This window comes from Dipodomys spectabilis, unplaced genomic scaffold (genome assembly GCF_019054845.1).
Source record: "Dipodomys spectabilis isolate Male_0828 unplaced genomic scaffold, ASM1905484v1 ptg000002l, whole genome shotgun sequence".
In the NCBI taxonomy this organism is placed as follows: domain Eukaryota; kingdom Metazoa; phylum Chordata; class Mammalia; order Rodentia; family Heteromyidae; genus Dipodomys; species Dipodomys spectabilis.
In genome coordinates, this window is record NW_024870679.1 from 43,582,359 (window position 1) to 43,725,258 (window position 142,900).

Consider the following 142,900-nt stretch of genomic DNA (forward strand, 5'->3'; position numbering starts at 1 on the left):
CCAGGAAATTATATGTAGAATATACGTAAAACTACTGAGCCACAAAGAAATCTGATGATGAATCAACAGCTCATAGAAACCCAAAATAAAGATGTTCAACTCCATAATGAAAGTGTTTATTTTTAAACTTAAAATTTAAGATTGGCCAAAACTGGAAACATTGGTAATACCAAGTATTAGTGATGATTTAGGGAAACTAAAGTCTTACACTAAATGCAGACCTGTGTATCTATTCTAGAAGGCAATCTTAAACTGTGTAGCCAAAGAAGGTTGTTTGTTTACTAGGTCTCAAGACACCCAACCCAACCCCACTGAATAAAAGATTGACATCATTTTTTTTTTTCTGTGTCTGTATAATTTTATTCATTCAGTGAATTTTACTAATGGATTTTTCCCTGTTTCTTTTAAAAATTATATCGTAAGTGGCCATATTCTTCCTGTATGTACCTAGGCATATATACATAGTAATGTACTAGATACATAGTCTATATCAACTTGAGGGTTCATAGTTCCAAGTTAGGTTTTTCTTTTCTTTTGTTGTTTTTGGCTTTGGGGCTTGAACTCAGGGCCTAGGCACTGCCCCTGAGCCTCTTTGTGCTCAAGGCTAGTTCCTGACCACTTGAACCACGGCACCATTTCTGGTTTTTGAGTGGTTTATTGAAGATAAGCGTCTTGTGGACTTTGCTTGGGCTGGCTTTGAACTGTGATCCTCAGATCTCAGCCTCCTGAGTAGCTTGGATTACAGGTGTAAGCCACCAGCACTGGTTTGGGTTTTTCTAATTATAAACAAGTTTATCAAATGCTTTATGGGGGGCATTTATCACAGTTACATTTTCCTGCCTTAATATGAAGCACTGTGATAGATTTCTTAATGTTGAGTGAGCAACAAGCTGGGCTAAATTTTTTTGTTTAAATAAATGTAATTTTTTTTGTTAAGTAGGTCTTGTGCTTTTTTTATGTCTGTAATCATAAGTACTTATTTTTTTCTTTTGAAACAGTCTGGATATGTTGCCCAGGCTGACCTTGAACTTACTATGTATAGCCAGACTGGCCTTGGGCTCAGCTTATGATCTAATATTCCAACTTTTTTTTTTTTGGTCGTGGGGCCTGAACTCTGGGCCTGGGCGCTATCCCTCAGCCCTTCAGCTCAAGGCTAGCGCTCTACCACTTGAGCCACAGCGCCACTTACGGCTTTTTTCTTTTTGCTTATGTGGTGCTGAGGAATCGAACCCAGGGCCTCAGGCATGCAAGGCAAGCGCTCTACCACTGAGCCACCTTCCCAGCCCCAGCAGCAGTGTATTTTTAAAAACCCTCTATTGCACTTGAGTCCTGTCCCCATCTGTGTGTCCTGCATCACCTCCTTGTGCCTCTGCTTCTGGTCCCACCCAGTGCTACTGCCCACTTAAAGCTAGGTTTTGTGCAGAGTCTTGGAAAGAGTAAGTCCGGTGGCTCTTCTGCCTTTTGCCATATTGCACATGGCAGGAAAGTGAGCAGCACAGAATGAGTACGCTTGGGAACAAGGCCAACTTCAGTTTGAGAACCCAAAAGGGAAGAGCACTGGCCTGAAATTCTTAAGGGCATATCCTGGATCTTAGAATGGCATGTCTTCCATAGGGATGAGAAGAAAGGACAGGGTGGGCCAGCCAGAACCCAGGATGTGCCATGGCAGGTGGCAGCCCAGCACTCTGCAGGTGTTGACAGCAGGCCGGAGGCAGCTTATCAGAGGCAATCACTTTGCACCGGCGGTGGATTTCACAACAGGTCAGTAACAGAGTATGACATAGGAAGGCTCACAATTAAATAGCATGTTTAATCAACTCACAACAGACAGTAGTGCAGTAGTAGAAATTGTAAATGTTTTTTAAAAAGTTGTTCCCCCCAAATTCCCATTAAGCCCAGCCACCGTGGCTGAGAGGCCAGTGACAGGGCTGGAGTTCAGAAGTCTTCCCCAGAGTCAGTCTCTTCCTGGCAAAGTTGCCTTGAGCAGCCAAGAGCCCTAAGAGGAGGTGATGCCCATGCACTCACTGACACGGGTGCAAGGGACACAGGAATGATGGAGGGACTGGGAAGGGTCACAGTGGGGCAGTCACACACATGCGCTCATGCCACAACAGTCCAGTCTTGTCTGTGGCTGTCTCTGGGGACATGGAGTGTTGGCCTCAGCCAAGAAGCAGCAGATGCTGGTCAGGAAGAAAAGGGGGAGAAGCCTGGCTGCTGGGCACATGTCCTCAACAGCCAGAGGCCCCTGGCATCCCTAAAATGGCTAGTCCTGCAGGGCTCCAGTGCTTCAGGTCTGGACAGCTTTCATCAAGTAGCATTCTAGCATCAGTGCGCTGGGATGCTACTTCCTCTTGGCCTGACCAGGGGGTACATACTCTTCCCAGAAAAGGGGCAAGCGCATTCCCACAGCCAGGCCCCTGGAGCCAGGAGGCTGGTGGTGCTCACTGGGTGTACTCTGGGCTCTGTAGCAAGGCAACAGTGCAGCTGAGAAGAGCCCAGGGGCTGTTTGCCCTCTGGTGGGAGTCAGGGGGAGATGGAAAAGAGGAGGCCCTGAGGTTAGGATATTAGGGGGGCCTACCATAGAGTAAAGAGGAAACCTCTTCATTCACAGCTTCATTCAGGGGTTCCTGGAGTCTGTGGATTCAAGTACCAGCAGTTTGGGGTGGGGTACTGGGGTAGAGTGGCCAGCAGCACTGGGAGAGCAGTCACCCGCAGACTAGGGAGGGAGGAAACCAACCTGGCAGTGCTCTAGGCCCAGGCACTGCCAACTCCTACCCAGAAGAGACAGCCCGAGTGACTACAAGATCTCCTCTCGTGGGCTCCTGGCCTTCAGTGGGGTCTGCCCATTAGGTACAGAGCCATTCTGACCATGTAGGAGTTTGCCCTTCTCCCGGTCTGGCCAGGTGAAGATGGCATCATCACTGTCCAGCTCCGACTCAGAGTGCATAAGGCTGCTGTTCAGCATGGGGCCTTTCTGTTTGATGCCTGAAAGGAAGACATGGAACCCTGGGTCAGATGACAAACCTTCCACATGAGCCACAGACCCTTTTCCAGGTGGAAGGAAGTGCATTCGTCATGCTCCCATGCTGGCTGGGGGTGGGACAGCAGTCTGCATGTGAAGTTACAGAAAGTACAGTCTTGCAATCAGTACAGAGCTATACTGCTGGGTCCTGAGTGGTGGTCAGTACCACTCAGTGGCACTCTCCTTTTAGATTTGGAGTTTCATGGTGAAGTAAGAGAAAGAAAGCAGAATTGAGACGTTGAGCCTCCCTTGGCTCGGCCTGGACAGTGACCTGACAGTGAGGCCGCAGTCTCGATGCATGTAGACACTTGCCCCACGAGCTCTTGATCTGCTCTGGCTTTACTGGATGGGCACTGGGGACAGGGGAGCAGATAGGCTGCAGGGAGTGCCTGACAGAGATCAGAACAAAAACCAAGGACCATAAGCATCATCAGAGGCAGAAAAGATGTCTATTTCTGCAAGCCACAGCAGACATCTCTACTACTTATCCCTCTGGCTGCAGACAGACTGTAGCTCTGTGCTCTGGTAATAGCTTTGGGCAGATCCCACTCAGCAGCAGTTAAACAGATGTCTACTCTCTGGCTGGTGCAAAATACTCCAGAGAAAGCAAAGGGAGGCCACAAGAGGGAATTGCCAACAGTGAGGTCCCAGTGTTCTGGACCAATGCACTGACCAGCCCAAGAACGGACTCAGAGCCTCACACTTGCTAAGCTAACACTCTACTATTTGAACCATATTCCTAACCTTTTTTTCTTTGCTAGCTATCTATCTGACTGTCTGTCTGTTTTATTGTACAGTACTATGGCTTTAACTTTGGGCCTTGTGTTCACTAGGCAGGTGCTCTTAACACTTGAGCTACACCGCCAGCCCTTTTTGCTTTCATTACTTTTCAAATTGGACCTTTCTTTTTGCCTGGGGCTGACCTGGACTGCAATCCCCTGTGGTATCCCCTTCCCGCTTTTTTTGTCAGCTGTGGGGCTTGATCTCAGGGCCTGGGGACTGTCCCTGAGCTTTTGCTCAAACCTAGTGCTCTACCACTCTGAGCCATAGCTCCATTTCTGGTTTTCTGGTGATTAACTGAGATAAAAGAGTCTCATAACCTTCCCTGCCCAGGCAGGCTTTGAAACAATCTTCAGATCTCAGCCTCCTGTGTATCTAGGATTACAATCATGAGCCACTGGTGTCCAGCAAGCCCAGCTTTTTATTAGTTACGATTAGGTCTTGCAAATTTTTTGCCTGGGCTGGCAATGAACAGTGATCCTCCATTCTCAGCTTCCCACTGCTACTGATGGGAGGACATAATAATACATCTCCTTGGATGCAGTAATTAACAGAAATCCAAAAATATGTCCACCAGAAGACAAAAGAATGTTCACAGTTTTCCTGAAAGCAAAAAGTGTAAATTCAGTGCCTATCAAGAATACAGTCAAGGGCTGGGAAGGTGGCCCAGTGGTAGAGCGCTTGCCTTGCATGCATGAGGCCCTGGGTTCGATTCCTCAGCACCACATAAGCAAAAAGAAAAAAGCTGGAAGTGGCGCTATGGCTCAAGTGGTAGAGTGCTAGCCTTGAGCTGAAGAGCTGAGGGACAGCGCCCAGGCTCAGAGTTCAGGCCCCAGGACCGGACCCAAAAAAAAAAAAGAAAAGAAAAGAAAAGAAAAGAATACAGTCAATAAATTGATGTAATGAGAACTGGCACTATGAATCTGTGAGCACTGCTGTGCAGAGCAACATGGATGGATCTTTCTGCCCTTGTCCTGTCCTACTGCTGGCCTTGCATGCTGGGTCCCGGCTGTCCCAGCGCTCTGCTCACACAGAAGTGTGTGTGACAAGAGTTTGGGTTCACCCCTCCACTGAGTGCCAGCTTAGTGCCAACATCATAAAAATCTCATTGGCCACTCTGTGAAGGTAGCTGTGCTCTTTGGCGCTCTTCTATTCCTGGGGGGAGTACTTTGCCCACTTCTCTGGTACCTTGGGCTCATTCAAGGCCTTTCCCTCAGTGCTCACCTGGCTTGCACAGAGTACAACCCAAGCTGCTTATGAAAACCTGGTCTTTGCAGGGGAGTTTCTTCCTCCACCAGAATGAACTTCTTAGGGTAGAGCCCACCTGAGGCCTCTCTCTCCCCATAGACTCCCCTAAACATGAAGCTTTAAGCACAACGGTGTATAGAATAAGCATTTTCTATAAATGTGGTGTGCTTGCAAGTTTAGAAAGGGAGACTATGGAGAGATATGCTGTGGCATTCACAGTGAAGGGAACTTCACCAAACGGCTAAGCACAGAGAAGATGGGAGACCCATGAGCCACCCTAATTCTCCCAGTGCCTTCACTCAGTCATCCCAGGTCTAGTGTAATAGGAAATCCTTCTAGTGGGAGGCACCTGAAAGGCCGGCATGACTGCAGCTAGCAGGAAGGCTACCCAAACACTACGCAGACAGTGGTGGACCTGCCAGATGATGGAGAAAGTGGGTGAGAGGTGGCTGGAGAGGCAAGAAGCTGGCAGAAACTGCTCTGGTCCTATCCTAGTCAAGTATAAGGAACCAAGGCCCCTAACCCTGCCCAGACAGGCAGCTTGAGATACTGAACTTCAGGCAGCAAACCTGGGGATGAACAAGCAAAGATGCAGGAGCCTAGACCTTTGGCAAAGTGAAAGCACTGAGAGGTGAGCTCCTCCCTCAGACATTCAGGCCAGGGCCCTGCCAGCTTCAGGGCAGGAGGACAAAGTACTTGCATAACATACACATGGGAAAGAGCTGGTGATGGTGGCCACCCACCCCAAGACCCAGGGCCCTACCTGCTCGGGAGGCGGGCTTCAGCTCCAGGCTTTCCTGATCCGTGGCATCCAGGATCTTGTACCTGCTTTTCCTCTTGTGTTTTCCTTTTTGCCTAAAAAATATAACCCCCACCCCATGCCTGCTCAGGAAGGATGCTTTCTGCCAGGGCCAGGGCTGCAGGAGACTGCTCAGTGGTAGGGAGGAGAAGTGTCACCTTAGTTTTAGCTGGAAAGTTAACAACTGTGATTCCGTCCTCAAAAAACAGTTCTTCACCAGTTCTGGGAAGGGCAAGGGAAGCTGTCCATTTTTGTGTGGACTCCCACTCCGAATGGCAATGAAGACAGGGCAGTTAAAATGTCCAGAAGACAAAGAGCGTCTATTGAGAGTACAGGGGGGCAAGCACCACACCAACAGAGCTGTTGACGGGCTCTATCAGGCTGGTGGGCAATTTTTAAAAATTCTTTTGATTTTCTAAGTTTTATAGGAGGTAACGTTGCAGGTTAAATCCCAGCTCTGTCCCAGATCGGTGAAGGAATTTTCCTAACTTTGATATTCCTTGTTCACAAGATGGGATAAGGCTGTTGTGGTATAAGAAAGATATAATCTACCAAATGTCATACACACACACACACACACACACACACACACACAGTTAACACAGGAATCACACCAAGTATGTGATACAGTCTACTAAATCCAGGGCCTGTGTGTGCAGATGAGCATTCTACCACTGAGCTACGGCCCAGCTCTAAAGTCACATTTATTAATGGAAAACATTCAATAAATACAACCACAAATGTGACATGAATACACAGGAAGCTTAAGTGAAAATACCTAGAACAGTTATCTGTAATTGTGCAAAAACATACATGCACACATTTCCTAACTAGAAAGGAAGGAATAAAGCTAAGTCAGGCTAAAGTGTGCAACCTCGAGGGACATACACCTGGATGCAGCCCGACCTGGACTCCGTCCCGCCCCCTACGGCTCTCAGCCTGCTGATCTCCCAGTGATGCCACTTGGCAAGAAAGGGGTGCTTCTGCCCTCAAGCGTGTCTGAGGGTGAGGAAGCCTTCCTATATGGGGCTGTGGTGGGCCAACCAGTCTAGTCATGACTGGGGACCTAGCAAAGTCCTTCCGAGGGGAAAATGCTAGCTACCTCCCAGGAAAGATTCTGTGACAAGAAGCCCAGGTGCATTTCAGAGGAGATCCATCTTACCTCTTACAGCAGCAGATCGCAGTCCAAGACAGGATTCCCAAGGCCACAACAATGACAAAGGTAGCGATGATGACATACAGCACACTCCACTCTGCCAAGAAGAGCAGAATGGTGAAGGGGGAAGGTTAGAAGGCAGCTGTGCCCTGTCCTACCTGACATCACACTGCAGACAAGAACATGTATGCCCAGGCTCCCAGGAAGGTTGAGGCTTTGGAGGACGGGGTCAGCTAGCAAGTTTCTGCGGTGCCCTGCATCCCAGGCCCTGCCCCAGGAGGTTGCTGAGGCCCTGTGGCAAAGCACAGGTGAACAGAGCTGTAAAAGAGGGATGCAGGCTTCCCTTAGGCTTCATCAAACAGATACTCCCTAATGACAGGAGGCAAAGGAGGCTTTGTGACAGGTGGACTTTAGGCAGCAGTGTGCAGTTGGTCTGATTTAAGCCCAAATCTGACTGTCTCAGCACCCTCCTCTAACCTTGGGCTAGTGTAGAAGAGGGAAAGAAAAGTCTTCTGCAAACAGAAAATACAGAGTTCTCTTAGCTGCTCATCTGCCTCAAACGCTAACACCCGCCCCCACAGCACACGTCCACATCCCAACCACCCAGCTGGCACAGGACCATGCACACTCACCACAGTTGCTGTCACCATCCCTCAGCTGCACCTTGATGAAATTCTCCATCCAAAATGGGTCACAGATACAGCGCTTGGTGAAGGAGTCACAGTGGCCATGGTCAGAACAGTTCAGCTGACAGGCTAAAGGTGGCAGAGAGGAACAAGACGTCACAAGAGCCAGGGCCACAGGGACAAGCAGCTCCCAGAACCTGGGGCCCATGAAGACAAGGAGCCTTGTGTCAGGCTTTCCTGAAGTAAAGCTTCCTGGCGTGCTGGCCCTAGTCACCGAAGTCAGGCTGGCGCTGTGATCACCATGGCCGAAGCAGTGAGCCAGGCATGGGAACGTTAACCTGCCTGTGGTGTCGGTGTCAGCCATCCTCCATAGCTCCTTATCAGAATAATAGAGCGGAGAAAGAGAATCACAAAAGAAGCGGCTAGAGTGAGCATGGTGTTGAAATACTAATGAGCACACATTTTGAATAACAATCTGTATGCTTTATTAAAAGAGTAAGTAAGATCTATTAGTGGATCTATTATAATTTCAAAGTAGTAGGGCATAAAAACAATAGCTCATCACGTGATACAAAATTATGTGTGATTTTCTGCTGCCTTGAAGTCAGATGGATTCTGTCAATACTACCGACCTTCATCCTTGAGGGAAATCACAAAGTTCAGTCCGCGTTAAAATAAAGATGTCATTTTTTTCCCACTCAAGCCCACTGTCCTGAGTCCTACCTCAGGGGCTCATGCTTCCAGGCTCTTCCTGCTATTGGTAGTTAGAGGAATGAGACTGTCTGCCTGTTCCCAGGAAAGGATGCCCGGCCTGGGACAGCAGCTCTGGATGCCAGCTGAGGGCACTGGTAGCGTCTCCCAACTTCCCAGAATTACTCACTGACAGTATTAATTTCCAATGCTCCAAATATCAAGAAGTCTGCCTTTTGCTTCTGCAGCTCACTCTTGAGCATCGATGCTACCTCATGGCCTTTGAAGATCTGGTGAGGAGGCTCGTTCTGAACGAAAAACACCATCTTGGTGCTGTAGAGACATGGACAGTGTGTGTGAGCCAAGTGGGGTACTGCAGCAGCAGCCTTTATCTACCAAGTACCTTCCGTGTGCACTGTCAGCAAGCCCAAGAGAAAGGTGCTATCTATGTCTTCATTTTACAGAGAACTACAATGGGGCTCAGAGGAGCTAAGTAACTTGCCCAAGGTCACACAGTTAATTATGACAGAGCCAGATCTCCACCCGTTTACATCTAACTGCAAAGCCTGCCCTAGCTACCAGTGGCTCCACTCCACAGTGTAAGCTGGAAGAGAAGGATGGCAACACTTTGGCTGTCAGCCTTTTCAGAGCTGAGGTGGAGAGGCTGCTGAGTTTGTGTCTGGCTTCCTTGTAAAACAAACCACAGAGCTGTGTAAAATAGGAACTATTAGAATACATCGAAGAGAATCCATAAGCCAAAACAACAGGTACTGTGACAGCAGAAAGACCCTACCACAACTGTGTGGCTGTAGTGAAATTACTCCATGCCCATAATCTGGTTTTTTGACTCTCAATTTTGACCCACATCTGGGCACAAAACATGTTTATGCCCTATCCTTGATTTCTGACAGTCTGCTTTTTAAGCCCATATTAGTCTCATGAATTGATTAGGTTTATTGGTGTGCCCAGGATGTTCATTCCCTCAGTGTGCAAGGAGGCTGAGAAGACCCAGCTCCCCAGGGGCCTGGATCAGCTGCTTCCAGGACAAGCAGCCTTCCTTGTCTATTTGTTTCAAGGTTCTATATAATGTTATCTCTGTTGCATGACATACAAATTTTGGAAACACATTCACTGGCTGAAAGCTTGCTGAGTGTGAGTAGCTCATGCCTCTAATCCTAGCTACTCAGAAGGCTGAAATTTGAGGATCAGTTTGAAGCTGGTCTAAACAGAAGAATCCACAAGACACTTATCTCCAAATAGCCACCAAAAAGCCAGAAATGGAGCTGTGGCTCAAGAGGCAGAGAATTCACTTTAAGCAAAAAGCTAAGGGACAGTGTCTAGGCCCTAAGTTCAAGCCCCAGTACTGGCACAAAAAGAAATAAAAGCTTGCTGAGCAGTGAAGCCAACAATGGAGCTCTACGAACTCCGTATCATGAAACAAATCTTTACCCATCAAAGATGTATAGTCCATTTCCCATTATTTCCTCCCTATAAGCCAGGCTTATAGTAGTCCTTTCTGTCTGTGTATCAAACCCTCAAGTATCTGTCTCCTTTCCCCATCGGATCAGTCAATAGGAATCAATCTATGCCTGAAAATGCTTGCAACCCCACGCCTTCTACAGGTGCTTCAAACCTGACATATCTCAAGATGCACTCATGGCAATAACCACTAATTGAGCATATGTGTTGGGGATTTACACAAACATTATCTTATTTAATCCTCAATATCAATGCTATACATAACCACTGGAATCTGCACAGATTCAGATTCATAGAGGTAGAGAGCTTGCTACTTCCTAAGGCTCACACAGGGACATGGGCTCAGGGGACTTTGTCTACTACAATGTCCTACCTTCCCCCAAGTACATACTGTTCCCAGATCCTCAGCTATGTTAATCCAGTTCCAGCCAGGAGCCAAGAGAAGTTCAGATGCTTCTTTCTTCCTCATGCCCCACAAGGCTCTCCTTGCCTTCTTGCTAACATCTTTCCACTTTCCACCCAGTCTATTCCCATCAAGCTGGATCAATCTAAGCAGCCATTTGCCCTGTGCCTTCTCCCAGGATGCTAAAGAAACAAGTGTGTCAGGCATGTTACTGTATAGCTGTAGTCCCAACTACTCAGAAGGTAAAGGTAGCAGGATGGCAGTCCAAGGTTGGGCCCAGTCAAAACCAAGAAACCCTATCTAAAAAGAGAAATACTAAAAGCAAAACAGGACTGGACCTGTAGCTCAAATGATAATACACTTGGTTAGCAAGATGAGGTCCTAAGCCCAAGCCCCAGTATTATAAAATTTAAGGAAAAAAAAGAGGGGGGATTGTCCCTGATCCAGCTTATCTGGCTGCAAACTCCCTGGGGAGAGCCTACATTTTTTAGGTCCCCCATCCTACTCCACTGAATCATAATCTCTAGGGATGAGGCTCAGGCAATGGTAATGGCGACAGAAGCTCCAGGTGACTACTGAGTAGAGTTGGGTGCCATATTGCCCTTGAGCTGCACCTTGGCTGGACCTCAAGATTGTTCTGCAAATCAGCACCCTCCCTGGAGTGGCTCCTGGCAGACACTTTCCTCATACTTCCCTCCTCACTTCCACCTCCAGGCAGCCAGCCTTCCCCACAGTTCTGAACCTGTGCCACTGCCAGTCCCCCGGACCTGCTCCCACCAAACTCTCGCCTCCCCACCTCCCTTCCCTCAGCCATACGAAGGGATTTCCTTCCTGTCTTTCCCAGGTGCATCTTCATCCATCCCCCGTGCCACTTCTGTGTCATTAGACCATGAAACTCCGCCTCAGCTCCCTGTGGTCTTGGTGATTTGCAGGGCACATTCCTTAGGGCCCATTCTGCATTCTCATAGCCATGCAGCCTACCACCACCAGCTGTCTTCCACCTCCCCGATATTCTTGCCAATTTCCCTTGCCACTGCTTCCGGCCTCTTCCTTAGTACTGGTATTCACCAAGGTTTGTCCTAGCCACTCTGGACATGACCAGTGCCGTTCCATCTCTTAGCTTTCACTGCGCAGAGGCTGCTGACTCTATGAGTCTCATTCTTCCTTTTGCCCCACGGTCCTCTTCAGGTTTGTGGCTATTTAGGGGACACATACCCATGTAGCTCATAAGACATCCCAAATTCAATAGTTGAACAGGTTCTTTCTTCTTCCCTGATCTCCGTTCCTGTCCAGAACCACCTGTTCACGCCTTCAGAGTGAAGCCTCATTTCCCTTAATTCCCCAAAGACGATCACATTCTGGTGATTTACCTTTGAGTTCCCTTTCATTTCTTCTCCTCTTCTGCAATGACTTTAATTCAGTATTATCATGTTCTTACTGGGCTTGTCCAGAAATTTCCTGATTGTCTCAGTCTCTAGTCTCTTCCTACTTTTATTTAATAGGGTTTTGTTTGTTTGTTTTTGCCAGTCCTGGGGCTTGAACAGGGCCTGGGAACTATCTTTGAGCTTATGTTGCTCAAAGCTAGCACTCTACCACTTGAGCCACAGTGCCACTTCCGGCTTTTTCTGTGTATGTGGTTTTGAGGAATCAAACCCAGGACTTCATGCATGTGAGGCAAGCACTCTACCACTAAGCCACATTCCCAGACGCTTATTTAACCTTTAAATTAGTGGTCTCCCTTTTAAAAAATTTAACTATGAAATCTCCTTGCTTTGAAAATAAAAAAAAACTACATATACATATAGCAACTTAGTTTGGGTCCTCCCACCCAAAATACAATAATTAAACTCCTAGCTTGCATTTTACTGTTCTTAATCTCCACTGCCTGATCTCTGGCCATATCCTGAGACTGCCACAATCTTAAATAGAAGCCTTCTTCAGAAGACAGCCTGTCTTCTCTCAGGTCCCCTCCTCTGAGTGTCCTCCAAGCTCTCTGATCCTGGTGGAGACAAACTGTACTTGTTTGTTGGCCTCCTACCCTTGACCTCCAGAAAGAACTGACTGCTTTGGCTCCACATTTCCCTAGTGGCACACTATGCCAGATGTACCCTGTACTGAGGTGACATGTTTACTTGACTATCTACCCTACCATACCATGGCCTGAAAAAAAAAAATGGGATTTCATCACCTTGTACCCCAGGACCAGACTAAATGTCTAGTACAGAGCGCATGAGCTGCACTGGAATATCCAGGGCACTGAAGCGGTGAGCACGAAGAGTGGGTCCCACTCAGAGGGCCTACCCATCTCCATCTCTCCCCACCAGTTCTCAGCCCAGCTGAAAAGCACAGGGGCCCCTGGTCTTTCCTTTTCTCCCCCCATTGATTGCCCAGCTACCTCTGCTCCGTGTACGGCTGAATCTTTTGCACAATGATGTCGGAATCCAGCACCCCCAGGAGGACCCCAATCTGGCGGATGAACATCCCCTTCAGCCTCTCAGTGAGCTGACTGACGTTGACATCCAAGATGATCTCCACCAGGTTGTTTTTCCTGGGATCTGGAAAGTATGTGGATCAGTCATGGCTTTACAAGTTGGAGGGTTAAAACAGACCTGCCACTGCATTTGCCTGAGAGGAAGAGTAGCAAGGGCATTCAGACCACCTTCAAGGGGGAAAGCATTATCGTGAATTCCTGATAAGGCAATCTGGGGTTGGCTTGAAAAGCTTTATGCCAACCTGAGAACTGCCACCCATGCGCAAGGGATACGGTGGAGCCATGGGGCACAGAGTTTCTCCTTAGAGGAGAAACACTGAAGCTTTTGTTCTAAAAGCTCTGCCCTGTAGGTACTGTGGAGCTCTCCAGGCCAATGGGGATGTCAGCAGCTTCACCTGATCCCATCTGACGTTCAGAGACTTGCTGTACTTCGCAACAATAGGAAGGAAAAGGCCAACCAAATCATCTTATCAGTGATGTGCATGTACCTGTTCCTAAAGGTGTAAAATAATAAGCACAAAGAAAGCCTGGACAACCAGGATGTAAGGATTTCCTTACTGTAGCCTCACAGCCACACTGTGTGTTCACAGCTCTGGAAATGGGATGTGATTGTGCTTACTTGAACATGTCCTATAGACTGTTCCACACCTGAAAGTTCAGCAACTGTTATTCGCACATTGGCAGCACCATCTGCCTGTTCTGGTAGAAGAGCACTGGCCATGACCTGGTTCTGAGCACAGAAGAGACTCTGGTGCCTTGGCTGCTGTCCTCCCTAGTAGGACCAGGGCTAGAAATCTCGCAGAATCTCTCCCATCCAGCGTATCCATGCCCACGCCTGGCCGAGTCCATAAAGCGCAGGCTTGGAGCTAAAGCTTCTTAGCAGCAGCTCTACCTCCTCTACAATGAGTTCCTCCTTATTACCAAAATTGCCTCAAAGCAAAACAAAAACATGGTTCTATTTAAGAAAGAAATTTTATTTCTGAAAATCTGAAAAAAAAAAAAGTACAGGGTATCAATTACTTTACCTTCCCTGGGTTGTCAGATAGAGCCTGAGGCTCAACTCATAAAAATAAATTGTTTTCTGCATCTGGGCGCTGATGAGACATCGTGACTCGAGCTATTCCTGTGCTCACATTCCCAAGGCGCCCTGAGCCCTCACTCCTCAGTCACATGCAGAGGAGAAAGTGCTGGCCTGAGAACACACAGGCCTGGCTCTGACACAACTGCTGTGTGACGCTGAGCAAGCCCTGCCCTCTCTGAGGATCCTTTCTCCATCTGAGAAGGGGTGAGGGGTGAGGGGTGAGGGGCACTCTTTGAACAGTCAAGCTCCAGGGAATTTTCAGCGTAGCATTTCTAGGGTTTGTTTTACATTTGGACATGTCCGTGCTGGAGAGGAAGGCGTCTCAGGATGGAGACCTGGATGGGCTGGTCTGGCAGCTGCACTCTGTCTTCATCACCACACACACACACTCACCAGGTTTTACCTCCACAGTGGTCCGCTCGGTGTCACTCTCACCCTTTGCATCAATCACTTTGAGGTGAAATGTGTATGTTCCCTCCACCAAGTTGGAAAGAAAGAGGACAGGATGATGGTCGGAGTGATTCAGCACCTCCTGCAGAATGAACATGGCAAGGCTGCAGAACAAAACCCCCTTCTCTTGGAGTCAGCTGCTGCTTCTGGCCTAATGACGCTCTGTCTGGCTGGGTTCTTTCAACCCTGAGCCTCTCCTGACCTGTGACAACACTGCCACCCACAGCAGCCAGGACCAGGGGACAGCAACCCATTCTGTGCCACACCAGCTTGGAGAATGACCCAGAGCAAGTAATTTAACCTCCTTGGATTTCATAGAACAATCCGGGTTTGATACCAGGAGCTTCTTGGTTAAAGCACGTTATGGGATGTTCGCTCCCCTCTTCACTGGCCTGCTACTTAGACCTTATGCTGCTACTCACCCCTGCTGCTGGACTCCCCTCATCTCGAGTCCAGAGGTAGCTGACTATGCCTTTGTCATCTGAGGACTTGGATCCATCCAGCTCGGCTGTGTTCGTGGGCAAGGTAATTACCACATTCCCCGTTATCTTGGCTATTGGTGGTTCATTCATTTCTAGCCAAAGAAGAACCATTGAAATAATGAAACATTTGGGAAAAGCAGGAATGCTGCTTCCTGATAGTTATAGGGACATTAAAAATCAAGACCATCTTAAGTGGAGAGTTGTTTCTATGCCTGTCTATGCCAACAGCACAGATCGAAAGCCCCCAGAGCTGCAGTGCTGGTACCAAAAAAAAAAAAAAAAAAATCTTAAATGTTACTCTCTGGATTGTTTTTTCATTCCTTTCTTGGCACTTCATCAAAGAAAAGAAAGACTTTGAGCCTGGGCCTCTTTAGAGGCCTTGTTTGCTCAGTAAAGCAGTATTTACTCAGCATAATAGATTATTAGGATATTACCAGCATAGTAGATGTTTTTCCTACTATCAGGTTATGGCCCTCTTCAAGACTCCCAGCCATTATGTCCGTAGACCAGGACAAGGCCAATCAACCCCTGTGAGTTGGTTGCAGCCTACAGGCTCAGAGGAAAAGCCCAGAAAGCTGCAGTACAGCACAGTCATTCTATGGCCTGACAGCAGGTGTCACTGTAGCTAGCAAGAATGTCATAGAAACCCAGGTCTCAGTCAGCACAGAGGCAAAATCAAAATGCAAAGGAAAAAAATCTTTAGTTCCTTTCCTACAAATGGAGGGAGGGAGGGAGGGAGGGAGGGAGGAAAGGAAGGAAGGAAGGAAGGAAGGAAGGAAGGAAGGAAGGAAGGAAGGAAGGAAGGAAGGAAGGAAGGGCAGGTAGGGGAGGAAAAGAAGGTAGTTAAAATTCACCTTATAGGGGCTGGGAAGGTGGCTCAGTGTTAGAGCGCTTGCCTTGCATGCATGAGGCCCTGGGTTCAATTCCCCAGCACCACATAAACAAAAAGAAAAAAGCCGGAAGTGGCACTGTGGCTCAAGTGGTAGAGCACTAGCCTTGAGCTGAAGAGCTGAGGGACAGCGCCCAGGCCCAGAGTTCAGGCCCCACGACCGGACCCCCAAAAAAAAACAAAAACAAAAACAAAAAAAAAAATTCACCTTAAAGTCACTGTCAATTAAAAGTTGTTTTGGAAAAATAAAAATAAAAGCCAGGGCTATGAATGTGGCATAGTGGCAGAGTGCTTACCTATCTCTAGGTTCAATTCCTTAGTACCACGTAAACAAAAAAATATATTAAAAAAATATAAAATAAAAGCTGCCCCTTCAACCTTCTTCCCACGTGGATTCCTCAGCTAGCAGGGAGGTAGGTACCTTCTTTGACAATGACATTCACAGAGCTCTGGCTTTGCAGGTTCCTTTCATCTTTGACAGTCAAGGTGAACACATAGGTCCCCACTTGCAGCCCAGTCACGGTGGCAACGCTGCTATTAGCATTCTCTAGCTGAACCCCGTCAGGCCCTCTGAAAGAAGAGAGGTGGAGTTGCACCTGTCTGCTGTTCTCCCACCCCTGACACAGCAGAAAGCAAAAATGATTACTGCTTTAGTTAAGATGTGAACAATTCCTTCCCAGACTTTGACAGGACATGTTTAAAAATATTTCATTTGGACAAAGTGTCATTTAGCCCCAAAATATAGGCTACCTGCTGATGAGAAAATACTGCTCAGGAGCTTTCAAACACATCTAGGTTTATCCTTTATATAAGCTTCTAGAACATTCAAACTCTTTACTGTTCCAGTTTGTAAAAGGATAAAGTTCTTTGAACTGATCTGTGATTTAAAATTTTTTTTAAGAGATTTAAGATGATGTTTCTGAAAAGCATCTCTGGCCTAGTAGTTGATTCCAGTTCTTGTCAGCCAAAGAAGCAAAGTGTATTTCTTAATCACATACCCAAATTCTCCTGATGAAAGTCAAGGACAAGAAATGGGCCAAGGCTGCAGAGGAGTTCTCGGGACAAAGCCATCTTCTCAGCAGCTCTATGGGCAAAACTCCTGGACAGCAGAGCATCAGGATACCAATACCCTGCCTCCTCCTCTGCAGTGGGGTGGTGAGCTGAGTGCCAGCATCCAGGCAGGGCTGTGCACAGAGCCCCAAGTGCTAGAGCCTCTTCCCAACAAGGACAATGGGAGAGACCTGAAGATGGCTTTGTTTTATTTTGCTTTTGAAACTTATTACCTCTGGCCCTAATAACCCTCCACTGAAGTAGATTCCCCTCCAAGAAGCTCTGCTGAGCATTATCTCTGCTGCAACTACTAATAAAACCCAGCTCCAAAGTGCATGAGGTCTAGCTCAACAAAGAACAACAGTGAAAACATAATGAGCTGAGGACGATTGTGTTTCCTCAAAAGACAGAAAAACAAGAGCTGAGGGAAATAATTTCTATCACCTCACTCAGTAATCACAAGTCAAGTCATTTGGACAGAGCAATTAAAACTCTTCTACTCATCTCCAATACCCTAATCAGAGAAAAGAAAATAAAGAAAAAAGAAAAAAAGACATGAAAATACATGTGTATGTATGTGTGCATACATACACAAATATGAAGCAAAACACTGATCTGTCCAATGGCTATCTTCTTTGGAAGCTGAGAATACTTTTAACTTGTCCTTGGAATTCTTTTGCTTCCTGTGTGACCCTACATAGAGTCTTGAGTTCCTTTTACTATGGTTTAACGTTGAAAGAAACTGAGAACTGTGAATAGGTAAAGAGAAAATATTAACAGAGCAATAGTGTGTGTGTGTGTGTGTGTGTGTGTGAGAGAGAGAGAGAGAGAGAGAGAGAGAGAGAGAGAGAGAACTGTGAATAGGTAAAGAGAAAATATTAACAGAGCAATAGTGTGTGTGTGTGTGTGTGTGAGAGAGAGAGAGAGAGAGAGAGAGAGAGAGAACTGTGAATAGGTAAAGAGAAAATATTAACAGAGCAATAGTGTGTGTGTGTGTGTGTGTGTGTGTGTGTGTGTGTGTTGGCATGGGGCTTGAACTCTGGGCCTGGGCGCTGTCCCTCAACAATTCAGCTCAAAGCAAGTGCTTACCACTTGAGCCACGGTACCACTTCTGGTTTTCTGGAGGTTAATTGGAGATAAGAATCTCATGGCCTTTCCTGTTCGGGCTGGCTTTGAACCATGATCCTCAGACCTCAGCCTCTTGAGTAGTTAGGATTACAGGCATGAGCCACCGGCGCCCAGCTAGAGCAATACTTTTATAGATGGCTTGTCAATTACCCTTAGTAGCTGCTTGCCCATCCCCCTGCCAGCCATACCCAGTGGATTGTGAGGCATGGTATTTTCTGCTCCATTATCCCTTCCAGTCTGTCTCTCAAGTATAATTAAACTGCATTTCAGCAGATGGATTGTACAAGCAAAAGCACCAGGGCTACATAAAACTACCTGGGGGCTAAGTGATAGAAACCATTCATTTTTTTCGTATACATGTTATTTACAATATCATTTTCTTGAAGTTGAAATTCAGGATTATAAACTCCTTTCTCTCCTGGATAAGCCAATGAGAGTGTGTCAACTCTTAAAAGCAAATAAAACCTTGCTCTTCCACAGCCTAGAACCTTTGCGTAGTTGGGGATCTGTGTTACCACTCACTGGGTTTTTTCCCAGAGGTAGGAGACGATTCTCTGGTCATCTGAGCTCTTGCTGCCATCCAAGGTTGTGCTGTCCACTGGCAGGGTCAGCTCTTTGTCTGGGCCCGCATCTGCCTGAGGAGGCTTGTTGTTCTCTAGGAGACAGACATGGGGGTCAAAAGCAGCAAGTCCAGGTGGGAAAGAAGAGGAAGCAATGGGACATTTGTTCTGGTAGCCATGGGAACTCTGCCTCTTTAGCCCACATCATAGAACTCTGAGATACGTGGGAGAGATGGATACCATGAGGGAGCTCACAATGAAGAATCAAGACTAAAACATATCAAATAATTCTGAAAGAAACAGAACATGGTATGTATGTGAGATTTAAGATAAGAGCTGAAATGGCAAAGGCTCTATCCCCTATATCTACACCAGGCCAAGGCATAATAACTAGCCAGGAGGGGATACAAGCTGAGTGGTTCAAAGAAAACACAAGGTGAATGGAAGGATGTTGCTCTCAGAGTCTCTGTGGATTGATGCCTTCTGCTTCTATTTTCAACCAGCTCAGAACCTAAACCATTCTCTCCTTCAAAGTTAGAGGGAGAAACCATTAGAAGAGCTCGAATGAACTCCCACGACAGAACTTACCAGGCTGTACAATAACGGTTACTTGAGCAGTGGCCTGTTGTCCTACTGTGTCAGTTACTGTGAGTTGATAAGTGTAGTCTCCTTCTTGCATAGCAGAGAGCTGCAGGGTTGGTGTCCTAACCCCCTACATAGAATAGAAATTTAGGAATGGGAAAAGTGGATTTCCAGGATCAAACATTCCACCACAATTCTTACTCTGGTAGAAGTGACTTAGCCAATTTCTAAACCTACATTGTTATTGGGCAATTATGTCCCAGTTCAGCATAATGAATGACTGTGGAGTCAGATATCATGGTATCCTTTAGTTTGTACAGACTCTGCAAGAGCAGATAAACCTAACATAATATGTGAACTAAAGCCAGGTAAAATGTACACTTTAAGTTATTCCTCAACTCTAGAAATACAGAATGCTGAGTATCAAAAGGAACATTATAAATAATTTAAGGTAAGATTCCAATGAAGGAGCTTCCTGCAGAATAGGAGGCAAAAAACTGGCAGCCAAATCTAGTCTTGCAGACATTTTGTTTAGCCTGCACTGGCTTCAAAGTTGAAAATATTCACACAGAGGTCTCAACTGTTGTCTGCTCTTGTGCAACAGAACTATCAAGCATCGGTGGGACCATATCTGTACCTGGTAAGAGCCAGCTGTACCCCGAGGGAAAAGTGCCCCTCCAGACATGGCTTCAGCTCTTTTTACTCATGTACCAATCCAGTCTCTTCTTAAGTATCTCAGGAGAGAAGATACCTTCTAACTAAACAATCTACTCTGATGGGAACTAAATAGTATTCAAGATTTGTACCCTTGTGACTGCTAAGTAGTTAGACTTTCTTAGGTGAACACTACCACCCCAACAGGAACATTTTTCATCCAGCTTAAATCTAAAAATTTAATGTAACAACTATTGCTAACTTGTTCATCAAAAGCCCCTAAAACTTCCTGAATTTTGAAAAGTCTAAATGCATAAGTATGATTTTGGTAATTTTAAAAAGGGAACATGACCAAAAAGAAATGTACTTATCATCTGACTTATGTAACTGTAACCCCTCTGTACATAACCTTTATAATAACAATAAAAATAAGTTTAAAAAATAAAAGGGGTATGAATAGAGTGGTAAATTTGATCAAAGTATATTATATGCATGTATGAAGATACCATAATGAGATCAATTCATACCAACCTGGGCACTGGTGGCTCAAGCCTATAGTCCTAGATACTCAGGAGGCTGAGATCTGAGGATTGTGGTTCAAAGCCAGCTGGGACAGGAAAGTCCCTGAGATTCTTTTTTTTTTTTTCCCAGTCCGGTTGTGGGGCCTGAACTCTGGGCCTGGACGCTATCCCTCAGCTCTTCAGCTCAAGGCTAGCACTCTACCACTTGAGCCACAGCGCTACTTCTGGCTTTTTTATTTTTGTTTATGTGGTGCTGAGGAATCGAACCCAGGGCCTCAGGCATACAAAGCAAGCGCTCTACCACTGAACTACCTTCCCAGCCCATCCCTGAGACTCTTATTTCCAATTAACCACCAGAAAACCGGAAGTGGCGTTGTGGCTCAAGTGGTAGAGCACTAGCCTTGAGCTGAAGAGCTGAGGGACAGCCCCCAGGCCCAGAGTTCAAGACCCATGACCAACAGAAAAAGCGGGGGGGGGGGGGGGGGGGCTGGGAAGGTGTCTCAGTGGTAGAGTGCTTGCCTTGAATGCATGAGGCTCTGGGTTCGATTCCTCAGCACCACATAAGTGGAAAAGCCAGAGGTGGCATGGGGCTCAAATGGTAGAGCACTAGCCTTGAGCTGAAGAGCTGAGGGACAGTGCCCAGTCCCAGAGTTCAAGCCCTACAACCGACCAAAAGAAAAAAGAAAAGAAATTAATGCACACTAATTGAGAGAGGGGAGAATGGGGCAGAAATAAATCAATACAGTGGCTCTATGACTCTGGGGAAAAAGGCCAGGACCAGTCCCTCTTACCTGCATTTCCACCACTTTTCCTTTGCTGCTTGGGCTGAGTGACCACTCATAGCTGGTGATGCCATGGTCATCAGTGCTCTGGTTCCCAAAGAGAGTGATAGAGTTCTGAGGCAGAGTGATCACTTGGTTGGGGCCTGCATTGGCCACAGGGGGGTAATCCACAGCTTTGTTCACTGTCAGGCTTGCAGTGGTAGAGCTGGTAGCTCCATCAGAGTCTACCACTGTCAAGCTATCGAGGCAGGGAAAATGCAATAGAGGATGAGCTTAAGGGAGGAGGCATAAGAAAACTAGAAGATTGAACATCAAAACTAAGAAATACCGAGTTGGCAAAAATATCTATTGCTACCCATTCCTTTGGAAGCACAGAAAGAAGATAGGTACTTCTTTCTGGTGGCTCATACCTGGAATCCTAGCTACTTAGGAGCTCTGATTGGGAGGCTCATGGTTGGAGGCCAGACCATGCATATATGTGAAACCCCTTCTCAACCAATAACTGGGCACAGTGGTGTACTTCTGCCATCTTAGCTACATGAAAGGCTGAGATCAGGAAAACCATAGATCAAAGACCAGCCTGAACAGCAAAGTCCATGGGATACTATCTTTGCAGAAGAAGCTGGGTATGATGGTACAACGCTGTGAGCTGAGCTACAATGAGAAACTGAAAATAGAAGGATCGTGGTCCTTTCTGCCTGAGCAGAAAAGCAAGATCCTATCTTAAAAATAACCAGTACAAGCCGGGCACCGGAGGCTCACACCTGTAATCCTAGCTACTCAGGAGGCTGAGATCTGAGGATCTTGCTTCAAAGCCAGCCTGGGCAGGAAAGTCCATGAGACTCTTATCTCCAATAAACCACTAGAAAACTGGAAATGGCGCTGTGGCTCAAGCGGTAGAAGAGTGCAGGGACAGTGCCCAAGCCCAGGGTTCAAGCCCCACAACCGACCAAAAAAAAAAAAATAACCAGTACAAAAAGGAAAGCAAAAAAGGTTACTGATGTGGCCCTGTTTAATAAGCACAAGGCTGAGTTCAAACCCTAGTACTGAAACTTCTTTACAAAAGTAGAAAGTAACACTAGAAGTTAATATTGACTAAGGGTTTCCTATTTACCACATGCCAGGTACTGCTCCAAGAGCTTTGTATTTCATTGCACCCATTCAAAAGCTCTATCCAGTATATCTATTTTTCTATAAATATATGGAGAAACCAAAATAAAGAGAGGTAAAGTAACTTGCCCAAGATCCTACAGCTTGACAGGCAATATGTGTCCAACACCAGTTTTCTCTGCTGCCTGTGCACACCTATGCTGAGAGCTCATAGCATTGTCTGATACAGTCCAACCATATAGAGCAGCTGAGCATCAATCCAACTCTACAGAAGGCTCGAGAGGCAAGTAATCTGCCCAGGGCTACAAAGTGAGCCAAAATGCAAGTCTAGTTCTCTGATTCTAATCCTCAGAGACTCATTTGTTTTGTTTTATATTTGTTTTAAGACAGGGTTTTGCTATGTAGGTGAGGTTTGTCTCAAACTTGCAAACTATCTCAGCCTCCTGAATGCTGAGATCACAGGCATGTTCCACCATGCCCATCTTAGAACCCTATTCTTTTTTTTTTTTTCCACTTCCAGAATTTTATTGGTTAACTAAAGATAAGAATTCAGGGACTTTTCTGTCCTATGGAGGCTCGTTTTGAACCATGATGCTCAGCCCCAAGTGGCTAGGATTACAGGCGTAAGCCTCTGTTACCCGAACCCTCCCTCCATTTATCATATTAATAACTTCACAGATTACTGTGTTCTCCATAAAAGCCAGGCCATCTTTTTTTTAACTTCATTTGCACTTATTTGATGCTTAATGTATTCACGAGCCATTAAAGGGTGTTTTGTTTGCTTTTACTTTCCTGGGATCCTGGGTTTTTGTTTGTCGGTCATGGGGCTTGAAATCTGGACTTGCATGTTGTCGAGTACTCTATCACTTGAGCCATAGAACCACTTCCAGTTTTCTAGTGGTTAATTGGAGATAAGGCTCACAGATTTTCTTGCCCGGGATGGCTTTGAACCTTGATTCTCAGATCTCAGCCCTGAGTAGCTAGGATTACAGGCGTGAGCCACTGGTACTCGGCCCTGGGATCTTTTTCTTCTGTGCCTCATCTTCTGGTTCAGGAGTAAATTTTGTTTCAGTGTGACAACTTAACCATGAGCTTTGTAAGCTCAGGGGCACATCTTGGATGCTTAGTAAACCTGGGTGGGACATTTAATTTAAGTTACTTACCCTATAGAGTCAGAGCCTAGCTTAAATGTCTGCTAAATGTATGAGTTTTACTGAGCACCAGAACTCAAGAGATCCTAAGTTACAAATGGTCTCAGTGTAAGAGAAGCTGGCTGGCTCCTGGAATGAAAACAGGATTTTCATGAAGTTAAGAATCATAAAAAAAAAAAAAAAAAAGAATCATGCGTTCCGAGCTGTTCTATTTAGAACTCTATTCTGAAGAAGAGATGATCTGTGGGCACCATTACTCTGGAGTTTAAAGATGCCACACTACATAGAACATTCTGTCTACATCAGGTTGCTCCTCGTTAGCCTGCTTCGACTGTGTGCACATCACAAGAATGGACACCCTGGGCATACAGCCTCTGGGACAGACTAGGAAGGCTGGCTCCAGCAAAGACAGGAGCTTGAGATGGAAATGAATTCTCCTACGCAACAGGCCCACAGTGTGTGCCAGTGAGAAACAGGATCTGCAAGGGGAAAAATGTTCTTTTATAAAAAAGCAGGCTTTTACCTAAATGATGCCTTCCAGCTGAACAGTCTAAAGCTTCTCATGTCACCTCAAAATGTGAGCATAAGCAAGCAAGGAGGTTTGGGATCCTTCCATTTTGCTGACAGAAAGAGGAAAAGCATAAAAAAGACATGCAGTTTGTTGAACTCTCGCCACAAGCCTCAGACACAGCGAGGTGTCTGTGAAACCTTCCTCCTGTAATCTCCCCTATCACCTGTGGCCCGCAGGGGATTTGGGTACTACAGCCTTTAGGAGAAAAGCAGGAAAACTGGGACATATAGACATGTACAAATCAGCCAGCCCTGGAAAGGGGGGGAAAAAATCACAGATGTTCTGCCTCTTCTCTCAATTTCCCTGTTGTTTTCACAAGTTTGTTGTTATTGTTAACAGACCCCACTCCTGTGTCAGAGCAGAAGTGAATTACAGACAGATGGCAAAACGGCAGCTGTCCATTCTTCTAACTTTCACCCCAAACAGACCCTGGCTTGCCTGCAGCACTCTGGAGCAAACAACAGCTGACTCCAAGGCTAGACAGAGAGACTAATGCCAAATAAAAGTAGGAGAGAGGGGAAAGTAAGTAAATACCAACCAAATTGAACCTTAATGCTAATCAAGTCTAATTCCAGCATCTCACAATAAAATAAAAAAAATAGGACTAGTAATAAAATCACTGTTGGTACCTCATTGACCAAACAAACTATAAGCTACCATTATGGTTAAAAGCATAGACACTGAAGTTAGAATGTTATGTGCTCTTTTTCTTTTTCTTTTTTTTTGTGGGTTATGGTCTGGGCCTGGGCACTGTCCCTGAGCTCTTCAGCTCAACTACCACTTGAGCCACAGCACCACTTTTGGTTTTCTGGAGATAAGAGTCTCACAGACTTTCCTGCTTGGGCTGGCTTTTAACTGCGATCCTCAGATCTCAGCCTCCAGAGTAGCTAGGAATACAGGTGTGAACCACTGGCACCCAGCTACTATGTGCTCTTGAGTAAATTACTTAACCTCTTTGTTCCAAAATGTCCTAACCTGTAAAATGAGAGAAGCCACAATGCATGTTAAAGGATTAAATAAAACACTACAAGCTAAGAGATCAGAAAAGTTTTTGCATATATTAAATATTCAGAAAACTAAGTTATTCTTGTCACTGTGCGTGTGTGTGTGCGCGCGCGCGCGTGCGCATACATGCATACTCCATTAGTAGGACTTTAGGACCTTTTGCTCTCACTCAGCTTTTTCTGCTCACAATTGGTACTCTACCAACTGAATCACACCTCTAGCTTGGGCTTTTGGTTGGTTAACTAAGAATCAGAGTCTCTCAGATTAGTATGCCGGGCTGGCTCTTAAGCATGATCCTCAGATCTCAGCTTCTTCAGTAGCTAAGATTATAGGAGTAAACCACTGGATCCATCTGGGTTTTTGTTTGTTTGCTTGTTTGCTTTGGGATAAAGTCTTATGATGTATGGCATGAAACTCTTTATGTGGCTCAGGATGGCCTCAAACCCATGTTCCTCCTGTCTCAGCTGCCTGAGTGCTGAATACAGGTATCTTCCACCATACTGCACTTTGTTACTATTTTTTTTAAGTGCTCAACATGGTCCAAGCTAAATTCTATAAATGGGAAATTTTCTATTCTAGAAATCTAAGGTAAAAAACAATTCAAATTTCCATTTTAAGCCAATGAGAAGGAAATAATCTTGCTGTACTAGCGGCTGCCCTCCATTCATCTGCAATCATGAGCCAAGAGAGAGTGCTACTAAATCAGAACCTGCATATTGGTATATGTGGTAAGGACTGTGTATGTGGCATTCTGTTTCCAGAATGCCAAAAACTTGATATACCCCAGACCCCCAGGTACCAGACACCCATGCATATGCTGTTACATTATGGTAGAAACCTATGAGGCATCCTCTCGTTGGAGGGACTACAGAAGGCTTCATAGGAAATTAAGCAAGAGCTTTAATGGTAAGCAGCATTTCAACAGATTAATAAAAGAACTCAAGGAAGAATAAATAAAATATATGGATCAAATCAAGGAGAAAACAGAAACTGCTTTCTAGTGTGTGACCTCAGAGAAGTTACTAAACACAAGCAACTTCATTTTTCTCAGCTCAGTGAGTACAGTGTCATCTAAACATGGCATTTACATGATACTTATGTACAAATACTTCAGAACGTAAAAGGAATTGTGTTCATTATAAGAACTACGTTCATATAAGAATTAAACTACACAAAGCCTTATAAAATACATTCTAAAATGTCCACACCAATTTCTCAAAGGTCTTTCTGTGATTCAGATTCTCCAAAAAGTCACAATAAAGAAAGATCCTAGGGCTGGGATATAGCTCAGGACAAAGCGCTTACCTAGTAAGTGCAGTGTCCTGGGTTTGATCCCCAATACCAAAAAGAAAAAGAAAAGACCAAAAAATACAGTTAAAAAAAAGAGAAAGATCCTAAAAATCATATTCAAACAAACCATAAGCAAAAAGTAAAGATTCTGAGATATCCCAAACCAAGGGAGCTTTATCCAATGTCCTTCAAAATTTTGCCTGTGAGGAGAAAAGAAACAAGGAAGATGGGCCCTTACAGTTAATGGAAGAAATCTTAGATGTTTGGATCTTCCAGAAAAAGTTTTGAGAGGATAAACAGTGGTCTTGTTTATTATGCAAGGACTGTGCTCTATGCACTTACCACCAGGATGCTCAGAGAACCAATAGAACCAAAGGCTGCATTATCAATCAATCTGACAGTGAACTGATATTTATCAAGTCACTCCCTTAAAAATGTAAAACCCAGGGGGCTGGGAAGTTGGCTCAGTGGTAGAGTGCTTGCCTCACATGCATGAGGTCCTGGGTTTGATTCCTCAGCACCACATAAGCAGAAAATAAGCTGGAAGTGGCACTGTGGCTCAAGTGGTAGGGCACTAGCCTTGAGCTGAAGAGCTGAGGGAGAGTGCCCAGGCCCAGAGTTCAGCCCCCATGACCAACAACAACAATAACAACAAAAAACTAAAATAAAAAATAACAAAAAGGTAAAACCCTCAGTGGGAAAAAATTACTTATGATCAACTTGAATCTGAGTCCCAACTTACCTGAAGGTATAGTTCCCAGGGACAAGCTTACTTAGTTTCAAAATAGCTTTATCTTCAGAAATTTTCTCTTCTCTCAGAGGCCCTTTAAGTTCTTCCCAATGGTACTGGACAATTTTATCATCATCAGTGCTTTCTGGACCATAAAGAAAACCAGTTACAAGGTAAGAATCTTAGGTTTCAGCACTTATCCAGTTTTCACAAACCAGGGCAACAACTTAAAAAGATTCGATGTAGGGAAACCTCATGAGAATACATACTTCCTCTCTGAAGTGTTTCTTCCCTAGGTATATTTGGTCATTTGGCCTATATGAGTATTCCATTGCATAGCTTCCCAAAGACTCCAACATAGGAAATCTCTGGTTAAAATGCTACTTACTATATGAAGATAAAGGAAATCAGTCATTTTTTTGGGGGGGTTGGGGGGGTTCCGGTTGTGGGGCCTGAACTCTGGGCCTGGGCACTGTCCCTCAGCTCTTCAGCTCAAGGCTAGCGCTCTACCACTTGAGCCACAGCGCCACTTGCGGCTTTTGTCTTTTTTGCTTATGTGGTGCTAAGGAATCGAACCCAGTCATGCAAGGCAAGCGCTCTACCTCTGAGCCACCTTCCCAGACCATGAAATCAGTAATTCTTAAACATAGGAAAATACTCAACCTCACTAAGAAGAAATGAACATTAAAATTACTTTTGAACCAGGCATTGGTGGCTCATGCTTGTAATCTTAAGTTTCTTGAAGGCTAAGAAAATAAGGAAACAGGAAAGCAAGACCCTCTCTCAAAAAATAAATAGCATAAAAAGAATAGGAGTCATGGCTCAGTAGCACAGCACCTGCCTAGCAAACTCTAGGCCAATTTCAATCCTCAGGACTACAAGCACACATACACCACAAAAAATACATTGGCAGTATTGAAATATAAATTCAAGACTTCATGCTTGCTAAGCAGGTACTCTACCACTTGAATAACACTTTCAGCCCTCAAAAAATTAGTTCTGCCGGGCGCTGGTGGCTCATGCCTGTAATCCTAGCTACTCAGGAGGCTGAGATCTGAGGATCGCGGTTCAAAGCCAGCCCGGGCAGGAGAGACCGTGAGACTCCTATCTCCAATAAACCACCAGAAAACCGGAAGTGGTGCTGTAGCTCAAGTGGTAGAGCGCTCGCCTTGAGCTGAAGAGCTGAGGGACAGCGCCCAGGCCCAGAGTTCAAGCCCCACGACCGACCAAAAAAAAAAAAATTAGTTCTGAGATACTACATTTTAACTTTTTAACTTATCAGAATGGCTTAAAATCTTTCACAGGACAGTATTTGGGTAAATAAGGAGAGAAAGTGGCCCTGTCAATTATCATGGTAGGGGCTGGGAAGGTGGCTCAGTGGTAGAGCGCTTGCCTTGCATGCATGAGGCCCTGGGTTCGATTCCTCAGCACCACATACGCAAAAAGAAAAAAGTCGGAAGTGGCGCTGTGCCTCAAGTGGTAGAGCACTAGCCTTGAGCTGAAGAGCTGAGGGACAGCGCCCAGGCCCAGAGTTCAGGCCTCACGACTGGATCCCCCCCCCTCAAAAAAAAAAAAAGAACCTCTCATATCACATATGGACTCTGCATAAAAAAAAAAAACAAAGACAGAGCTGGCCCCAAATCGTCTAAGAGTACACTGTGAATGCTCTTTTACAACATCACGCTTAGACAAGTACTCACGGCTGCCATCAATGACTGTAGAGGTGGTTGGCAGAGAGATCTCCTGGAACTGAGGTGACACAATAGCAACAGGAGGCTGATTCTTACGGGGCTCTGTAAGAAATGACCCAGAAGAAACTGGAAAGGAGTGTGATAAATTACAGGAGGTAAGGCAGGCATGGTGGAACAAACCTATCATCCCAGCACTTGGGAGGCAGAGGCAGGAGGATTCTAAATTCAAGGCCAGCCAGGATTACCTAGTGAGACCCTGTCTCAAAATAAATAAATTAGCCAGTTACTTAAAGGTGAGGTTATATCTGAGGGATTTAGAAGTCAGTATCCATTACATAACAGATGGCTGAAGCATCAAAACCAAGTGGCCATTCTTAACCTAAGACACTTAAAAGTGTATTATAGCATCTTCCAAACCTAAGCCTGTGCTGTTTTTCCCACTTAAGACAGGGTCTTGCTATGTAGCCAGGCTAGTCTCAAAATCGTGATTTATGTCTCAGCCTCCTGCATGCTGGGATTACAGAAAGTGCTACCACATGTCCCTGTGCATTCTCTCAATGCTGATGTATGTCCAACTCATGAGCAGTATAATAGCCATCAATGACTGCCTTCAGGATATTCTGATTAGAGGTAGACAATGAAAAAGCTTGCGCATTAAGAACCTAGGCAAGTAAACCATCTTAACCATCTCTGATTTGAGTTGTGTGTGTGAGGTAACTGGCTGAGTGAAAGAAAGGTCACAAACCATTCTGGCCCACCTAAATGACTGAGCTACAAAACTTCCATCATTTTCTTTGAGAAAAAGATATTGCTATGATCAGCATGACCATTTGATCCTGCTCCTTCTCCCCACTTTCACCATGCTGAGGATTTAACCCAGAGCTTCATTCATGCTAGGTAAGTGCTCTACAACTGAGCTACACCCACAACCCACTTTTTTTTTTTAATTGTAAAGATACTATACAGAGGGTTACAGTTACATGAGTAAGGTAATGAGTATACTTCCTATTGAACATTGTTACCCCTTCCATTGTTTTCCCCCTACCATCCCTCCTCTCCCTACCTTCCCCAAGGTTCTTTTTTTTTTTTATTGTGATTAAGTGATTACATAATTTCCCGAATTTCACAGTATTGTGGAATAATCATGCTCATTTAAAGTCACAAGTTCATACTAACTTTCCTGGAGCAAATTGTTTATCACAGTCTATAACATATAACGGTGTTCACATGTTATACACCATACGTGTGATCAGCAGCATGGGGATATTTAGTAGTGGTTCGACCAGATGAATAGGAGTTCTTTGTTTCTTAAGTCCTGTTGGTTTTGTCATATCACCTGACATTTTGGATTTAGCATCCACTTATCAGGGAGACCATGTACCGTTTGTCTCTTTGCTCTTGGCTTACCTCGCTCAACATGATTCCTTCTAGCTCCATCCATTTCCCTGCAAATGCCATTATTTTGTCATTTCTAATGGCTGCATAATATTCCATTGTATATAGATACCACAATTTTTGGATCCATTCATCTGTGGTGGGGCATCTGGGTTGTTTCCATATCCTAGCTATTGCAAACAGTGCTGCAATAAACATGGAGGTGCACGTGTCCTTGTATATTGGTTCCTGTTGTTCAGGGTAGATGCCTAGAAGTGGTATGACTGGGTCGTAAGGGAGGTCAATCTTTAGCTTTCTAAGGACCCTCTAGACTGCTTTCCAAAGTGGTTGTATAAGTGTACATTCCCACCAGCAGTGTAATAGGGTTCCTCTTTCTCCACATCCCCTCCAGCATTTGTCGTTGGCTGATTTGTGGATGTGGGACATTCTGACTGGGGTAAGGTGGTATCTCAGGGTTGTCTTTATTTGCATTTCCTTCACCACCAGGGATGATGAACATTTCCTCATGTGTTTCTTTGCCATTTTTATTTTTTCATTTGAGAAGTCCCTCTTTAGTTCCCTTGCCCATTTAGTAATTGGTTTGTTAGGTTTGGGAGGGATTAGTTTCTTGAGTTCCCTGTATATACAGGATGTTAACCCCTGGTCTGATATATTGCTGGTAAATATTTTTTCCCAATTAGTTGGTTGTCTTTCTAGCTTGGTTGTGATAAATTTAGCTGTGCAGAAGCTTTTTATTTTAAGGTAGTCCCATTTGTCGAGTCTCTCTCCAACTTGTTGTGACCCTGGGACTCTGTTCAGGAAGTTCCTTCCTGTGCCTATTAGTTCAAGTGTCTCTCCTACTCTGTCCTGCAGTAGTTTCAGAGATTCAGGTTTAATGTTAAGGTCTTTAATCCATTTTGAGTGAAAAGGCAGCCAGGCACCACTGGTTCATGCCTGTAAACTTAGATTTGAGAGTTGCTGTTTGAGGTTAGCACAGGCAGTTAAATCCATGACTCTTCTCTCCAAGTAACCACCAAAAAGCCAGAAAGAGAGCTGTGACTTAACACTAGCCTTGAGCATAAAAGCTCAGGGACAGTGCCCAGGCCCTGATTTCAAGCCTCAGGACCAGCATCTAAGAAAAAAAAAAGTAAAAAGACTTGGGTTCAAAGCCCAAGAAAAGAAAAGATCAATTACCAACAAAGACAGAAAGCTGCATTAGTGATAATACATGTACCACTCTTCAATGTCTTTAAAATTTCTCTGAAAATACCAAACAGGATACCTTGTAACTGCATTGTGATCTACCAACAGTGACTCATTTAAAAAGCATGACTGGGGGAAAAGCTACAACCAATCCTCCTAAAAACAGGAACAAGGCAAGGATGTCCACTGTCTCCACTCCTCTTCAACATAGTCCTAGAACCCTTAGCCAGGGCAATAAGGCAAGAAAAAGACATTAAAGGGATCCGCATAGGGAAAGAAGAAGTGAAACTATCCCTTTTTGCAGACGACATGATACTATACCTCCACGATCCCAAAAACTCCATCCCCAAACTTTTAGAAATCATAAGTCACTTCGGCAAAATAGCAGGATACAAAATAAACCCACAAAAATCAGTTGCCTTCCTATACACTGATAACGCACAGGAAGAGAGGGAAATAAAGGGAGCAACCCCATTCACAATAACCTCCCAAAAAATAAAATATTTAGGAATTAACCTAACCAAAGATGTAAAAGAACTATTTAATGAGAACTATAAAAAGTTAAAGAAAGAAATTGCAGAAGACACTAGGAAATGGAAAGACCTCCCATGCTCCTGGATAGGCCGACTTAATATAGTAAAGATGGTGATACTTCCAAAATTAATATACAAATTCAATGCAATTCCTATTAAAATCCCAATGACGTACATCACTGAAATACAGAAAACAGTCCAAAAATTTATATGGAACAACAAAAGACCTAGAATAGCCAAAACAATTCTAGGGGATAAAGACAATATGGGAGGGCTATCCATGCCGAACTTCAAACTCTACTACAGAGCTATAATCACAAAGACAGCATGGTACTGGCACAAAAACAGACCCGAAGACCAATGGAACAGAATAGAAGATCCAGATATAAATCCACAGGCCTACAGCCAGCTGATATTCGACAAAGGAGCCAAAGACATACAATGGAAGAAACACAGCCTCTTCAACCGCTGGTGCTGGGAAAACTGGGCAGCCACATGCAGAAAACTAAAAGTGGACCCCAGCCTATCACCATGCACCAACATCAACTCAAAATGGATTAAAGACCTTAACATTAAACCTGAATCTCTGAAACTACTGCAGGACAGAGTAGGAGAGACACTTGAACTAATAGGCACAGGAAGGAACTTCCTGAACAGAGTCCCAGGGTCACAACAAGTTGGAGAGAGACTCGACAAATGGGACTACCTTAAAATAAAAAGCTTCTGCACAGCTAAATCTATCGCAACTAAGCTAGAAAGACAACCAACTAATTGGGAAAAAATATTTACCAGTAATATATCAGACAAGGGGTTAACATCCTGTATATACAGGGAACTCAAGAAACTAATCCCTCCCAAACCTAACAAACCAATTACTAAATGGGCAAGGGAACTAAAGAGGGACTTCTCAAATGAAGAAATAAAAATGGCAAAGAAACACATGAGGAAATGCTCATCATCCCTGGTGGTGAAGGAAATGCAAATAAAGACAACCCTGAGATACCACCTTACCCCAGTCAGAATGTCCCACATCCACAAATCAGCCAACGACAAATGCTGGAGGGGATGTGGAGAAAGAGGAACCCTATTACACTGCTGGTGGGAATGTACACTTATACAACCACTTTGGAAAGCAGTCTGGAGGGTCCTTAGAAAGCTAAAGATTGACCTCCCTTACGACCCAGTCATACCACTTCTAGGCATCTACCCTGAACAACAGGAACCAATATACAAGGACACGTGCACCTCCATGTTTATTGCAGCACTGTTCGCAATAGCTAGGATATGGAAACAACCTAGGTGCCCCACCACAGATGAATGGATCCAAAAATTGTGGTATCTATACACAATGGAATATTATGCAGCCATTAGAAATGACAAAATAATGGCATTTGCAGGGAAATGGATGGAGCTAGAAGGAATCATGTTGAGCGAGGTAAGCCAAGAACGAAGAGACAAACGGTACATGGTCTCCCTCATAAGTGGATGCTAAATCCAAAAGGTTAGTGATACGACAAAACTAACAGGACTTAAGAAACAAAGAACTCCCGCTCATCTGGTTGAACCACTACTAAATATCCTCATGCTGCTGATCACAAATATGGTATATAACATGTGAACACTGTTATATATTACAGACTGTGGTAGACAATTTGCTCCAGGGAAGTTAGAATGAACTTGTGACTTTGAAATTATGTAATCATTTAATCACAATCAAAAAAAAAAAAAAAAAAGAACCTCGGGGAAGGGAGGGAGGGAGGGGATGGTAGGGGGAAAACAATGGAGGGGGTAACAATGTTCAAGAGGAAGTGTACTCATAACCTCACTCATGTAACTGTAACCCTCTGTATAGTAGCTTTACAATAAAAAAAAAAAAAAATAAAAATAAAAAGCATGACTGAATGGATTTGGTTTCCAAGGTGAAAGAACTAGATTTAAATGAGGAACTCTGTGTTCAAAGAACTACATCTCTAGAAAGCAACCAGACAGAACTAGTCACTTGACTGGTTTACCTTCCGGAGCAGTGGTACTGGCTTTCTTGGGTTTCTTTTTTTTTTTTTTTTTCACCCCCCGCTTTCTTGGGTTTCTTAATTACAACATATGGTCTTTTCTCAGCAGGGCCCACTTGGAGAAGTAGTTCTGTGGTAGACAGGTAGATCAGGCAATACTGCACTATGGACGCTAAGACTACTATCTCCCTGCCCAGCCCAGTGTTACAACTAGTACTCTTAGAACAAATATGTACTGAGCTGCTATAATCTTACACTACACTGAACCAGGAACTGCCCAGTAAATATATTAAAAAAAAAAAATAATGTGAATTGTAAATCCCAAAGTCTAATCTCCTTGTCCTTAGAAGTCCTGCAGAGGGAGCAATAGGACATGGCCAGGGATTGAAACACATACCTGGCTTTACTGTCACATTCACATAGCCTTCCCCATGGGCATTCTGACCATCTACAATCACTTTGAATTCATACAGGCCTGGAGTCAGCTGCAGAAGTGAAAGAAGATCTTTTAGACAACCACAAAGAGCAGCAATTGTATTAGATACTATATGTATCTGAGCTTTCCCATGCTGAATTTTGTACTCTTTTCTGCCCTATTTCCAAAATGGAAGTAACTAGCCATAGCTATTACAGAATGAGCTAAACTATTAAAAACTAAGAGTTTTTACTGTGAGTCTTATCTGTAGCTGCCTCTGGAACAACAGAAGGGATTACAATCTCTCTGTACTCTCATTTTCCTCTCAAAAGAACATTAAGGGCCCAACCATCCTACTTCACAGTTATGAAATAAAATCATCATCTCTTGAAAGAAAAACATCTTATAAAAATACCAAATAGTTGCCAAGTATGTGAAAATTTTTCCTCCCAATTTCCACTAACAGTATAAAGATAATATAAAGGGGGGAAACAATAAACTCATCTACCATCTCACTAACATACTTATACTTCCTACTTTAACATGCTAATACTTCCTATTTCTCTATTTCCATCTCTGACCACATACCAAAAAAAAAAAAAAAATAGTTTATCCAGTTCATTCATTCAAACACTTCTTGAGAGACAATTGCATATGAGTCACTGTTCCAGGCTTGAGGTTTAGAGGTGAACAAGTAAGACCCCTACTTTCCAGGAGCTCAAATTTCGAAAGTATCTAGAGTCTAATTTTAAAAAATCAAAGTAGGGGCTGGGGAGGTGGCTCAGTGGTAGAGTGCTTTCCTTGCATGCATGTGGCCCTGGGTCCGATTCCTCAGCACCACATAAGCAGAAAAGCCGGAAGTGGGGCTGAGGCTCAAGTGGTAGAACGCTAGTCTACAGCTGAAGAGCTGAGGGACAGCGCTCAGGCCTAGAGTTCAGGCCCCCAACCAACAAAAACAAAATAATCAAGGTATAGAACTTTTTATTGTTCTTTCTTCCTTTCATTTAGCATGAATCCCTTTCCCATTATGATATAATTTTTTAAATATCCATTTGAATGACTATGGCATAATATATGGAAAAATGTATCATAATTCATGTAAACATTCTACATTGTTGGAAATTTAGGTTGTTTTCAACTTTTTGTCATTATATACTACTATAATAAACATCTTTGAGGAAAATAAAGCTTTTGTTTCTTTTAAATTATCTTTTTTTGGTAACTGGCCAAAGCAGTGTTTTATATTACCTTTTTTCTTCCTGGGCTGTCACCTCATTTCTTCCCTCAATGTCAACATGCCCAGGACTACTACCTTAGCCCACTTATTTCTTCCCTCTACATACTCCATCTGATCTTAGCTATGACTATGGCTTCAATTATCATCTATTTGACATTGATGTGCAAATTTATCTCTTTAGCCCAGACCAGTCTCCTGGTATGTCTAACTCCTTTCCCCTACCTACTAACAGGACAATTCCCCTCAATGTCTCAAAGGTACTTCAAATTCACTCTGCCCCAAAAAAGATTAATCATCTTCTCCCAACCTGTTTCTCCTTCTGTGCTCCTCATTTTAGTGAACATCCACCCACATGCCTAAGCCAAAAAGCTAGACTATCCTAGGCTTCGCTTTCCCAACACCTCCATCGAATTCACTGATCATCAGTTTCATGAAGATGTCTTCCAAGTTTTCTCTCCATACACACTGCCATCACCTTAGTTCTTAATCATTCCTCACAGCAAGTATGAAAGTTTGGGCTTAGAAATAGAGGCTCCAGTTCAAACCCACCATTAAGAGCTTTGTGAATTTTTTCCGAGTTTTAGTTTTATTATTTGTAAAATGAATATTAATGCTTATATTATGGAAATTAAGAGAAATAAGTGAGTAAAACAACAAGCATCGTGTCTGACATATGGTATGAGCTCAAGAAGTGGTTTCTTTCCTTCCTTCCTTCTTTCCCTCCCTTCTTTCCTTCCTTTCTTTCTTTTCTTTCTCTTTCTTTCTTTCTTTTCTTTCTTCTCTATCCCTCCCTCTCTAACCCCTTTCTTTCCTCCCCCACCCTTTCTTTTTGCTTTATTGGACACAGGGTCTCACTATGTAGCCCAGATTGGCCTCAAAAATTACACCCTCCTGCCTCTGCTTCCCAAGTGCTGGAATTATAGACAGACATTATCACACCTCACTATTTAGTTGTTATTTTTGTTTTATTTTACTCAAAAAAAACCATAACTTTCCACCTAAGTTTTTAGATTACTCAGTGGTATCCCTACTTTGAGTCTTACGTTCTTCCACTTGTGGACAGGATGATCTTTCTACACTGAAAATCTAAACATGTCTTTCAAAGGCCCCCTATCTCCTCTACGTAAGAGTCAAAGTCCTTAATTGGACATACAAGGTTCTGTGTGACCTGGCCCTGCATCCTCATAACTTCCTTGAGCCACTGTTGTCCTGTCTTAGAGTCCAGTAGGGCCAAACAGTCATTCCTTTTCCACACTTCCTATCTCATGTCTGGTTCAGTAGACAAACTGCTTCTTTTACTTAGGGTGCTCTCCCTCTATTCTTTACCTACCTTTCATGACCCAAGTAGTAAAATCTAAATAGTCTACTCTAAACCTTAGGTCTTCAGTCTTCTCTGCACTGACCTAGTATATCATCTGTTATAATGATCTACTTCCTATCAATGTCACCTAAACTATTGTCCTTCAACATTAAGATTATGAATAATTCACTGGATAATCCCAAATTTATATCATAACCAGGGCACAATAAACAGCTATTGAAACAATAAATCAGTGGGATTGCTGAACCAAAGAATATGAACATTTTTATGGCTCTCACTAACAATACTGAATCCCAAAGGGATTGAGTCAATGTACACAGTTATTTGGCCACAATAATCTAGCTCATGTTCTAAATTCTAATGTAGTTATGTTAAGCCTTCAAAACTGCTTGGTATATAATATTTGCAGCCATCAATCACTACCATGCTGGTAGTATTCTCATGAGAAGTGAACATTTGAGAGTTGTACACCAACCAACACTAGATGACCTCCAGTCTGACTTTTGATGGATTCACTTCTGAAAGACTGGTCCTACCCTAAGTATAGAAAGGGAATTCTACACTATCCATTTTAAATAGCCCTGAGAGTAAAAGGAGGCAAATTCACCTTGGACAGTTTCAGGACCTTGGAATGTTCCCCTTCCATTTCTCCACTGTAGTCTTTAGGATGAGTAATCAGCTGCCAGTCGTAGGTGTAGGTTTCTCCTATAGAAGGGCAGTTACAAAAATCATGAAAACACACACCTACACACAAAGAAGCTGCCAATAACAAATCTTTGCTAAAGTCTGCCAATAACAAATCTCCTCTAAGTCTTGACAAAGCCTTAGTTTTTAAGATTGTACTCCACAGTCTGTAAGGAAACCATTCCAGAAGCTGACAGGAAGGGTGGATTCTGCTGACTCAGTCACTACCTCAGCTTCTTCCACTCTCTCTCATCTGTGCTCATTCTTACCCCTAATACCCACCCTCAGGCCAACCCTCCCTAAAAAAAACAAAAAAAAACAAAACAAAACCCAGGATGCTCACGGTATGGCATCTCACTGAAAATGTATGTCCTACCAACCACTATAGATGAACTCATTGGGAACAAAGGCCATTTTCTTACAAAACTTCTTTTGCAACAAAGAACAGCAATGACTTCTAAATAACATGGTTCAAAAATAGCTGTTTTACAGAGAGCTAACAATGCTCCTCTCACTGAGGTCATCACACCCTGGTGAGTTAAAAGAGCTACTTCATTCCTGCTGAGCTAAATAACACACTGCAGAAGATGGTAGGGCATGGCCCATTTAAAACAGGCCCCACTGAAATTAATTAAGATCAAATGAAGCATTAAATGGTCCTCATTTGCAGCTCAGACTGTATCACTGGATAGTACAGGGTAGAATTCTGCTATCTAAATGGAATCTCTCCTCAGTAAAAGTTACCATTTTTTGAAAAATAAAAATTCTGTCAAGGAAAGGATATGATTTAGTAGGGAGGTTTGGTTTATGCTACTGGGGAAAAAAAGAAACCAGAAACCTCAAATGCTTAGTAGAGTACAATCATGTTTTTATTTCATGAGTTCAAATGTTAAAAGTTAGCGAGCAGAACATAATTCTAAGACATCCTTCATCTGAAGACCAGATTTAATTTTTTTTTTTTTTTTCTTGGTCGGTCATGGGGCTTGAACTCTGGGCCTGGGCGCTGTCCCTCAGCTCTTCAGCTCAAGGCGAGCACTCTACCACTTGAGCTACAGTGCCACTTCCGGTTTTCTGGTGGTTTATTGGAGATAGGAGTCTCACGGTCTCTCCTGCCCGGGCTGGCTTTGAACCACGATTCTCAGATCTCAGCCTCCTGAGTAGCTAGGATTACAGGCGTGAGCCACAGGCTCAGATTTTATTTTTTAAGCCTAGAATTCAAGATTTTCTTTCCTCTACTAAACTAGTATTCTGAGAGCCACTGACAACAAATAATCAAGTCAGGTCAGGAGGGGCAAGCATCTGATTAAGGGTAATAAACTGGGCAAAAGAAAGTTGAAAGAAATCTGTTCCTGAACTGATCTATTTTGAAATAGAGATCTACAAGATGATAGCAACACAGTGAAATGCATATGCAAATACAGGTTTGACATGGCTCTGTGGCATTGTGCTTGCCTAGCATGCATATGGCTGGCCACAGGCTTAATCCCCAGTGAGCCCAGTATATCTTTCACACAAAAAGCAGAAATAGGGGCTGGGAAAGTGGTTCAGTGGTAGAGTGCTTGCCTCGCATGCATAAGGCCCTGGGTTCCATTCCTCAGCACCACATAAGCAGGGGAAAAAAAAGCCGGAAGTGGCGCTGTGGCTCAAGTGGTAGAGCGCCTTGAGCTGAAGAGCTGAGAGATAGTGCCCAGGCCCAGAGTTCAAGCCCCACAACTGGCAAAAAAAAAAAAAAAAAAAAAGAAAAGAAAAGAAAAGAAAGGGGGGGGGGGAGGATTGGGTGGGGAGGGGGAAGGCTGGGAAGGAATGTGAGGGGTAAATAAAGGAGGAGGCTACAATGCTTGATAAGAAATGTACACATTATCCTGCCCATGTATTTGTAACCCCTCTGTACAGTATGTTCACAAAAAATAAAAAGAAAAAAAGAAAAAAAAAAAAGAGAAAAAGAAAAAGCAGAAGTATTCAGTTTAAGGACGATCTTTCCTCACCTAATCTTTAAGAGCAATCAAATCCATTTATTATAACTTACACTTATAACTCACAACTTACAGAGGCTGGGAAGGTGGCTAGTGGTAGAGTGCTTGCCTTGCATGCCTGAGGCCCTGGGTTCGATTCCTCAGCACCACATAAGCAAAAAGAAAAAAGCTGGAAGTGACGCTATGGCTCAAGTGGTAGAGCGCTAGCCTTGAGCTGAAGAGCTGAGGGACAGTGCCTAGGCCCAGAGTTCAGGCCCCATGACCAGACCCAAAAATAAATAAATAAATAACTTACAACTTACAGTGCCCAGGCCCAGAGTTCAGGCCCCACGACCAACCAAAAACAAACAAACAAAAAAGAAAACATCTGAGGAAAAAAAGATAGTTGGATACACAATAGAATTCTATGCCTCCATCAGAAAGAATGACATTGCGCCATTTGTTAGGAAATGGAAAGACTTGGAAAAAATAATATTAAGTGAAGTAAGACAGGCCCAAAGAAACATAGGTCCCATGGTTTCCCTTATTTGCAATAACTAGTATATGTCTGAGACAGACAGACACGGTCAGATAAGTTGATGTTAGGCGAAATGAATCCCAAGATAAGCACTCAAATGGTTTTTCTTTCTTGCTATTGTTTCTAACATATTTATAAAGTATTTATAAGATATTTCTTTGTTGCTTTGTATGTCCCTCCCCCACCATATAACCCCTGTTTTCACTGTATTTGATGTTGATATTATTTGTGGAGGGGAAGGGAAAAAACAAATTGTTTAAATAGGGATACAGGTGGACCCATTGCAATAATGAGATGTACAAGACATTATGTCGAAAACCCGAACTTCAAGCCGGGCGCCAGTGGCTCACGCCTGTAATCCTAGCTACTCAGGAAACTGAGATCTGAGGATCGCACTTCAAAGCCAGCCCAGGCAGGAAAGTCTGTGAAACTCTTATCTCCAATAAACCACCAGAAAACTGGAAGTGGCACTGTAGCTCAAATGGCAGAGTGCTAGCCTTGAGCTGAAGAGCTGAGGGACAGTGCTCAGGCCCAGAGTACAAGCACCACAACCGACAAAAAAAAGAAAGAAAGAAAAGAAAAAAAACTGAACTTTACAACTTTGGTGCAATGGGGGGGGGGGAGGGGGGGAACGCGCGGATGGGAAGGGATGGGAAGGGGAAACAAAGGAGGAGGCAACAATGCTTGATAAGAAATGTACTTACTACCTTGCTCATGTAACCCCTCTGTATGGTGTTTTCACAAAAAAAAAAAAAAAAAAGAGGTCTGGGAAGGTGGCTTAGTGGTAGAGCGCTTGCCTTGCATGCTTGAGGCCCTGGGTTGGATTCCTCAGCACCACATAAGCAGGAAAAAAAAAGCCGGAAGTGGCGCTGTGGCTCAAGTGGTAGAGTGGCTAGCCTTGAGCTGAAGAGCTGAGGGACAGTGCCCAGGCCCAGAGTTCAGGCCCCACAACCGGACCCCCCCACCCCCCAAAAAAAAAGATAGATGGAAGTGTCAGGTTCAGTGATTTATGTCTGTAACCCTAAATTATTGGGAGGATTGTGGTTCAAAGCCAATCGTCAACGAATTTAGCCAGGTATGGTATTATGTGCCTATAATCCCAGATATACAGGATTACAGAGACAAAAATTCAAGATCCTAGCTACTCAGGAGGATGAGATCTGAGGATCATAGTTCAAAGCCAGCCCAGGCAGGAAAGTCCCTGACTCTTATCTCCAATTAACCATCAGAAAACTTGAAGTGGTGCTGTGGCTCAAAGTGGTAGAGCACTAGCCTTCATTAAAAGAGCTCAGGGACAGAGCCTAGGCTCTGAGTTCAAGCCACACAACTGACAGCCTAGTTTTCTTATTCTTTAACTGTATAACACATCTAATATATACAACCTATATTAATGAGTATTAGCTATATGCTAGGTACTGAACTAAGCCACGTTATACTATCTCATTACCCTTAAAATAACCCTATAAATTAGGAATTATTACTCACATTTTATTTAAAAAAAAAAAATAGAAACTCAGAAAAGTCTCTTGCTTAAATCATTGAGTAAAGACTGGCTGAGCTGAGCTTTCAATCCAGGCTTGATATTAAGACCTCTATCCTAGGGACAGGGCTCAGAGACAAAGCACTTGCCTAGGAAAGCTTGGATTCTATCATCAGCACTGGTTCCTCAAAAAACAAACAAACAAAAAGCCTATGATCTCAAGTCCTATATTATATTGTCTCTTATATTACAAGAATGTTTGTATATCTGCATGCTACATCCAATAATCACAGAACTGTTTTAAAGAATTAACCACTTGGTTAACTCATTATCTTGCCCATGTAATTGTAACCCCTCTGTACAGTATGTTCACAAAAAATAAAAATAAATAAAAAATAAAAAAATAAAAAAGAATTAACCACTTGGGCTGGGAAGGTGACTCAGTGGTAGAGCACTTGCCTTACACGCCTGAGGCCCTGGGTTCGATTCCTCAGCACCACATAAGCAAAAAGAAAAAAGCCGGGGGGCTGGGAAGGTGGCTCAGTGGTAGAGCACTTGCCTTGCATGCTCGAGGCCCTGGGTTCGATTCCTCAGCACCACATAAGCAAAAAGAAAAAAGCCAGAAGTGGCGCTGTGGCTCAAGCGGTAGAGCGCTAGCCTTGAGCTGAAGAGCTGAGGGACAGCGCCCAGGCCCAGAGTTCAAGCCCCACGACCGGACCCAAAAAAAAAAAGAAAAAAAAAAAGAAAAAAAGAAAAAAGCCGGAAGTGGCGCTATGGCTCAAGTGGTAGAGCACTAGCCTTGAGCTAAAGAGCTGAGGGACAGCACCTAGGCCCAGAGTTCAGGCCCCACGACCGAACACCCCCCCCCCCCCCCAAACCTTCTCCAAGTGTAAAGGGATTTTTACCTTCCTGTGGTTCTTGAAGAACATACGCATTTAACTGAACTTCATTCTTAGGCAGGGTCATCTGTACACTTTTTCCAGCAGATACCACCAGTTCCTTTACAACTAAAAAAAAGTAAATAACCAGAGATAAACAGATCCAGTTGTGCCATTTCTCTCTTTTCTTTATGATCCCAATTCTTTTCCCAAATGATATTTAGCGACAGCCATGATTTGCTAATTATTTCTCTACTCTAATCCCCTGACATTTGATTCTGCACCTTTTTTTTTCCTCAAATGAAAAGAACCTCTCAAGGTCATTGATGAGCTGCTTCTTCACAAATCTAAGAACTCAATCTCCTTCTGGCACTTTGTTGGCATCTACTGTTGACCGCCTCTACCTTAAGCCTTTTGGTTATCATGACACCAGATTTAACTTTTCCTCCTTTTCCTCAGGCCTTTTCTCCATTATATTTTAACTAAGCTCTGTCACTAAATTATATATATATATATATATATATATATATATATATATATATATATATATATATACACACACATACATACATACTTTCAAAAGAGTTCAAGTTCTGTTTCAAGGACAACCTTCATATAGATAAATAACTTTTGAATACAACACACAAGAAAGGCAAATGCCAGTCACAAGGCTTGCCTTACTCTTTTCAACTTAATTGCTACAACATTTGACTCATTGTTCAAATTTAGATGATTCCAATAATCTTAATTGGCCTCCCTTTTCTGAGCTCTCCCTATTCCAGGGTATTGTCTTCCTATAATACCTATCACCACTAGTCTTCTAAAATACTCACCATGTTATTCTCCTACTTAAGACTCCCACTTCTGCACCATGTTTAAGGCCAAGTTCCTACACCATTACTTGCTCTCATCCTCTCACATTTTCCACCCAATTCTGCTTCTAGTTGAATTAACTTTCACTCTTGCATTCCACAGAGACCAGGAACCACTCTTAGGGCTTCTGTTAGAGTGATTTTTCTTTCAATTGGGACCCTTGCCTTTCTGTATTCTAAATACAGCATTTTGTTTCCAGCTTCAATGCTCCAGGAAATTATACCAGACGATTTTAGTACAAATTAATACACTTTTGGGCAACCAGAACTTTTGGAACACTCAAGTCAGCAAATAGCTATATAATGTCCTTCATCAGATTTCTCATTTACCAGGGTTTCTCCCTTGGCATTATTAACTTTTTCAACTAGATAGTTCTTTGTTGGGAATTTACTGATAATTTGGAGCAAGAGACTGTCCTGAACACTGCAAGACAGGCAGCAGTATTCCTGGCCTCTACCCACTGGATGTCACTTGTAGCAAGTAAAAGCATCTGCAGACCACTGAGAACCACTGATTACATAAACCTTATTTCTCTGAAAATAACTGTCAATTTGGTACATGAGCTCAGTATTAGGAGAACTTAAAGCAAACAACAGACTGGAAAACTCATATTTCAAGATGGAGGTGAAGAGGGCTCCTAGACAAATAAGAAATGTGAGATTTATCTGTCTCTGCTTGGGAACATTGCAACTGGAGAAAAATGAAACCATCCTTTATGAAAGCCACAGCCACTGGATTTCCCAAGAGATAGAACAAGAGACTGTTGAAGTAACTTTCATAAAAAAAAAAAAAAAAAAAAAAACATTATATTCAGAGAAAATACAATGGACTAAAAAGTGGCTAAGAAACACAGTACAACCCAGCCTCCACAATTTTACAAAAATATACAGATATTCTGTGCAAATACAAAAATTACTTTGGTGACTGAGGACTGAAACCCTAAAATTTCATGTCAGATTGTCACCAAAGGAAACTCTGTAAAATTTTAAGAAATTTAAATTTGTTTTTGATGGATTTGTGTCACCTTCCTAGCTTTCTCTGGGTTACCTATTAGCCAACAATGAATCATTTCCCCCCAATACCTAAGAGCTGCACCCATAAGGCCCAGACTTCTTTTTTTTCGTTGGTCATGGGGCTTGAATTCTGGGCCTGAATGCTGTCCCTCACTTGAGCCACTGGGCCACTTCAGGTTTTCCGTGTGGTTTATTGGAGATAAGAGTTTCATGGACTTTCCTGCCTGGGCTGGCTTTGAACCTTGATCCTCAGATCTCAGCCTCCTGAGTAGCTAGGATTACAGGCATGAGCCACCAGCGCCCAGCTAGGCCCAGACTTCTTAAAGCAATATACTAGGTATAAATCTCCTTATAAGGAGAAAAGAAAGATGCTCAGGCAAGCACAGTGATGGATCCCTGTAATACAAGCTATTCAAAAGGCAGAGGTAGGATCACAAGTTGAAGGCCAGAGCAGGCAGGCATGAGACTCTATCTCAAAAACAAAATACAATACAAAACAAAACAGTTGGGGGTGTGGCTGGAGCATGTTCAAGTTCCTGGGTTCAATCCCTAGATAGATACCTGACCGGGCTGGGAAGTTGGCTCAGTGGTAGAGTGCTTGCCTTGCACACCTGAAGCCCTGGGTTTAATTCCTCAGCACCACATAAGCAAAAAGAAAAAAGCTGGAAGTGGCGCTGTGGCTCAAGTGGTAGAGCGCTAGCCTTGAGCTGAAGAGCTGAGGGACAGCGCCCAGGCCCAGAGTTCAGGCCCCACAACCTGACCCAAAAACAAAAAAAGATAGATACCTGACCTACAACCATCCTTTTCACAGGCAAACAGGTATTCTTATCCAATCCTTCCTTCCCAGCAACTTCTGTCTGACTCCTGCCATCACTTAGTTGAATCTTGTGCCTTAAGTTACAATAGAATCTGGCTCTGAAAAAATGAGCCTCATTAAATTCCACAGGCCAGAAACCTACTAAGGACGAGATCAAGAATCTCCACTACCATGATCACAGGGGACTAAAATGTGATTATTTCTTTCTGTAATATACATATAGCATTCAAGTCAAGACTCTCTTTGTTCTTTCTGTTCTTTCCTCTTAAGAGGGAACGCTTTGATCAAATGCTTCACTTTTCCATCCTGTCTCCAAGGGGGTAAGTTAAGGGCCTCACCTGGGTTTGGTGTGGTGCTCTGCAAAGGGGCCTGAGGTGTGGGGGTGACATAACTGTAAGAAGGAGCCACTGGACGAGGCACAGCAGTTTGGATCTTCCCATGACTTGTTACTTGCTGAGTGCTGGGTGTAGGCCCAGGTTCCTCTGATATTTCGGAATGAACTGAAACAGGAATCTCTGCCGTGTTTATGTTTAAGAGACTGGAAACTGTAACTGCCCCGTGGACCTAAAAAATGCAAATAATTAATTTGAACAAAAGAAAAAAGATAAAGTTATAGATTTTCATGTTATGTTTCATGATTAAATGTTTAATCACATTAAGTGATTTCATGAAGTACAAAAAATTTTACAGAAATTAATCTCACCACCCAAAGCAAAATTTTGTTAAATTTTTAATATATAAAAGGCTGGAGAGTTAACTCAGTGGTACAAGTGCCTGCCTAGCATGTGTAAGGCTCTGTGTTCAATCCCTAGAACTGCAAAAACAAAAAAGTTGATCAAGATCCTCTGTATTTTTTTTTTTATATGAAAAGTTTTGTTCAGGGGGGTGAACTTGTTCAAAGTACACTATAAAAGCCTTTCCTATCACAAATGTATGCCAGCTCAAAAATATAAGTTTTGTTTATGGCTAGAAGCATGGCTCAACTGGCAAAGTGCTCCCTCTAGCAAGCATAAAGCCCTGAGTTCAAACCCCAGTACCACAAAAAAGTTTAGTTTAAATGAAATAGTACTAACCATACCACGTTAACTTTTATTTAAAAAAATATTTTCAATCTTTCTACAAATACTGAGATCCAACTATGGAATAGGCCTTGTCAAGCCTAAAACATAAATCAGACTAATCATTGAGCTCAACTAGTCAGAGAGAGAAAATTAAGACTATAACAAGTAAAAATGGCAAATACCTGTAAAGACAATAAAGTAAAGAAACAACCTGAGGGTATTTCACCCCTTTCTCTTAGTGAGAGAGATAGTAGGGAGAAGGGCCATTTTAAAAGCAAAAAAAAAAGAAGAAGAATATAGGTCAAGATGGTAGATTTGAAGCATCCGTCATTGTCTCTCCATGAGTAAGAACAACCTGGTATCATAGAAAAGACTAGATTCTGAAGAGAGAAAGGGAGCCAGAAACCTTGAAAGAGGTAATGGGGAAGGGGAAAAAAAACTGCAGAGAAATTATCTCAGCAGAAGGAAAGCAGCAAGAAGTTCAGAAGAAGCCTCTAGCTCTCCCAATTAGGGGAGAAGAAACCAAAGACTGAAATACATGGCAATATCAGATGATCCTGCCCATGCTCTGCCAACATTAGCTGTGGGAAAAGCCCAAACAAGGTGCAAGCCTAAATCCTACTACAGGGATTTGATAGGCATCCCACACCATAAGTCTGATAGACTGGCCTTGGTTAAAAAAAGGGCATTCCATGGTGCCCTGTAGTCCACAGGGCAAAGGGCAGGTTACCATCTTGAGAGTGAGTCTGTTGTTGGGGCTGAGTCTTCCTGAAGACTGAGGGGATAGGGAGCAATCATGGCTCAACAACGCACAGGACATTTTGTCCTGGAAGTCAGTCATAAGAGATAAATTTATAGTTAGTCCCAAGAGGTAGTGGAGGAGAGGGAAGTGTCTGGCAGGACCCCACAGAGACTCTCAACTGGCAGGAAGTCATACTATGGGCTTATACTATGGGCTTGGGAAACTTGGCTGCACCAGCTGACCAAGGCTTGCTATTACCTACCACTGAAGAGGCACTGGCCTGCCAGCCATTGCTTTTGATCCAGGAGAGCTGCAGTGGTGACTCCTAATATCCAATAGAGGCCACCATCAGAGGCACTGAGACCCCAAAAGGCAGAGCTACAGATGTTTACCAGGCCACAGAGCAGAGGTACCATAACAGGCAACTTGGGCACATTTTCCACAGCTTTACCTCCAACTTAGGCATTTTCCATAGTTCTCCCTCCGAGTTAGACGTGAACTGCATAGCCTGAGGCCAGGGCAGCAATGGATCTTTGAATAGGAGGTCTATGAAGAGGCCCATCCACTGGCTCTATATGTTGACTGCTAAGGGAGACACAGCAATCTCCCCCATACTCTCAAGAATATGATTTTCACTGGTGGCTCACACCTGTAATCCTAGTACTCAGGAGGCTGAGATCTGAGGATCATGGGTTGAAGTCAGCCTAGGCAGTAAAGTCCATGAGACTCTTATCTCCAATTAATCACCAAAAAGACAGAAGTGGAGCCGTGGCTTAAGTACAAAAAAGCCCAGGGACAGTGCCCAGACCCTGAGTTCAAGCCCCAGCTATCCCCCAAGCCCCTCAAAAAGGGTATGATTTCTATCCTGGGTACTGGTAGCGCAATTCCCTAATCCTAGCTACACAGGAGGCTGAGATCTGAGGATAATGATTTGATGTCAGTTGGGCAGACAAAACCTTAAGACTCTTTTTTTTTTTGGGGGGGTCCAGTAGTGGGACCTGAACTCTGGGCCTGGGCGCTGTCTCTCATCTCTTCAGCTCAGGCTAGTGCTCTACCACTTGAGCCACAGCGCCACTTCTGGCTTTTTTCTTTTTGCTTATGTGTGCTGAGGAATCCAACCCAGGGCCTCATGCATGCAAGGCAAGCGCTCTACCACTGAGCTACCTTCCCAACCCAAGACTCTTTTTTTTTTTCCTTGGGTCCGGTCGTGGGGCCTGAACTCTGGGCCTGGGTGCTGTCCCTCAGCTCTTCAGCTCAAGGCTAGTGCTCTACCACTTGAGCCACAGTGCCACTTCTGGCTTTTTTCTTATGTGGTGCTGAGGAATCGAACCCACTTCCGGCTTTTTTTCTTATGTGGTGCTGAGGAATCGAACCCAGGTCCTCGAGCATGCAAGGCAAGTGCTCTACCACTGAGCCACCTTCCCAGCCCCCCAAGACTCTTATCTCTAATTAACCAACAAAAAGCTGGAAATGGAGGCATTATTCAAGTGGTAAAGTGCCATCCTTGAGTGAAACAGTCAAGTGAGAATTTTAATTTCTCTTGGGTAAATAAATACAAAATGTACTTTATGTTCACCCACCATCAATCTCTCCTCTTCCTCCAACTGGTTCCCCACCCGAAGCAGTTTTATTTTTCCCTATTTATTTTTGGTGGTACTGGAGTTTGAACTCACAGTCTCATGTTTGCTAGGCAGGTATTCTATCTCTTAAGCCACACCTCCCAACTCTGTTTTACTTTTGGTTGTTTTTCAGATGTTTTGCTTCCTGTGTAGCTGCCATTACAGGAGCAAACCACCAGCAGAAGTCTTGATAAGTTTCTATTACATTTGACCTTGAACTAGGATCCTGCTAATTTCTGACTCCCAGATCACTGTGATTAAAGAGTACACTACCACAACATTATTTGGTTATTCATCCATGTTCTGTATATCAAATTTATTCCTTATTAGTGCTGAGTACTGTTCTACTATATGAACATACCATGATTTGTTTATTCATTAACCTATTCATGAACATTTGGGTTGATTACAATTTTTAGATATTACAAATTGAGTTGCTAAGTCTTTGCTCTACAAGTCTTTGTACAAATATATTCTTTCATTTATCTTAAATACTTATGAATGGAAAGTCTGGTCATACAGACTTTTTTAGCTTCCTAAAAAAATATTCCTGCTAGGCACCAAGGGCTCATGCCTGTAAACCTAAGTACTCAGTAGGCTCAGATCTGAATCAGTCTGGCAGGAAAGTATATGAGACTCTTATCTCCAATTAATCTCCAAAAAAGCTGGAAGTGTAGAGTGATAGCCTTGAGCACAAAAGCTTAGGGACAGTACGTAGGCCCTGAGTTCCAGCCCTAGGACTGTTGCAAAATAAATAAACACCATCAAACAAAATTTTAAAAATATTTCCAGGGGCTGGGATGGTGGCTCAGTGGTACAGTGCTTGCCTTGCATGCATGAAGCCCTGGGTTTAATTCCTCAGCACCACATAAGCAGAAAAAGCCGAAAGTAGCACTGTGGCTCAAGTGGTAGAGCACTAGCCTCTAGCTGAAGAGCTGAGGGACAGTGCCAAGGCCCAGAGTTCAGACCCCACTACCAACAGAAACTAAATAAATAAATAAATTATAGATATAGATATAGATATATTTCCAAATAGTTCTCCAAGTTGTTGTACCATGACACAGCACCAGTGTGGGACTTCCAGTTATTTTACAGCCTTGCCAATTTGGTGGGGTATCTTCTAAATTTAGTCATTCTAAAAGATGTAGTGGCATCTCGGTGTGATTTTCCACTTGTGTTTTCCTAATGATTACTGATGTTGAACATCTCATGTACTTAAGTGCCACTTGAGCCAAGCACCTGGGCCTTTGCTTTTACTTTGTTTTTAAGATAGGGTCTCATATTGACTGCCTCTTTGATCTCTGCCTGTTTTTGTTCTAGGCCTCTAGGAATCCCCATGAAAGTATATTGTTGAGATATAATCAGGGATTTTTTTTTAAACAAAAAGGTAATTTATTTCCCTATTTGTACATTTTAAACACTAAATAATTGACTTTGTCCATATCTGTAATGTTTTTATATGAAGTTACATTTATATGATGGCTTTGGTTTCAGGTAGTACTTAGAGGAAGAGTTTGTTCTTCGAGTGATGACTCAGATGACACTGGCTCTGAAGGAGTGTCATCAACGAAGTGATGGTGGCCATACTGGCTGCATCAGGATCTGAAACCAGCCAATGTCTTCCTGGATGGCAAGCAGAATGTCAAGCTTGGAGACTTTGGGCTAGCGAGGATATTAAATCATGATACAAGTTTTGCAAAAACATTTGTTGGCACACCTTACTACATGTTTCCTGTAAGTACTCCAGGATTTACATGCTTTTTTTTTGGGGGGGGGGGTTCTGGTTGTGAGGCCTGAACTCTGGGACTGGGTGCTGTCCCTCAGCTCTTCAGCTCAAGGCTAGCGCTCTACCACTTGAGCCACAGCACCACTTCCGGCTTTTTGCTTTTTGCTTATGTGGTGCTGAGGAATTGAACCCAGGGCCTCATGCATGCAAGGCAAGTGCTCTACCACTGAGCTACCTTCCCAGCCTCACATGCTTTTTTTTTTTTTAATTGTGAAAATACTGTACAGAGGGGTTACAATTACACGGGTAAGATAATGAGCACATTTCTTATTAAGCATTGTAGCCTTGATCAGGGATTTCTGAGCATACTCCAGTTATGGGATTCACCCTCATCTGTGATTTTCTTGCTTCAAGGCTCTCCTAGTAAATTTTTAGAGACTTTTTATATTGTGAACTCTATGCTTAACTACCAAAAGAAAGTGAGGCTGGACTTCCCATTGCCACTCTCCAATGCTGTGAGGTTGTTGAATGCCCTCAGGCAAAAATAATAATAATAAAAATGCACAATAATTTTTTATCACTTCTAGTTGCCACTTTTTAAATTAAGCTTTTCTCTAGTTTATCTACCTTTAGATACTTTCCAATTCCTTTAAATATTTTTTAAAACAGATTTTATCATTATTATCATGGAGGTTCAGGAGCCCAGTTCATTCTACCATCATTACTGGAAACTCCTTCTGTGAGATGGATTATTAAATATTAAGGATGCAATATCCGTGAGGCTAAAATGGATGTGGGGTTTGGGGAAAAGAGTCTGAAATAACACCCATGTTTCTAGCCTAAGTGAGAGGCTGATTATAGCAGCAGCAAAAATAAGGACAGACTACAGAAGAACAACTATAAGGAAAAAGCAAGAGCGTTATGCTATAGACATATTGAGTGAAAAATACCTCTCAAACTTGAATTTAAGTTCCCAGTAACAGTAGCTGGAGCCATAGGAAAGGACAAACTACAATAAAAGTGTACTTAAACACAGAGGTTCAAATATAGAATACTTGGGGCTGGGAATATGGCCTAGTGGTAGAGTGCTTATCTAATATGCATGAAGCCTGGGTTCAATTTCTCAGTACCACATAAACAGAAAGAGCTGGAAGTAGCACTGTGGCTCAAGTGGTAGAGTGCTAGCCCTGAGCAACTGAAGCTCAGGGACAGTGCCCAGGCCCCAAGTTCAAGCCCTAGGACTGGCAAAAAAAAAAAAAAAGGGAGTACTTGGGAATAAAGGCTTAAGAAGTGAATAGGAGGGCTGGGAAGGTGACTCAGTGGTAGAGTGCTTGTCTTGTATGCATTCTATTCCTCAGCATTACATAAACAGAAGAAGCTGGAAGTGGGGCTGTGGCTCAAGTGGTAGAGCACTAGAGCTGAGGGACAGTGCACAGGCCCAGAGTTCAGGCCCCACGACCAACAAAAAAAAAAAAAAAAAAAAAGTAGTGAATAGGAGAAATGACCTACAAAATGCACTAAGAAGTTACAATGAGAAAGAAGGAAAAGTGTGCTATGACAAGAAATGAGAAAACTGTAACCAGTTCAAAACAAAGCAGAAGTCCAAGCAAATCAGGGCTGAGAGGCAGAGAGAGTTACAGTAGGCAACTGTGAATTTACTGATGAAGCAAGCAAGAATAGCTTCAGTAGAACCCAAATTTCACAGAACTGAGGACTAAATGTGAATGAAGGGAAGAAAACAAGTATACACCTCCCTTGATACTTAGAGGATGGTACAGCAGCTATTGATGATGGTAGACTAGACCCAAGACATACCTCGAAGTACTGAGTTTATATAACAAGCATCATGTTATTGGACTGGAAATACAATGACAATGTTAGCACACTGTGGGAAACTTAGGAACATCCAAGCCCCGCCTGGGGAAGTGAATATCAGAGAAGGCTTTATAGAAAAAGTGAAGCCTACAGTGAATCTTGAACAAGTAGTAGGTGTACAGGTGAGTTTTTAAAAGAAATGGGGAGAATCTAGCTACTCAGGAGGCTGAGATCTGAGGACCAAGGTCCAAAGTCAACCCAGGCAGGAAGGTCCTTGAGACTCTTATCTCCAATTAACCACCAGAAAACTGGAAGTGGCACTGTGGCTCAAGTGGTAGAGTGCTGGCCTTGAGCTGAAGAGCTCAGGCCCAGAGTTCAAGTCTCACAACCACCACCAACAACAACAAAAAAGGAATGGGGAGAGACAAATAAAACAAATATGTGGTGGACTTCTGCTTCCAGTTATGATAGAATAAGCAATAGAAAGTATATCTATTCTCCTACCTGAAACAATTTAAAAAAAAGACAAAATATATGAAATTATGTTAAGATACAGAACATCAGAAGATGAAAAGCAGCAATTCCTAAGAGAAATGAGGTGAAGCCTATGGTTGTCCCAACTGAGTGGTAGGAAGGCGCACAGGAAGGAGCACTCCAGGCAAAAATTGGCAATCTGCTGAGCTAAAGAGATCTAGCCAGGAGTCTTGCAGGGGAGACAGGACTCTGAAGGTCTGCAGAAGACATCACAGCTATTCAATCAAGTACTGAACTTCTCTGTATGAGAGGAAACTACTAAAGGCCAAGGAAAGAGCTACCCAAAAGGATTATAAGACAGTACTCAAGGGCTGGGAAGGTGGCTCAGTGGTAGAGCACTTGCCTTGCATGCATGAGGCCCTGGGTTCGATTCCTCAGCACCACATAAGCAAAAAATAAAAAGCCGGAAGTGGCGCTGTGGCTCAAGTGGTAGAGCGCTAGCCTTGAGCTGAAGAGCTGAGGGACAGCACCCAGGCCCAGAGTTCAGGCCCCACGACCGGACCCAAAAAAAAAAAAAAAAGACAGTACTCAAATTTACATGGACTATGAATAGCAACCATTCCAAAAAGTCAGAATAGAAAACTTTATAGTTCATGGCACCTCAATTTGGGTACCAATAAAGGTCTTTCCTCAGTAGTGTGGAAAAACTAATCCTCAATTCATATGACAAAACTTAAAAGCAAAATTTGAAAGGATCAGTTTATTTTTAAACAGTTTAGCCACATACCAAAACAAAGCTCAAGAACACCCATGGTAACACAAAAATATCTAGTATCCTATCATAAAATTAATAATATCTGACATCTCACCGAAAATAACCTGACAAGGTTACCAGGTACCAGTGGATTATGTCTTTAACCTTATATTCAGGAGGCTGAAAATCTGAGGATTTCAGAAGCCAGCCCAGGCAGGAAAGTCTGTGAGACTCTTATCTCCAATTAACTGTCACCAAGAAGTTGGAAGTGGAAGTATGGCTCAAGTGGTGAAGCACAAACAAACAAACAACAACAACAACAAAAGCCTCAGAGATAGCACCCAGCCTCTGAGTTCAAGAACCTTCACAAAGAGAAATAGAGAGAGAGACAGAGATAGAGACAGAGACAGAGAGAAAGACAGAAAGACAGACCTGACATACAATAAGTAGGAAAATAAATACTGTTACAAGAAAAAAAATCTCTTTTTTTCTTTTTTTGTTGGTCGAGGGGCTTGAACTCTGGGTCTGGGCACTGTCCCTCAGCTCTTCAGCTCAAGGCTAACACTACCACTTGAGCCACAGCGCCACTTCCAGCTTTTTTTCTGCTTATGTAGTGCTGAGGAATCGAACCCAGGGCCTCATGCATGCAAGGCAAGTGCTCTACCACTGAGCCACCTTCCCAGCCCAGAAAAAAATCTCAACTAAAATTGATTCAGGGCTATGGTGGAGTTCAGTGGAAGAGTACTTGCCTAATATGCATGAGACCTTGGGCTTAATCCACAGTACCACGCCAAACAAACAAATCCAAACCATCAATAAAACAGATACCACAACTACTAGACAGTGATATTAAAATAATTATTATAATTATATTCCATATATTTTCCTCCATGGTAGCTCAGTGCCTGGCACACATGAGGCCATGCATTTAATTTCCAGCACCATAAAAGTAGGAGATATAAGGAAAGTTAAGTGTATCTGTATCATACTTCCTCCTAAACCAGGTTTCCTTTCTGTGGATTCAGTTTTCCAACATCAGTGTAGTCTGAAAATATTAAATGGAAAATTCCAGAAATAAATAGTTGATTAGGTTTTAAACTGAAGCATGATGAAATTCCATGCCATCCCACTTCATCCTATCTGGAACATGAATGGTCCCTTGGCGCAGTATAGCCTCCTTATATTTGCTACCTACCCATAGACACTTAACAGGCATCTCCAGTATCAAACATATGCTCAGGAAGCCCTTGCTATACTTAACACAGAAACTATCCTACGTTATTGTTAGCTACCTCTATTAGTCCCTGTGACAGTTTGCATTTGGAAAGTCTCCCAAAGGTCAAATGATGACAGCTTGGTCCTCAGGTAGAACCTTTTAAGAGGTAGGGTCTGGTTGGAGAAAGTTAGAGGGTGTACCCTTAAAGAGGATATTGGAACTCCAGCCTCTTCTTTTCCTGACTGCCATGAGGTGAACTGTCCTACTGTACCACAAGCTCCTACCATGGCCCAAGAAAACCGAGCCAACTGACTGTGGCCTGAAACCTTCAAAACTGTGATCCAAAGTAAACAAACCATTCCTTCATACAAGGTGATTGTCTCAGATATTTTGTTAGTGTTAGAAATGTGCCTAAAAAAGTCTTTTAGTGTGCCTAATTTATAAATTAAACTTTATCACAGAGTTGAGTAGCACTTGCATTTTTATGTATCCACTAGGAATTTTGGAAGATACTCCTCATTGATACTACTACTGTAGTAACCATAGTAGGGACATAGAAGATATTAAAAAGACCAAAACAAAGTTGTGGACATAAACCCTACAATGTCTGAGATTCTAAGTTGTGGACATAAACCCTACAATGTCTGAGATTCTATCTATCTATCTATCTATCTGTCTATCTATCTGGTAGATATAGACCGTATAAAATAAAAGACCAGTAAATTTCAAAAAAGTTAATAAAACTATCCAGCATGAAACAGTGGGAAAAATGACTGGGAAGAAATGAACAGAACATAGCAAACTGTGATGGGTAGCTTAATGTCTGAATAAAAATGGTCAATTTTCCAATTTGATGAAAATATAAACATTCTCGTTGTGACACAGATTAAGGTGTACAGTAAGCCCCAAAGCAGATGAAACAAAAAGAAAACTACATTGAAGAATAATATAATGGAATTGCTGAGGGTGGAGAAAATGGCAAGGTTCTATTTGTAATAGTTAGTTACAAATGTATGTCTTCTTAGTCTTCTGAGAGAAATTCAGACCATCTTTGAAGTAGGGAATGGGAAGGACCACAGCTGTGGTGTTAAATGAGAATGACTAGTTCTGAGACTGTTTTCCCATGGCTGAAGTTCTACAGTTATCAAGGATCTATTAAGAGACCCACTGAAATTCTTAATACCTCTTGCTTCCGAAGTGCTATGACCGAATGTTTGCATTCTTCTCGAAATTCATATGTTGCAATCCTAACCCCTAACATGATGCTCTGAGTAGGCAAAGCCTTTGGGAAGTGATTGGCACCTTTACAGAAAGGCCCAAGAGTCTGTTTACCTCTTCCCCTATGAGGGGACACGGCTAGAAGGTACTAGCTATGAGGAACAGGCTCACCAGACACTAAGCCACTGAGGCCTTTACTTTAAACTTCCCAGCCTCCAGAATTGAAAAATAAATTTGTGGTTTATGGGGTTTTTTTTTCTTAGAGCAGTCCACAAGACAATAAGTTAACTTACAAAATAGTTTATTAGTAAATTGTACATGATAAAAAAAAAAAAAAAAAGGAGTGAAGCCAGGCACCAGTGGCTCACACCTGTAATCCTAGCTACTCAGGAGGCTGAGATCTGAGGATCAAGGTTCAAAGCCAGCCCAGGCAGGAAAGTCTTTGAGACTCTTATCTCTAATAAACCACTCAGAAAACATGAAGTGGCACAGTGGCTCAAGTGGTAGAGTGCTAGCCTTGGGCTGAAGAGCTGAGAGACAGTGTTCAGGTCCAGATTTCAAACCTCATGACAGACAAAAAAAAAAAAGAAAAGAAAAAAAGTGGGTAAAGAACCGTAACTGGGGGCTGGGAAGGTGGCTCAGCGGTAGAGTGCATGCCTTGCAAGCATGAGGCCCTGGGTTCGATTCCTCAGCACCACATAAACAGAAAAAGCCGGAAGTGGCGCTGTGGCTCCAGTGGTAAAGCACTAGTCTTGAGCTGAAGAGCTGAGGGACAGCGCCCAGACCCAGAGTTCAGACCCCATGAAAAAAAAAAAAAAAAAAAAAAAAGAACCGTAACTGTAGTTGCTAAGTGCTGGTAGCTCACGCTTAAAATCCTAGCTACTCAGGAGACTGAGATTACAAGGATCATAACTTGAGGTTAGCTCAGGGAGAAAAGTCCATGAGATTCTGTGTCTAAAATAACCAGCAAAGCCGGGCGCTGGTGGCTCACGCCTGTAATCCTAGCTACTCAGGAGGCTGAGATCTGAGGATCGCGGTTCAAAGCCAGCCCCGGCAGGAAAGACCGTGAGACTCCTATCTCCAATAAACCACCAGAAAACCGGAAGTGGCGCTGTGGCTCAAGTGGTAGAGCGCTCGCCTTGAGCTGAAGAGCTGAGGGACAGCGCCCAGGCCCAGAGTTCAAGCCCCACGACCGACAAAAAATAAAATAAAATAAAATAAAATAACCAGCAAAAAGCAAAATGGAAAGTATGACTTACAAGCCTAGCAAGTGTGAGGCCCTGAGTTGAAATTCTAGTACCATCAAAAAAAAGAACCAGGGTGATGGAGGGAAGGGATAGTAAGAGAAAAACAAAGGAGGGAATAACAATGTTCAACAAGAAATGTACTCATTACCTTACTCATGTAACTGTAACCCCTCTGTACAGCATCTTTACAATAAAATAAAAAATTTTTAAAAAAGAACCAGGGGGCTGGGAAGGTGGATCAGTGATACAGTGCTTGCCTTGCATGCATGAGGCCCTGGGTTCGATTCCTCAGCACCACATAAGCAGAAAAAGCCGGAAGCGGCGCTGTGGCTCAAGTGGTAGAGTGCTAGTCTTGAGCTGAAGAGCTGAGGGACAGCACCCAGGCCCAGAGTTCAGCCCCCACAACTGACAAAAAAAAAACAAACCAGAACTCTGATTAGACAAAACAGTAGATAATTATGGTAGAGGAATAAAAAAAAGTTAAAGGTATTGTGGTTCAGAAATACTTTTTTTAAAAAGGAATTATAACTGTAGGGACTTCTGTCAGATCCACATACAACAAGGAAACAAGCTGCCAGGTTTTTTTTATGATGCAACAAGCAACTTTGTAAGATTAGAATGTGAGGTGCTTAATATCTTTTGTTGTTGTTTTCTTTTTGAGATACAGTACCTTTACCTAGGCTGGCTTCAAACTGCTCAGTGTTGTTTTTAATACATTCACAGACAGTAGTATAAGTTACTTTTGAGGGGTGTCTTACAAATAATCAAAGCCAGAGGTCTGGAAGGGGGACCCAATGCTAAAAAATTTTTTTATGGTAAAGAGTTTTAATTTGTCGGTCAGATAACTGAGAGTGAGAATCTGGGAAAAAACAAGGCTCTGCAGTTACAGATTTTTCAAGAAGTAATAACCAAAATAAATAATAAATAAATTATTGGCAACAATTTCACAATCTCAAAGGATTTAGAGGAAGTTTTAAAACAAAACAGAAGCAAGCAAGGAAGAAAAAACTGTAAAACAAAACAAAAACAAAATCATGAAAGGAACTGCTTACAAAGCTGTCCCTGTTACATAAGGTGTTCTCTGTCTCTGCCTACAACCCACACCTTCAGATAAACAGATAAGCTCAGGCTTACAAGGAGTACACTGGAGTGCTCATTGACAAAGGCAGCAAAAAGGTGTGCCTGGGGCTACTTCTGTGGACCTTCCTTTCTGGCCTCAAAAGAAGCAGGGCTGACAGTAATTAATTTCTAGGGGCCAGACTGCTTGTACTGTGCACATTCCAGAACCCAATTAACAAGCATCCATGCCCCATCTGCCAACAATTCAGAGAGTGGTGGTACAGAAAGGGTGCAGTACTTAAACCAAGCAGGACAAGCTTCTCCTTCTTTAAGTGCAGAAGAGGGAATAAATGACACTCCTGTCCACTTCTGGAAATGTAACAAGTCCACAATACCTGTTCTTGGATACAATATACGTATATACCCAAAAGAATGAAAAATACATCATGACAACCCAACGCTTTTGCAGCTCTGCAGGCATTTCAGGCAAGACAAGAGCAATTTAAGATACAACTTCTCCCAACTTAGGATGCAGTTATATGACCTACCTCTGTGTGAACAGAATAAACTAGAAACTAGAGATGCTAGCTTGTCACCTCTAATTAGAAGATCTGCATTGCATACATTTCCTTCTTTTCCCTAGTGCATTAAGCAGAAGTTTGAATTCCATTTCTCTGCCAAAAAGAAATGCCTACAAGTTAACAATCTAGAATGCACAAGGCAATCTTACCACTTTCCAGAGCTACCCAGGGCCTTCAAGTTAAGAATTAAGCTCCTAAGCACAGCGTATAGGGTCTAATCTAACTTGAATGGATTTTAAAACTTCATTTTGTCCTTTTTTTAAAAAGTTACACTACAATCCTCACCATGTGATGTCAAACTACGTAAATCTTTGGGTAACATTACCTACAGCAAAAGCCCACTCCTCAAGTTCACAGTTCAAATTCAATATTCCTCTACCCAGGTCCACCCACTCTCCATGTCAGACCACAAAGCTCTTGAAATGCTATTCACTGGCAATTTATTGCCACTGCCCACCACTGGTAAACAAGAAGGAACAGGACTTTGCAGCCAACACCACGTCAGGGTCTTCTTCCAAAAACACAAGTGAAATTTGAACGTTCACTTTGAGCAGACTATCAGGTCTAACTCTACTGTATTTTCAGTTATTGCTCCATTTCTAATTTCATTGCTAATTATACTATCGTATGCTGAAGCTATCGCCTTTGCTTTTCTTTCCCAATGCCCTTTGCAAACCTTTACACCCTTACCTTTCAAGAACAATGTCTTCAGCCGGGCGCTGGTGGCTCACGCCTGTAATCCTAGCTACTCAGGAGGCTGAGATCTGAGGATCACGGTTCAAAGCCAGCCCAGGCAGGAAAGACTGTGAGATTCCTATCTCCAATAAACCACCAGAAAACCGGAAGTGGCGCTGTAGCTCAAGTGGTAGAGTGCTCACCTTGAGCTGAAGAGCTGAAGGACAGCACCCAGGCCCAGAGTTCAAGCCCCACGACCGACCAAAAAAAAAAAAAAAAAAAATGTCTTCTCCTCTGCCATCTTGCTCTAGTACGCTTTAACTCTCAGCTATTATCTCCCAAGCTAGTCATCACTCCCCTACTTTATAGATGCAGTTGACATCTAGCTTTCAAAATTCCTCCTCATTCTAAGTCCTGCCTGTTGAGAAAGAGGGCAAAGAAGATAAACTGAATAGATTCACACCACCCAGGTTCAAGGTCTTGGCCAAGTACCTTTCTTTTACTGAGGTTCCTCATTTCCAAAATAGTAATAGTAGGGGCTAATGTGGTAATGGAGAGTAATGAGGGAGAGGAATTGAATGAAATACATTGTATTCATATGTGGAAATGATATAATGAGATCTTCCCTTGTATAGCTATTGGTATATACCAATAAGAATATAAATTTAAAATTAAAATAAATAAAATGGAAACAGTAATAGTACTTTGTAGGATATGTTTTATTGATTAGTAAATACATGTGATGGACTCAGAGTGGTACCTAGCATATAGTATGGTGATTCATGCCTGTAATCCCAGCTATTTAGGAGGAGGAGATTGGGAGTAGGTGAGTCTTGACACCACTGGCCAACGGTTAGGGTAATGGTAATCCAATTTCCATAAAGAAGTAAGCATGGCGGTATGCTTCTGAAATTCCAGCTATGAAGGAAGGAGGCTAAGGTAGGTGGATCATGGTCTGAAGCCAGCTTGGCCAAAATGAAAACCAATCTGAAAAATACCTGAAGCAAAAAAGACCAGTAGTATCTCTCAAGTGGTAGAGTATCTGCCTAGCAAGGGTGAAGTTCTAAATTTAATCCCCAGTACCATCAAGAAAAAAAGAAAAGCGAAGGGGGAGAAGGAAGAGAAGGGAAGAGAAAAGGCTGATAGTTTGACTTATCCAAGATAGGAAATTTGCTAGGTGCTTTGTACAGAAGGCATGGAAAGTGAGGTTTTGTCAAGAGAGTGAGTGGATAAAAGGATAATAAGATAGAGTTGCTGAATGCTACCAAGGAGTCTTGCTGAACTGTAAAGATCACTGGGCACCACTACCCTAAGCACATAGTCTCCATCTTCAAGACTACCCAGCAATCTTTCTATAACCTCACTTTGTCTGCCATCTTTCACAATGGCTATTTTGGACCCTTACTACTCCTCAAACTTGATTTTCCTTGATATTGCCAACCTACACCCACCCCTCCTACTTCTGCTTCCAGTCTCTATAAATAACCTAGCACACTGAAGAAGAAACAGTAATGAGATTAAAATTACCATGATTTTCTTCTACCCAACCTATAAACCTACCTTAGCTGCTCCCACCCAGTCTTTCCTTCATGTTACAATGAAGAAGGTATCTTGCTGAAGCTAATCTTGTGCTCCAAACTTTATATTCTAACCCCTTCTGCAAACCCAAAAAGGCAGCGATTCTCCAACTGTGGTCCCTAGGACTCTCCAGGAACTTGAAAAAAGCAAAATCTCAGGTTCCATTCTTTTTTTTTTGCTGGTTGTGGGGCCTGAACTCTGGGTCCTGTCCCTCAGCTATTCAGCTCAAGGCTAGCACTCTACCACTTGAGCCACAGCGCCACTTCCAGCTTTTTCTACTTATGTGGTGCTGAGGAATCAAACCCAGGGCCTCATGCATGCAAGGCAAGAACTACCACTGAGCCACCTTCCAAGTCCCTCAGATTTCATTCTAATTCTACTAAATCAGAAACTCTGAAGTTGGGGCTTAGTAGTCTTTTTTTTTTTTTTTTTAATTTTTTGGGTCCGGTCGTGGGGCCTAAACTCTGGGCCTGGGCACTGTCTCTCAGCTCTTCAGCTCAAGGCTAGCACTCTACCACTAGAGCCACAGCGCCACTTCGGGCTTTTTTCTTTTTTCTTATGTGATGCTGAGGAATCGAACCCAGGGCCTCATGCATGCAAGGCATGCAAGGCATGCAAGGCCCTAGTACTCTGTTTTTAACCAGGCCTCCAGGTGAGTTTGATGCATGCTAAAGTTTGAGGAAAAGATTTCTTATTTATCCCCTTTTCTGCATCTCTAGCTTCTTTTGATGGTACAGTGCTTCTTTAGCTTGAAGATGAGTATTGGGCCATATACATTTTTTTCCCTTTTCCAATCTACTTACCACATCAGCAATATATCTGATTATAGCTGCTCCCCTTACCTGTGCATGCTCATGCTCTCTCTCTCTCTGCTGTGTCAGGTGCTTGAACTCTGGGCCTGGGCATTATCCCTGAGCTAGTTTTGCTCAAGCCTACCGCTTTACCACCTGAGACACAGCACCACTTCTGACTTTTTCTGAATAGTTTACTGGAGATAGGAATCTCACAGACTTTTCTGCCTGGGCTGGCTTTGAATAGTGATCCTCAGATCTCAGCCTCTTAAGTGTAGTATTATAGATATAAGCCACCTCCAGTGCCTGGCTGTGGTTTCTCTTTCTGATTCAAGTAACTTGTAGCCACTGTAACTCAAAAATACTACGTGGAGGGCTGGGAAGGTGGCTCAGTGGTAGAGTGCTTGACCTGCATGCATATGAGGCCCTGGGTTCGATTCCTCAGCACCACATGAAGCAGAAAAAATCTGGAAGTGGTGCTGTGGCTCTAATGGTAGAGTGCTAGCCTTGAGCTGAAAGAGCTGAGGGACAACACCCAGGCCCAGAGTTCAGGCTCCACAACTGGCAAAAAAACAAAAAAACAAACCCTACGTGGAAATTTCCAGGAATAAATAATTCATAAGTTGTTTTTTTTTTCCTTTTAGGTCCAAGACCAGAACTCAAACTTGCTACCTGCCACTTTTGCTCATCGGCTAGTGCTCTACCAACTGAGCCACACCTCCAACCCAACATTCATACACTTTAAGTCACATGCACTTTATGAGTAGTATGAGTAAATCTCATACTATCCAACCTTCATCTGGCCCAGACAAGAATCATTACTTTCTCTAATTTATCTATGCTGTGTATACTATCTGCCTAAGAATCCATATCCTACTTAACGATGGCCCAAAGCCTAAGACAGATATGCTAGCAAAAACCACAGAGCTCCTTTTTAAGTGAAAAGGTAAGCTGGAGGTATGGCTCAAGCGGCAGAGTGCCTGCCTCCAAGTGCAAGGCCCTGAGTTCAAACCTTAGTAGTGAAAAAATTCTGTATCTCTTTAAGTGAAAAGGTGAAAGTTATCAATTTAATAATAATAAAAAATAGATTCAGGTTGCTAAGATCTACAATAAAAATGAAACTGTGAGCTCATGCCTGTAGTCCTAGCTACTTAGGAGGCTGAGAGCTGATGATTCTGGTTGAAAGCCAGCCTGAGCAGGAAAACCTGTGAGATTCTTATCTCTAATTAATTACCAAAAAAGACAGAAGTGGAGCTGTGGCTTAAGTGGTAAAATGCTAGCTTTGATCACAAAAGCTCAGGGACAGAGTCCAGGCCCTGACTTCAAGTCCAGGATCAGACTGCAAATCTGCACAAATGAAATTGTATGTGTATCTGTAATTTTTTTTTTTTGGCCAGTCTTGGAGATTGAACTCAGGGCCTGGGTACTGTCACTCAGTTTCTTTTGCTCAAGGCTAGCAGTCTACCACTTGAGCCACAGCACTACCTCTGTTTTTGTTTATGTGGTGCTAAGGAATCAAACCCAGGGCTCCATGCATGCTAGGCAAGCAATCTACCACTAAGCCACTTTCCCAGCTGTGTGTCTGTAGTTTATTTATTGATATATATTTCTCTGTATAGGGAATACTCCCAGTTTCAAGCACCCACTAGAAGAAGTATTAGAATATATTTGCCATGGTTAAGGGAGAGTTGTTCTGTCATTCCCTACTTAAACTTCTTTAATAAGGCCTCCAGTCAAGAAGAGGTCTGATCTTAGGAGAAGGATCATCGCAAGGTGTTTGTGGCTCATGCCTGAAATTCTAGCTACTTAGGAAAACTGATATTATTGGGATTGTGATTAGAGGCCAGCCTTGTAAAAAAAAAAAAAAAGTTCTTGAGATCTCAACAAAGAGCTGGTCATGGTGATGTGCTCCTATTATCCTAGCTACCAGGAAACCCAACATAGGTGGAACACAACCAGTTCTCTTTCTCTATTTGTGCAAAAAGATTAATTGCTCTCAATTTCTTAATCTTGCCAGGCTCTAGGATATCTAGCAACTCTACCACTGATATTGCATTTTGTCTGAAATAGTCCTTCCTTCTTACGTTTTTTCTTAGGGTGGCCAAACTTTACACCAGAGTATTATTATTAGATGCTACTACATTATTCTGTCCTTATCCTCTCAGAACCCATATAATTACTTATTAGAAATGTAAAGTCTGATTTATTTGGCAGTGTATAAGCTTTATTGTGGCAGTAGTCATGTGTGTGTCTGTGTGTGTATATGTGTATACTGTACTAACAGGATTTTTTCCTTAATAATAAAGCTCTATTTGTGTTATTCATTAGCTACGTGATCACGGCCAAATTGTTTAACTGCTTTGAGCTTCAGATTCCTCACTAGTAAAAAAGGGCTAATAGTACCTACTTGGAGATGTTGCTATGGGAATTAAAGAAAATGGCATAGTACAATGATTAGCACACACAAGGCTTGGCATGTAATAGCCTCCTCACACTGGCTTCAACTTGACAGAGACAACTAGAACAAAACAAATATAAAAATAAGTCAGTAATCAAGGAAGACTGAGCACAAAGTGAGTCATTCCTTTTAATCAGTTGCCCAAGAAGATCAACAATGAAGAAACATAATAAACAGAATAAACTCTACTTGGTGGTTTGTCCTTTGGCATATGCAGCTTGGTGAGAAGTCACCCCAGAAACCTTTTGGCTAATGGCCACATCTGGCTTCGCAGCACAGCAGGTCAGATCTTAGTCTATAGTACACCAGGTATAGTTAATTTGGATTGGAATAGAAACTACCTCATAAGGAATGTGTTAACAGGCAGGAGTTAGAGGAGGACAATTTGACTGCAACCACATACATCAATTGTTTTGCAACCTGGCAGAAAACACTGCAGAACCATTGGTAGAAACTAACACCCACACAACTGCACATTACCTGTAGCCCAAAACCAGCTTAGCTAAGGAGCAGCTTTCTACTTTTACCAAAACAATGACCAGACCTGCATGAAGTAAACATTTCTAAAGTCAAATTGTCATGGTACATTTGGGCAGCAACAAGAAAGATGATGTTAAACAATAAATGCATTCAGCCTGTGAGCACTGTCCACAACCATCAGTAGTTGCATGCATGGAAGTAAAAGAATAGCTTTACGTTTCTCTACTCTTTTTTTTTTTTTGTTGGTCGGTCATGGGGCCTGAACTCTGGGCCTAGGTGCTGTCCCTCAGCTCTTCAGCTCAAGGCTCTACCATTTGAGCCACAGCATCACTTCTGGCTTTTTCTGCTCATGTGGTGCTGAGGAATCGAACCCAGGGCCTCATATGCATTCAGGTCAAGCACTCTACCACTTAGCCACCTTCCCAGCCCTCTCTACTCCTTTTTTTGTAACATGCTTACCTCTGGAGAGCCACTTGTATTCAGAGCACTTAGTTGTTTGGAGTCATTCACTTGAGAAAGCAGTGTCACTGTGTTTGGAACTGCTTCCCTGGGACTCTCTCTCTTCTGATGCTTCCTGATTAAGCTCTGCAAGTCACTGAAAGATGTGGCAGGTCTGAGTTGAGCGCTGGGTGGGCTCTGTCTCCTCAAAGATGCCCTACTCCAACTGAGCCCCAGAAGATATGGCATATCATCTTCAGGAATAAAGCCCAAATCACGTGCAGTTTGGATTTTCTTAAAAAACACCAGCATGGAATTGGAAGAGTCTGTCCTAAAAGGCTGGCAGCTCTGGGGCATGCTGCAATCTGCCTGAAAGCACAGCCCTTCTAGCCACCAAAGGGCATGGCAGGCAGAGTTCCGGCAGCAGGCATCCCAGCATGACTGGAAAGTGGGGGATCCTTTAAGAAGCTGGAGGTGATTTCCTCTCTCAGTTCTTAGGCCAACTCCAAATTGTGTCTTCCCTTGCTGGCACTTGCTCTCAGTGGCATCTAAAACAAAGAATAAAAACATTGTAAGATAAAACTAAACCGGGACTACTGTTCCATGAAGAGCCCTAAACATCAACAGTTGAGGCTATTTTGAAGGCATGTTTTTAAGAGGGTGAGAAAACTGTCTAGTGAGTGGAAGAAAGACAGCAAAAGATAGTGTTTTTTTGGCTCCGGATATTTTAGCTTATAGGAGAATTGCTCTACATTCATCAATGGTTTCCCTTCTCAATGAGTTGTGCCACTAGCCTTGAGCTGAAGAGCTGAGGGACTGAGCCCAGGCTCAGAGTTCAGGCCCCACAACCAACAAATTAAAAAAAAGAAAAGAAAAAAATTGTTGTTATTATAAAGGTGAAGTACAGAGGGGTTACAGAAATCAGAGAGTATACTTCTTTTGGGACAATGTCATCCCTTCTCTCCCTACCTACCAACTCTTGCCTCCTATCCCAATCCACAAGTTGTATAGCTCATTTTCAACATAGTGTCTATTGAGTACCACTTCTTCATTTGTTCACTTTCTCCCTCCATTTCTGTGGCCTCCCTTGCCCTCCCCAAAACAGATAAATGAATAAACAAGACCAAAAAAGAGAAAACAAAAACAGCAACAAAGAAAACTTCAAGCTCATTTTTAAGGTCCCAGTTACACAGGTGTCAGTAACCACAGTGGTGAGGTTACATAGGAATTGGACCAGAGTGAGGCAGTAGAGACACTCTAAGCACAAATTCAAGGAGTTTTCATTCTGAGTCACATTAGTTCAAGGTGGGCTTCCACAACCTTGATGGGGAGGTCATTTAAATTTCATGCTAGAGCTGGGTACCAGAGGCTTACCCTTGATAGCTTAACTGTTCAGGCAGCTGAGATCTAGGGACCAAGGTTTAAAGCCAATCCAGGGAGACAAATTTGAGACTCTATCTCCAACTAAACAGCAAAAAAGCTAGGCTAGATGTGTAGCTCAAGTGACAAAATATTAGCCGTGAGTAAAAAAGCAAAGCAAGAGCAAGAGGCCCTGAGTTCAAGCCTGGGTACCAGCATGAAAAATAAAAGACAAAATAGAATTTAAAATGTCATGTTCTACATTTCTCTTGTTTCTCACTCTAGTCCTAGTCCTGCAATTATAGTGCAGTAAATATATTTGAATTATAGACAGAAGACATGCAATAGAACTAAACTTTTGAAGAGATGGATAATTATATCTGCATGTACACATAACTAAAAATGGGCTAAAGCAGCCACCATAGCCAGCCAAAGCCATCTAGAATAAGCCAACAGAATTAACGTGGACACTAATCAACTTGGAAATAAAAGGAAGATCATGGCAGGCTTCTAGACTATTCAGTCAGAAGTGTTATTATGGATGCCAGCCTCCCATTGCTCTCTAAAAGAAATGAGAGATCCACTGGCATCCACCTAATACCAGCCAGGCAATTTAGAAGGCTAGGAAAAAAAACACAGAAATTTCCTTAAGATGAAGAGCTACAGAAATATCCTTCATTTTTTAAATTACTTCCCACATAGTCACCAGTAACATGAATTTTGTATATAGAATTTTGTTGGAATCAATAAACTGTTAACAATAACTACTGTCAGTTACCTTGATGACAACTTTCCTTCATTCTTCTCATAAGATTTCTCTCATATTTAATACAGTGAAAAGATAAACTTTATAAGAATAATTTGTACTTTTCTGCAAGTTACTATTTTTTTTAATACACTATAACTGCTACTTCTATCCGTGAGGAATGCTTTGCTATTGGACTTGAATTCCCACCATGGGTAACTAGAAAATGAGACAATTTGACAATTTATTTATTTATTTATTTATTTATTTTGCCAGTATTGGGGCTTGATGTCAGGGCCTGGGCACTGTCCCTGAGCTTCTTTTGCTCAAGACTAGCACTCTACCACTTGAGCCACAGCACCACTTCTGGCTTTTTCTGTGTATGTGATACTGAGGAATCAAACCCAGGGCTTCATGCAGGGAGGCAAGCGCTCTACCACTAAGCCACATTCCCAGCCTAAAGGAAAATACCATGTTTATATCAAATTATTTTATTTTTTTGTTGGTCATGGGGCTTGAACTCAGGGCCTAGGCACTGTCCCTGAGATCTTTTGCTCAAGACTAAACACTCTATCACTTGAGTCACAGCACCACTTCTAGCTTTTTCTATGTATGTGGTACTAAGGAACTGAACCCAGGCTTCAAGGATGCTAGGCAAGCCCTCTACCACATTCCCAGCCTCAAGACAAAATTTTTTAAGCAACTGTTTCTAAACATTGACAATATGCACTACAGGACTGTGATCCCTAGGAGGCAAGCCAAGGTAGCCCTCTAATCACTCTAGCTTTCTGCTAGAGGCACCCTCCAGACTGTAACCCAGGTTAAGGTGAATCTAAGCAGAAAAATATGACCTTGCTGAGTTGAGGAGGCAAAAAAGGACAAAAAAGGCAGTTGTTTTACAGAGAAAGAACTTCAGAAATCTGGGTGGTATACTCTTCAGTCTTGGTTGAATACTAATATAATAATCATAGGTTGAAACTTCATGAGGGAAATTAGAAAAGATTTCAAATTGAATAAAAATAAAAATATAACAAAATTTGTGAGATGCAGTTAAAGCAATGCTTAAAGGGATGTACACAGCTTTAAATGCTTACTTCAAAAAACAAGAGGAGGGCTGGGAATGTGGCTTAGTGTAGAGTGCTAGCTTTAAGCACAGACAGGCTCAGAGACAGTGCCCAGACCCTGAGTTCAAGCTCCAGGATTGACAACAACAACAACAACAACCAGAGGAGTCCGCAATCGATGTTTAAAGATACATACAGGAACAATGCATTTTGATGACGTGGGTAGAAGTTAGAGTGATAGAGCCAAAGAATGGCAAAGATTAAAAGGGACCACCAAAAGCTACAAGGAAACAAGTAAAGATTCTACTTACAGTCTCAGAAGGAACCAATCATAATTATTACCTTGATTTCAGATTTCTGGCTTCCAGAACTATTTGCTTTCACAAGATTCTCTTCACCTAAGGAAAATAGTTCAGGAGGCAAATGTCTCTAAAGCTGCTTAAAGCCCAGATCCTGGGATCACTGACATTTAGGGATGTGGCTATGGCCTTTACCCAGATTGACGGGAAATACCTGATATTATTCAAGAGACCTTCTATAAGATATGATGCTAGAAATCTATATGAATCTCAAGACTGTGGGCTTCTCTCTTTCAAACCAAAACTAATCACCCAACTGGAGCAAAATAGATCCCTAGATTTAGTTATGAGAAGTTCTAGGAGCAACAGTTCAAAAGAAAGATACCAGCCTTAAAGTAAAATATCTGGTCTAAAAAATCAAACAAAAGCCGGGCGCCGGTGGCTCACACCTGTAATCCTAGCTACTCAGGAGGCTGAGATCTGAGAATCACGGTTCAAAGCCAGCCCGGGCAGGAAAGACCGTGAGACTCCTATCTCCAATAAACCACTAGAAAACCGGAAGTGGCGCTGTAGCTCAAGTGGTAGAGCACTCGCCTTGAGCTGAAGAGCTGAGGGACAGGGCCCAGGCCCAGAGTTCAAGCCTCATGACCGACAAAAAAAAAAAAAAAACCCTAAAAAATCAAACAAATATCATGATGGAAAGAGGTCTGGATTGGTTGGATAGAACCTTTGTAGAGAAGCAGTACTATAAATGAAAAGAAGGTCGGTTGTCTGTGACTCACTTCTGCAATACTAGCTACTTAGGAAGCTGAGTACTAGAAGGTTGTGGTTCAAAGCCAACAGAAAGTCTATTAGACTTCATCTCTAATTAACTAAAAAATATGCAAGACTGGATGTGTGGCTCATGAGCAAGATAATCAAGCAAGAACATGAAGCCCTGAGTGCAACTTTGTTACAACACAAAACCAAATGCAAGTAATATGGGAAAGTTTTCAGATATACTCCCCTTTCAGCCATCTGAATAATCACATCATTGCGAATTCATAAAAGTAAAGACTGAGATAATCATCTCTTTTAAACCATCTCTTTTAAACCATCATCATATATTTACAAAGGCAAGCAACTGTATACATGTATTAGATATAAGACATTCCTCAAGAAGCACTCATCAATGCTTGCTTATTCATCATCAGAGAATTCACTCTAGAAAGTAGCTCCATAAATACAATGAATTTCAAAGTCATCAGAGAAGTGACAGCAGTCAGAAACCCTAAGAACATCAAATGGGGAGAGACTCTGTTAAAAAAGCAGTTTAGGCTCAATATGGAAGTATGCATGGTGAAGAGAAGCCTTACATGAATGAAATGTGGGGAAACATTCAGGGATAACAACTGTTTTGGACCATCCAAAAATTCACCCTGGTGAGAAAACAGATGAGTAAAATAAACGTTAAAAAAAAAATGCCAGGCGTTGGTGGCTCATGCCTATAATCCTAGCTACACAGGGGGCTGAGATCTTAGGATCGTGGTTCAAAGCCATCCCAAGCAGGAAAGTCCATGAGACTCTTATTTCCAATTAACTACCAGAAAACCAAAGTGGTGCTGTGGCTCAAGAGTGCTAGCCTTGAGCTGAAGAGCTGAGAGACAGCACCCAGGCCCAGAGTTCAAGCTCCACAACCGACAATAAAAAAAAGCTTCAGCAGAGTTAAATTTCTATTTTTTATGTGGTATGGCCAGACCTCTCTCCCCTGACTCATTTGTTGCCTCATTTCAGGCCTTCCTTCCATTTCTGAAAACAAAACAACAAAACAGAATAACCCACAGAAGGGCTGGGAAGATGGCTCAGTGGTAGAGCACTTGCCTTGCATGCCTGAGGCCCTGGGTTCGATTCCTCAGTACCACATAAGCAAAAGAATGAAAAAAGCCGGAAGTGGCGCTATGGCTCAAGTGGTAGAGTGCTAGCCTTGAGCTGAAGAGCTGAGGGACAGCGCCCAGGCCCAGAGTTCAGGCCCCACGACTGGACAAAAAAAAAAAAAAAGAAATAAAAAAAAATTTAAAAAAAAAGAATAACCCACAGAATATCATGATTGTGGATGCTTAAGATTCTTCTCCATCGCGCTCCTTATCCGGCTAGGATTCTACAGTCCATCACTGTAACCTCTTCCCCAGCTATTTGGGAAAAAGGCAATCAAGGATGAATCTGGAAAAAGATGGAAACTAGGGGGGGAAATCCCTCTAGTGTACTGACTTCTTCCATTATAACAAAAGAGTCTCCAATTCTTATCAGCATTGGGCTTTCTCACTATCCTGAGTGTTCATTCATTCTTACCTTCCTTTACTTCATTTCCAATAGTAGAATTTCAAATAGCCTCCATTCATTTCAAAATCCAGCACCTTTACTTCTCAGATCACCATTATCCTTTATCTCTTTACTCACTTATTCTTTCAAAAAATGCTACTAAGCAACTGTTTCATAAAAGGCACTACTTGAGTAGTCTTGTATTTATTATGTAATAATATATAAAATAATATATAAATAACATAAGACTATAATAAATATAAGACTACAAGCTAAGCAAGTGCTCTGAAAAATAGAAATTCAGCCTTTACAAAATAAAAGTAACAAAACTCATAATTTATTGCAGAGATATACTAGCTCTATGAGCTATAGATATGAGATAGACATTGAGTACAGACTGAAATAAAAATACTCTTAGAAGTAACTTACACATCTATTAATTGAGAACTCTTTTTTTTTTTTTTTGTTGGTCGTGGGGCTTGAACTCTGGGCCTGGGTGCTGTCCCTCAGCTCTTCAGCTCAAGGCGAGCGCTCTGCCACTTGAGCTACAGCGCCACTTCCGGTTTTCTGCTGGTTTATTGGAGATAGGAGTCTCACGGTCTCTCCTGCCCGGGCTGGCTTTGAACCGCGATCCTCAGATCTCAGCCTCCTGAGTAGCTAGGATTACAGGCGTGAGCCACCAGCGCCCAGCTTAATTGAGAACTCTTAATCAATTATGGAAGATACAGGCAGCTACAGGAATAACAAGGTCACTCTATACAGTTTTGATATGGAGTGATATTTAGGATACATTATATAAAGCAAAAAGGTGCAGAGAGTATGCTATAATTTGTGCAAGAGTAGAGAATATAGTATTTGTATGCATATACACACATATGCATTCTTGGAAGAATAATCAAGAAATTAACATGGTTGCCTTTAGGGAGTGATACTAGGTGACTAAAAGACTGAATAGACTGGTTTATTCATTGAATATCTTTTTATACTTTTTGAATCTGTATAGTTTACATACATCACCTGTTGAAAATAAATGTTAAACTCAAAATTTCCAGTAGATGTCTAGGGCTCTAAATAGGATTAGGGGCATAGCTTAATGGTAACCCACTTGGTTATTAGCATTCACCAGGCCCTAACTTTGAACACCTGCACTACCAAAAAAAAAAAAATCCTTCATAACCTAATAAGATCCTGCACTGTCTACATACTGCCTATGTGTCTGGTTCTACCTTGTATCATGACCTCTCTCCTCTGTCTGTTGCAACCCATCAGGTCATGGGGCCTGAACTCTAGGCCTGGGCGCTGTTCCTCAGCTCTTCAGCTCAAGGCTACCGCTCTACCACTTGAGCCACAGCGCCACTTCCAGCTTTTTCTGTTTATGTGGTGCTGAGGAATCAAACCCAGGGCCTCATGCAAGCAAGGCAAGTACTCTACCACTGAGCCACCTTCCCAATCCTAATGGATTTTTTTCTACTTGGGTTTGAACTCAGGACTTCCTACTTGCTAGGCTGTGCTCTACCATTTCAGCCATATCGTTAGTCCTGTTTTTTGCTGGTTATTTTCCAGATAAGTGTCTCTGGAATTTTCCTGCCTGGGTTGGCTTTGAACTGTGATCCTTCTACTCTTGGTCTCCTAAGCAGTTAGGATTACTGGTATCCTAAAGGCACCCAACTCCTTCAGTGGAGTTTTTTAAAGCTTATAAATTGGGTGGGAAGGGAGGGTGAGTGGCAATGAGTCAAAAAGCACATATTATACAGGAATGTCAAATCAGAGTCACACAACTCATAATGGCTCAGGTACTTTATCACACACAAAAAAGGATGGGAAAATGTAAGGCACTGATGACAAGACAGCTGCCTATTCTTCCCTCATAGAAAATAGCAAATGCTTTGAGGAAAATCATGAGGATTGTATTGCCAATAAAATATGAAGGAAACAGATTTAGTCTTGGGGAAAATGGTCAAGGGGATCTATGAGAATTTTAAGGTCAAGATTATTTTTAAAAATTCTATTCCTTAGCAGCATGGTAAAAATCCAAACCTTTCAGAGAGAAGACATAAAAGCTGGGAGTGAGGGCCTATAAAGGCCTTCCTTTGTTTCCATAGCCCCTTGAAAAATGTCAGGTAAGCTACATAACAATATGGATACAAAAAGAAAATGCTTCATAACCCAAAAAGTATCTGTACTTTCTGAGGTGACCTAGAAACTTCTGTTAGAGACTCTGCCATGACACAAGGCTACAGTGAGCATGTTCAATGAGGGAAGGATGAGCTGGGGAGTTACACAGAATGTCCTAGACTCTCCCCACTCCACTGTACCACTTGATTACTTGCTGTATTCTTAAAATTATTACTAAAGCTTAGTAATGAGTAAGATCTCTGATTCAACTGAGTCTTATCTGACATTTGAATCTTTTGTCTTATCTCAAAGGAACAGAACCTGGGAGGGGGCAGATGATCAAAATCATTTGTATCTTTGACAGTGACAGGAATAAAGAAAATAGGAGGAAGCTAGGCATGGTGGTACAAGTGTATAGTCCTAGCATTTGGGAGGTAGAAGCAGGAAACAAACGAAAAGAAACAGGAAAGCCAGATGCCAGTAGCTCACGCTTGTAATCCTAGCTACTCAGGGGGGCTGAGATCTGAGGATTGCGGTTCAAAGCCAGTCTGGGCAGGAAAGACCATGAGACTTTTTTTTTTTTTTTTTGGTCAGTTGTGGGGCCTGAACTCTGGTCCTGGGTGCTGTCCCTCAGCTCTTCAGCTGAAGGTTAGCACTCTACCACTTGAGTGTCAGCCCCACTTCCAGCTTTTTCTTTTTATGTGGTGCTGAGGAATTGAACCCGGGGCCTCATGCATGCAAGGCAAGCACTCTACCACTCTACCACTTCCCAGCCCCACCATGAGACTCTTTATCTCCAGTTAACCACCAGAAAACTAGAAGTAGTGCTATGGCTCAAGTGGTAGAGCACTCGCCTTGAGCAGAAGAGCTCAGGGACACCAACCAGGCCCAGAGTTCAAGGGCCCCCTTCCACCTCCACCACCACCACCACCACCACCACCACCACCCCCCGCCCCCGACTGACCAAAAAAAAGAAAAAGAGGGCTGGGAAGATGGCTCAGTGGTAGAGCGCTTGCCTTGCATGCCTGAGGCCCTGGGTTCCATTCCTCAGCACCACATAAGCAAAAAGAAAAAAGCCAGAAGGGGCGCTGTGGCTCAGGTGGTAGAGCGCTAGCCTTGAGCTGAAGAGCTGAGGGACAGCGCCCAGGCCCAGAGTTCAGGCCCACGACCAGACCCAAAAAAACAAAAATAAATAAATAAATAAATAAAAAGAAAATGAAGAGAAAGAAAAAAAGAAGTTAGCTGCCTATTATGTAGCTGAGGAAATTAATCTCAATAGTTTTTAATCAAAGGAAGAAGTACCCTGATCTCTCAGTTCATATGTTAGTAGTTTCCCCTTATTATTTTTTAATGTAATTTAATGTTGCTTTTTCTTTTTTTTTTTTGGTCCAGTCGTGAGGCCTGAACTCTGGGCCTGGGTGCTGTCCTTCAGCTCTTCAGCTCAAGGCTTGTGCTCTACCACTTGAGCCACAGTGCCACTTCCGGCTTTTTTTCTTTTTGCTTATGTGGTGCTGAGGAATCGAACCCAGGGCCTCAGGTATGCAAGGCAAGCGCTCTACCACTGAGCCACCTTCCCAGTCCTAATGTTGCTTTTTCAAGTGTCCAACAATGCTTTAGAAAGAAAAAATTTCCATCCACTCACTGGATCATAGTTCTTTCTCTTACATGGCTAACAACCTAGTTAAAAAGACAGATTCTAATTTCATATCTAGGATCATCATTTACTAAAAAACAACCTTTGAAAAGATAATTTAACCTTTCCAAGATTCAATTGTCATTGTTGCTACTCTTAGAAAACAGTTTCATGAGAGGGAGCAGGAAAACATTGGTAATCAATATTGGATTCTAGAAGAAACTTGAATAAAAGGTCAGATGAAAAAAAACTCTGATTTTAGATAAGACCCTCTTCTGGCCTATGCCACCATAGCCTGGCTCTGCTCCCAGGGCCCAAGCAAAAGTCTTAATAAATGCTTACCAAAAAAAAAAAAAGGGGGGGGGGGACTTACAGTTGGTAGACCTTAGACTGAAAACATTCTGAGAAGGTCTGGAACTCACTACTTATAGGAACATGTAAAAAACTTAGCAAGGGTAAAACAATAGGGCAAAGATAATTGCAGGCTCTTCACTTTCTAAAACCATGGCACAGCAGAGAAGACAGGGCTGCATGTGTATTATCCGGAAGATCCTCAAAACAAGAGTCTCTGGAACTAGAAATGTTTATTACATCATCAGTTCGTAAAAGACAGAAATCGTTGTTTGGGTTTTTTTTACATTGAGCGCCGGACCTTGTACTTAGTAGGCAGGCACTCTACCACTTGAGTAACACCTCTAGCTCTCAAAGACAGAATTCTAATAAATCTGGCACAAAATCTAGACCAGGTTTCATAATTCCAAGTAGCAGAATGGGAAAGTCTGCAGAATGTATGAATTATTGCCAGGAGGAAATTCATTAAATACTTTTAGAAAGCTTCGAACAACTCTAGAAATATTTAGAGACAGTGTTGTTGCCTGTGGCATTCTTAAAACTCAGGTAACAAGCTCAACTTCATAAGCAAACTTGGAAGCTGTACTGGCTGGCAACCACAGGGAGCAGAGACAGAACACCCACTCTCTTAGAAGCCATACTGTTAAAGCAGCCAGGAATTTAACCAAATGCATCATATGTATCCCAACAGAAGAGTTATGATAGTGGAAATGGGAGTAAAGACTGAAGCAATTGATAAATTCTTCCCTTTGGGAAGAGGGTTCTTTGCAGAAAATAATATAAGATTAGTGTTTTTTGTTTTTGTCAGTTGTGGGGCTTGAACTCTGGGCCTGGGTGTTATCCCTTAGCTCTTCAGTTCAATGCAAGGACTCTACCACTTGAGCCACAGTGGCACTTCCAGTTCTTCTGGTGGTTTATTGGAGATAATAGTCTCATAAACTTTCCTGTCCAGGCTGGCTTTGAACCATGATCCTCAGATCTCAGCCTGAGTAGCTAGGATTACAGGCATGAGCCACCAGTGCTCGGCATGATTAGTGTATTTTATAGGCAAAATTTACACTGACAGACATTGAAGCTGAAATTGTTTTCTTGAAATCTCACAATTTCAATATACTGTCAAGAATTCATCAGAAGTTTTTGTTTATTAATTATACCTATAATAAACTATTATCAAGTAGTAAGGCAGAAGCCTTAGATTTGGTGCTATAAACAGTGAACTATAGCGCTACACCCTCTGTCTTCTTGTAGTGATCATCAAAATTATGTAGTGGGTCTCAGCCAAGATGGCTGCCATATAAAAGTGGAACAAACAGGGCTGGGATGTAGCTCAGTGGCAAAGTACTTGCCTAGCAAATGCAACTTATTGGATTCAATCCCCAGTACCAAAAAAGAAAAGACAAAAAATAAAAATAAAAATGGGATAAACAAGCACATTGTTCATAAACAACCCACCTTAGGGGGCACTCTCCACCTTTCTTTTAACTGTCAGCATGTCTGTCACCCGCATACCTACCTATAAACAAATACAAAAGTGGTTCTGTGTTCTCCACAACAGTGGTTTCCTGCAGGGTTAGCATACTCAGAAAGCAAGGCAGAGAGGGTAACTAAATCCTTTGATGGGTACAATAAGGTATTATGAAGTTTGGAAAAGACCAGGGTAATAACCATTGCCCCCTTTCCTCCTTTTCAAAAGGGCCACCACTTTTTTCCTCAACTGCACACAGGTTGGACTGAAGGTGGCAGCTGCCTCACAAAGCAGTTCTTTGAAAAGAAAGTAATTACTGTGCACTGCCTTTGCTGTGCACCTAAATTGTTAAGAGCACAGTTTGTTAAATGTTATGGTGTAGGTGATTTGCTGAAACTAAACTCACTGCTAAACAAGAATTATTAGCTTTGTATCCATATTCTGACTCCTTTCTCCTTTCTCTTTTCTCCAAAGGCCATTCCATCCAAGAAATATATCTTAGCTACTAGTGACATTAATTCCTTTTTTTTTTGGTCGGTTGTGGGGCTTGAACTCTGAGCCTGGGAGCTGTTCCTCAGCTCTTTAGCTCAAGGCTAGCACTCTACCACTAGAGCCACAGTGCCACTTCCGGTTTTCTGAGTGGTTTATTGGAGATAAGAATCACATGGACTTCCCTGCCTGGGCTGGCTTTGAACAGTGAACCTCAGATCTCAGCCTCCTGGGTAGCTAGGATTATAGGCGTGAGGCACCAGCATCTGGTGTGACATTAACTCTTAACAGTCATCTAGATAGAAAGCAGGCTTTCAAAGATTTAGTCATAAATCATGTCTTGTAGCACTTTGCTAGTCAAACATGCTCAGAAGATCAAGTTTTCTCTTTCAAGACAGTCACTAAAGAAGCCTCAAAGATACTGACTTTATGGCAAATTGCTACAGAGAAGGAAAAGTACCATAACATGCCAGCTGGGGGGCAATTTATAAGCAAAAACAGTGATGGTCCTTTAAATCTACTTAAGGTAGCATAACTATATTTCACAGGTTAAGGAAAAGATGAAAGACACTTTCATTCAATCTAGGTTTAATGAGAAAATGTGTATGGTCCCAACATGATGTTCACACTGAACCCTTAGAAAATTGAGTTGAAGCTGGGCGCTAGTGGCTCACGCCTGTAATCCTAGCTACTCAGGAGGCTAAGATCTGAGGATCGTGGTTCAAAGTCAGCCCATACAGGAAAGGCCATAAGATTCTTATCTCCAATACCCAGAAGTGGCACTGTGGCCCAAGTGGTAGAGCGCTAGCCTTGAGCTGAAGAGCTCAAGGACAGCGTGCAGGCCCAGAGTTCAAGCCCCATGACCCACCCCCTCAAAAAAAAAAAAAATTGAGTTGAAATTTGTTTTCAGAGAAAATTCCATACCAGATAAATACCTCTGCTCCATAACTGCTCTTAAACTCCAAAACTGTGCTTAAGCCTTTGGTTACTGAAATAGGACTGCCTGTATTTGAATGTCAACCCAGTCCATTTCTAACTGGGTCATCTTGGGTCACATTCTTTAGTTTCTTCACGTGTTTAAAACAAGCATTGTGGGCTCAGTGGTAGAGTGCTTGTCCCTCATGCATGAGCTCAGCCCTGGGTTTGATTCCTCAGCACCACATAAGCAGAAAAAAAGCTGGAAGTGGCACTGTGGCTCAGGTGGTAGAGCACTAGCCTTGAGCTGAAGAGCTCAGGGACAGCCCCCCAGGCCCAGAGTTCAGGCCCCCACAACTGACAAAAATAAATAAATAAACAAATAAATAAAACAAGCGTTGTGATAACAGTACTTAGATCAGAGTTTTAAAGATATTGAAGGAGATGATCTGTTTCATGGTACTCAACATTTGGTTAGTACTTGACATTTGCTAAAAGCTTAGTAAAAATTAGCTGTCCTTATTTTTGTAGGTGTTATACTTCATTGCAGTTCAGCCACCACCATTTCTGAGAAATGCTTCCTTGATGCAACTCTCAGCTCCAGAAGCCTCTCTTTTGGGCATGTTGCATTTACCTCTATCATATCATTTCTCCCCTGATTTTTAGTACTGGAGCTATATCTTATATCTTTGCATTCACAGGCCAAGAAAGAAGCATTAGTAGGAATTCAAAGACTATTAATTTTAAAAGTTCACTCAATACTTAAACAAATTTGTTATTTTAGCTAACAAAATTAAGCAAAAGATGTTAGCTTCAGTATGAAATCACTTGAGTTTTAGTCATTTGAGTCAGATCCTTAATGTTAATTAATTTCTTTGGCAGAAAGAAGAAGCAGGAGGGAAAAGTAAAGTTCCCAATTCACTAAAAAATTAGGAGCTTTTGAAATTAAGTTGGGGGGGCAGGTGTGGTCATACAGGCCTGTAATTCTACACTCAGGAGGCTGAGGCACCGGGATCAGGAGTTTGAGGCCATCTTAAACTAAATAGAAAGACACTGTCTCAAAAAAAAGAAAACAGCCAGATACCACTGGCTCATGCCTGTGATCCTAGCTACTCAGAAGGCTGAGATCTGAGGATTACACTTCAAAGCATGTAGGCAGGAAAGTATGAGACTCTTATCTCCAATTAACCAGAAAAAAAAAAAAAAAAGCCAGAAGTAGAGTTCAAGCCCCAGTACCCACCCCCCCCACACACACACAAAGGATGGGGGGAGCATGTTCTTCTTCACTGAATATGAAGTATGGTGAGAGATACACAGAGAAAAACTAAGGAGATGAAAACAGCAGGGAAACAATCTGTTCTACTTAAACCATAAATTGGAAAATCCCTTTAAATATTTCCTCATGAGAAGACCAACCAAATTTCAATTCCCCAAACTATGTATTTTCAGCCACACTACTTCATTTAAAGGTGAGAGAAATTTTCACCATGGCGATTTCTGAACAAAACAACAGTGGCAATGGGCCTCTCAGCTCACCTAGGTAAAGAGCCATCCATCACTGCTGACATTGAGATCCACTCATCTGCCCTTAGTTCTAAGTGATGGCAAGAAGGAAAGGAAAAAAATGCCTCAAAGTAAGTTCTAGTCACCTAGGTGAATGCAGAAACCATTCTATCACAATTCTAATACCTCAGCTTCCTGATATTTATTAATGAATACAAGCTTCACATTAATTAGATATAGTTGCTTTTACATTTCAAAGGACCTATCTGTCAACGGTTAGCCCAGAGCCATTTTTCACAACCAAGCATTAATGGAATCATTGGTAGAGCTGAAAATAGTTCTCCTACCATAAAGTCACCTGCTCAGAAACAATTCAGTCATCAAGAGATAATATTTAAAGGCAGATTGAAGACAAATGATTAAAACATGTACTTAAAAAAAAAAACCTGTAACTAGGGGGTTACATTGCTGCATATGATGTACTCAGAATCCTGCTCTGCTTTTTCTCCCACCACCTTATGACTAAAAGACTCAGGAGAATGCTGTCAGCAAGAAGAGCACGCCTCCAAGCCACAGCGTGAAGGAAGCCCACACCTCTCTATGTAATACCGTCTTTGTACTTCAAAAAGCATAGGTATTAAATGGTAAAAGATAAACTTTGGCCTGTACATAAAAGTAGTTCTAAGAAGACAATTTTCTAAAAAGAAAAGTACCTAGATATGATGTCATGAATCTAGCAAATTCCCTGTACAGCCCACCTGTAGATGTTATTGTTAAGAGCCTGCAGTTGATTGCCATCTCTGACTGCAGTTATTATGGGTTGATAAATTATTTGCATTTACCACAATCACACCAACCTCCTTCTGAAACCCACACAGAGAACCTTGAATCAGAGCACTGTTTTGTTTTGAGGATGTTTTTCCCCACTTTTTTTCTTTCTCTCTCTCTCTTGTTTTTTTAAAAACTGGTTTGTTTTCTTGGTTTTTAAAAAAGGTCATTTAGAAGGCTGCAGCAGAGATGTATAAATAAAATTAGCAGTAAAGCTTGAAAGGAAATAGGAAGAAAAAATACCTAGCCATGAAATGTTATTTCTGCAAATATGGCCAACAGAAGAAAAGTTTATGTCAATTTATCCATTGAAAGTCTCTTTTTGGAGCATTATGTAAGTGTCATAAAAAAATTAAAAAGTAAAAAAATCTGCAGTGGGCTGAACTGGGACATGTGAGGACTCAATACAACTGAGCTTCAAAAACTTAAATATCTCAAACCATTTTTTGCTTATAGCAAATAAAATGCAAAGCTACAGATGCTTTCTCATCTGTGTGTAAATGAAAGTGAAACTGTGTGAGTAGTTAGTATTCTTAGAATTTCTGAGAGCCAGTTTATTTAAATTAACTCAAAGCCAATCTGTATCTGTACAGAAATAATTTTCTCAGGGCTCTTACTCTCTAGACGCTACAGAGCTGTAGATCTTTTCTTCCCTCCATGCCTCCCTCTGAGATAAAGAAGTAGAGAGAACTTTGCAGGTTGAAACCACTTCAGATGAATCTGAGAGGGAGCTTCAAAGGACTCAAAATATCCTGTCTTAACGTCTTGCTATAGAGCAGGGTTCAGCTCTTCCTTGTCCCATTCTTTGTGCTCTCAAGCACTCCATATGGTGAATTTACTGATGGCAGGAACTGAGTTTAATTTAGCTTGGTTCAGTAGTTGACCTGAAATGTATGTGTCTATAGGATGTACATAACTTCTAAATATTTATTATCACTGATGATCTAAAGTAAGAGAAGACATCAAAACTGCAGTTAGCATATTTTAAGTCTCTGAATGTGAGACAACATTTACAAAAAGCCCAGGAACCACAAATATTATAAAAGGGGAATCCAATTTAATGCCCTGAAGCAGCACAGACATTCAGAGTATTTGGTATTTACTTTCCTGTCTGCTTATTTACTGCAGACATGTGGCTTTCAACAGACTTTATTTATTTTTTCTTTTGGCAGGACTGGGGTTTGAACTCAAGCTTTCTAGGTAGGCAGCTTTCCACTTGAGTCATGTTATAGCCTCTGGACTTTATTTTTTCAAAAGTCTATTTTCTATTTATAATCCTATACCCCCATTTTCAAATTGATCATAATTTATATTTCTACTGACAGAAACAAAAATCTGGGCAAAGACCAATCAAGTTATCTAGTATAGACCCACTGAACACCAAGAAAGTGACCTTTTCATATCTCTATGTATGAAATGGCACCACTTCTCTGTTGATTCTTAAGTGACATTAGTTCTAAGCAGGGTAATAATGACACCAAGTGTGTTTGTCTCAGTGTCTGTCTGTCTCTATCTTTTCCACCCTCACCTCCTAGGCCTGCGCACACATGCACACACACACACACACACACACACAAACTCCTGAAAACACTGTGTACACTGAAGCCTTTCACTCTCTACCACTTCCTCCCCACTGACAAACGCAGCCATGCTGCCAAGGCAGCAACCCCCACATGAAATATGAAGGAGTGGAGGCGAAACAGCTCAATCAAAACAGCCTGGGAAAGGAAAGGAAGGGTATGCTTGTCAGAAAAGGTCTCCAGAGACAGGCCAGAAACTTTGGCTTCTTTTGGCCATTCTTGACAGATAATCCTACTCAAGGTCCTGTTCAAGGTCAAGTCCTCCCTTTAATAATATTAAGAGCACTATTAAAAATCCACACTGTTATTTGAAAAGTGCATGGTGAAAAATGTCAGACTGCAGTACATAAGCACACTCTGAGGAGCAGAATGAAGAGCAGTTTTGAAAGCCAAGCAGAAACTGATGAGCACAGAGGTGGAGGGGAGCTTCCAGGCGCTGCAGCACACGCACAGAGTTGTTGCACTCCAGGCAAGGTGCTACAGACTGACCCAGCAGGATACAGATTAATCAGCTTTCTGAAATGGAATATGGCTCTTCAGATTTCCTCCACAAGACTCCTTCATTTAAAACTCATGCACTCTGGCCAGTCAATTTCCATAAATCTGCAGTTGACTAAATTGCTCTCAATATTAACACTAAAATTCTGTGGGGGGTCGGGGGTACACATGCATGTGTGCATGCTATTCCTAAAAGCCCTATCATGTTCTGGGAAAGTTTAAAAAGGAGAAATGGAGTGAGATCCATCTTCAGGGGCAGTCTACAGTGAGAAGAGCTTGAGATATTAGCCAACTTTTGTTTCCTCTGCTTTTATTTGTCCTTGGGGAAAAACAAAAAAGGACACTTAAAAAAAGTATCTGTGAAATGGAGAGACAAAGGGTGAACAAATGAAGCAGTGGTACTCACTAGACAGTATGTTGAAAATGAACTATATAACTTGTAGATGCGACAGGGAGGGAAAAACTGGGAGAGCGCCAGGGAAGGGATGACACTGTCCAAAAAGAACTGTACTCATTATCTAACTTATGTAACTATAACCACTCTGTACATCACCTTTATAAAAACAATACAAAAAGGGGGGGGGGGTGTTAATGTCTGTAATGGTTGTTAGGAAAATAGAGGAAAAGGGAACAGGCCAAACATTCAAGGACATTCATAATTCCTTCTTCTTGTAGGATATTTTACAGTTTCCCTTTGTGATTTTCCAGGGAAATTCAGGGTTTATATAATTTGGTAGTTGCTTGATGCTAGACATTGGAATTGTCTGGCAGAGGGCCTGAATAACAAACGATGCCAAAAGACAGAAGCGCCTGATACAGATAAGACCTTAAGTGCTGACAGGCCAGGTATATGTAATACCCACAAAATCACCAGAGGATACACACTTCCAAATTGGGGGCAAAGGCTACAGCTTCAGTGCTATTTCTACATCTCCAGATAACTACCTTCACTGCTTATTCAGGAGTATGGATTATTAAAGGTGAGAGAGCAAGCTGGATTAAAAGCCAGACACATACCATATTGCAGACAGAGACTAAATTCCATACCTACATGATTCTTAGAAGAAGGTTACTCTAATGTGACCAGTTAGAGACACCAAATTGCTTTGTCTCCTACTTTCTAGAATTATGCAAGGAAAAACTGCGTCTCTGCTGTCATTACTTTACCATGGGACCCAAGGGAGACCTCAGTCTCTTTGGAAGGACTCTTGATACCAATAACATCACTCTCTGGAAGAGAGTTTCTGTTCCCTAGGAATGGCAAAGATACCAACAAAAAAACAAGCTAGATGAGGGCCAAGACCCTATCTATCTATCTGCTCCCCACTGCATTTATAATGCCTATAAACAGTATGCACTGGAGGTAGGGAGGTAGGGAGGGAGGGAGGAAGGAAGAAAGGAGGGAGGAAGGGAGAGAGGAAGAAGGAACTAAATCTGTAAAACTTCTGACACAAAATCCAAAAGTACTATCTCTGACTATACCTAGTCAGAGATACTGACACACACCTACAATCCCAGCATTCAGAAGGCTGAAGCAGGAAGAGCAGGAGTTCTAAGCCAGTATGGGCTACAGAGAGGGCTCAAGGCCAGCCTGAGATATACAGAGATCCTTTCTTCAACAACAACAACCACAAAGAACACTATGCTTACCAAAAGTCAGAGACAACTTGGACTGACACAGGCCTTAACAAGTATGATCACATCATTAGTGCTCAGGGAAGTAAGCCAGGGCAGAGGGCAAGGTGGGTCACAGGGGCAGAATAGAGTTCTCTTCCAGAGCAAAGTTTCCTTAACTGGAAGAGGAAACTAGTGGCCTATCATACTCCTTAGAATATGATACTACTATGGAATTGCACAGTGCAGTTCACTCTGTCATGAGCTTCAATCAATGTCAAGTCTATAAAACCATATGAATGGAAGACTATACAGTCTTTGACAATGTAAAAGGTCAGTGGCCTATATTATACTTTGTAACATGTGGGCTAAAATCACTCACATTTGTTAATATTTGTTGGATTCTATTTCTAAACCTTGGAATAGGCCAGGCCCTAAAGAGTGCATGCCTTGCATAAATATTTAATCTTCAAAAGAATCCTTCCCAGGACAGAGTAGGAGAGACACTTGAACTAATAGGCACAGGAAGGAACTTCCTGAACAGAGTCCCAGGGTCACAACAAGTTGGAGAGAGACTCGACAAATGGGACTACCTTAAAATAAAAAGCTTCTGCACAGCTAAATCTATCGCAACTAAGCTAGAAAGACAACCAACTAATTGGGAAAAAATATTTACCAGCAATATATCAGACAAGGGGTTAACATCCTGTATATACAGGGAACTCAAGAAACTAATCCCTCCCAAACCTAACAAACCAATTACTAAATGGGCAAGGGAACTAAAGAGGGACTTCTCAAATGAAGAAATAAAAATGGCAAAGAAACACATGAGGAAATGTTCATCATCCCTGGTGGTGAAGGAAATGCAAATAAAGACAACCCTGAGATACCACCTTACCCCAGTCAGAATGTCCCACATCCACAAATCAGCCAACGACAAATGCTGGAGGGGATGTGGAGAAAGAGGAACCCTATTACACTGCTGGTGGGAATGTACACTTATACAACCACTTTGGAAAGCAGTCTGGAGGGTCCTTAGAAAGCTAAAGATTGACCTCCCTTACGACCCAGTCATACCACTTCTAGGCATCTACCCTGAACAACAGGAACCAATATACAAGGACACGTGCACCTCCATGTTTATTGCAGCACTGTTCGCAATAGCTAGGATATGGAAACAACCTAGGTGCCCCACCACAGATGAATGGATCCAAAAATTGTGGTATCTATACACAATGGAATATTATGCAGCCATTAGAAATGACAAAATAATGGCATTTGCAGGGAAATGGATGGAGCTAGAAGGAATCATGTTGAGCGAGGTAAGCCAAGAACGAAGAGACAAACGGTACATGGTCTCCCTCATAAGTGGATGCTAAATCCAAAAGGTTAGTGATACGACAAAACTAACAGGACTTAAGAAACAAAGAACTCCCGCTCATCTGGTTGAACCACTACTAAATATCCTCATGCTGCTGATCACAAATATGGTATATAACATGTGAACACTGTTATATATTACAGACTGTGGTAGACAATTTGCTCCAGGGAAGTTAGAATGAACTTGTGACTTTGAAATTATGTAATCATTTAATCACAATCAAAAAAAAAAAAAAAAAAGAACCTCGGGGAAGGGAGGGAGGGAGGGGATGGTAGGGGGAAAACAATGGAGGGGGTAACAATGTTCAAGAGGAAGTGTACTCATAACCTCACTCATGTAACTGTGACCCTCTGTATAGTAGCTTTACAATAAAAAAATAAAATAAAAAAAAAAAAAAAAAAAAAAGAATCCTTCCAACTAGAGAAAGGATTTTATAGATAAAGAGCCTGATAAAAAAAAAGACTAGGCAACTACACCCAGCATTCAGATTCAGGCTGTCTGATTCGAGACCATGCTCTATGCTGTTGGCTGCTGCCTTGCTACTGATAAGTGAAGACTTCTCTCTGAAGATGTACTGTCTGAAATAAAAATATGGCTACAGAATCTAAACCACAGGCTGACTTTTGTTATAGAAGATCAAAGATCAGAAAGATATTTCAAAAGGCAGACCTTAGGAGCTGAGGGTAGCTCAGTGACAGAACTATGCTTACCATACATAGGACCCTATGTATGGGGGCCCAGCACCCATATTCACTTTGACCAAAACTCAATATGCTTACAAAAGAATTGATGTCCAACACCTGGGAGTGAGGGAGGGGATAACTATCCAAAAAAGAAATGTATTCTTTCGTTGACTTATGTAACTATAACACCTTTGTACATCACCTTTATAATAACAAAAAATTTTTTTTAAAGAATTGATGTCTAGGGCTGGGAAGGTGGCTCAGTGGCAGAGTGCTTGCCTTGCATGCATGAGGCCCTGGGTTCGATTTCTCAGCACCACATAAGCAGAAAAAGCTGGAAGTGGCGCTGTGGCTCAAGTAGTAGAGCACTAGTCCTGAGCTGAAGAGCTGAGGGACAGCGCCAGACCCAGAGTTCAGGCCCCACGATGGACAAAAAAAAAAGAATTGATGTCTAAACACTAATTCTTCCCAGTTCTTAACTATGTTCCTGACAACTCTACACAATGCCTTAAATTAGAAACATAACTAAGCGTAATCAAGACTACAATTTTACTCTGCAATTGTTTCTTTGTTTTTATAAATTCCTCTGCTATCTCATTATTCCCTTCTTGAGGAATTCCAAAGGAAGGTCAACTTGAAACTGCTTTTTAAATGAGTTGTATTGACTGTCAAATATGTCATTTTTTATCTTCACTTTGTCATACAAATTAGAAAATAAGCTCATGTTTGCACAGATTTCCATAGGGCAAAAAGAACTCACTATTTTCAAAGAGAGGACTTGAGATGATTTTCTTTTACTAACAAATGTTTAAGTAGGACACAGTGATTTTTTTGGGGGGTGGGGGGTGAGAGGCTAACTGTAGAAGTTGAGTGGTCCATGTCAATTAAGTTATGACAAAACAAGATCACATAGCCTTGCTCCATGCTAGCTGACTTTTAGAATCAAAAGCTTCTGTATAGTTTCTGTACAGCCAGAAAATTCTACCTTTCCCCAGCTGCCATGTACTCAAGTCATTATTCTTCAATCTGAGGAGATAGACTTAGGATTAATAATTTATTACCTTCCTGTACTGCAATGTAGTTAAGAATGTAGGCCAGTTTGGCAGGAGAAAGTTCCTGCTGTAGACTTAATGCTGTAAGATACAATCCATTAGTCATCTACCTTAAATTAGGTGCCCAGCATCTAGATAGAATATGAGCAAAGATAAAATGCCACTGAGAAAGTCTCCCCAAAATGCCTTTCTCCCGAAGACCAATGTATTTTCAAAATATAAAATCTTCTTAAAGAGTAAAGATACCACTTCATCTGAGAGGCCTAACAAGGGCTACAGCCCTCAAGTATACCTAAAGATAGAGGATAAAGAGAGAAAGTCAGAACCCACAGTTGCTTTCTGTTTACCAGGGACACTTACCTGGGCTCATGAATTCAAGTAGGAATGAAAATAAAAGAGAATGGCAACTAGTAAGGAAGAAAGCTCTTGTTGAGCTAAGCCAGCAGCTCTCTCTGCCCTATCTGTAATCAGAGTGATAATTAATTTCTCCATCTAGAGTTTTGGCTAATTAAAATATGCAAAATAACAGGACAGATGAAGATCAAAGTATCTTCTTTGCCGGGTGCTGGTGGCTCATGCCTATAATCCTAGCTACTCAGGAAGCTGAGATCTGAGGATCACAGTTCAAAGCCAGCCTAGCAGGAAAGCCCAGAAAACCAGAAGTGGGGCTGTGGCTCAAGTGGTAGAGTGCTAGCATTGAGCTGAAGAGCTCAGTGACAGCTCCCAGGCCCAGATTTCAAGCCCCACACACAAAGTCATCTTTAAGCTGGGTGCCAGTGGCTCGTGGTTGTCATCCTAGCTACTCAGGAGGCTAAGATCTGAGGATCACAGTTTGAAGCCAGACCAGGAAGGAAAGTCCCTGAGATTCTTATTTCCAATTCCAGAAAAAGCTGGAAGTGGAGCTGTGGCCCAAGTGGTAGAATGGTTGACTTGAAAAAAAAAAAAAACTCAAGGACAGACGAGGCCATGAGTTCAAATCCTAGGATTGGCACACACACACAAAAAAAATCTTTTTTTTTTTTGGGGGGGGGTCCGGTTGTGGGGCCTGAACTCTGGGTCTGGGTGCTGTCCCTCAGCTCTTCAGCTTAAGGCTAGTGCTCTACCACTTGAGCCACAGCGCCACTTCCGGCTTTTTTTTCTTTTTGCTTATGTGGTGCTGGGGAATCGAACCCAGGGCCTCATGCATGCAAGGCAAGCGCTCTACCACTGAGCCACCTTCCCAGCTCCACAAAAAAAAATCTTTATAGTAAGTGACACTGATAAGAGTGAATAGAGAACATGACAGAGCTATGTAATCACAAATGGTCTTTCTTATACTTTCCTATACTGAACTAACCTTACCCTAATTGGGCAAATATAGGCTATCCTGGTATAGGCAGATCAGCTATAGTATAATAATCCTAAAAACTGGCCACTATGTACAATAGGATTCTTTTTGTAACTTCGTCAATCAGAAAATCCTTAGACCATTTGTAGAGTAAATTAAAGAAAAAGTGAGGAAAGGAACATAAGTTATCCACTAAACATTGTTGCCTTATTGGATATGAAATGCCCACATAATGGACTAAGATTGAAAAACAGAGCAGAAAAGAACTATTCTCCCTAACATATACATAGTACTGTTTCCAACATTATCCTTAAATTACTCCAACACAAACTTTATTGTCAGCTACTATGTACTTAACGCTAGGGATGCAATTCTGAGTAAGACAACTTTGTGAGCAGAAAGACATACAGCAGGTAATCATATAGACTTCTGCTTGCAGTTATGATAGAGGAACTCACCATCCCGACATAAACACTATACATCTGGACTGAACACACAAAACAAGGTTTTTAGTGCAATGATAACAGGTAGTACAAAGCTGCAATCGTGAGAGAAATGAAGATAGTAAGTCCCCAAACCACCCAATTCTCTGTTAAGGGATAATTTCCCAAATATTTGGGAACCTAAAGACTAAACAGTGGGGTCTCACTAAGCCCAAGAAACAGGGATCTGCATTTGGCTGAGATTTGAGTGTATTGCATTGCAAGTAAGGACTTATAAAGAAAGGAGCACCCCCCCCCCCAGAAGTCCAGTGGTAGGGTGTTCTGTCAGTCTGTGGGTAAGGACAGAACAAAGCACAGGACAAAACTAGTCTGATGTTTATTAGATGGTAGATGCTACATGGCTATGAAGAAAACTGAATCATTAGTAGTCAAGCAGTGCTAGTAGCAGGTGGATGAGCATGTTAAAGAAATCATATTAGGGCTGGGATGTAGCTCAGTGGCAAAGTGCTTGCCTAGCAAGTGCAACGTCCTGGGTTCGATCCCCAGTACCAAAAAGGAAAAGACAAAAAAAAAAAATACAGTTAAAAGAAATCATATTAGCAGGGTGCCTGTTGCTCACACCTATAATCCTAGCTATGCAGGAGGCTGAGATCTGAGGAGCATGGCTTGAAGCGAACTGGGGCAGGAAAGTCCATGAGCCTCTTATCTCCAATTAACGACCAGAAAACTGGAAGTGACGCTATAGCTCAAAGTGGTAGAGCACTAGCTTTATATGTAAAAGCTCAGAGACAGTGCTCAGGCCCTGAGTTCAAGACCCACAACCAAAAAAAAAAAAAAAAAAAAAGTTTAAAATTGAGGCTTCTGGGCTGGGAAGATGGCTCAGTGGTAGAATGCTTGCCTTGGATGTATGAGACCCTGGGTTGGATTCCTCAGCACCACATAAGCAGAAAAAAACAGAAGTGGTAGAGCTGGGAAGGTGGCTCAGTGGTAGAGCTCTTGCCTTGCATGCCTGAGGCCAGGGGTTCAATTCCTCAGCACCACATAAGCAAAAAGAAAAAAGCTGGAAGTGGTGCTGTGGCTCAAGTGTAGAGTGCTAGCCTTGAGCTAAAGAGCTGAGGGACAGCGCCCAGGCCCAGAGTTCAGGCACTATGACCCACCAAAATAAATAAATAAATACATTAATTAATTAATTAATTGAGGCTTCTTAGCATAGTCTGACCACTACTAAAACTGCCATTCCAGCTTGACTCTTGTTAATCTGTTCCAGTTAAACTGTTCCAGTTCATGAAAATTTATTTGCATTCCTATTGCCTGGTAATAGTTTTTGAATCTTTCAATTCAACATTCAGAACTGTCCAGATGGGAGAGAAGGGATAATAGGAGAAAAACAAAGGAGGGGGTAATAATGCTCGACAAATGTACTCATTACCTTACTGATGTAACTGGAACCTCTCTGTACAGCATCTTTACAAGAAAATAAAATTTTAAAAAAACTCAAAAAAACTGTCTAGATATCAACTTCTTTGGAAAGAATTCCTCAGATCTTCCTTTTACCTCAAGCTAAATGCTTCTTCTCTGATTCCAGTAGCACTCTCCTTGGCTTCCCTCCATCTTTTCACTTACTGTATCCCAGTGCTTATATCTATGTCCCCAGCAAATTGAACCTTCTCTCAGCAGGGGCTGTGTTATACTCATCTTTATTGTTCCAGTGCCCAGTGTGGGACCAGACTTCTAATAAGTTCTCAGAGAATGGCTTATAATTGAATAATTTTTCTCTGTGCCAAAAACATAGAGTAATTTCTTTCCTGGAAGCAGGTCAGAAAATGTTTTCATAGTCAATTGTTTGTTTTAGGCCGGTATTAGCCTCCTTGTTTTAGATTTCCAAGCCCAATTAAGTTTTTTCATCTCCCACAAACCTACACATATAACTCTCAGGATGTATACATTCTTTGAGTATACTAATATATTTGTTAAGATTTTAGTCTCATCTTAGTAGTTGCAAAAGCATTGTACCTCCTTAATGTGCCTTTGTATACACCTGCTCTGATTATGCTGATTTCAGTTTAATTCTGAAAACATAATTTCCTTATTGCTAATTTATTAATTTATTCAGTCAACAAATATTTTTATGGTGCATCTATTATGTGCTTGGAATACTTAGCATAAATAAAAGAGGTAAGATCCCAGCTCTCTTTTTTAAGTTATACAAAAACACTGAGAAAAGATCTGGAAACACAGAAGAATATAGACAGAATAATTCCAGTAGCTCACAACTGTAATCCTAGCTACTCAGGAAGCTGAGCTCTAAAACTGTGGTTTGAAGCCAGCACAGGTAGAAAAGTCTGTGAGACTCTTATCTCCAATTAACCACCAAAAAGTAAGAAGTGGAACTGTGGCTCAAATGGAAAAGTGCTAGCCTTGAGTAAAAAAACTCAGGGACAGGGCCTAGATCCGGAGTTGAAGCCCTAGTACCAGCATATGTGTGTGTGTGTTTGTGTGTGTGTGTGTGTATTTATATCTTACTTCAGATTGTTTTCTATTATATAACCTTGTTTTCACTGCACAGAACTGATACTATAGCAAATATAGAATTGTGTACCTTGCTTTTATCATTTAACATTTCCTTCCCCATGTATTTATTATTCTAAAATATGAATGTTGGGGTGGGATAATATTCTACCAAGTAACTATACAAAAAATTTATCACTGTATTGTAGGACAAGTTACAGCAATACTTTGTCAGCATAGAATAAGTACTTTAATTCACAGTATATAAATGCATCCTTAAACTCGTAAAAGAGAATTAAAGGGAATTAAGTCAAAGGATATGAACTTCATTAGGTCTTGTGATAGCTATGCCAAAGAGTTCTCTATTTTAATTTCCCAAAACCATATGAAGGCAATCACATCACCCTTTAGCAGCAGCACTAGATGTTTTTAATTTTTATAATGTTGAAAACTGAACCTAGAACACTGCATAAATGTTTTGCCACTAAGCTATATCCCAAGCCCTTAGACATTTTTTGCTTTAATTTTTTATCAATATGATAGATTAAAAAGCTGAAAGTTCTCAGTCAGGTACTGGCAGCTCATGCCTGTAATCCTAGCTACTCAGGATGCTTAGATCTAAGGATCAGGTCTTGAAACCAACTTCAGCAAATATTTCTAAGAGACTCTCTAATTAACGAGCAAAAAAGCCAAAAGTAGAAGAGTGGCTCAAGTGGTAGAGAGCCAGCCTTAACTGAAAAAGCCAAGTGAGAGCATGAGGCACTGAATGTAAGCCTAAATACCAGAAAAAAAAAGGTGGCATTGGAGGAGTGGTTCACTTGGTAGAGTACTAGCCTATGAGCAAAAGTCTCAGGTACCAAGATTTAGTCCTGATCTCAGACCTTAAAAAAAAAAAAGAAAGAAAGAAAGAAAAAAGGGCTTTCTCAGGTAAGTGCCAGTGACTCATGTCCATAATCCTAAATTCTCAGAAGGCTGAGACTCAAAGATCAAAGCAGAAAAGTCTGCAAGACCTCATCTCCAATTAACAAGCAAAAAAGTAAAGCTAGAGAGACACTGTTCAAGTAATAGAGTTCCAGCAAATGAAACCCAGCAAGTGTGAGGCTTTAGATACTAAATAAATAAATAAATAAATAAATAAATAAAGCCGCCTCATTTCAACCTGGGGCTCTCTGATTACAAATAAAAATATACCTTTTAAATAGTTCTAATTTCTTATGACACTCTTAATATCCTTTATTCAATTTTTAATTAAAATATTGTACTTTTAAAGAAAAATGTTATAAAAATAAAACTTAAAAATAAAAAAGTTTTGCCAGGCGCTGGTGGCTCACGCCTGTAATCCTATAATCCTAGCTACTCAGGAGGCTGAGATCTGAGGATCGAGGTTCAAAGCCAGCCCGGGCAGGAGAGACTGTGAGACTCCTATCTCCAATAAACTACCAGAAAACCGGAAGTGGCGCTGTAGCTCAAGTGGTAGAGCGCTCGCCTTGAGCTGAAGAGCTTAGGGACAACGCCCAGGCCCAGAGTTCAAGCCCCACGACCGACAAAAAAATAAAATAAAAAAATAAAAAAAATAAAAAATAAAAAAGTTTTGGGCTGGGAAGGTGGCTCAGTGGTAGAGTGCTTGCCTTGCAGGCATGAGGCCCTGGGTTCGATTCCTCAGCACCACATAAGCAAAAAGAAAAAAGCCAGAAGTGGTGCTGTGGTTCAAGTGGTAGAGCGCTAGCCTTGAGCTGAAGAGCTGAGGGACAGCGCCGAGGCCCAGAGTTCAGGCCCCACGACCGGATCCAAAAAATAATAAATAAATAAATAAGTTGTGGGATGCCAGTGGCTACAATCCTAGCTACTCAGGAGATTCTGAGGATCTCAGTTTCAAGCCAGCCTGGGCAGGAAAGTGTGAGACTCTTAACTCCAATTAATCACAGAAAAATCTGGAAGTAGTACTATAGCGCAAGTGGTAGAGTGCTAGCCTTAAGCAAAAGGAGCTTAGGGACAGTACCCAGGCCCAGAGTTCAAGACCCAGAATTGGCAAAAAAAAAAAAAAATTGATGTGAAAGAGCTCCAATAAATTTAAAATATTAGCCAGGCACTGGTAGCTCACGCCTGTAATCCTAGCTACTCAGGAAGCTGAGATCTGAGGATCACAGTTCAAAGCCAGCCCAAGCAGGAAAAGTCAGTGAGACTCTTATCTCAAATTAACCATCAGAAAACAGGAAGTGGCACTGTGGCTCAAGTGGTAGAGTGCTCACCTTGAGCTGAATGGCTCAGGGATTGCTCACAGGCCCAGAGTTTAAGTTCCAGGACTGACAAAAATAAATAAATAAATATATTCAACAAACGTGTCTGTCACATATTGCTGGCATGTTCACATAGTAAAAATGTATATGGCTGTTGATCCTGTATTTCCATGGTAAAAGCTTTTCTAAATGGGACAGGTGCAAGTACTCCTAACAACACACCTTTGCTCTGTGCACTCACACTGCTCACTGGGGTCCTGTTTTTAAGTACCAATTTCAAGGAGTACTAAACACTTGCCCAAGGAGCCCGTAAGGCTATATTTAGCCAAATGTGATTGAAAAACACACAAAGACTCCAAATTGTGTTTTTCCTCCCTTATATTTTGAATTCTTCAAATGCAAACGTATCATAATTCTAGACAAGAAAAATAAAAGTTGTCTTTGGTTCTCCAAAAGATTATCTGTGGTCTGAAAGAACATGAGGCTGGGTTAGGCTCCTATTCTGCCATTTCTTGTTGCGTGACCTTGATCAAGTTATTTTATCTTTCTGCGCTTCAATTTACTCATATATAAAATGAGCACAAAACTACTTGTTTTAGGGTTATCATGAACATCAAATGAGATAAAATCATGATAATATGCAACGTTTTTAGTCTGAAACTTACCCAAAAAGATTTTCCTAATTTCCTGGCATTACATCTATTACTTAATTCAAATAATCTTATATAAAATATTGCCTGGAACTAGTCAACATAGCATCATTTGAGGCAAAAATATTTAGGTCAGCTTTCCATCAACTGAAATTTCCACTGCTGTAATTATGTAATCATCAGCCACCACTGCAAAACAACAAAAACCCCAAAGCTGATGTTACTAAAATTGCTAAACACAGTAATTACTTCATTCTACAGACCATGATGATCAATTACTTTAGGGAAGCACTAGAAATCTTTGTAACTGTCAAAGCAAAACACTGATTAGTTATCCCCAATATCGGCCATGCTTCTCGACAGCAGAAGGTTTGGTCATTGTCCAGAATGGCAGCATACTAAAGTCTTTCTCAAATTGCTGTTTTGTCACATGTCATAGCCTGAAGAGAACCATGTTTATAAAAAAAAATTAAGACAGAAATGGCATTGGCCTTTGAAATTTAGCCTTCTTATCACTGATTGCTGGCAAGAGGCTCTAATAGGGTAAAATCATCTCAAAGATGAAAGCACAGTCTATGAAATCTACCAAATAGCCCCTTTCTAGACAAAAAGCAGTATATTCTCCCTGTAAGTGAAGATTCCTCTAGGAAAGGAAGCAAACTATTATTTTCTAAGTATCTATGTTTAGAGTGCTATACTACATGCTATAATTATATTACTCCTCAAATCAAGCTGAGGTAGATTATATCCTTCCCCAAAGATTAGGTAAACTGGGTACAGTGATGCAAGCCTGTATCCCCAGCACTGAAGAGAAGGAGGAGATACACAAATTAAAGGCAAGCCTGAGCTACATAGTAAGACTCTGTGAGAGAAGGGGGGAGAGGGAGGAGAGAAGGAAGAGGATAGAGAGAGAGAGAGAAAGAAAATTAGGAAATTTGCTAGGTGTAACTCATGAAGTGAAAACACTCAGCTCCAGGATCCAGATCTGTCCAATGCTGAAAGCTTTTTCTTCTCAATACATCTTTTGATTTTTGGGCCTCGTGCTTACAAAGCAGGCACTCCACCACTTGAGCCACACCTCTAAACCCTTTATTTTTCTGCATATGGCAATGTTAATTTTGAAGTACAGACTTGCTTTATGCCTAGGCTGTAATTATCCCACTTGTGTCTCCCCATGTTAATGGGGATGACAGGTACATACCAAAGTGTCCAGACATTGTGCTGTTCCTGTAGTTGGGATAACAGGTGAGTGCTACTACATCTAGCCATTGATTGAAATGGAGTCTTGGAAACTTTTATGCCTGGACTGACTGAAAAACACAGTCTCCTGATCTCTACCTCACAAGTAGCTGGATTACAGGCTTAAGCTTGGCTTCAATACATCCTTTTCAAATCTCAAAATGACTGTGCTATGATCCTTATGAAAAATAATAGAATTTAAATCTTGAGTCAAAACAGAATAAATCCAACAAACCAAAAGGATGACAGGTTTTTTGCTTTTGGCCAGTCCTGGGGCTAGGCTCAGGGCCTAGGCTCTGTCCCTGAGAGTCTTTTGCTCAAGGCTAGCACTCTACCACTAGAGCCACAGCGCCACTCCCAGTCTTTTCTGTGTATGTGGTACTGAGGAATCGAACCCAGGGCCTCATGCATGCAAGGCAAGCACTCTACCACTGAGCCACCTTCCCAGCCCAAGGATGACAGTTTGATAGTTTCTGCCACCCAGTAGTCTTCAAAATGAATGGAGGGACTCACAGATTCCATGTGTTCCCCCCCCACCCCGCCCCCCCTGCCTTTTTTTTTTTTTTTTTTTTGGTGCCATTCCTGGTACTTGAACTCAGGGACTGGGTGTTATCCCTGGGCTTTTTGCTCAAGGCTAGTGTTCTACCACTTGAACTACAGATCCATTTCTGGATTTTTTTGGTAGTTAATTGGAGATTAGAGTCTCATGGACTTTCATGCCCAGCTGGCTTTGAACCTTGATCCTCAGATCTCAGCCTCCTGAGTAGCTAGATTATAGGTATGAGCCACCTGTACCCAGTCAGAGTGCCCTTGTTAAATTTTATATCTATCAAGAAAATAGTACCTGTTGACAACCACAGAGCACTGAAACAGAAGCAAGTATAAAGCAGGTACAGGCTTCTCAACCACTTCACAGATGTCTGCCAACAATATCCTGATAAAATCCAGGAAGCAAGACTTGGCTTGACTCCCAGCTTCTTCTCCATGGCCTTCCAGACAGGCAGAACCAGCACACTAGAAAAATAGAAAGAGAAGAATTATATGCCAAGTAATTAATAATTGATTCCTGGAAATGTGGACTCAGAGAATGTGACAGATTAGGAGAAAGACATATTTCCAGATTGTCTTTCATTGCTCATTCCTGCCAGTAAATTCTAAACCTGATCTTTGACATAGCCTATAATTATCAGTGTGGCAACACAGCAAGGGATTTTAAATGAACCCACTGCAAAAGTGAAGTATTTTATGCTTCATTAGTGTCTAATCTAACAGTAAATTGTCTATGTAACAGAATGGAAAAGCTATCAGCCCTAGGGTTGGAGGAGTAGCTCAGTTGGTAGAGTGAGGCCTAAAATGTCAGGTACAGAGTCTGAGTACAGGTCTCAGGCCAAAATAATAATAATAACAACGACGACTCTCAGCCTGGAAAAAAAAAAAAAAAGCTTTTGACTTTCCAGTCCTAGTTATACAAACAGCTTTATGACTTTGACCAAACACACTGAAAAGAAGTTGGACTTGTTCTAACTAACCTAACCTAAGGGTGTTGTCTGGCCCACTGTTGCTGAAATATTTTCAACCTCATCTTCAAACTCTATCCAACATACACTTCCGTTATCTCCAATACCTAAGCTTCACTTGGAATTCCTACCTTAAATTCATGTACACATTCAGCAAATATGTATGTCAAACACTGTACTAGCTACTCTAGAATCTAGTAACTATATTATTTAGGTCATCTCCAGAAGAAGAAAAAAAAACAGATTTTCCAAAAGTCTCTTTCTTCTTGTACAACTCTGCTATATTGTATATATCATATTACATATATATATAATGTATATATATATCATGTATCCTATATATGATAAACACATATATACATACATAAATATATATATATATTTGGTTGTGGGGCTTGAACTCTGGGCCTGTGCACTGTCCCTGAGCTCTTTAGCTCAGGGCTAGTGCTCTATCACTTGAGCCACAGTACCACTTCCAGTTTTCTGGTGGTTAGATGGAGATGAGTCTTACACTTTCCTGCCCAGGCTGGATTTGAACCACAATCCTCAGATCTCAGCCTCCTAAATAGCTAGGATTACAGGTGTGAGCCACCAGCTCCTGGCTTATATCATAAATTTTGACATTATAAAGATGGAGAGAGTTCTGAAGATCAGTTTTAAAAATCTGTTGGTGGGGAATGGTGAATCTCAGCTGTAGTCCCAGCTATGTGGAGGCTGAGGTAAGTTTGCTTGAGCCCAAGAGTTCAAGGCCAGTCTGAGCAACATGAGAGCCCATCTCGGAACGATAATCATTTGTCCTAAACATGTCACTAACATCTGGAAAATGAGAGCCCTTACCTCTTACCCACTACCAGCCTACAGAAAAATCAGCATCGCATGAAGTGGATTTCAGGACTAATGCCAGGAAATGAGCACACCACTGAAAAACTGAGGCAGGTGACCTAAGAAAAGGCTTTCACTGAGCCACTGGCACCAGGGAGACTTCATTTCTCTCATTTCTTTCCAGCTCTTCCTATTTCTAGTTATTGTTGTTTTTTTTTAAATACATATTATGAAGCAAAAGACAGAAAGGAAGTATGTGAGCCAGAGACATGTTCAAAAGATTATGAATAAATCCTTGCAGGAAAGAAGGAAGGAAGGAAGGAAATCGCAGAAACTTCTCTAAATTCTCAAGATGGAATGTGTGTGTCACATACCCGTGTGCACACTTAGAACTTACCCAACATATTTCTGCCTACCCCAAAAGGATTTAAAACTCAAGGTGACTCAACACCTGTCATCAATATCCTGGCAGGTAGGCGGAAAAAGCAAGAAAGAAATGAATAGGCTTTGAAAACAGGAGTAATAAACACCATTGGAATAGCAAGCTGATTAGAAGTGCAATGTCTCACAAACCGTGCACAAGAGAGTCAAAGCTAATTTCATTTAACTCCCAGCCAGTCATTCTGCTGAAACCTACAATTGCCTAGTGGCACAAATCACTGCTAGGATCCAGTTAAAGGCTTGCTGACCAGAGGCAAGAACACCACCACATCACCAAGATCCAAATAGTCTGTTATTGAATCAAAGGGTAACAACCCAGGGAGAGAACACACACCCCCACAATACTTGACAAATGAAAATCTAGAAAAGCTCCCAATAGTTCTGGCATTTAGGGCGTTACAAGTACACCCGAAATAAAAGCACTTTCTGTTGCAGCAGCTGTTCAGACAGAGCAGGGGGTAATGTTTACTTAATACTTCAGGTTGATGGGGGATGTATCATAGTTCAGTCTGTCAGCTACATACGTGGAACTCCATTTATGTACACAGCGATAAGATATGTTTGAGTAACGACAAAGCACGTCTGAAACAGCCTATTCATCGGGTGTGAGTAATCAAGAAGAAAGCTTTAAAGAGAAAAAAAAAAGTCTTATATTTGGGAAAGTTACAGAACAGACTGCCATGAATAGCTTTTGCTTATATTTGCAGACACTGTTTTCCAAATAGCTGGAAAAATGAACAGATTGTTCTGGGAGGTCGTCTTTCCAACTTGTTCCTAGTTTCCAGTCTGTTAATCACATGAAAGCACCAGGAGAGTCAGCTAATGCTCTTCACTGACAACATCCATTGTCAGTTGGGCACAACCACCATGAGGTAAGAGAAGGCAAAGCATTCCTGAAACCCCCGTCTGGGTTTGCTATTACTTTTCTATCTTCTACGTAGACTTTCTCCACTTCATCTTTGTGGTGCTCATTGCAGCCACAGCAGGACCCTCTGCAGAGCATAATTTTCAAAATCCTGCATGAGGCAGGTTTTGAATCCTAATTTACACATCGCGCCCAAAACCCGCCCCCTTATTCGGCATTAACTTTCTCAGTGGGGAGATCAAATATCAGAGACAGCAACTCAAGACGAGGCTGCAAGAGATGAGGTCGAGGGTATCAAAAGGACAGCAGCAGTCCTTGCAGACTGACAGGCTGGGCCCCAGTATGCCAGGGAGCTGGAAGACCAGACCCGGACTCAAAAGAAGCGGGGCCTGGAACTCTAGCTCCGCACCTGCAAGGCCAGAAGCAGCTGCCTGCCCCGGCCGAGTCCCCACACCCCGGGCATCGCCCGTCCCGCCTGCCCCTCCCCTGAGCTCCTGGTACTCGGCCTGGCAGCCAGCCGTCCCGGCCACCTACCGGGGCTCAGGGCCATATAGCTGGGCCCTGGCTCTCGGCGGCCTCCGCCTCCTCCCGGTCCATGGGCTAGGGGGCCCCGACTTTCTCTACCCTCACGCAGAGGAGGAGGAAGAGGAAGAAGGTAGCGCCGGCTCCAACCGGGACAGCTCCCTCTTGCCTCAGCCTCCCTGGACAGCGACGGCGGCCGGAAACGCCGCCTCCTCCCACCACCCAGGGCTCAACCCGGAAACACATTCTCCCTGCCAATCAAACACTCCCGCCCACCACTCTCCGGAAGCGCAATTCCAGCCGCGAGCCCATGGGGGAGGAGGGGCAATGCTGAGGCAAGAACACTACACCCAACGAGGGTGTCTGCACCCTGCCGGCTTCTCGCCTCCCGCCTCCAAGGGCGGTCTGCACCTTGCCTCTTTCACAAGACTCCCCAGCCCCACGTTCGGGCAATACCCACAAGAAAGATGGCGGCAACGGCGCCAACCCCCTACGGTTTAGCGCCCTGCCGTGCCATTGGCTACAGCCAGGAGTGAAGCTGCCGCTGATTGGTCGAGAGTAATGCGGGGGTGGGGGTGGAGCTGCACTAGCCCGGAGCCCGGAGTGGGCAACGCGGCGTGAGCAGCGGCCCCAGGCTCCCACAGCATCGCGCCCGGAGAAGACTTCGCCGCTCGGGGCCGCAGCCTGGTGAGCTCAGCCCCCCTACAGGTCCTCCCCTGCATCCCAGCCCGGGCCTCTTGGAGCCGCCGCTGATCGGTGCCGACTTTCCCGGGGGACCCTATTGCGACTCCATCGAGCCATATCGCGACATCACCGTGCCCTGTCGAGACTCCATTTTGTTACAGCCCCTTTTCAATATATATCTTTATTTTTTTTTAATTTGCCCTGTCATCTTTGGGGGCTGTTCCTCTTCATGTCGTGATTTCGCTGTGATCTCTCCGTGACATCACCGCGCCATCGTGAAGTGTGATCTCATCGCTGCCCTGTCGTGACTTCATCAATGTCGTGTTGTGACCTGGCTGCGGCGGGACAGGTGGTGACCGCCGGGACCCTCTTCCCTTTCTCATCTCCCCATCTCAGCAGCCCTACTTCGATTATCCGGCTTTTGGATTCCCTGTTGTCCCGTGACTCTCTGACCCCTCTTGCTTCTCCAGCCCCAGCCTGTAGCGGGACGCGGTGGGCGAAGACCAGGAGGGAGCACAAGGGGTTAATTCTGCTGCTGCTCCAGATGCTGGTCCTCCTGCAGCCCTTGCCCAAGAGAAGGAAAGGAGAGAAAGCTAGGAGCTGGTGGGGGTAACTGAGAGCCCTGGCTGGAGGGGTGGGGTCCCCATAGAAGTCTGCAAGCCTTCCCTTGTGAGATTATATTCACTTCTGGTCAAGCTTATCTCCTGCCTCCTCTGAAGAAGAGGGGTGAAAGGAAGCTGAAATGATGCCCTTTTTCTTCCTTGTCAACCTGAGTCCGGATAATCGAACTTCACCCATGTATGTCTCCATTCCTCTCTGTCTGTCCTTACTACTCATTCATTCCCTGTGTGCCTCCTGGAGAGAGAAAAAATGGTTTCTGGTGCCAGGGGCTGCTGAGCAGAGGATATAACCCCCTCCCTCCCCCAGGAGATTGGTGAGAGCTGTCCAGCTGAGCATCAGGATGCATGGTCCTCCCTTCCCACTTTCTGGAGGTGACCTTGGAGCAGGGTCCCTTCTTCATCCCAAAGGATTCACAGGTCCAGCCTTTTAAAGGGGCTCCCCCGAGGGAGGTCAGTCCTGAGGAAGACACCCTTCCAAATGTTCCCTCCTCCCTCTGTGCTAATCCCTCCCTCCATCCTCCACTTCCACCCCCGCCCTCGCCCCCGCCCCTCCTCTGCAGAGGGATGCTCAGTCCCTCTTGTGTTCACAGTTGGGCAAGGCGGGCATCATGGCCTCGGATTGCGAGCCAGCTCTGAACCAGGCAGAGAGCCGAAACCCCACCCTGGAGCGCTACCTGGGAGCCCTCCGTGAGGCCAAGAATGACAGCGAGCAGTTTGCAGCCCTGCTGCTAGTAAGGAACTTGCCGATGCTTGGGAGGTGGGAGGGCTTTGGTGGTCACTCACCTAAGAAATGGGGTCAGCAACTCCCCAAAGATATGTAGGTAGTGCTGGAAACCCTAGAGGCACCATAGAAGGCCTTTATACTCTCTTATTGCTCCCCAAGAACAGAGGCAAAGGGGTGCTTAAGGCCATGGCACTGAGGCCTTGGAGGAGGTTGCCAGGGTTTGCTTTCTGGGGCGTCCCAGAGCAGATGGGAGCTGACTCATAGGATAACAGCAGCAGGTAGTAACTAGTGCAGAGTACTTAAGGGCTGGGGATGGTTTTTCTGAGACCCAAGAGAGTAGCAGCATTAGAAGTGACTGGGGAGGGGGTCCTAGAGGATGGCCAGGGTGGCAGTAGGTAGATTGAAGGTAAGGGAGCTGGTTCAGGTCTTAGCTTTGTTCAAGGAACCCTGGCTGGGGACAGCAGAGCAGGAACTGCAGTGCTAGGAAGGGGGGGGGGGGGGTGTTGTGTGTGGGGGGTGAAGGGAGGAGGGAGTACAGCCGCCGCTTGTTTGCCATGGCAACAGGGAGAAGGCTCTGGAGTCAAGGGCTCACACTGCAGCAGAGGAGGTGTTTAGGTGAAATGTAAGGGGAAATGTTTTGACATGCAAAGTGGCAAGACATAGGAGCCATTTCCCCTGAGAAGGTGGCGGAAATGGATCAGAGTCTTCTATGGAGACAAGCATTTAGGAAAGGACCCTAAATCCTTGAGAGATTTTAAACACTGAGTTCCAAGCCCCTTCTAACCCAGGTGGTAGGCATCTAGATTAGACATCAGGAAGAATTTCTCAAATGGCCAGGTTGCAGCCCAAATGAGAGGTTGCATAGGCCTGGATGCCCCTTCCATGGGATTATCCTAGATAAGAAGGACCCCAGAGATCACACCTGTCTTTGTCCAAGGAGAAAGAAAAAGCTGGATGAAATGACCCCAGAGTGAGTCCTGTTGCATAACCCATTCCTGCTGGTGCTTAATGCCTAGGGTACAAGGAAAGGGATAGTCCTTGCCGCCTCTTCCTTTCATCCTGCTGATGGCACATACTCCCTACAGGTGACCAAGGCAGTCAAAGCAGGTGACATTGATGCCAAAACTCGGCGGCGGATCTTTGATGCCGTTGGCTTCACCTTCCCCAACCGTCTCCTGACCAGCAAGGAGGCACCGGATGGGTGCCCCGACCATGTTCTCCGGGCCCTGGGCGTGGCCCTGCTGGCTTGTTTCTGCAGTGACCCTGAACTAGCCACCCATCCCCAGGTCCTGAACAAGATCCCTATCCTTAGCACCTTCCTCACAGCCCGGGGAGACCCCGATGACGCTGCCCGCCGCTCCATGATCGATGATACCTACCAGTGCCTAACAGCTGTAGCAGGCACGCCTCGAGGGCCCCGGCACCTCATTGCCGGTGGCACAGTGTCTGCCCTGTGTCAGGCATACCTGGGGCATGGCTATGGCTTTGACCAGGCCCTGGCACTCCTCGTGGGGCTCCTGGCTGCTGCTGAGACACAGTGCTGGAAGGAGGCGGAGCCTGACTTGCTGGCAGTATTGCGGGGCCTCAGTGAGGATTTCCAGAAAGCCGAGGATGCCAGCAAGTTCGAGCTCTGCCAGCTGCTGCCCCTTTTTCTGCCCCCAACAACCGTGCCCTCCGAATGCCTCCGGGATCTGCAGGCCGGGCTGGCACGCATCCTGGGAAGCAAGCTGAGCTCCTGGCAGCGCAACCCTGCACTGAAGCTGGCAGCCCGCCTGGCGCACGCCTGCGGCTCCGACTGGATCCCAGTGGGCAGCTCTGGGAGCAAGTTTCTTGCTCTACTGGTGAATCTGGCATGCGTAGAGGTCCGGCTGGCTCTGGAGGAGACAGGCACAGAGGTGAAAGAGGATGTGGTGACGGCCTGCTATGCCCTCATGGAGTTGGGGATCCAGGAATGCACGCGCTGTGAGCAGTCCCTGCTTAAGGAGCCACAGAAGGTGCAGCTCGTGAGCATCATGAAGGAGGCTATTGGAGCTGTCATACACTACCTGCTGCAGGTAAGGATACAATACGATAACCCACAAAGGGAGTCCAGTGGGGGTGGGGAGACAGTGCTGGAGCCAGAAGGCAAGGGAAGGGGTGGGATGGGGAGGCGGCAGAGCTGCGTGAACATGCAGTCAAGCACTCTGGGAGTAGTGTGTGGCCGAGTCTCCCTCCCTCTCCTTCTCGTGGGCCTCCACACAGGCACCATACCACACACCATATGTGCACGCCCATCACAGCACACACACACACACAACACAGTATTCTCCCACTCATAAAACACTCTCCAGTACACATACTACACAACACACCACACAAAATCAAAGTAGCCTGTTCTGCTCACTCCATACACAGACACACATACAGACTTGAAGAGCTCAGGAAAAAGCAGGACCTCCTGGTTCCTAGTTTCTGTAGTGTTTTACATAACTCCTATTCGTCTCATCTCTCCTTCCCTCCCCCTTCCCACCCCTTCCCACAGGGATTCATGCATGACTCTGGTCTCTTTACTGGCCCCGCTCTAGCCACTGAATGAGTATGACCATCCATGTTAAAACTCTGGTCTCATTTTCTATACAGCCCCAAAGGCATTCCGCTTCCCTTTCTTGAGGGGCATTTACATGGCAGGATGTGTCTTCCTATCCCAGATCACAGCCTCTATAGAGTGCTGCTTAGCTCTAGATCTGTATGTTTCAGCTCTCTTAGAGGTGGAAAGTGGGATCGTGTAACTTAAGTCTCAGTGAGTGTGGGGCGTGATATCTGAGATCCAGTTGACTTACCATGAGGGTCTGTGCAGTGCCTGGCTCTTGTAGAGTGTGTCCCTCATACGTGCTAGAAGTCTTGGTATCCACTTCTAAAGAACTCACAGGCCAGAATTCCCTTCTAGGAGTGTTATTCCTAGATTGGCCTTAAGCTGGGGAGACATAAGAGGGTATCTCATCCTGCTCCATCTCAGTGGGGTCCTGTGGCAACAGGTGGGGCCGGAGAAGCAGAAGGAGCCCTTTGTGTTTGCCTCGGTGCGGATCCTGGGTGCCTGGCTGGCAGAGGAGACCTCGTCCCTGCGTAAGGAGGTGTGCCAGCTTCTGCCCTTCCTTGTCCGCTATGCCAAGACCCTCTACGAGGAAGCCGAGGAAGCCAATGACCTTTCGCAGCAGGTGGCCAACTTGGCCATCTCCCCCACCACCCCAGGGCCCACCTGGCCAGGGGACGCTCTCCGGTGAGTTTAGTTACAATCTATCCAGCCAGAGTCTTCTAAAGAAAAGAACAGAACCAGGCACTAGTGGCTCATGCCTGTAATCCAAGCTACTTAGGAGGCTGAAATCTAAGGATCACAGTTCAAAGCTAGCCCAGGCAGGAAAGTCTGTGAGACTCTTATCTGCAATTAACCACCAGAAAACTGGAAGTATCGCTGTGGCTCAAGTGGTAGAGCACTTGCCTTGAGCTGAAGAGCTCAGGGACAGTGTCCAGGCCCAGAGTTCAAGCCCCATGACTGACCAAAAAAGAAAAGAACCGTAGGGGCATACCCTATCTCTCCCAAACTGGGCTGTTCTTAATGAGGCCATTATAAGAGCTCCTCCCTTGGGATCATTTCTACGTATTTCAGGTGCTTGTTCCCACAGGACTCCTGAGCTGGCATATGTCACTTGTCATCAGATTTCCCAATAAAAAAAGGTATCTGTGTTTACTAAGCATCTGTTATACAGCAGGTATACCCTTCACCATAAAAAATCTCATTTATTCTACACAACAAAAGTCTCATCCAGGAAGTGGTGCTGTGGCTCAAGCGGTACAGCGCTCGCCTTGAGCTGAAGAGCACAAGGACAGCGCCCAAGCCCAGAGTTCAAGCCCCACGACCTACCAAAAAAAAAAAAAGTCTCATCGATATTTTAAAGGTGAGGAAATGAAGCTCACAGAGGTTAGAGTACTTGTCCTTCCCACACTGTGGCAGAACCCCAGCTGGTTCCTGGGCCTGTGTGATTCTGAAACTTGTGCTTTTTTGATGCCTGTGAAGCATCCTTCTTCTCTCCTACTCCTGCTTTTCTTAGGAAGGGTGCTGTGAAAGAAATAACATCTTTGTACCTCCGTCTCTTAACCCCACACATGTCTGTCTTTTCCACACTTCTAGGCTCCTTCTGCCTGGCTGGTGCCACCTGACAGTCGAAGATGGGCCCCGAGAGATCCTGATCAAGGAAGGGGCCCCCTCCCTTCTGTGCAAATACTTCCTGCAACAGTGGGAGCTCACATCCCCTGGCCATGACACCTCAGTTCTGCCTGACAGTGTGGAGATTGGTCTGCAAACCTGCTGCCACATCTTTCTCAACCTCGTGGTCACTGCACCAGGGCTGATCAAGTGAGGGCCTTGGGAGACACTGGGAGGAGATCTAAGGAAGCAAAGGGGGCTGCCCATCCACCTCCCATCTCAACCTCCCACTTTGATTCACTGTGTCTGTAGATTTCTTTTAGTATTAGAATGAAAGGGACTCAGAATAGACAAAGACAAAGCTGAGCATAGTGGTGCGTGTCCATAGTTCTAGCCACTTGGGAGGCAGAGGCAAGGAGGATCACAAGTTCAAGGCCAGTTCTGACAAAGTTAGAGGAAAAAAAAAAATTCCAAAAAGCCACACACCAAAGGGCTGAGGTTGGCTAGGCACCAGTGGCTCACACCTGTAATCCTAGCTATTCAGGAGGCTGAAATCTGAGGATTTTGGTTCAAAGCCAGCCTTGGCAGGAAAGTCCATGAGACTCTTATCTCCAATAAACCACTCAGAAAACTAGAAATGGTGCTGTGGCTCAAGTGTTAGAGCACTCACCTTGAGCTGAAGAGCTGAGGGACAGTGCCCATGCATAGAGTTCAAGCCCCACGACAAACAAAAAAACGTGGGAGGGGCCTGAGGTTGAGGCTTAAGTGGTAGAGTGCTTGCCTAGCATGCACAAGACCCTGGGATCAATCCTTAACACTGAGAGAAGAAAAAAAAAGGAATAACAGTCAGGCCTACTTAAGGATTTGGCATATCTAGACCCTCAGGGTTGACCCAGGGCACATGAGTCTGTTTGAGCGATGTATAACCCAGCTTCTGCTAGATGGCATCTAGTCCAAGCCATCTACCATGGGTGAAGCTTACAGTTAACTCTTCACCCTGCTGCCTAATTTCCTGCCCAACCCTGAGCTGGTGAACCCAGAAGCCCTAGATCTCAGGTTTTCCAAAGGGCTCCATGTGGCTTACTAACCCCCTGTCTGCCCCTTCCCCCCTGCCTCTTTCCCCAGGCGTGATGCCTGCTTCACATCTCTCATGAACACCCTGATGACGTCGCTGCCTGCACTAGTGCAGCAACAAGGGCGGCTGCTGCTGGCTGCCAACATGGCCACCCTGGGCCTCCTCATGGCCCGGCTCCTTAGCACTTCTCCAGGTAAGACCTGGGTAGATCTGCTGTATCCAAAGAATTGTCTCCATTTTCGGGGGGGGGGGGGGGGCGGTAATTTTTTTTTGCAAAATTTTCCCATAGAAGAGAAATCACTACAGTATTAACTCCACTTGCCACCCCCATCCTCCTTCCCAGTGGTAGCGTTCTCTTCCTTCTGAAGACTTTTAAGGCAAGGTCGGGTGGGTGTGAGGTACAGGCCTGCTCAGACGCACAGGCACCTGGAAGCCCTAGCAGCCAAGGGACTCTGAATCCAGTGTTTTTAAGGTAGAGCCGCCCCCACCTGGGCCTTGAGTCAGAAACCTAACTTCCCTCCATTGAGGTTTTCCACTGCTCAGCACCTCACCCGCCTCAGTAAAAGCGTCAGCACTGCCCACTGTGTGCAGGGGGAAGGGCATCCCCTCCAGGCCCTGGCAGCCCTCAGTGTCTCCCACTTCGGCCGTGGGTGTCTGCTTGGGTCCCTCTGTCCCCGCCTGTTCCCTGTGCCCCATCTGTCAGGTTGGAGGAGCTGAGCAGATGCCCAGGAACAGGGTGTAATGTGCCCATACCCTCAGCTGCCTCTGTGCTTTGAGTGGGGGATCCCAGCAGGGTACCCAGCAGTGGGAAGGGGAGCATGTCTTTGTGGATCCAGAGCCCCCTGTGCTCAGCCCGCCCCCACACAGAACCAAGCTGTCATGACCCCCATGTTGGCTGACCCACAAATGTCACCACACTAGGTGAGCAGCCTCCTAGGGGACACCTGCAAGGGGTGGGGAGGGAAGTTGAGCCCCTTTTAAAAGAAGGCACCCAAAAGCTGGTCGCTGCTTACCTCCTCCCCCTCCGCCCCCCCCCCCCGACCTCTGGCGCCCCCTTCTGGCATAGGAGTCAAATAGAGAATCTGAGGGAGGTTTGGAGTCTTATCTCCATCTCCTGTGCCTATGGAAGTCTTGGTGATGGAGTTTTGCCAAGATCACATTTCATGCTCAGGACAAAATGTGTCAGTGCTAACAGCCCCAGAAAAATTAGCTTCCCCAAACCATCTAGTTTTAAGTGTCAGAGGTAGTTTGACCCCAGCAGTCTTGATTCTAGGCCCTTGCCTCCACTCCTATAGCGTCCATAGGATGGATGGTGAGGGGCGGGCGCAGCACTGATCCATCCGTCTCATGCACTCTTTTCTTGCCTTCCAGCTCTTCAAGGAACCCCAGCATCCCGAGGTTTTTTTGCAGCTGCCATCCTCTTCCTGTCCCAGTCCCATGTGGCTCGGGCCACACCTGGCTCAGACCAGGCTGTGTTGGCCCTGTCCCCTGACTATGAGGGCATCTGGGCTGACCTGCAGGAGCTCTGGTTCCTTGGCATGCAAGCCTTCACAGGCTGCGTGCCCCTGCTGCCCTGGCTGGCCCCTGCTGCTCTGCGTTCCCGCTGGCCACAGGAGCTGCTCCAGCTGCTAGGCAGTGTCAGCCCCAACTCTGTCAAGCCTGAGATGGTGGCTGCTTATCAGGGCGTCCTAGTGGAGTTGGCACGGGCCAACCGGCTGTGCCGGGAAGCCATGAGGCTGCAGGCAGGCGAGGAGACGGCCAGCCACTACCGCATGGCTGCCTTGGAGCAGTGTCTGTCAGAGCCCTGAGGGGCATCGACTGGGGACAGACCCGGGGGCGGGTAGCGAGGGAAGGAGGGAGGAGGCATCTTCCCTGAAGCCCCCAACTGGACCCCCCTTCCCCAGACTTTCCCCCCCAAACACCCCAGCTTTCTGGCTTTTTGGAGGGCAAAGGGCATGGTGCCCACCCCTCAGGTGTAAGGAGCTGCGTCCCGCCCCCTGGGCCCCCATGGGGGCAGGAATCGGCTTGGAAATGATGAGGTTGTCCCCGCCAGGCCGGGGAAGGTTGGAGCAGCCCCCAGGGAGGGGGCACTAGGTATCATTGTGCTCAATGTCTGGCTTCTCATAGGAGGGAGGTCCCAGGGTAGGCCAGGGCTGGCAGGAGCTGGCTGGCTTAGCCCAAGTGCCCTGCCGGCCAGGGCGTGGCCTCCCCTAAGTTGCGGTGCCCCTTCTGGCTCCCCAGGTCCACGCCCTTTAAATTGGCCATTTGTCTCTTGCCTTTGGGCAGAGAGCAGGCTCAGGCCATACATAGCAGTTTCTTCCTTCCAACTTCAGTGACCCAGGGTCTGACCTGCCTTCCAGGGCAACCTGGGGCAGACAGGCCAGTGGGGGGGTGGGTAACCTCCTTCTACCTGAGCTTCCTTGAAGGGATCCAAGAGTCCTTGGGCCCAGGTCTCAAGCTTTTGTGTCATGTTGCAGCAGAGCGACGATGGGGGTTGGGGGTTATTTATTTTGCTTGTCCTTATCCCCTGCTTGGATTCCTGAGCATCTGATCCCTGTCCCCCTGGTGCCATTTGGTCTGGCTGGAGCCAGGAACAGGAGGGACATCTCCCCAGCGTCTGCATGTTTCCCCAGTGATTGCACCCTACTGCCAACGTGGTGCCTGGCTTCAGCTCCCACCCCTCCTATGACTCCTCTCTGCAGAGAGACGCGACTGGCGGCTCCAGCAGGGAATGTCTTTATTATGAACCCAGGGGGGGAGTCCCCCCCATACCTGATCCTTTACTTTTCCCCACCCGACCACCCCCGCCGGTGCATTCTGTGATCACCAAGTTCAAAGCTGTGCACATGTGAACACTCAATAAATGTTCATGGATGACAAGAGCCTTTCTACGTGGTCCTTCGGTTGCCTGGTCTCCCTCTGTCAGACTCAGTTCACAACTGGTTGCTGAATGTGTTCTGCTAACCATTTCCCAAGTGGTACCTCATTTGGCCCTCCCAAGAGTCCTGGAAAGAAGGGAACATGATCTCATTGTTACTGATGGTGGCTCTTAGGCACTGATAACTGATTTGTTCACTACTCGAGCCAGGGCCAGGCATTCATTTACACAGGCCCTCAAGCCCCTAACCTGCCACAGCAGGTTCACAAACCCAGATTATGTGACTAGGCCTGTTGAAGGCTCTTGGACAAATGAAGCACTGTCCCCTCCCTCCTCGTTGCCAAGAGAACCTCCGATTTTTAGAAAAGAAAGAAATCCTTGCTGGGCACCAGTGGGTCACTCTGTAACCCTAGCTATTCAGAAGGCTGAGATCTGAAGATTGCAGTTTGAAGCCAGCCAAAGCAGAAAAGTTCAGGGACTCATCTCCAATTAACCACCAAAGATTTGGTGGCTCAAGTGGTAGAGTGCCAGCCTTGAATTTAAAAAAAAAAAGTCTAAGGGACAATGCCTAGGCCTTGAGTTCAAGCCCAGGTACTGACACCAAAAATAAATCCTAATCTTTATGTGAAGTCCAATATTTGAATATGGATAACCTTGCTTTTTCAGTCTAAATACGACTAGTGTAACAATATGCAGACCAAATGTGGTTTTCATGCTACCAGCTGTTAACCTGTGTTCAACAGGAAACAAGCCAAGCACTGCCTGAGTCAAAGCTGTGAGGTTGGAGTCAGACCAGCACCAGGCCCACACCATCTTCAGACTCCCTGACTTAAACCTTCAAACCGGCATTTTCTGAGCATATTCTGTTGTCTACCTGTGGTTAGCTATGCATAGCAAGAACGTTCACTTACTTGACTGCATCAATGGAAAAGTCACTTTGGCATAGGTTCTCTGGCAAACATGAAAAGATACATCCTTCACCCAAGCAGCTTAAAATCTAGAGGGAGACAGATAAAGCACCATGAAGATGTAAGTAGTGACTTCTATGGATATCTGAACAAATGGAGCACAAAACTCCTTAGCCTCACTAAACAAGTCTAGGAAACCTCAAGATAAGTATTTGCTCTGAGATAAGGATTAAGAGAGGCTTGCCAGGTAGGCAATTAGAGGACTGGTAGATGTAAAGGCATGAACAGTTTATTGTTGCCACATTGAGGTGGTGGGAGATGAGGTAGCACCAGATTGTACCAGTCTGAGTGTACAGTGCTCAGAAGCATTGAGGAATCATGCTGAGGACCAAGAATGCAGATTTCTGCGCAGTTAAATCAAATATCAGAAAGGTAATTGCTTCAAGAGGGAGAACTGTCGCCAGGCAAGGTGAAACATACCTTGTAATCACAGCCAGAAGGTTGAAGGCAGGTGGATGGCAAGTTTGGGACCATCTTGGGCTCTCCAAATTGAAAATCTATTCAAGAAAAGAAGAAAAGGAGAGACAGCCAGGGAGATAGAAACAGAAGAAAAAGGGAAGGGAAAGCCAAGGAGGACTCCAAACTCATGTTCAGTGCCGCTGAGTGGAAAATGGAGCAATTCACTGTCCTAGAGAACAGTGGGAGAGAAACAGTTTCTAAGAGGTATAAGCTGAGTTTGGCAAACAGTAAATTTGTGCCTCTGTGAAACATCCAAAGGGGATAGTTGATTTCTATAGTCTGGAACTTCAAAAGAAGTCTGAGTGGGTGACAGACTTGGGAGCTGCCAGTATAGAGGTTCCTTAGAGCCACAAGAGTGACAGAGATCATGTCAAGAAATAGAAGGGAAGGCTCCGAAGCAAGAGACGACTCATCATCCCTGCTTTGAAGATGCTTTCCTGCATGCAGTAAGAGAGGCTAAATAAGGGGGGAAATGATAGCTCAATCCTGACTGAGTTCTGTGCTTTCATGAAGTATGGTCCAAGAGTTCTGGGTTGCGGAGTGGGGAGGTCTCTGGGGGGAGGTCTCTGGGCTTCACTTGCTTGTAGTGATTCCTCCAGGAGAGAAAGGAGGAAGCTCTGAGATGTGATTGCGAGCTATAACCACAGGGTGGAGCCTCAGCATCTCTCCTAGTGCCAGATTTCCAGACAAGCCTAGTCTGTAATGGAAACAGGTCTGAATTTTTCTTCAAGTAGGAATGCAAACTCCAATTTTGGAAGGAGAGAGGAAAAAGATGAGCCTAGGAAAAGAGCAATGTGCCACGTATGCCAAGTGGAGGAGACCATGTATGTTTGAGCATGCACACCAATGTGTTTCCATGAGCACACGTGTCTCGGAACATAATGTCCTCTGCATGTCATGTTTCCTCATTTCCTAGAGGTGTCGCTGTGAGTATCTCTGTAATATCCTAAGTCTCCACACATGCCTCAGAGAGTGAGGAATCCCTTGTCCCTGGAACAAAAAGACCCCAAGTCTGAAACTTGAGACAATGTGGGAGAACCCCAAAGCAACATCAAACCATGGGGAGCACTGTCCCCAACAGACATGAGCAAAGTCAGATGATCTCAGATAATGCCTGGGAGCAATGTCTAGCTTACCCAGGGTCATAACCACAAACAGCCTTCCTCAAGAATCCCTTAACAGGATAAGGAAATTATGAAGTTATCCATTCATTCACTTATCATTTATTTAGTAGTCATTCACTGACCACATGCCATGTACCCAGTGTGTTACTAAATACATTTTTCTGTTTCTCTTTTCTTCAGGAATCCTTCGTGATTTATGAAGTCAGAGAGGAATTCTTCTTTTTTTAATTTTTTTATTATTGTGAAAATACCATACAGAGGGGTTACAATTACATGGGCAAGATAGTGAGTACATTTCTTATCAAACACTGTTGCCTCCTCCCCATACCATCCCTTCCCCATACCATCCCTTCCCTCAGAGAGGAATTCTAGCCACCCAGGGGGCCCAGGAGATTGTGATTCAAAGCCAGCTGGGGAAGTTTCAAGACTCCATTACCAAGCAAATCAGCAAAATAGCTAGCTGAAGGTATGGCTAAAATTGTAGAGTACCAGCCAAACAAGTACAAGGCCTTGCCCTGAGTTCAAAGCCTGGGAGGGTGGGGAAGAAAGGTTTGCAAATTTCAGACTTCTTTTTTTGAGGGGAGGGGCAGTCCTAGGGGTTGAACTCAGGGCCTGGGTACTGTCCTTGAAACTTTTTTGGCTCAAGGCTAGCACTCTACCATTTGAGCCACAGCGCCACTTCTGGCTTTTTCTATTTATATGGTTCTAAGGAATTGAACCCAGGGCTTCATGCACTCTACCACTAAGCCACATTCCCAGCCCCAAATTTCAAACTATTAAGCATAATTGTGTCATTCATGGGAGTATAGAACCAAAAGAAGAGGATGAGGTTGGAAGAGACATTGAGTCCAGTTTTGACTTGGAAACTCAAATGGCTACAAGGAAACATCCAGATGACAGGGTCTCTAGGAAGATTTACAGACTGGAGATAATACAGTTTGACTTTAACAAGAAGAAGGAAGCTGCTCCTCTGAGAAGGAATAACTTGCATTAGGATGGGAATGAAAAGAAAGGAGACAGAGAAAGAGGAAGGAAGGAAGGAAAGAAGCATGTAGGAGGAAAATAAGACAGAGTGGGGATCTGAAACTGCAGAGAAGCAGAGTAAAGAAACCCAAGCTAGTAGAGAGATTCCCAGAACTGGACTCTCACAATTCCTGGACTTCTCTCAAAAGGGCCCAGTAACTTGCATGCCACACACTGCCATGTATCCGAGAGTTTGATTTCTTTTCTGTGTGTGTGTGTGTGTGCGTGCATGCACACACACACATGTACACACTAATACTGGAACTTAAACTCAGGGTCTCACGCTCTCACTCAGCTTTCTGCTCGGGGTTGTCCTCTACCATTTAAACCATATCTCCAGTTCTGCCCTTTTGCTGGTTAATCAGAGATAAGAATCTCTCAGATTTGTCTGTTAAGGCTGGCTTCATACCTCAATCCTCAAATCTAAGCCTCCTAATGTAATTCTAAACTAGGATTATAGATGTGAGGCAATCGCACCCCATTGGGAGCTTGATTTCTGGTATCCTGTGGCTCAAGTTGAGGGTAAAAAGATATGGTCTGTTGCCACAGATTCACACACCCATCTGTATGAGCACACACACACACACACACAGACCAACCCACTCCAGACCACAAATCTGTCCTGAGTAGAAAAGATACAGAGGTATCTGATTCTGCTTTATCTACCAGCCTTAGAAAGTTCTAGTAATGAACCGCAGGCTACTAGCCTTCTTCTTTCCCTCATGTCTCCCACCAGGCCTCAGCTCCACATCTGGAATATTCACCTGAACCATATATTCCATGGGGAAGTGTGTCACCATCAAATCCTCTGTTCTTCTAGTCGACTTCAATATTGTTACCATTATCTCCTCATTTACTACATCCCCAAGATAAAATATAAGAAAACAAGTAGTCTACCCCCACACTCTCCTTTGTTTCGAAATTTGCAGAAACCAAGGTCAGAGAGGAAAAGGGTCTCACTCAGGGTCATGTCTTCTTGTAGAGACAGGATTAAATTGTAGTCCTGAATCCAAGGCATAACAGTATAATATCCTCAGAAGAGATTGGGACTGGACACAGACTAACCCAGACGCTTGACCTTAGGCAGATCATTTCAGCTCTCTGTGCCTGGTTCCTTACTTGAACATGGGTATCTAGTTGAGCATCATTGGCTCACGCCTGATATCCTAGCCATTCAGGAGACTGAGATCTGAGGATCATGGTTCAAAGCCAGCCCAGGCAGGAAAGTTCATGAGATTCTTTTTTTTTTTTTTTTTGGCTGGTCGTGAGGCTTGAACTCTGGGCCTGGGCGCTGTCCCTCAGCTCTTCAGCTCAAGGCTAGCACTCTACCACTTGAGCCACAGCACCACTTCCAGCTTTTTTCTGCTTATGTGGTGCTGAGGAATCAAACCAGGACCTCATGCGTGCAAGGCAAGCACTCTACCATTAAGCCACCTTCCCAGCCCCAGTTCATGAGATTCTTATCTCCAATTAAGTACCAGAAAACTGGAAGTGGAGCTGTGACTCAAAGTGGTAGAATGCTAGCCTTAAGTGAAAAGGATCAGGGACAGAGCCCAGCCCTGAGTTCAAGCCCCAAGACTAACAAGAAAAGATAAAAAAAATAATGGGTACCTACCTCAAAGGTCAGATAACTCAATATTCATAGCACAGAGGCTAACATTCTATAATAAATGCTTCCTGTGTTTAAGCCCTGTTGTCTTTTTTTTCTTTTTCAAATATCTTCCTTCTGCTTGTGTGTGCGTGCGTGTGTGTGTGTGTGTGTGTGTGTGTGTGTGTGCTTGTGTGCGTGTGCTGGTACTGGGGTCTGAATCCAGGGTTCTGTCCTTTAGCTTTTCACTCAGAGACTCATGGACCTTTCTGCCTGAGCTGGCTTTGGATTGTAGATTGTGATCCTCAGATCTCAGCCTTCTGAGTAGCAAGATTACAGGCTACCAGCAGCCAGCCACAGGTGCCTATCTCCTTCTGCTTTCTTAATTCCCATTCTCCTTAGCATTCCTCTTATTTGTCTTTCTCTAATCCCTACCTGTTTCTCAGGAGAGGAGGGGTGAGTTTGGGAAGAAAAGAAGGGTTCATTGTAGAGATTGAGACAGTTTGACAGAGAGCCAGTGCTTGCTATGATAACACAGAAACACACAACACGTGCATTGTGAGTGTAACAATCACACCCCATCCACGTGAGTCACTTACACACAGATTCATCCAATAACTTCTAAGGGTCACAAGCACATACTCAAATCAGTCCAGGTCCCTGTGGCTTCAGAAATATCTTGTCCCTTTCCTGGATGGAGACCACTATGCCAAACCCCAGCCCAGGCAATGTATGTCACCAACTTCCTCAGACCTTAGCTTGACATAGGGAGTTAGCAATCTGGGAAACCATTGTGAAGTAGGATCCTTCAGAGGGCTTTTTTTGTTTTGGTTTGATTTTTTGTTGTTGTTGTTCCAGTACTGGGGCTTGAACTCAGGGTCTACACATTGTCCTTAGCTTTTTCACTCAAGCTTAGCACTCTACCACTTGAACCACAGCTCTCTTTCAGGCTCATTGGTGGTTAATTGGGAAGTAAGAGTCTCACAGACTTTCTTGCCCCGGGTGGCTCTGAACTACCATTATCAGATAATTTTTCTTTCTTTCTTTTTTTAAATCCAAAAACCATTTAGGAGATTGTAAATGCACACTAACACAAGTATGCTCACGAACTGATGATGGCTTTGAGTTTGCAGCTCACAGAAGTCTTCCACATTTCATGATTGCCCATCTCATCCGAGCCCGGGGAGGTGGTTAGAGAAAGGGCTGGTGTATCCCATTTTGCAGAGGAAGAAGCTGATTTCAAAGAAGAAGTACTTTGTTCCAAGGCAAGGACAGGACAGAGTCCAGCAAACAAGGAGCTCCCTTCTCCGGCCCTGAGCCCTACCTTCTCTGGTTTCACAGCTGCAGCAGGCTTTCAGCCCACCAGTCTGGCTCAGATCAGCCAGGGTCGAATTCACGCCCCTCTACTCATCCCACCCGGCCCTATCAGAGCCACGCCTCCCTTTGGGCGGCCCTCTGGGGGAAAGCCAGAGAAAGGCCACAGCTTGTCTCTTTAATGCGCGCCCCCGAGGCCCGGCGCGCCCTCGCCACTATAACTGGAGTGCATGGAGCGGGCTGCGCTCACAGCCAGGAGGGCGGGCGCTGGGCACCCGTTGGCCGACTTTTCCAAGTGCCCATCCGCGCCCGTCCGTTCCGCTTCCATGGACCAGCCCCGGGACGCCCGTCGCTGAGACCCTCACGTCTACGGGGGATCCGGGCTGGGATACGTCCATCTGCGGTAACCCGTGGGCTGTGCGGGCTTCCCGCGTCCTTCCCGCCTCCCCCCACCCCGCGCAGCGCTCGCCGTCGAGCGAGGGCTCCCCGCCGCCGCGCCTCGCGCCCCGCACTGCCGGCCCCATGCTGGTGCACACTTACTCCGCCATGGTGAGTGGTCTCCGATCCCGCGGCTCCCGGGACGCCCTTGGCGGGGGTGGGGTAGGGGAGGAGATCGGGTGCCAACGAGATCTCTTCCGACGGAGGATGGGCGTCGCGGGGGGAACGGGGGTCCTGCCCGCCGAGCCCCAGCCCTTGGCTCCCGCGCACGCCGCAGGTCATTCAGTAACAGTCAGTGTGGGGTTCCCCAAAGCGAGATTGATAGACGGCAGCTGGACCCTCGCGAGTTCAGGCGGATCCTTTGGGGGCTGGGGGGCTGTGGGCCGTGGGTGTTTCGTCTAACGCGCCGCCTTCTCCTTCCTCCAGGAGCGCCCCGACGGGCTGGGCGCAGCGGCCGGCGGGGCCCGCTTGTCGTCTTTGCCCCAGGCGGCCTACGGGCCGGCGCCGCCGCTGTGCCACACGCCCGCCGCCGCCGACTTCCAGCCGCCCTACTTCCCGCCGCCCTACCCGCAGCCGCAGCTGTCCTACGGCCAGGCGCCCGACGCCGCGTCCGCCTTCCCCCACCTGGCCGCGGACCCCTACGGCGGCCTGGCGCCTCTGGCGCAGCCGCAGCCTCCGCAGGCCGCCTGGGCCGCACCCCGCTCGGCTGCCCGCGCCCACGACGAGCCGCCGGGTTTGCTAGCGCCGCCCGCCCGCGCTCTGGGCCTCGATCCGCGCCGCGACTACGCGGCCGCTGTGCCCCGGCTCCTGCACAGCCTGGCCGACGGTGCGCACGGCCTGACCGAGGCGCCCCTCGGCCTTCCCGGGCTGGCAGCGCCGCCGGGCCTGGAGGACCTGCAGGTGAGATCCAGGGGGTCCAGGATGGGTGGGGGCCCAAAAAAAAAAGGACAAGCACAAGCCGGGTCTGTAATCCTAGCCGAAATCAGGAGGCTGAGATCTGAGGATCTCCGCTCGAAGCCAACCTGAGCAGGAAATTGCATGAGACTCTGATATCCGATTAAATTCCAGGAGGCTCATATCCGATTAGAAGTTGAGCTGTGGTTCAAAGGACAACACCCAGGCCTTGAGTTCAAGCCCCCAGTATCCACACACACACACACACACACACACAATCTAGTGACAAGTGCACTTCTTCCCAGCCTGTCACTTCCCTTGCCTGATTCCAAGGATGCGTCTGGAGTCCGGGGTTAGACACAGCCAGGCGCATAAATCGACCCGGCCCTGAATCCGGGCCCGGTGTCTGGATGTCAGCCGCCCTCCGCCGACACTAATGGCTCCACTCCCTCCCGGCTTGTGCAGTCGAGTCACGTTGGGCCTGCGTGTCCCGTCCCTGTCTGCTGGGGCGGCCCGCGCCTGGAGCGAAGGAAGGGAGGCGCGGTAGACGCCTGTCTAACGCGTGGTAAGGACCCAGGTCTCCAGCTTGGTTGGCTACAGATGGTGCGGAGCCAAGATGATTGTGGGTCCCGCCCGTCGCCGCCCCAGGCAGCGGTGCAGCGCGGCGCGTAGGGCGGAGCAGATGGGAACCTGGGGTAGCTGGGGCTGGGGACGCGCCAGACAACTAAGTAACCACGACTCACCTCACCTCACCGCCGCCCTCTCCTATTTGCAGGCGATGGATGAGCCGGGAATGAGCCTCTTAGACCAGTCCGTGATCAAGAAAGGTAAGGAAAGGGGTGCCACTGCCTGGGCAGAGCCAGACGAGACGGTGCAGGTCCAGGGCTCAGGGCCTCCTCTTCTTCACTTCCCCGGGTGCCTCCTGTGCGTCACCAGCCTCGGTGGCCCCGGAACACTCTTCCTGGCCCAGTAGAGCAGCCGCGGAATCTGTGGGCCAGGCCCGATGCTGGGCAGTGGCACGAGCTAGGTGACTTGCTGCCGCAGTGGGCAGGAGCTGGTCTGCACTCCCTCGGCTACTAGCTCGAGCCGGGTGGCCTGGGGAGAGGAGGATCTGGAGTTAATTAGCAGAACGAGTTAAACCACTTTCCTGTTTTCCTACGAAGTAGGATGGAAATGTTGTTCTCATAGGTTTTGATGAATGATTCCCACTTTACGTAACTTTAGCATTTAGGACCCTGGCTAGCGCTTTCTGCTCCTTCCTTCCTTCCTTCCTTCCTTCCTTCCTTCCTTCCTTCCTTCCTTCCTTCCTTCCTTTCTTCCTTTCTTCCTTCGTTCCTTTCTTCCTTCCTTCCTTCCTAAGCTTTGGGGGCGTTGCACTCCTCTAGGGGAATTTTCTTTCAGCCATGGCCTACTATGGCATTTAGGATTAGAGGAACTGGTGTGTGAATGTTGTATATGAGGCTGTGTCCCTGTATCTCTGAGTTTAGGTCCTGTACCTGTCTGTGTGTTCCCTTCCTTTCTTGGTGTGTGTCTTTGTTGCTGTGGGTGTATCTATGATTTGCAACTGTGTATGTTGGGATACATTGTGTGTGTGTGTGTGTGTGTGTGTGTGTGTGTGTGTGTATGTGTATGTGTGTGTGTGGTGGGGGGATTCTCTGTGTGCTCTATTGTATCTTTGAGTTGGTTCTTCTGTCATGAGTTCTAAGCGTGTGGGGTCACTCCCTGTGAATTTTTAGGGGCACTTGGGGGTTTTTTGTTTGGTTGGGTTTTTGTTTTGCATTAGTAAAAGGAAAGAGAATCATCACTTTCAAGGACCAAGTTCTGCCCATGACAGGGAAATGTGAGGGAAACAAAACAGACTGAGAAGCCTTGGGCAAGCTCCTTAGGTTTGAACTGGGTGCCTAAAACACTTCCGAGGCACATGGGAGTGGATGGTGGCCCAGGATTTGGCTGCAGTTGTTTATCAAACAAGTAAATTCAAGTCCAGGCTCTGTTTGCCATGTTAGGTTCTTGGGATTTTTGCGGTGGCAGAAGGGATGGCGCACATGGGCAGGACTTCCAGGAATCAGGGCTAGAAGACCGGGAGCTGAGAGTTGGTTGATGACCTAGTGTTGGGGGGGGCGGGGAGGACCAGCCTCTCAGAATTTCCTGGAGGGGTGCTTCCAGGAATTGGGGCTGGGTCACCAGAAGCTGGGGAGGGGAGGGTGCAGGGAATACTCAGTGTGCTGAACTCAGCTCTTCACCAGCAGAGCTTTTCTGGTTTTGTGAGTGGTGCCTGGCTCCACCCAGGGGGGAAGAGAGAGTCACTGGGCTGCCTACTGGAGGTGGGACCAACCTTGCAAGCCTCCAGTTCCCGACTCCTGTTGGGACTTCCTAGGTCGGCCACAACGCTTAGCCCTGGGGAAGAATCTGATACTGCTCTTGAACCTTAACCCAACCCCAGGCCAGAGGACAAGATGCCAGGAGAGACGAAATCACCCAGACTTGGTTGCTTTCAAAGGTCCTCAGCTTCCCAACCTCCCACTTGTTAGACGTGTCCGAGGAAACAGGGGATTTGGGCTGATGTGGCTTGTGCATTGCCGGAGTGGGGTTGGGAGGGAGTGGGGAAGGGGGAAAAGGCAGGAATGGAGGCCTTTGTGAAGCAGGTGGACCGACGGCAACCTGAGCAGGGGAAGTGGAGTCGCGGCTCGAGGCGCCTCAGCAACCCGTGAAGCAAAGGGATCAGAGCCCCGGGCTTCCAGCGGAAAGCAGCTTCCGGTTCCCACCCAGGCCCGACCTTTGAGGAAGGGAGGGAAGTCGGTGCCAGCGCTCGAGGGCTTCGCAAACACCCGGCACAGCTGGCTCTGGAGGCGCGCGGCCGGGCGGCCGGGACGAGCACTGCTCCCCGCAGGCGGTGGGTTGGCACCTGGCACCTTCTTCATCCCCAGTCCCTCCCGATGATGCCTGGGGAGGCATCGTTCCCCCCTCCCCGCACCTCGCGCCGGGGGCACTGGATTACCCAAAGTCTCTCTGGGTTTACGAAAGCGTCCCATTACCGCAGCAACTCCAGGCCTGAGCGGGGTGGCATCGGGGTCTCGCAGTCTTCCTACCCGGGGCTGGGGGGTGGGGGCGGAGGGGTGGCTTGGGGTCTCGATCTCACCCAGGAGCAGAGCCTGGACCCTCTCAGGCCCACATCTGGGCTGCGCAGGATCGGCTGGCCCCAGGCACTTGTCCTGGGGGGGCTGGGAGGGCAAGGGACCCAGCGCCACCATACACTTGGCCGTCATCCCCACGATGAGGGGAAATGGGGAGCCCTCCACTCCGCGCGCGTGTTTGTCTCCTCCGTTTTAGTTGTTATCCCGGAGAAGCCGAAAAGGGCAGGACTGAGGGGGGAGAGGTAGCTGCACCCAGCAGGGGCGGGCGGGGGCCGGGGTGTCTGCGGTGATCGCGGAGGAGGGTGCGCACAGCGCCGCGGAGGCGGGCAGTGAGCGCCAGAGGTTGGGAGCGCTCCCGGAGAGGACCCGGGTCCGCGCTGTGTTCCATCAGTGTCTTGAGTTTTGAAGTCTGTGTACTTGCGGGGAGAGGGTGGGGTACTTTTCACTCAAGCTGGGCAAATGTCTTCCCTGTGGAAAACCCAGGTAGGAGAAAATGATTGACTGTTACACAGTCACAGCTGCAGGGGAGTGGTTGGGGAAGAGACTTGGGATGTTGCCACCCTCCTTCTCTCTAGGGGACCCTGGGTGGGTGTCTGCCTGGGGCAGGGAATTCCCTCTGGGCAGACTCAGGGTAGTCAGATCTCAGGGGGTCTCCTGGACAGTGACAGATGTAAACACTTTTCCCTGCTCTTTTTCACTCTGCCAAAAAGGTTCAGAAGGGAAGTGGGGAGTTCAGCAAGCCTGAGCTTCCAAATGTATCTAGCAGTTCAGGCCTGGGGGGGGGGGGGGGGGGGGGGGGGAGGTCACTGAAGTCCTGGGGCAGAATTCAAGAGGGTGCAAAAGGCCTTAAGATCAATTGTGTGTGTGTGTGTGTGTGTGTGTGTGTGTGTGTGTCTGTCTGTCTGTCTGTCTGTCTGTCTGTCTGCTTGCCCTGGGACTTAAACTTAGGGCCTGGGCACTGTCCCTGAGCTTTTGTGTTCAAGATTAGTGTTCTACCACTTTGAGCCACAGCTCCACTTCCAGTTTTCTGGTGGTTAATTGGAGGTAAGGGTCTCATAGACTTTCCTGCCTTGGCTGACTTTGAACTGAGATCCTAGTTAGCATTACAGGTGTGAGCCACTAGTGCTTGGCTAAGATCAATATCCTACTGGTGTGTGTGTGAGAGAGAGAGAGAGAGGAGGGGGGCAGTTTCCTGGGACTTAAACTTAGGGCTGGACTTTCTGTCCAGACTAGTTTCAAACTTTGATCATCTATCCTCACATCTCAACCTCCTGAGTGGCTAGGATTACAAGCATGAGCTAATGAGCCACTGTTCTGAGGACTCTTAATGTGTTCTTTTAAAACTAAAAATAATGCCCCCCCCAACCCATAATGAACCACTAGAATTTTACATCCAGGCAGCATCTTATCAGGCACTTTTTTTTTTCTTTTTTGGGTCCGGTCGTGGGGCCTGAACTCTGGGTCTGGGCACTGTCCCTCAGCTCTTCAGCTCAAGGCTAGCACTCTACCCCTTGAGCCACAGTGCCACTTCTGGCTTTTTTTTCTTTTTGCTTATGTGGTACTGAGGAATCGAACCCAGGGCCTCAGGCATGCAAGGCAAGCGCTCTACCACTGAGCCACCTTCCCAGCCCCTTATCAGGTACTTTTACAGTCCTTCCTTCCTTGGCTCCCAGGCAACTGGAAGAACAGTGTCCTGCAGAGTTGGATAGGGAGCCACAGGAGAGCATGGAGCAGGGGAAAGGAATATAGTTAAAAAAATCTTTAAAAGAAACCCTCTGGCAGTAGATAAGAAAGCAACTTAACCAGCAGGTCCCAAGAAGAGGAATGAAACTCAAGAGGGGCATGGGAACATGGCTGCCTCTCCTATTTGCCTGCTTTCTTCTGCTCACCTCCATCTTTGACCTTGAAGGAAGCACTTTGGATTCTCTTGATAGTGCTGATGGAAATGTACACAGTCCTTCCCGAGCACCTCACTGCTTCTGCTGAATAGAACCCCGGAAAGTACATTTGGAATTTGAATTTTATGTTTATTTTTGTTTTATGGGTTTGTTGTTGTTGGGTGCTTTTTGTTGTTGTTCTTTTTTTATTGTTATTATAAAGGTGATGTGCAGAGGGGTGACAGTTATTTGTCAGATTAATAATGTCACCCTTTCCCTGGCTGTCTCCCAGTTTTTCTGTCCTGCCCCCACCCACAAGAGTGGGTGTAGAGTTTATTTTGAACATAGTATCTAGTGAGTACCACTTCCCCATTTGTTCACTCTCTTTGTTGTTCTTTTGTTTTGTGACAAACTATCACTATGCAGCCTAGACTGCCCTCCAACTCCTGTCTCTGCATCTTGAGTGCTGGGATTATAGGCATGTACCATCAGTGACCGCTGAACACTCGCATTTATTAATTGATATGTTGAGGTCAAATTTACACTCATGAGAATACAATTTATGATTTTCTTTTGTAGCAAGTGTATGTGCTTTTATAGCCACAACCACAAACTATTGGAGACATTTCTGTCACCCCTCAAAATTTCCTCATTCCCATCTGTACTTGGTCCTCATTCTCACCCAAGCCTTAGGCAACTGCTGATCTGCTTTCTGTCTATAAATTTGCATATTTTGGAGCGCTGTATAAATAGAATAAATATGCAGACTTTTGCATCTCACTTCTTTTACTTAGCATATTGTTGGTTTTGTTTGTTTTTTTGTTTTTGTGTGCAGGTATTGGGTTTCAACTAAGGACCTAGGCAATGTCTTAGTTTTTTTGTTTGTTTGTTTTTGTTGTTGTTCTAAGCTAGTGCTCTGCCAGTTGAGCCACAGTTTCACTTCTGACTTTTTTTTGGTGGTTAATTGGAAATAATAGTCTCATGGTCTTTCCTCCTTGGGCTGGCTTCAAACCATGATCCTCATATCTCAGTTTCCTAAGTAGCTAGGATTACAAATGTGAGCCATGGGTCACAATAGTGTGTGTGTGAGTGTGCGTGTGTGTGTATGTGTATGTGTATTGAGCTTCATTCCTAGAGTAGCATGTCTCAGTAATGCTTTCCCTTTTTGTTACTGAGTAGTATTCCTCTTCGTGGATGTAATGCACATTTTATCATTTGGTCAATTGGTGTGTATTTGAGCTATTTCCACCTTTCATCTATTATGGTTAATGTTATGGATATATATGTTGGCCTTTGGGAAGACACAGGTTTTTGTTTTTGTTTTTTATCAGTTGTAGGGCTTGAACTCTGGGGCTGGTCACTGTCCCACAGCTCTTCAGCTCAAGGTGAGCACTCTACCACTTGAGCCACAGCGCTGCTGCTTCTGGCTTTTTCTGTTTATGTGGTGCTGAGGAATCAAACCCAGGGCCTCATGCATGCGAGGCATGCCCTCTACCGCGGAGCCACCTTCCCAGCCCAATGACACAGATTTTCATTGCCCTTGTGGAAATTCCTAGGAGTGGAATTGTGGAATTGGGTGGTAAATATGTGCTTACTTTTCTTTTTCTTTTTTTGTTTTTGCCAGTCCTGGGGCAATGCCCCTTAGCTTCTTTTGTGCAAGACTAGCACTCTACCACTTGAGCCTACAGCACCACTTCTGGCTTTTTCTATTTATGTGGTACTGAAGAATGGAACCCAGGGCTTCATGCCTGCTGGGTGAGCACTCTACCACTAAGCCACATTCTCAGCCCTATGCTTAATTTTCAAAACTTTTAATCAATGGTGTCCATTCTTTAGAAAGAAAAACAAGAAGCCAGGCACGGGTGGTTCATGCCTATAATCCTAGTTACTCAGGAGGCTGAGATCTGAGGATGACAGTTCAAAGCCAGCTCGGGGAGGAAAATCTATGAAACTCTTTTTTTTGTGTGTGTGTGTGTTGTTTTTTTTGGGGGTCCGGTCGTGGGGCCTGAACTCTGGGCCTGGGCGCTGTCCCTCAGCTCTTCAGCTCAAGGCTAGCGCTCTACCACTTGAGCCACAGCACCACTTCTGGCTTTTTTTCTTTTTGCTTATGTGGTGCTGAGGAATCGAACCCAGGGCCTCAGGCATGCAAGGCAAGCGCTCTACCACTGAGCCACCTTCCCAGCCCATCTATGAGACTCTTATCTCCACTAAACCACTAGAAAACCAGAAGTGGCACTGTGGCTCAAGCTATAGAGCGCTTGCCTTGTGCTGAAGAGCCAAGGAATAGTGTCCAAGCCCAGAGTTCAAGGCCCATAACTGACAAAAAGAAAAAAAAAAGGAAAACAAGAAATTGCCTATATGTTTTCTAAAGCAACAGCACATTTTGACTAGCAGTGTATGCCAGCTTCTCCGCACTCTCAATTGCACTCAGTATTATCTGTTATAAACACTAGTGACATCTCAATATTGTTTTAATTTACATTTCCCTGATGACTAATGATATTGAGCACTTTTAAATGTGTATTTTAGCCATTAATTTTTTTTTTATTCCAGTCCTGAGGCTTGAACTCAGGACCAGGGTTCTATCTCTGATTTTTTTTTTTTTTTTGGTCGGTTGTGGAGTTTGAACTCTGGGCCTGGGCGCTGTCTCTCAGCAATTCAGCTCAAGGCTAGAGCTCTACCACTTGAGTCACAGTGCCACTTCTGATTTTCTGGTGGTTTTACTGGAAATAAGAGTCTCACAGACTTTTCCTGCCCAGGCTGGCTTTGAACTGTGATCCTCAGACCTCAGCCTCCTATTTAGCTAGGATTACAGATGTTAGCCACCAGTGCCCGGCTTTCCTGAGTTTTTTTTGCTCAAGGCTAGAGCTCTGTCACCTGGGCCACAGCTCCACTTCTGGCTTCTTTGGTATTTAACTGGAGATGAGAGTCTCACAGGTTTTCCTTTCAGGATCCTCAGATCTCAGCCTCCTAAATACGATTGTAGGCATAAGCCACAGGCACCCGCCCTACCTTATTGTTATTAAAGGATCTTCATGTGTTTTCTATTATTACCTAGTAATTATTATACATTAGCTTATTATCTTCTTTTTCCCCCTTTTTATCGTAAAAATGATATACAGAGAGATTACAGTTATATAAGTCAGGAAATGAATACAATTCTTTTTGGACAATGTCATCTCATCCCTCATTTTCTCCCAATTTTTCTTCTATTATTATCTTCTTATAAGACTTCTCTTATTATTTTACTTTATTTTTGGTAAATGTTCTTTTATTTTTGGGGGGGGTCCGGTTGTGGGGCCTGAACTCGGCCTGGGCGCTGTCCCTCAGCTCTTCAGCTCAAGGCTAGCGCTCTACCACTTGAGCCATAGTGCCACTTCCGGCTTTTTTCTTTTTGCTTATGTGGTGCTGAGGAATCGAACCCAGGGCCTCAGGCATGCAAGGCAAGCGCTCTACCACTGAGCCACCTTCCCAGCCCAGTAAATGTTCTTTTTATGTTCTGGAAACATATCCTTTATCCCTTCTTCTCTCTTTTTCTCTCCCTCTCTCCATTCTTTCCTGGCAAGCATTCTACCATTAAGCTACATCCCAGTCCTTGATTTGGGAGAAAAAAAAAAATTGCTCTATAGATTAGACTAACTTCAAACTCACCATCTTTCTATCTGTTTCCCAAATGCTAGGATTATAAGCATATTCACCACACCTTTAAGACAGAATCTTGTTATCAAGACTGGCCTACAACTCAATCCTCTCGCTTCAGCCTCTTTGGGTGATGAGATACAGGCTTGTAACACCATGCTCAGACATCTTCTAATTTTCTCAATTTGAGGTTCAAAGTTTTGAATTTTCTCTTTTTTGGGGGAGGGGGGAGAGTCCAGTCATGGGGCCTGAAATCTGGGCCTGGGCGCTGTCCCTCAGCTCTTCAGCTCAAGGCTAGCGCTCTACCACTTGAGCCACAGCGCACTTCTGGCGTTTTTCTTTTTGCTTATGTGGTGCAAGGAATGGAACCCAGGCCTCAGGCATGCAAGGCAAACGGTCTACTACTGAGCCACCTTCCCAGCCCCCAAAAGTTTTGAATTTTGATGAAATCTAACTTATCATTTTATTTTATTTAGTTGTATATTTATTTATTTATTTATTTTTTATCGGTTGTGGGACTTGGGCCTGGGCACTGTCTCTGAGCTCTTCAGCTCAAGGCTCTACCATTTGAGTCACAGCTCCACTTCTGGTTTTCTGGTAGTTAATTGGAGATAAGAGTCTCATGGGCCGGGCGCTGGTGGCTCACGCCTGTAATCCTAGCTACTCAGGAGGCTGAGATCTGAGGATCGCGGTTCAAAGCCAGCCCGGGCAGGAGAGACCATGAGACTCCTATCTCCAATAAACCACCAGAAAACCGGAAGTGGCGCTGTAGCTCAAGTGGTAGAGCTCTCGCCTTGAGCTGAAGAGCTGAGGGACAGCGCCCAGGCCCAGAGTTCAAGCCCCACGACCGACAAAAAAAAAAAAAGAGTCTCATGGATTTTCCTGCTTGGGCTGGCTTTGAACTGCGATCCTCATACCTCAGCCCCCTGAGTAGTTAGGATTACAGGCTACCAGTGCCCGCTCATTTTCTTTTATGGTTGTATTTTTGATGTTGTAACCCTGTCCAACCCATGGTCCTGAATCTTCTATATTTCTCTCTCTCCCTCTCTCTCTCTCTCTCTCTCCCTCTCCCTCTCCCTCTCCCTCTCTCTCTCTCTTCCTCTCTCTCTCTCTCTCTCTCTCTCTCTCTTTGTGCTGGTCCTGGAGCTTTTACTTAGGGCCTACATACTATCCTTGTGCTAGCACTCTACCACTTGAGAGGCACAGCTTTACTTTTGGCTTTTTTAGTGGGTAATTGGAATCCAGTCTCATGGACTTTCCTGACTAAGCTGGCTTCAAACTGAAATCTTCAGGTCTCTGACTCCTGAGTAGTATGAGCCACCATGCCTGGCTTCTATATTCTCTTCTAGAAGGAATTGTAGAGCGTATGTGGGGGGTGTGTGTATATGTATGTGTGTACTTGGCCTAGACACCGCTCAAGATTAGCACTCTACCATTCAATTGAGGCATAGCTCCACTTTTGTCTTTTTGTGCTGGTTTTAATTGGAGGTAAGAGTCTCATTGACTTTCCTGCTGGGTCTGGCTTTTAACTGCTATCCTCAGCTCTCATCCTCCTGAGTAGCTAGGATTACAGGCGTGAACCACCAGAGCCCATTGAGAATTGTAACTCTAACATTTACTGGAAGAATTTGTTGCACCCTCAGATTTAGTAGCCAGATGGTACCTAATACCTGTGGCTATAGATTTGGGACAGGGTACTTAGTCTGACCAGCTCGGAGCTTTGTGTCTAGTCAGTATGTGAATGGGTTCTGAATGTGTCACCAGGGGGACATGATGGATGGACCATTTCTGCTAGGGTTTATTTTGGCAAAGGCTAGCCTGTGGATGTGGAGGACAAATGGCAGTGGTTTTGCTTTGCAGTCTGTGCTAGTTGAATTCCCACCTTTCTGACAAACCCTTCCTTGGCCCTCCTACTTCCCTAACCTTGCTTTCTATTCTTCTTGCTGTTTTTTTTTTGCTGGTGGTGTGGAGGTATTCATTTTTTTGTTGTTGTTGTTGTTTTGTTTTGTTTTGTCAGTTGTGGGGCTTGAACTCTGGGCCTGGGTCCTGTCTCTCAGCTCTTCAGCTCAAGGCTAGCATTCTACCACTTGAGCCACAGTGCCATTTCCAGCCTTTTCTGCTTATGTGGTACTGAGGAATCGAACCCAGAACCTCATGCATACAAGGCAAGCACTCTACCACTGATCCACCTTCCCAGCCTTGTACAGTCACTTTTATGACACGTGTTCATGTTTGCAGAAACAGAAATCACCTCACATACAGCTTAGCTCTTTCTCCTTCTCAGAAAGCTAGCCCTCAGGAGACTCCCTTGAATAAAAGTTGAATGGAATTAAGAATGTCCTGTTCCTCTATCCCCTCCTCTGGCTAGGAGAGATGGGAGAGAGGAGAGTCACTTTGTTCCTCTTGTATATCTATAAGATATAGAGGAGGTGTCGTAATTTATTTTTTTGGTCTGAGACAGTGTCTCGAACTTGGTATCTGTTATGTTCACTCATTAGCTAGAACTCTGCCAACTGAGCCATGCCTCTAGCCACTGTAGTGTATCCTTTAAGTCAAGCCTGAGGTATAAACTATATACAGTACAGCTGATGTCAGACCAAAAAGCTATGAAGATATGGCTCAAGTGGTAGAGCACAGAGCACTAGCTTTGAGCAACAAAAGCTCAGGGAAAGTACCCAAGCCCGGAGTTCAAGCCCCAATACTGGCACAAAAACCAAAACCAAAATAGACACAGTACAGCATGAGAGATTTGGCCCAAAGCCTTGAATTCAAACTCCAGGACTAACAAATATATATTACAGTATACCTTTTCAGGTGTCTATTTCTATGAATTTTTATCAATTATATACATAAAGTCATGGCACCACTAAAACCATCAAAGTATAGGTAATTCTGTTGCTTCAAGTCTTGTTAAGATTGAGGGCCTCAAGTGAATAGAGAGTGGGGGATGATGCTCCCAAGCACACACACACACAGGTTGGGAGATAGGGTGGGAATGGGGGTGGGAGTGGACTGGAGGGATTCTAAGGATTCTACTGCTGACAGATTTGAGTGTGTGTGTGTGTGTGTGTGTGTGTGTGTGTGTGTGTGTGTGTGTGTGTGTGTGTGTGTGTGTGTGTGTGTGTGTGTGTGTGTGTGTGTGTGTGTGTGTGTGTGTGTGTGTGTGTGTCCTAGGGCTTCAACTCAGGGCCTGACTACTATCCCTGAGCTTCTTTTGCTTGAAGCTAGCACTCTACCACGTGAACCATAGCTAAACTTCTGGGTTCGTGGGGGCTTTATTTTTGTAGTTTAGTAGAGATAAGAGTCTCTTTTCTGCCTAGGCTGGCTTTGAACCTCAATCCTCAGATCTCAGCCTCCTGAGAAGCTCGGATTTCAGGCGTGAGCCACCAAGGCCCAGCAGCCTTTTTATTTTTAACAAAAGGAACATGTAGCCAGGTGCAAGTAGAGCACTAGCCTTGATCAAAAAAAATCTCAGGGACGACGCCCTGACCCAAAGCTCAAGCCCCTACTGCCCAAATATACAAATAAATGGACTATTAGGAAGTTTCCAGATGTGACTCAGATTGGTTTTGTTTTTGTTTTTTTTTGGTTGGTTGTGGGGTTTGAACTCCTGGGCCTGGGCGCTGTCCCTCAGCTCCTCAGCTCAAGGCTAGCACTCTACCACTTAAGCCACAGCACCACTTCCAGCTTTTTCTGCTTACGGGGTGCTGAGGAATCGAATCCAGGACTTCATGCATACAAAGCATTGGTTGTTTTTTGTTTTTGTTTTTGGTCGGTCGTGGGGCTTGAACTCTGGGCCTGGGCACTGTCCCTCAGCTCTTCAGCTCAAGGCTAGCGCTCTACCACTTGAGCCACAGCGCCACTTCCGGTTTTTTTCTTTTTGCTTATGTGGTGCTGGGAATCGAACCCAGGGCCTCAGGCATGCAAGGCAAGCGCTCTACCACTGAGCCACCTTCCAGCCCAAGGCATTGTTTTTTATGGTTAGAACCTACACAACAAATTGGGATCAGGTAAGAGCAGTAGGGAGGAGCCAGAACAGCAAGGAGAACAAAAAAGGTTGTTATACATAATGGTTAGGCACATGACCTTGAGAGTCAGAGGCCAGAGTTCAAGACGCACTTCTGCTCCTTACTTGCTGCTCCTTACTAGGTTCTTTGAACTTTCAGCTTCCTCACTGGGACATGGGGATGTGGCTAGCAGCACTCGGGGAGGGGGCGGGGGAGTGTGGCTGGCACTCACTGATAGGTGGCATCGTGCCACCCAGCTTGTGATTCTCAGGGAACTGAGTAGGCACTAATGGGGTTTTAACCTGCTGAATGAGGCATGGCTTCTTTTTATTCCTTCCTTCCTTCCTTCCTTCCTTCCTTCCTTCCTTCCTCCCTTCCTCCCTTCCTTCCTTCCTTCCTTCCTTTTTTTTTTTCCTTTCTTTCTTTTTTGCTGGTCCTGAGGCTTGAACTCTGGGCATGGGTGTTATCCCTGGACCTTAGAATGCTCAAGATTAGCACTCTACTACTTGAGCCACTGCTCTACTTCCAGCTCTTTGTGGTTAATTGGAGATAGGAGTCTCATAGACTTTCCTGCTTGGGCTGGCTTTGAGCCACGATCCTCTGATCTCATTCTCTTGAGTAGCTAGGATTACAGGTGTGAGCCACTGGCGCCTGGCCCATGGCTTTCTTTCAGGAAGATCCCTCTGGATCAGGACAGGAGGTTCAGAGCAGGGGCTATGCAGAAATTGGTGGGAAGTGAGCAAGTGTCTGTGTGCATGCAGAGAAGCGGCACTAAAGGCAAGTTGAGACTTAAATGCTATAGGACAAGGTGACAGGTGAGATGTGGCCAATAAGAGAAGAGGGTCACAAAATGTTCTGGCTGGATGGGCAGATACGGATGGGGAAGCTTATCCAGAGAGGGGAAAAGCTGTGGCGGGAGGGGGGCAGGCACCTCTGGTTGCTAAGGACAGGGTTGGCTTTGTTTACCACTGTGCTCTTGAAGCCTAGCACAATTCATAGGACATAATAGGTGCTCAGCAAGTATTTTCCAGCAGCTGGAAGGCTAAGAGCACTGCCTCTGGGACCATAGCCTGGATCTACACTGGTTATGAGTCTACCAGGTGTGTGATCTCAGACCTACTACTTCACCTCTCTGGGTTTGAGTCTTTGCATCTAGACAATGGGAATAATGAGACTCTCCCATGGGTTGTTCTGAGGGTTCAGGGGTAATCTGTGAGAACACAAAGTATAGTGAGTGCTCAACAATTGTTAGCCTGATTCCCACCTGGATCCCCACTCCTAGAGCACATTCAGGCCTTGTCTATAAGGGCTCCTACTTCCTTGAAAGAAGAGACTTCAAGGGTTCCTCTGAAGAAGCAAGTACCTCAATATCACCTCTCCCCCGGGCTAAACAGGAAGATGAAGACTAGAGTGAGAACAACTCACTCACTTTTCTTCTTTCCCTCCCTCTCCCCTTTCCTCCCTCCCTCCTTCAGACCCTTTCTCCCCTACTCTTTCCTTTCCTTCCTTCTTTCCTTCCTTCTTGCAGTTACTAGAGATTGAACCCAGGGCCTTGTATATGCTAAGTAAGTGCTCTGTCAGTTAATTATTCCTTCCTTCTTCTCTCTCACTCTTTCTTCCTCTCTCTCTCTTTCTTTCTTTTCTTTTTCTTTTTGTGCTAGTACTGAGGCTTGAACTCAACTACCACTTGAGCCTCAGTTCTATTTCTTTTTGGGGACTAATTGGAGTTAAGAGTCTCATACTTTTTTTTTTTCTTTTGGTCGGTGGTGGGCCTTGAACTCTGGACCTGGATACTGTCCTAAGCTCTTCAGCTCAAAGTGAGCCCTCTACTACTTGAGCCACAGCGCCACTTCCAGTTTTCTGGTGGTTAATTGGAGGTAAAGAGTCTCACGGGCTTTCTTTCCCAGCTGTCTGTAAACCATGATCCTCAGATCTCAGCTTCCTGAGTAGCTATGATTATAGGCATGAGCCACTGGTGCCCAGCTCTCTTAGACTTTTGTTCTCTGGGCTGGCTTTGAACCTCCATCCTCAGATCTCAACCATCTGAGTAGCTAGGATTACAGGCATGAGCTACCAGTGCCCTGCTTTGCTTTTATTTTTGAGTCAGAGTCTTGCCATTACCTTTACCTGGGCTGTCCTCAAACTCAAAATCCTCCTGCCTCAACTTCCCTGGCATATGAGATTACAGATATGTGCCATTACTCCTGGCAAGAACTTTTCTCTTTCTTTCTTTCTTTCTTTCTTTCTTTCTTTCTTTCTTTCTTTCTTTCTCTTTCTTTCTTTCTTTCTTTCTTTCTCTCTTCTCCTTCCCTCCCTCCCTCCCTCCCTCCCTCCCTCCCTCCCTCCCTTCCTTCCTTCCTTCCTTCCTTCCTTCCTTCCTTCCTTCCTTCTGTTTTTGGTCTGATGTCAGAACTCAAATTCAGCAGTACCTGATGTTTCCCTTCATTGACTAGTGCTCTATCAACTGAGCCATTCCTCCAACCTAAAATTTTTCTTTTAGTGTCAATAGTTCAGGAAATTAACTTCTCTGATTCCCTTCTCTGGCCCTTATAGATAATTGTGGAGGGCACTGTAGGATCTGTCTTTTTAGTCTCTGTCTCCTGGAACCTCACAGGGTGGCCAGCAGGAATGAAAACAGGGCTTGGAGGCCTTACAGGACTATAACCTGTGGAAGTCCAAAGCCCCAAGGCCTCTGATCCCATGAAGACTTGAGATCAGAGTAGGAAGAGGGGGTTGGGGGACTCCCTCTGACACCCAGACTGGCTGGAGCCTGTTGCACTGACCCAAGAATCTCCAGCTCAGACTCCCCTTCCCTCCCCTTCTATTTCTCCTCCCCTTTCCTCCCCTCCACTTCCCTCTACCCCCCTCCCCTCTCCTTCCTTTCTTTTTTGTTGTCATGGAGCTTGAACTCAGGTCCTGAGTGCTGTTCCTGAGCTTTTTTCACTCAAGGCTAGTGCTCTAACACTTTGAGCCACAGTGCCACTTCTGGCTTTTTCTGAGTAATTTATTGGAGTTAAGAGCGTCGTGGACTTTCTTGCCCGGGCTGGCTTTGAACCATGATCCTCAGATCTCAGCCTCCTGAGTAGCTAGGATTACAAGTATGAACCATTGGTACCCAGCAAAGACTCCATTTCTTCAAGCCCAACTCCCTCTCTGATGGCCCAATTAGAATGCCAACACTCTGCTGCAGCTGCATTTTTAGATGTAATCAGGAGCCTAGTTTGGTGGGATACACCTGTGGTCACACCACTTAGTAAGCAAGAGGATCACGAGTTTGAGATTAGTCTTGGTTACATAGTGAGACCCAGTTAAAAAAAGAAAACCAACCAACTAAACAAAACCAAAAAATGTGAATCAGCATGTCATCGGGGAGCGGACATGAAGTTCAGAGCCAGTCAGCTAGGGCTGGGATGTAGCTCAGTGGCAATGCACTTGCCTAGCAAGTAACAATGTCTTAGGTTTGATCCCCAGTACCAAAAAAGCTAAAACAAAAAGACAAAAACCCAACAAAGCCAGTTAGCTCTGGGTTCAGGGTCAATGACCATCAGCTGAGTGGGCTTGGGTATATCACTGTCATCTCAGCATGCCTCAGTTTCTCCCTTGTAAAGCAGGGATAACAAGACCTCCTTCAGAAGGTATTGAAATCTTTCAACATACATGGTTGATGTATCACCAGTGTGCCTGCTGTACAGCTGGCCAGTCGCTGGCTCAGCATCCTCATCTCTCTCCTTCCTTGCTTCTGCTCCACAGTCCCCATGCCCTCCAAAGCCAGCAGCCTCTCGGCCCTCTCATTGGCCAAAGACAGCCTGGTTGGCGGCATTACCAACCCCAGTGAGGTCTTCTGCTCCGTGCCTGGCCGCCTCTCCTTGCTCAGCTCCACATCCAAGTACAAGGTGACCGTGGGGGAGGTACAGCGGCGACTCTCGCCTCCCGAGTGCCTCAACGCCTCCCTCCTGGGGGGTGTCCTCCGCAGGTAGGAAGGCTAGCCCACAACTCCTCCCCGCCAGCACCCCGGCCAAAGTCTTTGATCTCTCATGACTAAGGCATCAGAGAAGCGACAAGCTTCCTCCTATGCCCTAGTGTCATCTCTGCCTTGGTCTCCTTGTTAGATAAAGAGCCCAGGCACTCTAGGGACAGGCCCAGGTTCCTAGCGACTCCCACAGGTCTTAGGGCCTTAGGGGTGGGGAAAATGACAGAGAAAGAAGCCTAGGCACAGAGAAGGGCTGGAGGACTCAGTGGGCAGGATGGGTAAGGCTGGCTCTTGGAAGTACCATCTTCTCCTTCCTGCACTTCTTGTTTTGAGGGTGGAGAACATAGTTTGTCTTTGTCATTGTGTGTGTTTCTCTCTTTGCATGCCTTTGTGTCTGGAAAGGGTATTTCTGCTTTAGGAGATGGCCTTGTTAACTGTTAGTGGGAATGTGTGTGTGTGTGTGTGTGTGTGTGTGTGTGTGTGTGTGCATCTGCAGCTAGTTGTGTATATATTTATATGCCTGTTCCTTTGTGGGGCTGTCTCTGTGTGACTGTGCTATCTCCTCATTCCTAGTCTCTTCTAGCATACCAGAGGGATCTGTGTGAGTCTTGAGTGCCTGCACTGCAAGGAGTTGGTTATTTATTTAGTCTGAGTCCAGGACTTGGTATCTGATGCTTTTGCTCCTTGACTGGTGCTTTACCACTTCAGTCACACCTCTAACCCCTCCCTCCTGCCCCTGAGTGTCTGTAGGTGTCTCTGGCACCTGAATTGGTGCCAATATGTCTGTGTCCATGGATGATATGTCTTAGTTGTGCATCTCTGCATGTGTGGTCTCTACTGGTGTGTCTATGTCTCTATAGCCTTGATCATCAGTGTGTGTTCATCTGTTGTATCTGTGTGTGTGTGTGTATGTGTGTGTGTGTGTGTGTGTGTGTGTACTTGGGTCTTTCTGGCTCTCTGAATGTCAGTATAAGAGCCTATGTAGCCCTCATAAGTGTGTTCAGGTGGGGAAGGAGCCTAAGATGCTGCTTTGTTTTGCCTCACCCTGTTAAGAAGCCTGGGAAGGAATGACTCTTGGAGCTGGGTAGAGAAGACTGAAAAACCAGAGCGAGGTTAGAGAGATGTTGAGATAGTGTTCAAAGAGACCCCAGAGAATCTCTCAGAACAGACACAAACCTCAATAGGGGTTGATAGAGTCAACAAGGCCTTTGGGGGTCACTTAGCCTGTAGGCTTCTTTGTTGTCTTCATAGTTGTGTGTATATGTGTGTGTCTCTCTCTGCATGTCAAGGGCCAAGTCCAAGAATGGTGGCCGGTGTCTACGGGAACGGCTGGAAAAGATTGGGCTTAACCTGCCAGCTGGCCGTCGGAAGGCTGCCAATGTGACCCTGCTGACTTCACTGGTGGAGGGTGAGTGCGGCTTGGATCTTGAGGGACAGCTGTAGTTTGTGTGTGTGTCCCTGTGTGTCTGTGCACATGCAGTAGAGAGCTGCTTGTGGTGTGTGCCTCTGTGTGTGTGTGTGTGTGTGTGTGTGTGTGTGTGTAGGGAGGGGACTAGCCAATATTTGGATATAGTAAATAGATCAGAGGGATCACTGCCTGCTTCCCTAGAGGTTGGTGACTCAGGAGCTTTGGTTCTTGGATACATGATGGGCCCAGTTCCCATCTTTGAGCTCAGAGCTCAGCCCTAGTAGTCTCAAGGGAGGACAATGAATGGATTTGAGGCTGGAGCTATTCTGTAGAGGGGACAGGATGACTTAAGGGATCAAAGGTTCATAACTGGGCTCCAGGCTTAGAGGTATACCCTGCAGTAGTGACATCTCTCCTTCCCCCAGGAGAGGCTATGCACCTGGCTCGAGACTTCGGCTATGTCTGCGAGACTGAGTTCCCGGCCAAGGCAGCTGCTGAGTACCTGTGCCGCCAGCATGCTGACCCCGGGGAACTGCACAGCCGCAAGAGCATGCTGCTAGCTGCCAAGTGAGTGAGGAAACATGGCAGCAAGGCTCAGACGCTGGCCCTGGGCACCAGGACCCCTGCTCAGGAGCACAAATGGACACATTGGCAGATGATACAGCTCTCTGCTTAGGTTCACACGACCACCACATTCATCCCATGCAAATCTCCATCAGCATGCCACATGTCAACATATCTGGGTCCCATGTATCACAATAAATAGTGTCACAGGCCTGCAGCCCACACTAGACTGTACCTACACTAGCCCATGACTTGGGCAGCCCAGTTCCCATCATGGGCCTGGGCCCCTCCTGACAGCTTCTCAGGACTATTGGTGCCTCCCTCGCCACCATTCACATGCTGCCACTTCAACTCAGATCTCCACATCCCATCCTGGACCTTCATTCAGACCCCCTCTCCATTCCCTCAGCCACCCTGTTTAGCACCCCAAATCTTAGATGGCTTGCATTGTCCCTGCACTCATTTTCAATCTAGTTCTGGTGAGAATGCCTAGGGAAGGTTCAACCAACAGTACTCCACTAAGAATGTGCTTTGTAAAGAGTCCCTTTCTTAGTCCATTTGAGCAAGTACAAGATACCATAAACTGAGTAGCAGTTTAACTATTCCCTGCAGTTCTGGAGACTGGTAAGCCCACTGCCTGGCAAGGGCCCACTTTCTTGAATATAGACAACACTTTGTTGCTCTGTCCTGACATGGTAGAGGAACAAGGAATCTCTCTGGCCTCTTTCATCAGGGAGCTCATCCCATTCGTAAGGGTTCTACCTGCCCTACCCCATGGTGAACTTGCCTTCCAAAGACTTCATCTGCATCTCCTCGAGGAGGATTTTAACACATGCACGTTGGAGGAACACAAACATTCATTCATGCCACAGTAGTCTCAACGAAGGGGAAGAACAGAGGGAAGGAACAGGAGAGAGGCAAAATTGAAATCTAATCTAAATCTAATCTGTAGGCTAAATGCAAACTTTAAAAAATTATTTTATTGTAAAGATGCTGTACAGAGGGGTCACAGTTACAAGAGTAAGGCAATGGGCACATTACTTGTCAATCACTGTTAGCCCTTCCCTTTGTAGGTGTCCCACTATCCCTTCCCACCCCCACTTTCCACACTCCTCCCCACTCCTCTGCCCTCCCGCCTGAAGTTGTAAACCTTGTTTCCAATATACTGTTAAATGCAAACTTTTAAGGGCCCCACAGTCAGGCCCACATAAATTCCACCCAGTCCAGCTGACTGGAATTCATGTCCTTCTCCTGCTTATAAGCCTGTCCAGTCCCCCAGCCTGAGGTAGACCTTCCAACCACAATCCCATTCTTTCTCTTCTTGGAGGCTTTCTTCCAATCCCCAAGGCTGAAGAGGACTCAGACTCATGGGACTACCAAATGGGAGTCTGGTTGCTCATGCTGTGTCTAGAGAAGCCTCATTCATGAATCAGCTCTCACATTGAGCATTTCCAGGTCCCAGTCTTGTCTACCTACAATCCTGGCAGGGTTCCAGGGTGACACAAAGACGAATGAGGCCTGATCCTTTTGCCTGAGCTACATCCAGGATGCATAAGGGAATAGGTAATGGCCACAGGAAGGGGCTGGATTCAAACCCTAGCTCAATCACTTTGGCAGATTACTTAACCCCATATAAAACCAGTTTCCTTATCCATATGATGGGCATAGCAGCAGAGATTTTGGGGGGAGGACTAAGTGAGATGATGTACACGGTGTACTTGGCATAGCAAGTAGGCCTCAGTTAACATTTGCTGCTATTTCAATGATGCAAGGCCGATTCTGGGCTGTTCCTAATAATGTGGCAAGGTTCTATGAAGCACTGGGTATTTGAGGGTGGAAAAGGGATCAAAGAAAGTTTCTTTGACAGGGTAACAAATGGCTGGGCTTCATGTTGCTTGTAGGCAGGACATCCACAGGGAAAGAAGCCATAGCGGGAGACCATAGAGAAATTATGAAAATAAATTTACTAGTGATTGGTTGTATGATATTGAACTACTCAGTTAACTTTCTTGAACCTTAGTCTCCTTTCTAGTAAAATGGGTACAACCACTATTTGTAGTTGGGAGAGTTTTTTCTGGGAGGGCTAAGAAAAAGTATAATGTAGATATATACGCTAACATGCTACTATATATGTATATATACACATATATTAGCATGTTGTCGGTCTGTCTCTGGTCTCAGAGCCTTATTCTTTAACCTCTGACCCTCCTTCCCCCACCAGGCAGATCTGCAAGGAGTTTTCTGACTTGATGGCTCAGGACCGCTCCCCATTGGGCAACAGCCGCCCAGCACTCATCCTGGAGCCTGGGGTGCAGAGCTGCCTGACACACTTCAGCCTCATCACGCATGGCTTTGGTGGGCCCGCCATCTGTGCTGCCCTCACTGCCTTCCAGAACTATCTGTTGGAGTCACTCAAGGGGCTGGACAAGATGTTTCTAAGCAGTGCAGGCAATGGACACAGTGAAACCAAGGCTTCAGAGAAAGACGCCAAGCATCGGAAATAACTGCATCTCTCACCCAGTCATTAAGGGACTCCCACGGATTCTTTTAGTTCCTGGGAATGGGGTGGGGTATGACCATGAAAGGACCAAAAGGTGGGATTCCAGTCAGGTCAGAATGAGAACATTCATCTAGAGACCTCAGAATTGAGGGTCTGGGTTGGAGTCAGGGAGGGTGGCTTTTCTGTGGAGATTTGCTGGTAAGTCAAGGGTCCAGGTTGCACATGTGCCATTTTCTGACTTTTGCTGAGAAGGGCTTGGACAGGACATTGGTTTGGAAAAATGAGGGCTCATAGGGCAGCAAGAGAGCCCACTGTGAATACATCATAGGTGCTACTGGAGTTAATAATGCTCATCCTTAAATCTCCTACCACCAGAAAAGGGGTGCTGACAGGTCCCAGTGGGCTCTTTAGACCCTTCCCATTCTTGGAGGAAAGTTGGCAAGAGGGGTCCCTGAGGAACAAAGGAGAGAAGCACAAATTACAGAACTGAATCCAGGCTGCCTGTCACAGTCCTGTTGCTGTCTGTCCTATTTATATACATTTTAATTAAACTTGAAAGTTAAAACAATGTCAAGTTCAACTTATTTATCCTAATAATTTGGGGGTTCACTTTTTTTCTGCTTATGCACTGAGATGTCTACTTGGGCCAGAATGGAGAGGGTGTTTCTTTTTTTTGGGTTTGGTCGTGGGGCCTGAACTCTGGGCCTGAGCGCTGTCCCTCAGCTCTTCAGCTCAAGGCTAGCGCTCTACCACTTGAGCCACAGCGCCACTTCCAACTTTTTTTCTTATGTGGTGCTGAGGAATCGAACCCAGGGCCTCAGGCATGCAAGGCAAGCACTCTACCACTGAGCCAACTTCCCAGCCCCTGGAGAGGGTGTTTTTGCAAAGGGTTATTAGTAGGCTGGTTGGGAGGAAAAGTGTATCAGGACCCCCAAGGTCATCACCAGTTTCTATTTGCTGTTTCTTTTTTTTTTTTTGGTTGGTTGTGGGGCTTGAACTCTGGGCTTGGGTGCTGTCCCTGCGCTCTTCAGCTCAAGGCGAACACGCTATTGCTTGAGCCACAGCGCCACTTCCAGTTTTCTAGTGGTTTATTGGAGCTAAGTCTCATGGACTTTCCTGCCTGGGCTGGCTGTGAACTGCAATCCTCAGATCTCAGCCTCCTAAGTAGCTAGGATTACAGGCGTGAGCCATGGGCGCGGCCTGCCCTTTCTTTTTATTTTACAGTTGATGTAGCCTCCCTATCTCAGGCTGCTTTCTCATCCTCTTAATAAAACCTTTTTTCTTTTTGCCAGTCCTAGGGCTTGAACTCAGGGCCTGGGGCACTGTTCCTAAGCTTCTTTTGTCAAGGCTAGTATTCTACCACTTGAGCCACAGAGCCACCTCTGGCTTTTTCTATGTGGTACTGAGTAATGGAACCCAGGGCTTCATGCATACTAGGCAAGCACTCTACCACTAAGTCATATTCTTAGACTAATAAAACCTTTTCATATAAACCATCCCTATTGTTCAGCCCAGGCCTAGATTGCCTCCTAGGACAAGGTCACCAGGGAGAGGCAAGGAAGGCCTGAGATTAGGAGTGGTCTCTAAGTTGGAACACATTAGAAAAGATTATTGGCATGTACCTCTAAGAGGAGTACAGATGTTGGGAGTCTATGTTTGTCAGTGTGGCCATTTATGTATCTGTAAAGCAAATAGCATATGTGTATGGTTAACTTGCTGGGCCCATTAGTGAACATGTCAGTGTGGCAGTTAGGTCTATATACTGTGTCAACATGGTTGTAGGCAATGGTTCTCTTCAGTGTGAATGTGGTGACTGTATACATGCATTCATCAGGCAAATGTTAATTCAGCTTTCCTGTCTTAAGGATTTTACTCTTGATAGATTTTTCCTGCATTACCTAATCTCTCCCTATCTACTAAATCACTCACCAAGTCTCAAATACTCTAGGATTCCTTTTTCTTTTTTTTGTCGGTCGTGGGGCTTGAACTCTGGGCCTGGGTGCTGTCCCTTAGCTCTTCAGCTCAAAGCGAGCGCTCTACCACTTGAGCTACAGCGCCACTTCCGGTTTTTTTTTTTATGGTGGTTTATTGGAGATAGGAGGCTCACGGTCTCTCCTGCCCAGGCTGGCTTTGAACCACGATCCTCAGATCTCAGCCTCCTGAGTAGCTAGGATTACAGGCGTGAGCCACCAGCTCCCGGCTTAGGATTCCTTTTTCTGTTTGGTGCCAGTACTAGGGCTCTACTTTTTTGGTTCATGGCTAGCACTGTTAACATTTGAGCCATGTCTCTAGTTCTGGCTTTTTTGCTGGTTAATAGGAGATAAGCCTTTCAGATTTGTTGAGCTGTGTCTAGCTAGGATTTTTCTTTTTTTTTTGGTGGTTGTGGGGCTTGAATTCCAGGCCTGGGCACTTTTCCCTTAGCTCTTCAGCTCAAGGCTAGCACTCTACTTGAGCCACAGCGCCACTTCTAGTTTTCTAAGTGGTTTATTGAAGTCTCATAGACTTTCCTGCCCAGGCTGGCTTTGAACCGGGATCCTCAGATCTCAGCTTCCTGAGTAGCTAGGATTACAGGCATGAGCCACCAGCACTAATTTTATCTTCTAAAACATACATCCTTTCCCCACCTCTTATTTCCTTTGCATTTAAAGCTTTTTTGAAAGATCACTACATCATCTCTGGCTCCTCAGTTCTCTTCAAAATCATTCCCAGTCAAACTGTTTGAATGTACTTAGTATGGTCATCACTAACCACAATGCCAAATCTAAAGGTTCTTCAGGATATATTCACAGTATTTGATGCAGTTGACTACCTGCTGTTTTCTGACTCTGGTTTCCTCTGACCTGACTGATTTTCTACTTGACCTTTTAATCAGTCTATCTGCTTGCCTACCTATCTACCTATGATGGCAGTACTAGGGTTTAAGCTCTTGCTTAGCTTTCTTGCTCACAGCTGGCACCCTACCACTTGAGCCATGCTTCTAGTTCTACTTCTAGTGTTTAGGACCTTCCCTAGGACCTTCTTTTCTCTAGATGAGCTCATTTAGTCCCCTGGCTTTGCTTATAATCTTGAATGTTATGATCTCTGAATTTCTATCTTCATATGTTCCTAAACTCATGGACAACTGTCTGCCTGTTTTCTCTGCCTTATTGTTGGTAACTGGCATCTCAAACCCATGCACGTATCAGCGCACTTGAGAGTATGCAAATTGTGACTTCCTCTACATAACTTCATCATAAATGGTAGCACCATCTTTCCAGATGCTCAGGCCAGGCACGTGGGAGTCACACTTGATTCTTCGCCTGCACTGTCTCCCAGCAAATTCTCTTGACTCAGAGCCAATCTTGTTTCCATCTCCATGGCTGCCAGCCTAGCTCTTTGGTCTATTACAGAAGCCTCCCAACTAGTCTGTTTTCACTGGGGTCCTTTATTCTACAACCTTGCAAATATCTGGACTTACTCTTTATCACTCACTTTGCTCTGACTATACTGGCTTCCCTCTCATTTCTCTAACTTTATATCTCAGGCCATTGGACTCCTGGAATGCTCTTTCCTGCCCCCATGTCTTTGCAGGTGTGCTATTAGGCACAGATGTTGGTGCTCTATGAAAGAGTGGGTTTGTGGGGTTTCCTATGACTATCTTAGGGACAGTTACATTCAAATGCAGAGAACTTCCTACTCTGGGAGAGGCTTGAATGTAAGAACAAGTTTAGCAATGCTTATATACTTACTGAGCACTTCTCATGCCAGACCCTGATCTACATGCTCACATATATTACTCAAGAGATTCTCATGACCACTACTCTGGACAGGGCTCTCTTCCAGCTGTTTTACAGATAGGAAAACCACAAAGCAGGATGCCAGTGCTTCAGTGGCCCACAAGGAAGAGGGCAATGGAAGCACCTGTGGAGCTCGTAAGCCGATGCTTTAGTGAAGTAGCCCAGACCCAAAGAAACCCAAACCCAAACATGCTTTCCCTTATTTGTAATAATTAATATACATCTAGGATAATCTTAGCAGATACGCAGAATGGCTCAATAGCTATGTATATATGACCATATAAGATGAGGCTAAGTGAAATGAACTCCAAGACATGGACACAAGAGGTTTTTCTTTGTTTTTAATGTAGTACATGATTTCTTTTTTCTTCTGTCTTTCCCCTGTGGTTTGTCTCCTGTTGTCACTATTTGATTCTGGTACCCTGGGTATTGAATATACGTTTATCTGAATCAAGGAAGGGAAAGGGAACAGCCAAATGGTGAGACAAAGGACAACAGGGGAACTAGCGCAACAGCGACACGCACACAGTGTGTTGGAAACGATCTGTATAATTTGGGGGGAGCGGTGGAGGGGAGTGGGAGGAAAATGAGGGAGGAGGTAACAAAATGGACAAGAAATGTATTCACTACCTTACTTATGTAACTGTAACCCCTCTGTACATCACCTTGACAATCAAAACAAAAGGGCTAAAAATACTCAGCCAAGAGTCTGAACATATGCACACTCATAGTGATAGGGAGGATGAATAAATGGCGATTTGAATCATCTTCTACTGCCACATCCCCCATTTACTCAACAATTAACTCTTTTTTTTTGGGGGGGGGGGCGGAGCAGTCCGGTCGTGGGGCCTGAACTCTGGATTTGGGCGCTATCCCTCTTCTCTTCAGCTCAAGGCTAGCGCTCTACCACTTGAGCCACAGCGCCACTTCCGG

At 44.6% G+C, this 142,900-nt stretch overlaps 3 protein-coding genes across 12 annotated transcripts; 2 read left to right on the forward strand and 1 right to left on the reverse strand.

Moving 5' to 3' along the window:
• Positions 1–1,790: 1,790 nt before the first annotated feature.
• Kiaa0319l (KIAA0319 like) lies at positions 1,791–99,327 on the reverse strand. 2 transcript variants are annotated; one of them, XM_042678309.1, is made up of 21 exons: positions 99,136–99,327; positions 95,801–95,970; positions 64,702–65,228; positions 45,087–45,312; positions 42,073–42,174; positions 37,121–37,218; positions 33,938–34,025; positions 28,431–28,523; positions 26,743–26,875; positions 20,883–21,111; positions 18,923–19,046; positions 18,297–18,429; positions 16,018–16,166; positions 14,648–14,799; positions 14,169–14,307; positions 12,599–12,758; positions 8,512–8,654; positions 7,638–7,760; positions 7,012–7,102; positions 5,814–5,905; positions 1,791–2,985 (listed from the first exon to the last, which is right to left on the reverse strand). In XM_042678309.1, the coding sequence occupies exons 2-21, from the start codon at positions 95,940–95,942 to the stop codon at positions 2,798–2,800; spliced, it is 3,132 nt and encodes a 1,043-aa protein (XP_042534243.1). In that variant the 5' UTR covers positions 95,943–95,970; positions 99,136–99,327; the 3' UTR covers positions 1,791–2,797. The 2 variants fall into 2 exon arrangements, with proteins under 2 accessions (XP_042534243.1, XP_042534252.1); XM_042678318.1 differs by having other exon boundaries at positions 1,791–2,981; positions 5,813–5,905.
• Positions 99,328–99,672: 345 nt separating this feature from the next.
• Positions 99,673–109,283, forward strand: Ncdn (neurochondrin). 9 transcript variants are annotated; one of them, XM_042677870.1, is made up of 9 exons: positions 99,792–99,810; positions 100,089–100,156; positions 100,735–100,877; positions 101,018–101,158; positions 102,237–103,205; positions 104,166–104,407; positions 105,317–105,541; positions 106,457–106,599; positions 107,778–109,283. In XM_042677870.1, the coding sequence occupies exons 3-9, from the start codon at positions 100,773–100,775 to the stop codon at positions 108,212–108,214; spliced, it is 2,262 nt and encodes a 753-aa protein (XP_042533804.1). In that variant the 5' UTR covers positions 99,792–99,810; positions 100,089–100,156; positions 100,735–100,772; the 3' UTR covers positions 108,215–109,283. The 9 variants fall into 9 exon arrangements, with proteins under 9 accessions (XP_042533763.1, XP_042533772.1, XP_042533796.1 ...); XM_042677829.1 differs by having other exon boundaries at positions 99,673–100,416; XM_042677838.1 differs by having other exon boundaries at positions 99,673–100,156; positions 100,278–100,877.
• A 6,947-nt stretch (positions 109,284–116,230) lies between these two features.
• Tfap2e (transcription factor AP-2 epsilon) lies at positions 116,231–138,435 on the forward strand. Its single transcript, XM_042684015.1, has 7 exons — positions 116,231–116,309; positions 116,625–117,098; positions 117,868–117,919; positions 133,500–133,722; positions 135,009–135,127; positions 135,553–135,694; positions 137,913–138,435. Exons 1-7 carry the CDS (start codon positions 116,283–116,285, stop codon positions 138,193–138,195), a joined length of 1,320 nt encoding a protein of 439 aa, XP_042539949.1. The 5' UTR covers positions 116,231–116,282; the 3' UTR covers positions 138,196–138,435.
• Positions 138,436–142,900: the final 4,465 nt, after the last annotated feature.

Excerpts from the sequence above, each read along its gene's own strand:
- Kiaa0319l (XM_042678309.1), bottom strand. The coding sequence starts at position 95,942 with ATGGAGAAGAAGCTGGGAGTCAAGCCAAGTCTTGCTTCCTGGATTTTA. Across the intron at positions 5,906-7,011 it reads GCGATCTGCTGCTGTAAGAG|GCAAAAAGGAAAACACAAGA; the intron begins GTAAGATGGATC and ends TATATTTTTTAG. Across the intron at positions 2,986-5,813 it reads GAAGCCCGCCTCCCGAGCAG|GCATCAAACAGAAAGGCCCC; the intron begins GTAGGGCCCTGG and ends TCTTCCTTTCAG.
- Ncdn (XM_042677829.1), top strand. The coding sequence starts at position 100,773 with ATGGTCCTCCCTTCCCACTTTCTGGAGGTGACCTTGGAGCAGGGTCCC. Across the intron at positions 105,542-106,456 it reads ACTGCACCAGGGCTGATCAA|GCGTGATGCCTGCTTCACAT; the intron begins GTGAGGGCCTTG and ends CTCTTTCCCCAG. Across the intron at positions 106,600-107,777 it reads GCTCCTTAGCACTTCTCCAG|CTCTTCAAGGAACCCCAGCA; the intron begins GTAAGACCTGGG and ends CTTGCCTTCCAG.
- Tfap2e (XM_042684015.1), top strand. The coding sequence starts at position 116,283 with ATGCTGGTGCACACTTACTCCGCCATG. Across the intron at positions 117,099-117,867 it reads CGGGCCTGGAGGACCTGCAG|GCGATGGATGAGCCGGGAAT; the intron begins GTGAGATCCAGG and ends TCCTATTTGCAG. Across the intron at positions 135,695-137,912 it reads AGCATGCTGCTAGCTGCCAA|GCAGATCTGCAAGGAGTTTT; the intron begins GTGAGTGAGGAA and ends TTCCCCCACCAG.